Source organism: Stomoxys calcitrans, chromosome 3, assembly GCF_963082655.1.
Source record: "Stomoxys calcitrans chromosome 3, idStoCalc2.1, whole genome shotgun sequence".
NCBI lineage: Eukaryota > Metazoa > Arthropoda > Insecta > Diptera > Muscidae > Stomoxys > Stomoxys calcitrans.
The window spans coordinates 25065658-25186295 of NC_081554.1; the positions used below are offsets into that span (position 1 = coordinate 25065658).

Genomic DNA, 120638 nt, shown 5'->3' on the forward strand with positions numbered 1-120638 from the left:
ATTCACTGTCCCAAATTTCGGCGAAATCTGACAATAAATGCGTCTTTAATGGGCCCAAGACTTTAAAACGAGAGATTGGACCGATCTGAGCTAAATTGAGGAAGGATGCCGAGTGGTCTAACACAACTCACTATCTTAAATTTCAAAATCCGACAATAAATGTGGCTTTTATGGGCCTAAGACCTTAAATCGACAGATCGGTCTACATGGGGGCTAAAACAAGATATGGTCTGATATAGGCCATCTTTGAACTTAACTTGCCTATGCAAAGTTTCAGCTCAATATCTCCATTTTTAAAGACTGTAACGTGATTTCAACAGACAGACGGACGGCAATGGCTTAGATTTATTCGACGATCAAGAATATATTTTATACTTTATAGGGTCGGAAATGGATATTTTGAAGTGTTGCAAATGGAATGACAAAGTTAATATACCTCCATCCTTCAGTGGTTGGTATAAAAATGATTAACGGTGGTTTTCACCTCCTAATGCTGCCGAAATTTGGAAGGTATTGTACCATTTGATATGACAGCCATGTATAAATTTCTCCCCAGAGAGGTGTCGCACTGCGTCACGCCGTACGGACTCGGCTATAAAAAAAGGAGGTCCCTTATCATTTAGCTTAAACACTCATTAATATGTAAGAAGTATGCCCCTGTTCCTAGGTGGAATACTCATAGCCAAACTTGCATTCCGTTGAAGTAGTATTGAGTTCTATGAGCAAAATACATAGTAGCGACAGTATAAATATCGAAACGGGGCACCAATCAACTCAGCTTTAATGTTGTTGTCTTTGTTGTGTGTTGTTGTTTGACTTTTGTTTGTGTTCTGGCGAAGAATAGAGCCCGTCGGATTTCTCAATAATTTAATGGGGATTTTCGCTTCAAATGAAGTCAGTAATAGTCATATGCCCCAAAAGCAGAGCAATAATGCTCTATATTGAGAGTGCCATAGCATGAAGATTGCAGGCCATGGCATGATAAGAAATGAACATTTGGTTACATGGCATAACATGTATTGGCGGCGTAACTGACATACCTTGGCATGACATGACATGACATGCCATGTCATTGCATACATTTGTTTGCTACTCAACATGAAATGGAATGTGAAATGTGCATTTTTGCGGCCGTATTCACAAAACTTAATGTAGATTTGAAATAGGTTTATTTGACATTTCTATAAAGGAAACCTGTCAAAAACACCTTGTGTGGAAAACGATGCTGTGTTGGTTTATATTGAATATATGTATATGTATATGGAATCAATTGCTGAATACAAGGAATTGAGGTTGGTCACGTTGCAACATTATTTTGTAATTATTAACATAAATAATCGAAATAAAATTAGATTAAAATTATTTCCAATGTTTTTATTGGTTCCTTAGGGGGTGGAATAAACAATAACGGTGTGGTACTAAAACCAGTAACAGTCTGGTGCTAAAACCAATAATAGATTGGTATTATGATTGGCCACCGTAGCGCAGAGGTTAGCATGTCCGCCTATGACACTGAACGCATGGGTTCGAATCCTGGCGAGACCATTAAAAAAAATTGTAAACGCTGGTTTTCCCCTTCTAATATGGGCAACATTTGTGAGGTACTATGCCATGTAAAAGAAGGCCCCTCATCATTGAACTTAAAACTTCGATCGGACTGCACTCATTGATATGTGAGAAGTTAGCCCCTGTTCCTTAGTAGAATGTTCATGGGCAAACATTTGCAACTTTATTAAAACCCATACCAGTTCGGTAATAAGTCTAGTACCAAACGGTACTAATCATTTTATGTTTCATCCTTACCACCCGGTATTGTTTTTGTACCATACTGTGTTGCTTTACTGTAAATACCGTATGGTACTGAAATGAGCACGTTTGGTATCAACTTCTCTCTGGCTCTAAGGGTTGCAACGTCATGACATGCATAGGATTGAACATTTGCTTGTATGACATGACATGTGTAGGAATACTTCAAGATGTCTTGTCGAGGTATGTTTTTTTTTTTGCTAAACAACTTGAAAGAATTGAAATTTGACAATACAACTATACCTTTAAACTGATTGGGTAAGAGCATAACAATTGTTGTTGCACATTTTTCTTTTAAAAAATAGATTTTTGATTATGAATTAAAAAAAAAAAAGTTTTTTAATAAATTATTTTCGTGATTATTTTTGTATGTTCAGTGTTCATATGATTTAGTGTGGTTTTTTTGGTTTTTCTTTGATGTACGATATTTTGTTATATTAGTTATCTGGGTACAAACTTAACAATTTCTTTCGGTTAAATAATGAATTTTCATTTGATTTTTCTTCTTGGTTATTTATTGGTTTATTTTTATCAATTTATTTTTTTTTATTCATTTGTTGCCAGTGTTTCTTGGGGTGATCGTTAGCTTCAACTTTATCTTTGTCTGCTTCTTATTATGCTGTTTAGTAGTAGTTTTGCAGTATTTGAAAGGGGGCCAGGAGAGAGCGAAGGAATTTTTCTTAATGCATTTGAGGGGCGGGGGTTAGGTGAATGTGGCGTATTCGCTTTCTTTTAGGGGTGGAGTAGTGGGGGATGGGCGGGGAGTTTATTCAATGGTTAGTCAATGCGCGTGGTTTAGTAAAACAGTTTTCAATTGTTTTATATGGTTTTTTTTTTCTTTTTCTTCTCGTATTTTATTTATTTTTAATTTATGTGTCGTTTTTGTTGTTGTATTGCGGGATAATATGTAACAATTGCAATGTATTTTGTATGTAGTATTTTATTTATTTGATTTTTTTCTTGTTGTTATTTATAAATTTGTTTTATTTTATTAATAATAGGTTGGTTGTTGTCGCTTTGGAGATTTTTTTTTGTTTTTTGTTTATTGATATTTTTTTGTTTTTGGTTTTATGCTTGTTCTTTTATGGTATTTGCCTTGGTTGTTATTTGTTATTATTAATAATAATAATAATAAAAATTTTTTGGTTTAAATTGTTCACTTTTTGTGTTTTTTTGTTGTTTCTTTTTGGTTTTTATTTAGCATTTATATTTATTATCATCTATTACTCTAGTTGTTTTTGTTTTATGTTGGGATTTTTTGGTTTTAGTTATTTTTTTTATGCATAGTTTATTTTAATTAATTAGCTTATTAATTATTTTAGCGTTCTGTCTATAATAATGTTATTATTTGTTTTTCTTTTTTTATTTATTTATTTATTAAACTTACTATACAAGCTCTCTAATAAAGTTTTCTGTCTTAAATAATTATGCGTTCTTTTTTGTGTTTTCTTTTACTTTTCAATGTCGTCTGTTTGTTTTGGTTTCTTTAAATTTAAAGTTTTGTTAGATTTTAAATTTCTGGTAATTTTTTGTTTTTTTCTTTTTCTTGCATTTGATTTTACTTAAAAAATAAGTTTTATTTAGCGTCATAATCATATGCTGGGTTTTAACAAATATTTTTTTCCTTTAAATTTTTGTTTTTCTTTTTCATAATTGCAGCAATTTTTTTTTGGTTTTTATCTTCTTGGTAGTATTTATAGTTTTTTTTTTTATTTTATTTTATTGCTAGATGTCTAAAAATTATTTTATTTTGTAATAATAAAAATTTTTTTATTGGTTTTTGTGTTTCTTATTATTTCAATTTCGTTTTATTTTTTGTCTATAATTTTTTGGTTTTTTGTTTTCATTTTATTATTAAATTTATTTATATAAATTTTTTTTCAATCATGTTTTTTTTATATATTTTGTTAGGCTCTTAGAGTTTATTCTAAACAAAGTATATTTAAATATTTGTTATTTTTTTGTTTTAGTTATTAAATCTGTTAGGGTTTGTTCTCAATCCATATTTTGTATTGGGGGTGAGTAGCTGGGTGAATGATCATTGCTTGATTTTGACGATTTTGTGTTTATTTTCGATTTTGTGTTTTATTATTTTTTCTAATAATGATTTATTTAATTTCGCTGTGTAGTTTATAAAGATGATGTTGTGTGTATGTGTGTGTGTGTGTTTATATGAATTACGAGTGATTGCGTGTTTGTATGTGTGAAACTGTGAGTGTAAAAAAATAACTACATTTTCTTAATAAAAAGGACTTGCTTTCAAAATCACTTTTAAGAAGCTGTTTGCTGAAGCCATTAAAAATAAAAAAAATGGAGTAACAAAAAATATATATAAATAAAATCATAAATAATAAAAACAAAATTTGTATTGTCTTTAAAAATTATGCGAAAAGTAAACAGAAAATAATTACACAATCAGGCCTGTTCCAGTTATCGATAACTCAAAACGCCTTATTTCTTGCAAAATTTGCAACATCGATGTTTGAACACATAATCTTATCAACCCTCTTTATAATAAGGGGAACCTCAAGTGATATCAAATCTTAAAAGGGAAGGACTTAAAGCCTGAACAGAATAATCGCGTTGAGCTTTGGTTTTGAGCGTCGCTTTGCAAAAATGCAACTCCGCACACAAATCTCACAAAAGTAACACGCCAAAGTTAAACAACTACTTTGACGACTAAAAACACTATCTACATGTGGCAGCACTGAATGACGCTCATTTTCAAGCATCAAATTTGAAAATTTTTTATTCTACCACGTTGCTTTTGTGGGATTTAAAAAAGTGGACTCAATCAAACAGCTGTTAACAGCCGGCCAATTACAGTATTAAGATGTCAGGTTTTCGTTGGCATTCCCTTTGTTGTTCTCTTCTTTCTCTCCCATTCTCTGCTCATGTTCGCACACGTATACACACACGCTCACAAATTTGTTTGTCGTGTGTGGCAAAACGTCGATCAGCTTGATGACGGTTTGCACCATATGATTTGTGGTTGTTTGTACAAATAAGACCACCTTTAATTGTTTCGCTATGATTTTCAAGCATTAAAGTTTAAAATTTTTTAATTTTACGGCGTTGCTTTTGTGGGATTTGTGTGTAGAGTTGCATTTTTGCAACGCGACACTTAAGAAAATACAGGCAAAACTATTGTATTTTATAATTAACCAACTGAATCCGCCCAGTTCCGCTGCGCCTTCATTATCACCACGGGAAAAATATGTTTTTTTTCTTAATACCATATGTAACTCCCCAGGGCAATTTGTTTATCTACTCTCAAATACCATACCCTTTACTTGTATTGCATATAGGCATGATTGGCCATTAATCCCATTTGGGGAGGGGTTTGGAGTCCCAAATTGTCGAGATCGTCCAAAATGCCCAATTGAGTGGGTTTTCGGGTCAGTGCGACACCCTAGGTACTAGGACCAACTTTTTAATATCAAAATCGTACTCTACTCTCGAATACCTTTATTGTCATTATTGACCAATATTCCTTTTTAAGGATTTTCTTGTGTCGGGGCGGCCCCTAGGTATCGTGGACTTAATAATAATTATCAAATTATTACTCTACTCCCGAATACCTTTCATTTGAGTGCCATATTGTCCCGATCGGTCCAGTTTTATTTTTGGATGCTGCTTTTGGGGTAAGGGGGAGAGTCCGCCCCCTTCCTTTATCAACAAATTTTATGGCCATTGCTCCAGTTCATATTCGTATTCTACATTAATGTCCAATATGCTTTTTTGAGGGGGTTGGGGCGGCCCCTTAGGTACCTGGACCCAATTTTTAATATCAAGTTTGTACCCTACTATCAAATACCTTAATTTGAGTCCCATATTGTCCTCATGGGTCCACTTTTTTTTTGGGTGTTGCTTTTAGGTAAGCGGGAGAGTCCGCTCCTCTTCCAATATCAGCAAATTATATGGCCTATTGCTTCTTCCAGACCATATTCGTAATCTACTCCCTAATACTTTTCATTTAAGTCCCATAGTGTCATTATCGTTTAATATGCTTATTTGAGGGGGTTTTGGGGTTGGGGCGAGAGTCCGCCCCCTTTTCGATATCAACAAATTATATGGCCTATTGCTCCTTCCAAACCATATTCGTGATCTTCTTCCTAATACCTTTCATTTGAGTTCCATATTGTCATTGTCGTCCAATATGCCTATTTGAGGGGTTTTTGGGTCGGGGCGGTCCCTAGGTACCTGGACCCAATAATTATTATCAAATGAATTCTCTACTCTCGAATACCTTTCATTTGGGTCCCATATTGTCATTTGGGTCCCATCAGTCCAGTTTTAGTTTTGGGTTGTGTTTTTAGGGTAAGGGGGAGGGTCCGTCCCCTTATTATATCAACAAATTCTATAGCTTATTGCTCCCTTCAGACCATATTCGTAATATACTCCCTAATAACTTTCATTTGAGTTCCATATTGTCATTATCATCCAATATGCCTATTTGAGGGGTTTTGGGGTCGTGGCGGCCCCCTAGGTACCTTGACCCAATATTTATTATCAAATTAATACTCTACCCCTGAATACCTTTCATTTGAGTCTCATATTGTGTCGATCAGTCCACTTTAATTTTTGGGTGGTCCTTTTGGGGTTGGGGGAGGTTCCGTCCCCTTACGATATCAACAAATTCCTTAGCTTATTGCTCCTTCCAGACCATATTCGTTATCTACTGTCCTTTCATTTGAGTCTCATATTGTGTCGATCAGTCCACTTTAATTTTTGGGTGGTCCTTTTGGGTTTTGGGAGAGGTTCCGTCCCCTTACGATATCAACAAATTCCTTAGCTTATTGCTCCTTCCAGACCATATTCGTTATCTACTGTCTAATACCTTTGATTTGAGTCCCATATTGTTATTATCGTCCAATATGCTTTTTTGAGGGAGTTTTGGGGTCGGGCGGCCCCCTAGGTACCCGGACCTAATTTTTAATATCAAGTGTGCCCTATCAATGCGTCCTTAAAGCTGGTAAATTCTTCATAGAGCATATATTCACACTGCCCCAAATCCTGGAAATGGCCAAAGAGACAAAGGCATTGGTGTCAGAATACAAATTCAGATTTCTAGATTATCTAGTATACTCGGCATAGACCCTTCGCATCAGAAATAGTTAGGACGGATGGCGTATTTAATACCATTTATCTGCCCCGAAATTGTTTTTAATTTGAAGAAATATACCAAAATCTCATTTTGTATGGGAAAAACATTTTATTGAAGTTATTGTTGTTGTTGCAGCAGTTTTTTGTGTTCTATCTTTCGTCTGCTTGATTCTGTTGAGTGTCCAGATCCAGGAACTCCGCGATTAAGATGGGGTGCGTCCAGAGGGATCTGGGTCTGGCTGGGCACTTAAATAGGTGTCGTGTGGTCCCTGGTCAAAATCGGAGGCGGTGCAACTGCAGGCGATGATTTTCCAAGGACTATATTCACCCGGTAGCTATTTACCGCATCTGCTACCGTGTCTGCATGAATGTTGTCTACACCCGCATGACATGGCGCTTGATCTACAGTTTCTATCTAGTAGCGCTGAAACACGCTCAAGATCATATAGATCTACCATAAGGCTTCGCGTTGATAAAATCTTTGCCTCCTGAACGAGGTGGTCCACATGAGAACTGAGGAGACAACCCGTCGCAGTTCAGAGGGCGGCATTCTGACAGTTCTGAATATTATTCCACTGCGTGTCACAGAGCTGAAGAGACCACACTGGCGCAACATAACTTACCACAGACCGGGCAATTGCTTTCTATGTGGTCAACAAGGAGGATGGCTAGAGGTTGAACAATGCTGGAGATAGCACCCCGACTGGGAGAACTCCCTGTTTCTCTCTACGGTGCTTCAATTTATTATTCCTAAATTCCACAAATGACTGGTGACCACACAGATAATTCACGACCCAGTGTTTCAGGCCTGGCCTGGCTGGAGATATAGTCCGAACTTAACCTATGCGATAAAAAGTTTGTATTATTTCAACAGGCACACGGACACTATAAAAGTCATGGGGATCGAGAATTCGTTACGCATTTAAATTTTCATTATTTAAGGAAACATTTAACAAGTGTTGTTATAAGGCAAATACAACAAGTCTGCGTTCAAACTTGTCTTCCAAAAAATTGTCAAATCAAATCGTCAAGTACAAGTTATATAGCAGGTGGACATTGAAACTGTGATGATCTGGATTTGACTAAATCTAAAAACAAATCCTGTCCGTTTACACTGTGTTTTTTGGGGATTTAAATGACATGCACAAGCTTACATGCGTATATGAGAATGTGCATATCACACACATGTATACACAATTCTTGAAAATAGTTGAATTTTTGGTACTTTTATCGATTATTCAGCCATGAAATCGGATTTATTTGGGATTTGGCCAATGTAAACGTACTTATACATTTTGTCCCAATTTTCGAGAAAAATGTCCCTAAATTAAACATTGCAGCTTCTCAATTGCCAAAATCTAGAAATTTTGGCCTGCCATCTAGTGGAACCTTAAAAGCTCAAAATCCAATTAGGAGATGTAAACTATGCTTAAGCCTATTTTATCTTATTTGTGGTAAATTACTACAATATAAATTAAAAAAAAAAATATGCAAAATATATAAATCAAAATAATGTTTATTAATGAAAATAGAAGAAGACAATTTACACAAAGTTGTTATATAATTTTAGCACTGTAACATATAAAACAAACCATAATAAACCCAAACTAACAAAAGGAGATTAAATCCCATTAAATAATAAATGTTTAAGAAAAAAATAAATTGAACTTCAGCAATAACAATAAAATAACATTTTAGTACATTAGACTCAAAAAGAATAACAGAATATGAAAAGAAAAAAAAAAACAATATAACATTTTATGTGTATTGTTTTTTGTTGTTGTTTGTGTTTGTAACTATACAATAGCATCTTAAAAAATGGTCTTTGCTGGGCAATTTTATTTTTCTATGATTTTTTCTTTCATAATCATTAACATTTCTTCATTTGAAATTAAAAAAAATAAATCAATTTTTCGTAAGCAGTTTGTGTGTATGAGAACAAAAGTGATAGCATAGTGAGACTGAGAGAGAGACAGAGGGGAAGAGTGAGAGAGATGATTATAAGTGAGACATTTTATATTTTACCTATTCCAAGTGATTGTTGTTTTTAGTTTGTGGCTGTTCTTTAAGAATTTTGTTGTGGCTGTAGGTTGCGTGTGTGTGTGTGGAAGTGTGTGAAGTTGAGTTGAGTTTTAAAGTTCGGTTCTTTATTTTGTAAATAACAATAGAAAGATGGCGTTACAATGTTTTGTGTTTATAACATTAATTCAATAATCAAGAAAACAAACAAAAGAAAAGAAGGAGAAGAACATTTTTAGAGCGGCATAGGCAATAATTGCTGCTGCTGCATAAGTTTGTTTTTGTCTGTTTGTTTTATAACGGGATACATTTTTAGGATATTGAGAAATGATTTTATGTAGTTGTTGTGTGAGAGAGTGAGAGTAAGAGAGTAGTAAATACTTGCAAAAAAATAAACCTAAACTCCTCTAGTTTGAGAGGTTTAAGTTTATTTTTCTGCAATCTTCTCAGTGATTTTTGGAAATAGGAAGGGAGAAAGGCCTTTTGTTTTTGTGGTTTGGTGTAGGGTAGGGCAGGTAGGATAGGGCGCATAGGACTTTTATAAGAGGTTATAAAAAATTAGTTGTTGTTGTAGTTTTTTTTTTGTTATTTTCTTCTGCTTCTTGTTGCTGTTGTTGTTCGTCTTCTTCTTAAGTTTAAGGAAATAGCAAAAAATTGTTGATATCGCAAAAGAGAAAAAAGAGATTTACAAAAATAAGACAGCGGCGGCGGCTTTTTTAAATATAATTTTTATCGTGTTTTCTTTTGTTCATTTCTTTTAAATATCTTCTTTTTTTGTTTAGTTTTTGTTTCTTTTTTTTTCTTTCTTGTTTTTGTTAAAGTGGGCGGCAAAAATTTCCATTTTTTATATTTTTACAAAAAGGAAAACTATATAGTGTTTGTTGTTGTTTTGTTTTTGTTGTTGTATCGTTTAAGGTAAGAGTATATAAATGGCTAGAAAGCAAGCAACATTTTTATAAAAAATCTGTTGCTTCAAAGGCATTTGTCAAACTGCATAAGGTGCATTTTTTGTGGGTAGAGAATGATGCTGTGAATGGAGAACAATGTGAGATGAAGTTGCGGCGGCGGTGGTAGAAGTAGTGGCGGTAATGGCTGCTTGCTCAATACCAACAATACTGCCGCCGGCCTCAACGACAGCAACACTGGTGTTCTTTAAACATGATGTAGTGGTTATGGTGGTAGAGGCGGCAGCGGCGGCGCCGGCCTTGGCAGAGCTATAGGAGGAGGAGGACTGTTGCTGTTGCTGGTTGGTAACAGTTTTTGTGCGTTTTTGTAGTTGAATTTGTTGCTGTTGTTGTTGTTGTTGCTGCTGCTGCTGTTGGCGCTTCTCCCGCCATCTATCCAATGGGGTATAGCAACACTTGAATATGGGCTGCCTGCGTTTGCGTTGTTCCGATGACGATAACGATGAACTAAGGCTAAAACTTTGCGCTAAAGATGAAGCCGTTAAATCAGTCTGTACACCGCTGCTACATAAACGTGTCTCCATTGTATACGGGGGTGCTTGAGGCGGCGGTAGTGGCGGCAATGTTGATGCGGACAGTGGTATCAAGTGACGCATTGAGGCGCGTATATGTTGTGGCGGTAGTGCAGTCGGCGCCGGCGCCGGCGCTGGAGCCTTACATATGACCGTCGGTGGCTCACATTCATGCAATTCGAATGAGTGCGCCGACGAGTGGTCCTCAACATAACACTCCTCATCGTCATATTCCTCGTTGGAGGTGCGCGTAGTTGTTGTGGTGGACGGTCGAAATTCATGCGACGACGATTCGACCATGGCAGTGCAATAGTTGGCGGCAAAATTGTTTGTTTCCAGATAATGGCAGGATTGAAATATGTAATCATCCACAAATTGTTGTAAGGCCAGCGGATCGCAGGCTGCAGCTTGGGCCGCTGCCGAATCGAGTATTGAGCCCTCGGAGTAATGCTCATGCGGCAGGCGACAAATGTAATGTGCATTCATGGGATGATGCTGATGGGGATGCGCATGTGCCTGACAATGCTGTTGATGAGTGTTGTGTTGATGTTGATGATGATGATGATGGTGTTGGTAGCGCCGCCTATAATGATGTTGGTCATGCTGATCTAGTGTTTCGCCATCATTTTGCTGATGAAGTGAGGCATAACGCCGTATGCCTTTGTGCGATTGTGACGAGGGTGAGTATATCACTAGTGATGTTGCTGTGGGCGAGGGTGTCTTATTAGGGGGGGAGGAGCAGGAGGCGGCGCCGTCTTCGGCGGTGTGTTCGTGATGAAAATGTTGCTTGCTTTCTATGGCATAACCACCTACTAAATCAGCAGCACCACCATCGGCAATATGCTGCCCCAGGGCGGTCACAGAATCATTGCGGGGGGGAAGTTGGACAAAGTGTGGTTGTGGTTGTGGTTGTGGCTGTGTGGTGTGGCATTGTGTTTGATCACTAATTTGGGCTGTACCCGAAATGTGTTGAGAATAACTAGAGATGTAAGGGGGCAAAGTGGCCACTTGTTGTGGCTTATGCGGTGTGGAGGCAGAAGTGGTGTGGGTGGAAGCATACGAAGTATCGTGAGTATCAAGAAGCGGTGGCAGGGCAACTGTTAAGATCTCAGCTCTTAACACCTCGCCCTGTTGGTGCATTGAAGTTTCGGTTTCTGTTGCAAGATTCTGTGGACCCGCATACTGCTGTTGTTGGTGCTGTTGCTGTTTGTCTCTAATAAGCTTTTGTTGCTGTTGCTGACGCTGTTTTTGCTTCATATCAACAATTTCTATTTCTTCAATATCACTAAAACTATTTAATTGTTTCAACAAATAATGAACATCATTTCGTTTCAATTGGCTATCTTCAACAGACACCTTCTTTGGGGCGGCCACCTCCTCCAAGGAGTCTTTACAAGCTCCAAGTCTCGGCTGCTGCTGCTGCAAAGAAGATATCTGAGAAGTAACTGCTGTTGTTGTTGTTGGTGGTGGTGGTGTTTGTCTGACTGTTGCGGTTCTATCGGATGAGAAATTAATTTCTGAATTATTTACAATTAGGTCGGTATAATGATGTGATGCCAATCTACGTTTCAAACTATCACTTAACAGAGGCATCTCTACGGCTATTGGTTGTGGTTGATGCTGTTGTTGTTGTTCTTGTTGGCGTTGCTGTAAATGGTCTGATGTTTGTTTTAATGTAGTGTCAGCAACATTTTCTTGTTGTTGTTGTTGTTGTAGTTGATAATTATTAATAACCGGCACTGTATTGTCAATAATTCGATTAAATTTAGCTAATGCCGTATTCTGCGGTTGTTTCTGTGTCAATGATGTATACGTTAATGCGGCTGATGATGACGACGATGACAACACTGTGGTCGCTAATGTTGTTTCTGCTGCTGCTGCTGCTATAGTAGTTGCTGCACCTGTTGATGTTGTTGTTGCTGCTGCTTCTATTATATTAAATTTATTAAATTTTTGTTGTAATTGAGGCACTGTTGTGACGGTATCTAATTTATTTTGTCCCCTACTCTCGCTTTCTCGCCTTCGCTTGGCGGCAGCGTTGGCATCCTGGATTGCTGCCGCTGCCACCTGGGCTGCTCTATCTGCACCTTCTGCTTCTTCTTGGACACGAGCCAGATTCCGATTCAGATCACCATCGTATTGTATGAAATTGTAATCATCAACATTTCGTCTTAAGTTATCCATCATTTCACTAACATTTATGTTCAATTGTAATTTTAATTGCTGCTTCAGCAACAATTGTCTACTCTCCTTTAATAATGCGCTAGTTGTTGGAGTTGTCGCGGTGGCAGCAGAGGAGGCTGTTGCATGGGCTTCATTGGCGGCTGCTGCTGCGGCTGCTGCATTTGGATAAGTTGTTGTTGTAGTAGTTGTAGAAGATGTTATTTCTAGAGGCTTGACCTCATGGCCACGGCGACTCATCATCATTTTTTTATTATTTAATTGGGTATTAGCTAAATTTCTATTCAAAATTAATTTCCTTGACGACGCTGACGAAATGTGTTCATTATTGTCGCTCCCCCGCGATTACCGACTATCACGGGTGGAGCGAGGCCTTCCCTAACTGGAGGTGGAGGCAATGGGCGATACCGGTGACAGTGGACTGCGTGCCGTCTCTCGCGGACACCCGCTCAGTGTTATCACCAGTTTACGCGAGCCAGCCTGATCGCGATGCTCGCATAGCCAAACACCTTGCCAGGTGCCCAGTGATAATTTACCATCCGTTATGGGGATTGTCAATGAACTGCCAAGAAAGCAGGCTTTTACATGCGCAGGCTAGGGAATTTTTTGGAGAAAAAAAAACAAAAATTAGAATATATTGAAAACTTTTTTTTTATCATAAATAATCACCATATCATCGGGTCCTTCACATGAATGCCTATAGGGTAAACCTTCGGGAACTATTTTATTTAACATCATTTCCATGTCGTCTCTATAAGTTGGGGTTTGAAAACAAAAAACACAAAAATTATATCAAAATGGTTTTGGAATATTTCATTGCTTTACCTGACATCTGGATCCCAACTTTCATTTAACGCTAAACTCGCTGATGTGTGTAAAACTGCAAAGAAATAGAGAAAAGAAAACATGATATAGTAATTTGTCAAATGTTAAATGGTTATAATTTAAAGACTACTGTGGTACAGGGTATTTTCGATTTAGATATTGCGTCCTATATATGTATATCGCTCGACTGTTACTCCTAGAGCCACTGCAAGCGTGTTTATTGACCAATCTTCCCAAAATTTTTTACAACGATTTCCTCGACGACATCCACTCGAAACTGGTTCAGATTTAGACATGGCTCCCATATTCTCTCGAAATTTGGCAGGAAGGATTTTCTCTTGACATTATAGATGAATTTCATAGAAATTGGTTCATATTTAGACATAGCTGTCATATGTAAATCGCCCGATTTTCACTTCTAGAGCCATTGCAATCGCATTTTTTGACCAATCTTGCCAAAATTTTGCACAACGCTTTTCTCGACGAGTACCACATTATCTGAGAAATTTGCTCGAAATCGGCTCCCACATATATATGGTCGTCAAATTTCGGGTAATTTGCCATAATGTTGCCATTTGTGAGCCGTTGTTATTATAGTTTGAACATATTTGCTCGAAATGTGATTCGGATTTTTTTAACAACCCTGAAAACATCCGGCAAGCTCCATCAAAATTGTTTTAGAATTAGACATAGCTCCCACTTTGTACCCTTATGGTAGGTGTAGGGTATTACGAAGTCGGTACCACCCGACTTTTGCCTTTCCTTACTGGTTTTTCGTAAACATCAAATCAACTAACTGGACAGGGCCCGCTCCGCTGCGCTTTTTTTCATTCTCTTATTTTATCTGAGACCTAAACTGGTATGGACAGAAGATAAGTCCTGTTTGGGGGTGCCGGTACGACCTTTCGTTTTCATTTGTCGTATGGGGGTATTCTAGGAGGTGAAACGGACCCCAATATATCAAATGCGTGCTGTAGTCTCAAACACCTTTTATTTGAGCCTCATATTGTTACTATTGGTATATATTTCCATTTGGCGGGCTTTAGGGGTGGGGCGGCCCCCTAGATATCCCACCATAATAATAATAAATAAGTATACCAAATTTCTGTTTTTGGGTTATTATAAACAAACTAGATTTCGCGTAAATAACTCCAGCCATCTCCGAGATCTGCCGTTTTTCAAAAAAAGTAAGGGGAGAATCCGTCCGAACGGCGTGCCACAGTGTGACACCTCTTTGGAGAGGAGTTTTACATGGCATAATACCTCACAAATGTTGTCAGCATTAGGAGGGGGAAAACCATCGCTGAAAATTTTTCTGATGGTCTCGCCAGGATTCGAACCCAGACGTTCAGCGTCATAGGCGGACATGCTTACCTCTACGCTACGGTGACCTCCAACCACACTTGAGCTACATATTGCTATATTCGGTAAATGTGTGTGGTTTAGGAGGAGTTCCTGAAACACTTGGCCCCTTTTTCCCATAGTCCACAAACATGTCCAGTATGAAAAAATATTAGCGTGGTGCTCTACTCTCATATTCTTTTCATTTGAGCCGCAATTGCATTGGTTTAGGGGGAGTTTATGGGGTGAGATGACCCCCAAGCACTCAAAGTTGTGTATCAAAATCGTTTTCTACTATAAATGAACTTTTATTTGAGTTCCTTATTGCCATAGTAGGCAAACATTGCCGGTTTGAAGGGAGTAATGCTGTCATTGGCTAGAACAGATGTCTCAGTCATTGTGTCCGTCATGACAGGTCACTGTCTAACCGGGAAACATGCTGAGAGACTGAAGGTTGCCAGCAACGACTTTTGCAGAAGCTGTGAGGACAACGAAGAAAAAGAGACTATAGAACAATTTCTGTGTGTGTGTTCTTTTTAGGTTCTCATTTCTATGAGAACCGTTCTGATTTAGCGAATGTCAACATTCGCAAGTTATTAGGCTTTTTCAACGATAGGAACTAGAAGGTATCTTACTTCTTCTGTTCCTGTGGTATCACAATGAACGAAAACGTCTAAGTGAGTCTGGTTATTTTATCTTGAAAAAAAAAATTAACTTTTGTTCTGCATTGCCCTTTATCTGTATAGGATTGGAATATGTGTCATCTTGGCCAAATGACATTGACCTAAATGCATATATTTGCTTTTGACTTGTCTTGTTAATCTATGAACGAGTACACTCAAGCAAAAAAGTGGAAGGTAATATTGTGGAGTGCAAGAAAGAATTATAAAAGAATAAATTGGAAGGTAGCAACTGGATAAGCCATATGCTAAAGAACATATGGATAAATGGCTGGTCTTATGACATAAGGCTTAGGACGATATCATAGTTACACGCATCAAAATACAACGGCTGCTTTGGCTAGCTCATGTTGTCAGAATGGATGGAGCAGCTCCAGTAAAGAAGTCTTTTGAAGGCAAACACGGTGGTACACGCCAACCGGGAAGACCAAAAGCCCGATGGAAATGTCAAGTGGTGGGAGACACGTCGAAACTTGGTGTCAGAGATTTTAGAATGAGCGCAGAATATCGAGGCGCTTGAAACGCTATTCTATGTTCGGCTAGTGGAACAAATGTTCTGTCATAGCCAATTAAAGTAAGTAAGTTGTCACAGTTTAGGTCCTATTCGAAACAACATTTTAATTGGTTCTATTCGATATTTCAATAGGTGCGTCAAATTAAATTCTGGCTAGATTTTAACACAGGTGCTATGTATGAAAAGTAATACATAGACTCGGTGGTGCAGGGTATTACAAATGCAAATTTGCCCATGAACATTCCATTATGGAACAGGGACAAACTTCTCACAGATCAATGAGTGCAATCCGATTCAAGTTTAAGCTCTATGATAAGGGGCCTCCTTTTTTTAGTCGAGTCCGAACGGCGTGCCGCAGTGCGACACCTCTTTGGGTAGAAATTTTTATATGGTAAAGTACCTCACATAAGTCGCCAGCATTGGGAGGGGATAACCACCGCTGAAAATGTTCTTATGTTCACGCCAGGATTCGAACCCAGGCGTTCAGCGTCATAGGCGGACATGAGAACCTCTGCGCTACGGTGGCCTCCGGGTATTACATCCATAATAATACATAGTCAACTCCGCACGACTTTGCTTTTTCTTACTGGCTTTTTACAAACTTTATCTAAAACATTTATTATACTATTAAACTGACTACATTCATAATGGTCATTTTTTCTGCTTACAACAAAATTGTTTGTAACAAACTATGGCTTGTTACAATTATTATTAATATGACATGACTCATTTACAAATTCTTGTTCGCACCAATGAATGACTGCACGCACATTAAATGGAAACGGTAGCAGAGCAGAAAAAAAAGAAATAATTAAAACAACAGTAATTAACTCCCTTAAATGACATTTGCTTTTCAATTATTGTGCAAATTACTTTAAATATATCGGCACGTAAACGCAAGTTGTATACGAGGGTTATTCGTTGAGTGTATAGAACACTTACACTGCACACACACACAAGGTCTTTACCAGTCAAACACCTCTTAAGACACACTTTACAAACAACACACATACATACAAAACATGTTACCCTCTACAATTTCCATAGAGACAAATTATACACGTTTTTTTTGTTTGCACCCAACATATGCAAGGGAAGCTTTTTATGCTTTGAGTGAAAAAGAGAGTTAAAGCGATTAACATTGTTTTTTGAATCAGTATGTATGGGTTATTTTGAAAAGTATAATAAAGAGTATAATTAACAAATTTCCTAAGTAGATTATATATATATCATACGCACTATGACACTTTCGAATTAATATTACTTATACGTGCATATAAGAGTTGAGAAGAAATCGAGTTTTATACGCAAGCTTTGGAATCTACTTATAATAGTCTGGGAATTATTTTGGGAAATGTTAAAAAAGACAGTGAAATGTTGCACAGTGGTTCTAAATAAAAAACCCTTTATACAAACTCCCAAAAATGTTTACAAAAATACCCAAAATTTACCAAATGGGAGAATGTGTGGAATTGTCTGATACACCTCTTCAATTTCGGGCTGGTCTCACAGACAAGGGAAGTCTTTAGACCTCAAAGCTCTTACAGATGGGAGAAATGTCAAATTCTCAGTCGTTAATATTTTGATGAAATTTCAGAAATTCATTATTTAGAGCATTGATGTGACATAGTATTTTCTTTTAAATGTAAGAAACAAATTTAAAAAAAATCTAAGCCACTATGGTTTTACCCCAAAAAAAAAAATAATAATTTTCTTAATATTTATGACCATTTAGCGAAGCCTTTTACATAAAATCGCTCTTGCTGTCAAAACTAATAGGCTTATAGCCATAAAATTATTTATTTTTATACCCTCCACCATAGGATGGGGGTATACTTATTTCGTCATTCTGTTTGCAACGCCTCGAAATATGCGTCTGAGACCCCATAAAGTTTATATATTCTTGATTGTCATGTCCGTCCGTCCGTCGAAAGCACGCTAACTTTCGAAGGACTAAAGCTAGCCGCTTGAAATTTTGCACAAATACTTCTTATTAGTGTAGGTAGGTTGGGATTGTAAATGGTTCAAATCCGTGCATGTTTTTATATAGCTGCCATATAAACCGATCTTGGGTTTTGACTTCTTGAGCCTCTAGAAGGTGCAATTCTCATCCGATTTCACTGAAATTTTGCATGTGATGTTTTGGTATCATTTCCAACAACTGTGCTAAGTATGGTTCAAATCGGTGCATGTTTTGATTTAGCTGCCATTTTAACCGATCTTGGGTCTTGACTTCTGGAGCCTCTAGAGGGCGCAATTCTTGCCCGATTTGACTGAAATTTTGCACGTACTGTTTTGGTGTCATATCTTGGATCTTGACTTCTTAAGCCCATAGAGCGCGCAATTCTCATCCGATTTGGATGAAATTTTGCATGAGTTCTTTGCTTATGACTTCCAATAACTATGCTAAGTATGGCGCAAATCGGTACATAGCCTGATATAGCTGCCATATGAACCGATCTTGGATCTCGACTTCTTGAGCCTCTAGAGGGCGCAATTCTCATCCGATTTGGAAGAAATGTTGTACAACGGCTTCTCTCATGACCTTCAACATACGTGTCTAATATGATCTGAATCGATCAATAGCTTGATACAGCTTCCATATACACCGATCTCCCGATTTTGCTTCTTGAGCCCCTACAAGGCCCAATTCTTATCCGAACGAACTGAAATATTACACAATGACTTCTACAATATTCAGCATTCATTTCCGAATCGGACTATAATTTGATAAAGCTCCAACAGCACAACAGTTCTTTTTCAATATTCTTTGTTATCCTAAAAAGAGATACTGCGTATAGAACTCGACAAATGCGATCCATGGTGAAGGGTATATTAGATTCGGCCCGGCCAAACTTAGCACGCAAGACACTAAAACGGTTTCCATACTTCCAGACTCTCCGCTTGATACACATTGCAGTGGTCGGTTAACCTTCTCGATATGACCAGTTCTAGTTTTTTAGAGTCTTTAGACTCCTAAGAATTTTGAGAACATTTTTTTTTGTAATGAAATGAAAAATTTTCGACAAGCCAATTTTCTCCAAATTCATATAAGGTCTATATGACGGAAAAAACAAGTTTCATTTGTCTACTTTACGCCAATCCAAATTTCATTAGGATACCTCTTAACTAACTCGAGCTAGAATTTTTCTACGACAGCTCTATTCTCGGGTATTTTTATACAAAATCGTTATTAATGGATTAAATTCCTAGAATATTCGATTGATACACAATGTTCTCTATATGACCAGTCCTAGTTCTTCAGAGTACTCCCCAAAGCGCATCTGTTTCATATCTGGAACCAACCATATAGATATACATAAGATATATTGTAGTTCCAAATGTAATCCGTATTGCCTCGAACATTGGGAATTGTATCAGTGTCCACAGCTGTCGCATGATCAAAGAAAAAGCTCCCTAGACAAAATTACCAGCATTGTATTCAGTGCATCAGATGGTGTCGTTCTCAGTGTGGCTGTAAGTCACAAACAATCCTTTGGATCTGGCTGAGTATTGAAACATAGGTGGACGTTGAAGTGCCGTCCACCAGATCACAACACCATAAGCATTATAGGTCTGATAATTGCAGTATACAACCAGCGCCCCCCCAACTCTTGCAGGCGTATAGAGCAAGAGTTGTCTTGCCCATTCCAAAATGTTTGATTAGAAGTTAAATTTCCTACCCAGCAAAACTCACATTTATTTTGTCTTTCAGTAAATGAAACATTATTTCCTTTCAAGAAAATCAAGGCCACGGCATCGCAGAAGTTGGCATGTCCCTCTATGCGGTCGAACGCCATCCTTTAGATCCGGCTGATTATTGAAACGTAGGTGGACATTTGAAGTGCTGTCCACCAGACCGCCACACCATATAGCATTATAGGTCTGAAAACTACAGCATATACCCAGTGTATGACACACTCTTTAAACCCTCAACTATTGCCGGTACGTATTGCAAGAGTTGCCCTGACAGCGTACAGTGGGCGACTAGAAGATTTGTTTGATATTCGTACCTTTCGGTACTTAAACGTACAAAATGGTATTTCCAATACTGACTGAGCTACAGCTCTGAAATTTGGCATACAGGTACATCAATGACTTTCACAGTTTTCTTTAACTTGTCAGGTCACGTAGACATAGCCTGTAAAATGTGTGCCGAAACTTATCCCAATCCGGCTTCCATCCGTTTAGCAGAGGGACTACTTCGATATCATTTTTTAAAGCCGAAACTAAAGAAAAATTATCACGGAAGTTGTGCTTATCCAAGACTTCCCAGCCACATATACTTCTGTTGGTATTCGCCGATAAAAATATAACAACAAGTACCTCCTGCCGGTTCCTGATAATGCAAATGCAAATTTGCCCATTAACATTCCATTAAGGAACTGGGGCAAATTTCTCACAAATCAATGTGTGCTGTCCGATTCAATTTTAAGCTCAATTATAATAAACCTTCTTTTTATAGCCGAGTCCGAACGGCGTGCCGCAGAGCGACACCTCTTTGGGGAGAAGTTTTTACATGGCAAAGTACCTCACAAAAATCGCCAGCATTAGGCGGGGATAGCCACAGCTGAAAAAATTTTCTGATGTTCCTGCCAGGATTCGAACTCAGGCGTTCAACATTATAGGCGGACATGCTAACCTCTGCGCTACGGTGGCTTTCGTAAAAACGACCGGTTCCTGGTAATAATGACCAGTAATTATCTTAATTACAAATTTCTATTTCGGATATATGGTTTACAGGATGTCAAATCGGAGAATAGGTCCTCTTACAAAAAACACAGCCAAATTATATACGAATTATAACCTCACCACTAAAATCGAGTGACAGGTTTATGTCGGAGCAGCATCAGGTTATAAGCCCATTTATAGATTATATATGACAAGGATGTTGGAAGTCATGAAAATCTTTTTGCTAAATTTCAGCCAAATCGGATAGGATGTGCGGCCTTAAGCAGCACAAGAAATAATATTGAGAAACATTTTTATATGGGAGTATAGGTATCTTCCATCAGGTTGCAAACTGATTAAGATAATACAATAATTGCCATGTATGTTGGCCATTTATAATACTAAACGTCTACAACCATCTAAAACCTCGTTTACACTGCTTTTTAAATCCAGGTTTAATGGTTCGACCATCTGTTTTCCCTTTATAAAATCAACTGACGAGGGCTTTAAATCCGGATTTAATGAGCAGTGTAAACGAGCTTTTAGTGTTATGGAAAATTTGGGGTGGTTTACTTTCAAGAGTTTGAATACTTTTGATAAACTGACAAACAGACGGGTACCACTGCGTTCATGAATATACTTCATGGGCCAAAATTCCGAAATGTCACAAACAAAATGACGATATTTATACGTGTCAACTCTCCTATATTGCGTCTCAACTAAATATAATTATACTAGATCATTATCTCTAAAATATAAGTAGCACACCTCTTAGCAAGTCCATAGACGATTACATACCCATTTGTATGTATATCGTCTGTTATACATTAATTGGTCCCAGGATATTTGAATACAAGCAATTAGCTAAACACCCTCAATTACCCCAATTAGATGACCGTAAAATTAAACACGATGTTTCGATTCCCAACAAAAGCCCAAATGGGTCGATGGTTGGTCAACAGACAAGGAGGTAATGGTAAGGGGTAGATACTAACAATTGAAAACAAATTCAGTTGTTGTTTATTTGTTACATTTTTTTTTTTTTGGTGAATAGTTGTCATTTTTCTGTAGGAGTAGTTTCGTTTTCTTTAGCACAGTCATTATGACATGAGCCTCCCCCAAAAACTATCAACAATTAAACCAATTCAAAGGAAAAAATCAAATTGTCAACATTGATAACTTTAACAATTCCTAAGAGATTAATTAGCTTAGTTAGCTTTCAATAGCAGCGAACAATTTAAGCAGTGGCAAGGTACAACAGTCACCTTTACTCAAGCTGCCAACAGCAATTTCATCAACATGAATGAATGCAATGGCTGTAGGGAGAACAAGCGAAAGAGAGAGAGAGAGAGAGAGAGAGAGAGAGAGAGAGAAAGAGTGTAAACATTTCAAGTTAAAGAATGAACAGCACTGCACTCACTTTACAACAGCAGCAAAGACAATGACATCAAGAATACTACGATTCAACACCCTCACAACATCAACGGTGGCAACAGCAACAACAACAACAACAGAGATACCGGCCTTGCCATGGTACAATTACAACAATTGTTGATGACAGCAACAACACAACCAGGCAACCAGCCATTCAGCTAGCCAACTAACCACCACCCACACTCTGCTCCCTATAATTCACTTGCACTCAAAGTTGTTATTGCCATTGTTGTTGTTGCTGCTGCTCTTGTTAATTACTTTATGACAAAGAGTGCTGCCTTTACACTCCTAGCCATGAGAAAACGCAATGAAAATGCCAACACAAATGCAGTCGTCAGCTCTGTCTGTAAAAACAGAGGAAAAAAAAATAAGCCAACCAAAACAACAATAAGGCCGTAAACTGAAAAGCGTCACTGTCGTTGCTGTCGCAGATTATTATGTTAAAAAAAAACGGCTGCTTCAAGCCAAAACTACTGCACCTAAGGGTTTATAAAAGAGAAAGTAGCTTTAAGGCTTTGCCATGACAGAAACCCCCAAAACCTGAGCAAAAAAATAAACAATGCAAGAAAAAACAAAATACAAAAACACAGGCAAAGTGGCAAAAAACAACAACAACAAGTATAAAAACAATTGCTAATTGTTTTTGTTTGGTGCTTTTATTCGCATTTCAACATTTCAGGCAAGCATGAAATTGCATCACGTGAAACAATGCAAGTTGAGGATAGTGTGACACAAGTACTTGCAGGGAAAAAAAATGTTTAAGAGTCAAAATTAAAAGCATAAAACGAAAATAAGATTATGATACAAGACCAAGACCAATGTAGGGGAAAAAGGTGTAACACCCAACCAAGAAAGTTGACCACTGAAATTTTATAACTATATGTTTGAAATAGTCAACGACTTCAACTACCTAGGTACTTGAAATGTACAGGAAAATATTCATGTGAACAAATTTCCCTTCTCTTATTCGATACTACGAGATCTCTTGACACGTTTTCATTGATTTCATTCCAAGTGATCTCCTGCAGTTCAGCTCATTCACTGTTGACCAAAGAATTGATATTCACATATTCATAAACACAAAAACACCATGCCTCCCACAATTGTTCGCTGAGTGTGGTGCTGCATGCTTATCGTTGGATGGTGCAGTCCGCCAACCAACTAACCATTCAACCATGGTACAAAAGTGTGCTTGCAGTACTGCTCAAAAGGCTTGCAACTCATTTAATAAAATAATATGACGAGTTGTTGGTTGTATCTTAAGCCATGTTCGTCCACGCTACCCCAGACTGAGGAGGCACTTTTTTCGTGTTTTGTACGCGAAATTTTTTATGAAATTCATTAAGTTAATCTGCTGAACAAATTCATTTACCTCATACTAGTTGGAAATTTCATGAAAACTACCTTGTAACTGACGTAAAAGAGGAGAAGAGCACGCACTTGAGTGCATTTTAGCGAGCAATGGGTTTGTAGGTTTTTTTCTTTTTTTAATTTTGATGCATTTTTAAAGTATGATAATGTGTGAACAACATTACCATGCATGTTTTGTGTATGCACTATTTGTTTCATTCATAAAAATGAATAAATATTCGGAAAATTAAGTTTTAATTTAGTTTTTTTTTTTATCATCTTTACTTGCTGATAATAAATTTGATTATACAATAATTTCTATTTCCATTGAGAAAGAAAGAAGTAATTCAGGCAAGACTGCAACGTTCTTGTTTTGATTTTGATAGCAATATCAACTCTAAACTCTATGCTTTTTAGCTGCGACCATCTAGTATTTTTATACCCAACACCATAGGATTATTTAATTAGTACTTAATAAATATAAACAATTCCGTTTGTAACACATCGAAATCGAAATATCCATTTCCGACCCTACAAAGTAAAGGGAGATTTTTTAGCTATTATTTTTTTGGCAACACAGGTTTAAAGAGCTCACGCACGTTTCGTGTTGTGTTTCACTGTCGAACATCTTCAGTTTGGTCTATAATTTAACTATGAATCGTCTTATAAACGAACAACGCTAGCAAATGATTGAATTTTATTATCAAAATGCGTGCTCTGTTAAGAAAGTTCACCGCGCGCTTCTTCCATTGAGTGACGAAGCTCAATGGAAGCTCATTTTTGGGTCATTGGGTACGTAAATAAGCAGAATTGTCGATTTTGGAGTGAAGGCCAGTCAAAATCAACGCAAGAACTACCAATGCATCCAAAAAAGGCACAGTTTGGTGTGGTTTATGGGCTGGTGGCATAATTGGACCGTACTTCTTCAAATATTATGCAAATCGTAACGTCACTGTGAATGGTGAGCGCTACCGTGAGATGATATCCAACTTTTTTTGCACAAAATGCAAGAGCTTGACTTGCATGACATGTGGTTTCAACAAGACGGTACCACTTGCCACGCTCAACAATGAACTTATTGAGAGACGAGTTCGGTGGACATTTTATTTCATGTTCGGGACCAGTCAACTGGCCGCCTATATCGTGCGATTTAATGCATTTAGACTATTTTTTTTAGGGCTATGTTAAAGCTCATGTCTACACAGACAAACCCGCCTTAATTGACGCATTGGAAGACAACATTGAAGAATTTATTCGTGAGATACAGGCCGAAATGTTGGAAAGAATATGCCAAAATTCGACTAAGTGGATGGACCATTTGAGACGTAGTCACGGTCAACATATGCATGAAATAATCTTCAAACATTAAATTATATGGACCGTACTAACGCTTCAAATAAAGATTTCATGAATTATTTTTTGAATTTTGTTTTTTTTAACATCTCTCTTATAGCTCTTAAAAAACCCCCTTTTATATTGGGTTGCCCAAAAAGTAATTGCGGATTTTTTTTAAAAGAAAATAAATGCATTTTTAATAAAACATAGAATGAACTTTAATCAAATATACTTTTTTACACTTTTTTTCTAAAGCAAGCTAAAAGTAACAGCTGATAACTGACAGAAGAAAGAATGCAATTACAGAGTCACAAGCTGTGAAAAAATTTGTCAACGCCGACTATATGAAAAATCCGCAATTACTTTTTGGGCAACCAATATATCGGATCGTTAGTAAAATTCTAAGGCGATTAAACGATGTCCATGCGTCTGTCCGTCCGTCTGTTGTAATAACTCTACAGCCTTCAAAAATTGAGATATTGAGCTGAAATTTGGCACAGATATGTCTTTTTGCTACACGCAGGCTAAATTCTTGAACGGGCCAAATATGACGATATTTGGATATAGCTGCCGTATAGACCGATCTGCCGATTAGGGGTCTGAAACCCATTTAAAGCTGTATTTATTACCCGATTTCCCTGAAATTTGAATCAGTGAGTTGTTTGGAGCCTCCCGGCATCCGATTCAAATATAATTAAGATCGGACTATATTTAAATATAGCTGTCATATAAACCGATCTGCCGATTTAGGGTCTGAAGCCCATTAAAGTTTTATTTATTACCCGATTTCGCTGAAATTTGCAACAGTGAGTAGTTTTAAGCCTCCCGACAAAAAATTTAATTCAGATCGAACTATATTTGAATACCATATAGACCGATCTGTCGATTAAGGGTCGTGATTTCGACAGATGGACGGACGAACGGATATGGCTATTTCGAACGTCAAGGCAATCAAGAATATATATACTTAATGGGGTCTATGACGAATATTTCGAGGTGTTACAAACGGAATGACTACATTAGTATACCCCCCTTCTATGGTGATGGGTATTATATTGGGTTGCCCAAAAAGTAATTGCGGATTTTTTAAAAGAAAGTAAATGCATTTTTAATAAAACTTAGAATGAACTTTAATCAAATATACTTTTTTTACACTTTTTTCTAAAGCAAGCTAAAAGTAACAGCTGATAACTGACAGAAGAAAGAATGCAATTACAGAGTCACAAGCTGTGAAAAAAATTTCTCAAAGCCGACTATATGAAAAATCCGCAATTACTTTTTGGGCAACCCAATAGTACCCTAATATAGAGAAATACTTAATTTCTCCCATATGTGTGTATGTACTTGAGAAAGATTGAGAGAACTCTATATAACGATTTTTCATTCCAAATACAAAAAATAGTATGGTCCTTATAAGAAACTTATCCGAAAATCTGCAAATCACCATAACATCTGGCAACTTTGAACCCACCCACGAAGATGAATGATGTATTGTTGTTTTGTAATTGTTGTTTTTTTTTCTCATACATTATTTATAAAAACAAAAAGGCAAACTAATATTCGACATACAAGTAAAAAAAAAAGGCCAAACGCACACACGTACCAATGTGCATATATAGTTACACGAAAAAGAAATGAGACAGGCAAGAGGACAACAAACAACAAATACACACACCCACACAAGCACACACACACACACACACACATACATTTGTATGTATGACAAACAGACATCCGTGCCAGACATTTATTATATTTTTGTCTTAACCTGACAGGATATTTTTGACTTTTCATTTATTCAAATAAAATGAGCAAGCAAAGGAGAAATCCCTCTTTTGCTACTCGTACTCACTCTCTTATGCGGTGGCAAATGCCCAAAGAAAATACATAATAAAAAGGTGAAAGATACACGCAAGCATATACATGCAATGACATACAGGAAATCCACAATAACATTCGCATGTACATTTGTACGTTCGTATAGACGACATTTGTTCGTTCGTTTGTGTCTGCATTCGCCTTCTCTTAGAAAGACGCGTATTTGAGATATTTTGCTTATTGTAGGGGACATTCGACATTGTCCTACTACAAACCTACTTTTCAGTTTTGTTTATTTTCGGTTTGTTGTTGTTCGTGGTTGAATGAAATGTGGTGGTGTTTAGTGTGTGTAGGTGAGTGAGTGAGTGAGCGGGTGGTTGGCTAAGAGAGTTAGAAATGCGTTCTCCCCCAATTACATTGGTTGTTTGCCTTGTTAGTGTTGTCCTAGTCGCAGCCTTCGTGTCTGCGTGTCCACTTTTGTTGCTGTTTGTTGAACTTTTGTTTTTTTTTTTTTGTTTTTGTTGTCGATTTTTTTGCCATTCTTGCGTTTTGTTTCCATTTCATTTGGTGCTATTTTGCGTCAGGGGAGTCTTAGATGTCATCGGTTAGCTCTCTAGCGTTGCTAATGGTTTGAGTGGCAATGCGGGGGTATGTTTGAAAAGTGGGGGAAGAAATAAAGAGTAATTGGCAGCCTCAATACATCGAAGAGGAGTAAAGTTATGAACTTCTCAAACAAAATTAAAGACGAATCTAAATTGATATTCTGCTCAATCTTTTTAGGGTCCACGTTTGGCAAACCTGCAACAAGAATTTCCATTCTCTGTAGAAAGTACAGTTTTGGTACTCGAAAAATAGTGAAGCCTTATACTGAACCATGAATCACAATAACTAGAGTCCGAATTTGAATGCCAAATCAAAATTTGTCCGTCTATTATTTGGAAAATGTGTTGGTTTATTGCATGTTTACCAGCGGAATTGAAGTTTTGAAGTCGATATAAAATTTTATTGGAAAATAGCATTGCATTTGCTAAATAACATATACGAAAATTTCGATTTTGCATAAAAATCCCGACTCTAGTTATAATTGTCAAGTAAGAAAATCCCCTGCTGAGTTGCCATGCTGCTTCTCCCATCGGATGACTCCCCAGGTTGTGGATTGGGGAAAGCTCATCAGATATGACGGGTAACGCAGAAATAAAATATGCGGGATGAACCAAAAAGTTAGTACAAACAGGGTGTGTGCTGCTTGCACGGATACGAATAAGAACATGATGTGTCCGTGCAGTCGGGCAGCGGATGAGCCAAAACAAATGGCCAACGGTGGCGCTTGCAGATTTTCAGAAGATTTATCTTAAAAAAACCCGGCCTAGAGGATAGCTGGCAGCCCCAGCACTAGGTACCGAAGCGATGACCCAATCCGCCATCACGATTATAGAAACATCAACAAAAAATAATGGAACTAACAACCCTCCGATGACGGCCTATGGATTCAGAGCACGGTTTATGATTGGAACATGGAACGTGAGAACTCTCTCAGAAGTATCGAGACTTTACCAAGTCCAGAACAAGATGTCAAACTACAACCTAGAGGATAGCTGGCAACCCCAGCACTAGGTACCGAAGCGATGCCCAATCTGCCATCACGATTATAGAAACATCAACAAGAAATAATAGAACTGACAACCCCCCAGTAGCGACCTATGGATTGGAACATGGAACGTCAGAAATCTCTCTCAGAAGCATCGAGTCCGGAAGGAGATGTCAAACTACAACCTAGACATCCTCGGTTCAAGTGAAGTACGATGGCCGAAATACGGAATTATGGATCTTCAAGGTGGCTTAATTTTTTTAGGCAATGAAATCCACCGAATAAATGGGGTCGGTATTTTACTGTCGCCGAAGGCAAAGCGAGCTCTTCTATCATACAATGTTATATTTGAACGTATCGTGACGGCAAGATTAAATTCAAAATTCTGCAAAATATTCATTGTACAATGCTTCGCGCCAACCAAACCCTCTGACGACGAAACAAAGGATAAATTCTATTCCCAGCTCGACTCAGTGACACACTCTCTACCAAAAGGAGATTTTAATGCCATGATGGGCAATAACAACAATAATCTACAATCAATCATGGGACAATCCCATGGCAGCCGGTTGTACATACCGGATTGACCCGATGGAGTAATTTATTGGCAAGAGCTGCCGCCTCAGTGAACAACACACTGCTACAACAACATCAATCATGGAAATGCAAGGACTTGGCGATACTAGGAATGACAATGGCGACAAATTGATTCATTTTTGCGCAAGAAACCGGCTCTTTATTGGAGACACAAAACTCCCCCATAAAATATACACAAATATACTTGGGAATCACCCGTAATCAAAACGACGACGTTCTTATCAGCAAACTTTTTCTGGATTCGCTGGTGGACATGAAAACTAGACCAGTAGCCGAACTCAATTCTACGTCTACACCCAGCCGTCGTGAAAAGGACTCAAAAAAAAGCCACAAAGTTCAACCTCATAAACCTAAAAGACACCGAAACAGTGCGCAAATACGAGGCAACATTAACGGAGAAGCTGCAAAATAAGACCCATACATGGGCCGACATAACAGTAGCAGTAGCATGTACCCCGGCACGGGATAGCTGTATGGACCATACAAGCTGGAATTTTGAGGCCCGATCTGTGTGGTGTTCTTTGCCGTCACGAGAAGCTTAGCTGCGAGCTACCGGGCGCGTCCACAGGCTGCGGATAGTGGAATGATCCATACGGAGCAGCTGCAACGGCAGTCGCGGACAATCAGCGGAGAGTCTCAGTGAGAGGTCGGGTGGCACCGGTTCTTGCACAAATACTGAGTGTCTATCTGATGCTCGATATGACAAAGCGAGTTGTTGGTGCCTTTTAATAACCAATTGCCACTCTGTTTCCGCGACGATCGGTCCTTTAGACCAGAACGAGCTTGCTCACCTACAGGAGTTGGACGAGGATCGCCACCTCCACATGAAAATGTGGTTACAACAACAGTAGCATGTACGGAGACGGCCACCTCTATCATAGGCAATGCTCGGCGATCCCAAAAAACCACGGATAAGCAAAGAAACTATGGAGGAAATAAAACACCAGAAACGTCTACGTACTGCTTTGTTACGGGCAAAATCAAGTGTAACTAAAATCGCGGCTAGCACTGAATATCGCACCTACGCTTTGCTGGTCAAGCGCTTAGTTCGCAGAGATAAGCGAACATATTTTAATATGCTGGCAGAGCAAGCCGAAAATGCAGCTAATGTTGGAAACATGCGTGGTGTCTACGAGTCAGTAAAACAAATGAGCGGCAATAATAAAAGATGAGGACGGATCAGAATTAATAAGACCCAAACAGAAATTGGAGTGCTGGCGCGTTTTTTTTCGGCCCGGAATAACCGGCAAAAGGGAACGTAAACTCCGACCCTCCTTATCTTCCTGTGCGTTGAAGTTCACGCAAGGATATATTTACAGCCCCACCCTGCGAAGAAATTGAAGCCGTTCTGGTTTCCCTCAAAAACGGTAAATCAGCCGTCTCGGACAATATACCACAATATACCTGCTGAACTGTTGTGGTATGGGGCACACCCCATAGCTCAAGTGATCACCCCAATAATCAGAGAGGACTGGGATAGAAATGCTCCGAAAGACAAACAACAGAGGTCGTATACTCTGACCCTCCTAATCCCCCTGTGCGCTGAAACCCACGCAGGGACATATCGACAGCCCCACCCACCTGCGAAGAAATTGAAGCCGTTCTGGTCTCATCCGAAAACGGTAAATCAGCCGGCCCTGACAATATACTTGCTGAACTGTTGCGGTATGGGGCACATCCCATAGCTAATCACTCCAATTATCAGAGAGGTCTGGAATACAAATGCAGTCCCTTCGGAAGGAAAGAAAGGGATCATGGTCACAATCCCGAAGAAGGGTGATTTCAACCAGTGTAAAATGAGATGAACTTTGAGGTCGAGTGCGAGGCGCTGCTGCCAGTGGTACGGTCTTACGATTGACGGAACCCTAGTATTGCCATCTGGAAGATTATGTTACACGGATGGATCAAAGCTAGAGGACAGAGTGGGCCTGAGGGTCTAAATTGAGAACCCAGGGACTGAGATCTGTTTTAAACTGTCTGATTATAATACGGTCCTGCAGTCGGAGATCCGTTCGATCACGGAATGCGTGAAGTGGTGTGGTAGTAACGCGAGGACGTCGAGTGTGAACATCCTTACGGATAGTAAAATTGCCATTAGGGCAATATAAACCAGGACGCAGGTCACGAATAGTCTTGCACTGTATAAAGGTGATTAACGCCTTCTCTGAGGATGTCAAAGTCCGCATCGTTTGGGTGCCGGGCCATAACGGAGTAGGGGAAATAAAAGAGCAGATGATTTGGCGGTGAAGGTCAGAGGACTGCCATCCATAAACATGGTTAATCCGAAGCCTTTCGGGTCGACGCATTCCGAGTTAAGGATATGGGCGACGAATGCGCATGCAACACTGTGTAACAGCGAAACGGTCGGTAGGACGCCGAAAATCCTTTGGGGGATCCAGATCGTGAGAAGATGAGGCTATTACTGAAAGGAAGTAAGAAGGAGGTCATTGTAGCTATTGATATCATAACGGGACACATAGCACTACGAGCTCACTTATGTAAAATCAGTGCAGCAAGCAATAGCTTACGCAGGGCATGCGGGGAAAATTATGAGAAATTGGAGCATTTCCTTTGTCATTGCCCGGCTTTCGCGTCTAACAGGCACCAGCACTTAGGTGGGGACACTATACCAGATATGAATCAACTTAGGGGATTGGCATGGAAAACAATTAAGGATTTTGTAAGTAGAACGGAACTCCTAACATAGATTTTCTTTTTCGAGGTAACTTTTTTTTTTGTATTTAGAGCGCACATAAAGCCGATTTCTGGCTCAGGTGTATATTCATAGTAGCATGGGGCGGATTAATATCTGCTCCCTCTTTTCAACCTAACCTAAGTATCAAATAGTACCAATTTTTAAACCAACATGTACGAATACTGAAAGGATTATTTAGCAACCCGTCATTTATTTCCCAGTCGTACATCCATGCCAAATTTCAGACCACTAGTTCCATCTGTAAAGAAAATACCAAATGGTTTCAAAATGAACGAGTTGTGAACATATTATTAAGTCACTCATCATATTTTTCCTAGTTGTATCTGCTAGCCGAATTTCAGACCTCTAGCTCTATCTGCACAGAAAATACCAAATGGTACCAATTTTAATACTAAAATGTATGCAATTTTAATAGATGATTTAGTGACGAATCATATATTTGTTAGTTGTATCTATATGCCAAATATCAGACCTCTAGCTCCATCTTTGAAAAACTTACCAAATGATACCAATTTTGGTACCAATGTGTGCGAATAGTGATAAGATCATTTAGCCACATATATTCCTTAGTTGTACCTACATGCCAAAGTTCAGATAGTACAAAATGGGACCAATTTTGGTACCAAAACTTACGAATTTTGAATAGACCATTTAGCCATCCATCATTGATTTCTTAGTTGTATCCACACGCAAAATTGTGGACCTCTAGCTCCGTATATAAGGATTGTACCAAATAGTACCTATTTTTGTACCAAAATTTTCGTATTGTGAAAAAATCATTAAATAGCACAATGTATATTTCTAAGTTTTACCTACATGCCAAATATCAGACTTCTAATAAATCATCTGTAAAGAAAGTACCAAATGGTACCGATTTTGGTACCAAAATGTACGAATTAAAAAAATATCACAGCCACCCATCATCATTTTTCTAGTTGTACCCGCATGCCAAATTTTAGACCTTTAGCTAAATCTGTAAAAAAAAGTACCAACTTTCGTACCCAAATGTACGAATTTTGGATAGATCGTTTAGTCATCTATCATATTTTTCCTAGTTGTACCTACATTCTAAATTTCAGACCCTAGCTCCATCTGTAAGGAAAGTACCAAATGGTACCAATTGCGGTACTAAAAGTACATTTTCTCCCATTAACAGTATTTATTTGCATTTTTTCTTTCCACTCTCATCTTTTTGCATCAAATGGTACCGATTTTGGTACCAAAATGTACGAATTAAAAAAATATCACAGCCACCCATCATCATTTTTCTAGTTGTACCCGCATGCCAAATTATTTACCTTTAGCTAAATCTGTAAAAAAAGTACCAACTTTCGTACCCAAATGTACGAATTTTGAATAGATCGTTTAGTCATCCATCATATTTATCCTAGTTGTACCTACATTCCAAATTTCAGACCTCTAGCTCCATCTGTAAGGTAAGTACCAAATGGTACCAATTGCGGTACTAAAAGTACATTTTCTCCCATTAACAGTATTTTTTTCCATTTTTTCTTTCCACCCTCATCTTTTTGCACCAAATGGTACCGATTTTGGTACCAAAATCTACGAATTTAAAAAAGATCACAGCCACCCATGATCATTTTTCTAGTTGTACCCGCATACCAAATTTTAGACCTTTAGCTAAATCTATAAAAAAGTACCAAATGGTACCAAATTTCGTACCCAAATGTACGAATTTTGAATAGATCGTTTAGTCATCCATCATATTTTTCCTAGTTGTACCTACATTCTAAATTTTAGACCTCTAACTCCATCTGCAAGGAAAGTACCAAATGGTACCAATTGCGGTACTAAAACTACATTTTCTCCCGTTAACAGTATTTATTTCATTTTTTCTTTCCACCCTCATCCTTTTGCACCAGACGTCTTTTAAGTCAAATTTCAAAATTCTACCTCTATCCATCCGCCCTGTACAAAGTTCACCCATTTCGTACTTTTTTTAGTACCTAAATGTACAAATTTCTAAAAACTTGATAGACACCCAATAAAGTTTCCTATAGTGTACCTAAATTCCAAAATTCAGAGCTATAGTTCAATTGACAATGAAAGTACCAAATAGTACCAATTGCGGTACTCAACGTACTATTTTTCCCACTCCGGTACGAATTTCCAATTTTTTTATCAAATCTTATTTTTTCGAGACGCTCTTTAATTTGAGCACAAAAACATAATTCTAGCGCTTTCCGTTCGCGCTGGGCAAATATGTATCATTTCGTACTTTTTGGAAGTTTTTGTACCTAAACGTACGAATATCAACAAATCCAGCCTTATCCCGTGCTTATAACTCAACCAACATTCTTTCAAAATTTTATGATTCTAGCTTTAGCCATTTGGGCTGGGCGATGATCAGTCAGTAAGTCTGTCTGTCTGTAAGTCAGTCAGTCAGTCTCCTTGTCAAATATGAGAACATTGTCCAAATCAATTTTATTGGAATATCCCACCGCATTTGCCAAAGAAATTTCGATTTTGCATAAAAATCCGGACTCTAGTTATAACCGTCATGTAAGAAAACATGATGATTAAACTCCTTGGCCCACGATGGTAAATTAGCTACAAGTACAATATGCATAAAAATCGTACCGAGACCTCGCCGAAAAGGAATCTAATAACGGCTTTCAAAGAGTGCATCATAATGTCTTATTAGTTATCTTACAACAGATTATAATTTTATTTGCTTATACTTACATATTTCCCATCATTTCTTAACCTCCCTCATATTTTAGTCAATTTACAAGGTTTTTTTTTTTGGTTATAAATTCCACATAAGTATGTCGTCTCTCTTACTCATTTTTTAAGCGTAGGTGTTTCCTATTATGGAGCCAAGAGACATTCTAGAAAACCCAACTTGAATGGGGCACAAACTCTAGAATCCCAGTTAGAAAGGCAAGACAAGCTGAAAAACGAACTAACAAACGAACGCAACAACAAAGGCAATGTGTCATAAGAAAAAAACACGTAGAAATAGTTTTGTACTACAAACGACAACACAAAAGAGAAACCAAGAGGAAGAAAAAAAAAAACTAACTGTCACCACAAGGAATATTGATGGGGTTCATAGACTATGTGACTCTTAAGGAATTCCTAGGAGACTTATGGAAGGGTAAACGTTATATTGTAGAGAGGTGGTTGGCCAGAGAAGATAGATAGAGGGATGGGACTTTGTGTAATATTATCTACATTTGATGGCTGGTAATAAATGCATGTCCCTCCAAGGAATGATGCTAATAAAAAGGACAATTTTTAACAAACGTTTCAGCTTTTTTTTTTTGCTTTCATTTCCATACATCAACCATCGTCAGTCATCTGCAACCAAATAGTTTAGGAAATATTTGCACAAAATTTTGTTCATCATTCCTTTAGGTGGTTACTCTCAAACTATGGCAGGTGGAAAAATTGAAATCCATTAGCCTAGGGTTAGGAAGGGTTGCAGAGCAAATGTGGTGTGAAAATTAAAAGTTGAAAAAAAAAACTGAACATAGAGGTGAAAAAAGAAATAGTTAGTGAAAGAAGCTGACAATATTGTAAATAAAGAATAATTGAAGGAGTTTTTTTTTTGTTGATTATAAGCTATGTAATAATGAACACTTTACTTGCAAATGCAAAATTTTCCCATGAACATTTCACTAAGGAACAGGGGCAGTCCGATTTAAAGTTTAAGCTCAATTTAAAGTCATGTCCCACAGTGCGACACCTCTTTAGAGAGAAGTTTTACATGGCATAGAACCTCACAAATGTTGCCAGCATTAGGAGGGGGAAAACCACCGCTGAAAAATTTTCTGATGGTCTTGCCAGGATTCGAACCCAGACGTTCAGCGTCATAGGCGGACATGCTAACCTCTGTGCTACGGTGGCCTCCACTTTACGGTGGCCCCCACTTTACATCATTTTTCTTTATGTTGTTTGTAATGATTATGGTGTCATTTTTTAATGCTAAATTTTCCTCACTACTGTCTTTCCAGGAAAATAGCAGTTAGGGAACTTTAAAAAAGACATAGTGTGCCACTACTTTTCTCACTTAACCACGTGTGTCTCTTGTTCCTCTTCCATTTCAGTCAAGTCATAAGGTCAATACAAATACTAATGGAAGTATCTTTTTATGCAAATGAATAGAATTGAGATCCTTTATGAGTTTTTTGTATGTCTTTTTATGAAGAAAGCAAAAAAAAAAACAACCCACTGGAGTGGTACTGTGGTATATGCATAGGTAAACATAAATTTTTCAGAACCACACATGTTTTCATTTTAATTTGTCTTTGGTTTTGTCTATTTTGCTCATACGCCACCCTAGGCGGAAATGTTCAAACGCCACCCCAGACAACATTGATGATATGTTGCCCTGTTTTATCGTAAGCAGTTGGAATTGTGTACCTTAAACTGTCCTTACTTGTCAAAATCTCCAAATTTGGGAGATTGTTGTACCTATTTATTTAAGAAAATTTAGTAAGCCTTGAATTTCAAACAAGTAAAAAGGGGGTAAATTCGGCTGGACCGAAAATTGGGAACCCCCCCTAATGATTACGATAAAAATTTATATGAATATAATTAGTCGAAGGGCATAGTTGTGATTTATGTATCAAATTTCTACCAAATTAGGCAAAAATTTACACTTCTAGGAGTCGTAGAAGGCTAATCGGGAGGCATAAGGGAGGTATATCAGGTTAAAGACCGATTTGTAGCGTACTTTGTACGGTTGGTGGAAGTCGTAACAAAATACTTCGTACAAAATTTCAGCCAAATCGTACAACAATTACGGCTTCCAGGGGCTTAAGACGTCAAATCGGTAGATCTTTTTACCAGAAGGTTATATCAGGCCGATTTGGATCGTGGTTGGTATGATTGTTGGAAGTCATACCAAAACACTAAGTGCAAAATTTCAACCAAATCGGAAAACAATTGCGACTTTCAGGGGCTCAAGATGTCAAATCGGGTCATCGGTTTATATGGGAGCTATATTAGGTTATAAACCGCATTAGACCATACATAACACGATCGTTGCATGTCGTAACAGCTGCAAAATTTCAGCCAAAGCGAGCAACAATTGCGGCTTTCAAAGGGTCGTGATGGCAAATCGGGTGATCGGTTTATATGGGAGCTGTATCAGGTTATATACTATTGGGTTGCCCCAAAAGTAATTGCGGATTTTTTAAAAGAAAGTAAATACATTTTTTAAACTTTTTTTCTAAAGCAAGCTAAAATTAACAGCTGATAACTGACAGAAGAAAGAATGCAGTTACAGAGTCACAAGCTGTGAAAAAATTTGTCAACGCCGACTATATGAAAAATCCGCAATTACTTTTTGGGCAACCCAATAAATTTGTCCTTACCTTGCACGAATGTTGGTAGTCTTAACAGAACATTACCTGCAAAATTTCTGCCCAATCGGATAATAAAGGCGGCTTTTAGAGGCCCATGAATTCAAATCGAAGGACCAATTTATACGGGAGCTATATCCAAATCTGAACCGATATGAACCATTTGCGATTTCCAATGACAGGGCTAGAAGAACAGCCATTCGTCGTATTCGTGGTTTCCGAGCCGATGCACAGCCACCACCATTTACCGTGGGTGAATGTCATCTACACTGATGCTGAAGAATCTGGATCTACCTAGAGTTGAGTACCTTACAACTGTCCCCAACCTGCCTTTGAACACTCTTTTAGTTCGCGATGTCTGGAAAGTGGGCACCCGCTACTGAAGAAGGACCCGAGTTTGAGGGAGTCGCACAGACTGATTTCCCTTCTCTCGCCAGTAGCCAAGACGCTTGAGGCACTACTCCTCCCGAGCCTTGTTGGAGAATTTCTATTCGTCGGGCATCTTCATGGAGTTCGCAGACTGCATAGCACAACAACTGCTTTACATGCCATCACCGCTTGGCTTCAATCTGCTCAGACCATGTGATAGGACGGTTCTCGTGGCACTGGACCTATAGAAGACATCCGACACGGTCAGCCATGCCAAGCTATTTAAGGACATCGCCAACACATCCCTTCAGCCTAGGCTGAAACGCTGGGTCGCATCATCAATGTGTTCGCCAGTCATTTGTGGAATTAAGGGATAAGAAGTTGAAGCACCGTAGAGTGAAACAGGGAGTTCCGCAAGGTGGGGTGATATTTCCGGCACTGTTTAACCTCTACCTATCCTCCCTTCCACCCGCCTCAGACAGCATGGAGATCGTATCATATGTGGACGATTGTACGATCATGGCATTAGGCCCCCGAACCATTTAAGACATCTGCGACAGGTTGAACGTCTACCTCAACGAACTTGCCTCATATTTCGCTGCAAGAGATCTGAAGATATCTGCCATCAAATCTTCAGCCACATTGATCACAACAAATACTAGTGAGGTGAATACTGAGCTGACTGTAATGGTCGATGGAGAAATGATTCTGATCATCAAGTGTCCCAGAATAGTTGGTGTCACATTTGACAGCTCTTACACATTCTTCCCACATGCCACAGCAATTTGCGATAAAGTCAAAAGTAGAAACAAGGCCCTCAAGACACTTGTCGACAACACTTGGGGTGCTGAAAAAAATACCTTGTTGACCACGTAAAAAGCAATTGGTCGGTCTGTGGTAAGTTATGCAGCACCAGTATGATCTCGTCTGTCTGCCGCCCTTCGTACTGCGACAAGCTGTCTCCTCAGTTCGCATGTCGACCACCTCCATCAGAAGGCAAAGATTCTACCCATGCTGTCTAAGCAATACCCTTTGGGCTGTTATCGCAGAGACCATTCAAATCATCATCTTGTGGAAAGGTATCCATCGTCCAGAAGCCTTAAGGTAGATCTACATGATCTAGAACGTGAGGTTCAGCACTACAAGAGAGAACATCTAGATCAAGCAGCATATCAAGCGGGTCTAGACAACATTCATGCAGAAACGGTAGCTCATGCGGTAAATAGCTACCGGGTGAATGTAGTAATTGGAGAACGACCGCCTCCCAATGCACCTGAAGAGATGGACCTCCTCCGGCAATCCAGAGTAGTTCTGGCGCAATTACGATCCGTCAGATGCAGCTGCCTCAACTCCTACAGAGCAAGGTTCGATGTGGATGTGCTGGGAATAAGTCCCGATTGTGACCAGGGACCACACAATACACGTCACCTGTTTAACTGCCCAGCCAGACCCAGATCCCTTTGGACGCACCCCATCTTACTCGCAGAGTTCCTGGGTCTGGATACTTAACAGAATCAAGAACGTCACCTGTTTAACTGCTCAGCCAGACCCACTCAACCTGTTTAACTGCCCACCCCACTCGACTCAGACCCAGATCCCTCTGGACGCACCCCATCTTAGTCGCAGAGTTCCTGGATCTGGGTACTCAACAGAATCAAGAACGTCACCTGTTTAACTGCCCAGCCAGACCCACTCGACTCAGACCCACATCCCTCTGGACGCACCCTATCTTAGTAGCAGAGTTCCTGCATCTGGATACTCAACAGAGTCAAGAAGACGAAAGATTGAACAAAACAAACTGCTTCAACAACAACAACAATTTACTGCACAGTATCTGTGCGCTTTAAAATTCCTCCTCGTAAGACTCGTTCCAGGCCGTAATTCCATTCTGCCGCGGGCTAACTCATTTCGGGAGTGTGGAAGTGGCGGTAAACCCAAAAATGGACTTCAACGAATCATCAGAACTCCGGAAAATGTCGAAAGCGTGAGGCAGCCAGTTGTCCGTTCTCCCCGGTGTTCGGCTCGCAAACACACAGCTGCTATGGGAATTTCTGATACCACTGTCAGCATACCATAGCACACCTCAAGAACAACTTCGCGACCCCAATGCTAACACATCGATTGATATGCTCCAAAGAGTGGATACGAATTTCAAAAGTCGACTTATTCAGTGTATGCGCTATGAGGGTCGCCTTTTACCAGATGTCATTTTCAATGCAGTCTTGGAAATGACATCGCTTCAACATATCAAACGTTAGCCATAAACTTAGCATTATTGAAAGTAACTAACTGCTAAAACCTTTAGCAGCTTCGCCTACGGAAAACGACATTTCTTTTGTTACCAATACTTTGAGTCTTCCGCAGACAACAGTACGATCAATGGAAAAATTGGAGATAAAATTTGTTTAATGGCATCTGTGACAGGAACTAGTTCTCTCGAAAATATAAAAAACAAACTAACAAACAAACAGGACTTATTTACCGACCGTGCCAGTATAGGGCTAAAAAAATGCACTAGAGAGTGAAAGAATGGGGCAGCGGTTCAGCTAGTTTTATATAAAAATCAATTTTCAGGAAACTGGTTTATATTGGCCCAAAATAAAAGGTTGTCGTTGGAAACCGGAAGCTGGATTTGGATATTAGTGAAGAAAGTTGAGTGAGAACTTTCTGTCTAAATTAAACTTTACCTGGCAAAAAGCAGCAGGGTAATTATGTAAAGTTAAACAATAAGATCCTCGATTTTTTTAAGTAAATATTTTTGAAATTTTTCCTAGAGAGCATTTTTTGGTCCCTACCGTTCTGGTATTTTTAGGATCAGTGTGCAGGTCGGATTTGTTGTCAAACTATCATAACATTTTGCACACATCACTTTTTCGACTCAAAGTCAAAATTCATTGGTTTGGGTAATTATGGTTGGAAAATCGGTTCAAATTAAGATGTTTGTTCTCATATATTCTTTCAGTTCGATATGGGCTTTAGGGGCTATAGTATACACAATTTTGCTACGACTAATACAATTTTTGTACCTGATTTTTTACTTGATGTTTGAATATGTGAGCAAACTTTGAATTATATCGATTCATAATTAGATATAGCTTTCCTATATATTTTACGTCGGTCAATGGACCAATTTTCATATATACTTTATAGGGTCTTATGGTTATATTTCCAGTTCAAACAAATGAAATGACGAATGTAACATGTGTCAGTGGAGTGCACATATAGAAATGTAAACCACCACTGTGGCCTACGGTGCGTATAAATAATATTTTATTATGTGTAATATGACGTATACGCATCATTGTCCTTTATATTTGGTCAAGTGTTACTGTGCATACTTTCTATAAACACATGGTTGATGTTAATTTTGATTAATAATACTTCAAACACAAGGTCTCCAAACCAAAAATTCAGCATTTATAAGGAAAACATCAAAATTATGCAATAATATTAAAATATTTTCTTTTATATGTTTGTATTTTCAAACAAAAAACTCTCCTTAAAGAAATGTGATCTTCATACCCATCTTTATGGTAAATTTTATGGTCAATAAACCAACCATACTAAATAACACCATGTTAAGAATATGTGTATGTATATATAGGCACTCCTATACAAATATGCATTATTCTCAAGTGAACAAAGGGAAGGTAAAAAGCATGAGGGTGAGTGAGTATATGTAGGATAAAAGTAAAATCAATAAATTTGTCTCGACCTCAATTGATTATATTTGCTGCCACTGCATTATTAACTGCACCCTTATATCCCTTAAAGCCTTGCATTCTTTAAACCGCACATACACAACATCAGATATACACACGCAACAACATGTAGCGAGAGACAGGACAACACCATGGCAAAGGCTGCTTTTCATTGCAGCTGTAGCCATTATGGATAATCATAATTAAAATTGATTGTTGTTGCTGCTGTTGATGTTGTTGTAGGCAAATGGCAATATGTTGCTCTCATACTTGTGCAGTTATTCAAGCAGTTCGAAAGCAAACCTTTCGGAGGGAAAGAAAACACTGGGAGAAATTCAAAAAAGATAACTTCATATAACCCGTGAACACCACCATGGCGTAGAGATTAGCATGTCCGCCAACGACGCCGAAAGTTTAGGTTAAAACCCCAGTGTGAACATCAGGAAAATTTTCAGCGGCTATAATTGTATACATAACATAACATAACACAACATAACATAACATAACATAACATAACATAACATAACATAACATAACATAACATAACATAACAAAACATAACATAACATAACATAACATAACATAACATAACATAACATAACATAACATAACATAACATAACATAACATAACATAACATAACATAACATAACATAACATAACATAACATAACATAACATAACATAACATAACATAACATAACATAACATAACATAACATAACATAACATAACATAACATAACATAACATAACATAACATAACATAACATAACATAACATAACATAACATAACATAACATAACATAACATAACATAACATAACATAACATAACATAACATAACATAACATAACATAACATAACATAACATAACATAACATAACATAACATAACATAACATAACATAACATAACATAACATAACATAACATAACATAACATAACATAACATAACATAACATAACATAACATAACATAACATAACATAACATAACATAACATAACATAACATAACATAACATAACATAACATAACATAACATAACATAACATAACATAACATAACATAACATAACATAACATAACATAACATAACATAACATAACATAACATAACATAACATAACATAACATAACATAACATAACATAACATAACATAACATAACATAACATAACATAACATAACATAACATAACATAACATAACATAACATAACATAACATAACATAACATAACATAACATAACATAACATAACATAACATAACATAACATAACATAACATAACATAACATAACATAACATAACATAACATAACATAACATTGACCGAGTCGTTGTTGTTAAGAAAGTTCAGCGCGCTTTTCTTCTATTTTACGACGAAAAAAAATTTTGGCTCAATGGGTACGTAGATGGAGAAAGTTGGGAACCACAACTTTGACACAGTTAGTAATTTTATCTACCTCGGTACCGCCGTAACCGAAACAAATGACACCAGTTTTGAGATCAAGCGAAGAATAATACTGGCAAACAGATGATACTTTGGACTAAGTAAGCAGTTTAGAAACAAGGCCACCTCTCGAAAGACGAAGATTACACTATACAAGACACTGATACTACCCGTGCTGTTATATGGTTCTGAAGCATGGGTATTTGTGAAAGCAGATGGGGCAGTGCTTGGAGTATTTGAGAGAAAGATTCTTCGTAAAATATATGGACCAGTTTGCGTTAACGGAGAATATAGGCGACGTATGAACCACGAGCTGTATGAGCTGTATGACGACGATAGCATAGTTACACGCATCAAAATACAACGGCTGCGTTGGCTAGGTCATGTTGTCAGAATGGATGATGAAGCTCCAGCAAAGAAGTCTTTTGAAGGCAAACACGGTGGTACACGCAAACCGGGAAGACCAAAAGCCCGATGGAAAGATCAAGTTGTGGGAGACACCTCGAAACTTGGTGTCAGAGATTTTACAATGAGCGCAGAAGATCGAGGCGCTTGGAACGCTACTCTACGAACGGCTAGTGGAAAAATATTCTGTCGTAGCCAATTAAAGAAAAGAAAAGGGTACGTAGATAAGCAGGATTTTCGATTTTGGAGTGAAATTAACCATGAATCGTCTTACAAACGAACTACGCCTGCAATCTAATGAATTTTGTTTTCAAAATGCGTGCTCTGTTAAGAAAGTTCATCGCGCGCTTTTCCATTTTACGACGAAAATAATTTTTGGCTCAATGGTTACGTAGATAAGCAGAATTATCGATTTTGGAGTGAAGATCAGCCAGAATCATTGCAAGAGCTACCAATGGATCCAGATAAAGTCACGGTTTGGTGCGGTTTATGGGCTGATGGCATCATTAGACCGTACTTCTTCAAACATGTTGCGAATCGTAACGTAACTGTGAATGGTGGCATAATATGAACTATCGATTAAAATAAAGACTTCATGCATTTTTCTGACTTAAATTTGTTTTTTTTTTTTTAAAAAAAACTTGGAGAATGGCATTTTATCGCCACTCCTATGGGTGACTACCACGAATAACATATTACGGATGCTGTGTGAGGCAGGATTAAAACCTGTCTGGTACGCAGACTTTGTTATAATACTTCTAAGGGGTAAGGATCCGAAACTGCTTTGCAGAAGTTCGGAAAGGGTCTTGCCGAGGAAGATGAAAGTGGGCCAATTTGACGCACCACGTTTCCTCAATAGAACGATTTCAACATAAAAGTGTACAGAGAAGACTCACAGGTGCTGGGCTCAATTTAGACGCGACGTAGGCTAGAAATGGCTCGCGGTTAGACCAATACTTACTTCCTCCTTCCGATGGAGAAAAAGTGTAACGTAATGACAACAGATTCAGAAAATATGTTGTCTTGGCATAGGCGGAGCTTTGAGAACAATGCCCACCAGGGCAATTGAGGCTATACTAGATATCCGACCCATAGACATACAGATTAAGTGTGAGGTAGCAACTGCGACTATCAGACTTAGGGCGGAGGGAGAAAGGATAGAGAATAGGAGGTAGACATAGTAAACATCGTGGTATAATCGAAGCGACGATAAGAAATCTGGAAGGGATGAAAGAGGTTTCCGATCGGATAACTGAGATGACATTTAAGCTCGAGTGAGAGGAACTGCTGTCAGCGGTGAATGGACGGAACTTTGGTATTGCCATCTAGAAGTTCATGCTATGCAGATGATTAAAGCTAGAGCTAAAGCTAGGGTCTACTTTGAAATCCAAGGACTGAGATCTGTATGGATTCGGGAATAAAGGAGCAGATGAAGACCAGAGAACTGCGTTCAATAAACTTGGTATATTGATTGATTTATATACGCACTCTAACATAACATACCGAGAAACTTTAAAATAGCCGCTTAAGACTGTCTATAGGCGTCAGATTGTATCTTCATGATCAAGAACGACATATAGGGCTTTACAGAAGGGAAAATCTAGATCAAGCGGCGTACCATGGATGGTTAAATATCAGTCATGAGATTTCGGCAGCTTAAGCAGTAAATAGCCATTTAGTGAATTCCGTTTTTGGAGACCATACGCCGCGTATAGAGTTATCCTGCTTCAACAATCCATATTAGTAGCTTATAAATTTTTATACCCTCCACCATAAGGTGGGGGTATATTAACTTCGCTATTCCGTTTGTAACAACTCGAAATATTGATCTAAGACCCCATAAAGTATACTCGTATATATTCTTGATCGTCTTGACATTTTAGGTCGATCTTACCGTCCGTCCGTATGTCCGTCAGTCTATCCGTTTGTCTGTGGAAAGCACGCAAACTTTCAAAGAAGTAAAGCCAGGCGCTTGAAATTTTGAACAAATACTTCGTATTAGTATAGGTTGGTTGGGATTGTAAATGGGCCATATGGGTCCATATTTAGATATAGCTCCCATACAAACCGATCTTCAGATTTTACTTCTTGAGCCTCTAGAGGTGCAATTCTTGTCCGATTTTGGTGACATTTTGCACAATGACTTCTCCAATGACTTTCAACTTACGTGCCAATTATGGTTAAAATAGGGTTAAAACCTGATATATTGGGTTGCCCAAAAAGTAATTGCGAATTTTTTAAAAGAAATTAAAGTCATTTTTAATAAAACTTAGAATATACTTTTTTATACTTTTTTTCTAAAGCAAGTTAAAAGTAACAGCTGATAACTGACAGAAGAAAGAATGCAATTACAGAGTCACAAGCTGTGAAAAAATTTGTCAACGCCGACTATATGAAAAATCCGCAATTACTTTTTGGGCAACCCAATAGCTCCAATATAAACCGACCACCCGATTTAACTTCTTGAGCCTATAGAGGGCGCAATTCTTATCCGATTTTGCTGAAATTTGGCACAGTCGCTTTATCTATGAACTCTAACAAACGTGCCAAATATGTTTCGAATTGTTCTAACACCTGATACAACTCCCATATAAACCTATCTCCCGATTTTACTTCTTGAGCCTCTAGACGGCGTAACTCCTATCCGATTTAGCTGAAATTTCGACCAGTGGCTTCTTCTATGCCCTTTATATGCCAAATATGGTCTGAATCGGTCCATAACCTGATATAGCTTCTAAAGTCCCTCTAGGGCGCAATTCTTATCCAATTTGGTTTTGCACAATGGGATCTACTATTGTCTTAAACATTCAAGCCAAATATGTTCCGAATCGATTTATAACCTGTCATAGCTCCAATAGCATAGCAATCCCTATCCATTATCCTTTGTTTGGCTATAGACAGATACCGGGCAAAGAACTTAAAAAATACAATCCATGGTGAAGGGTATATAAAATTCGGCCCGGTCGAACTTAGCACGCCTTTACTTGTTTCTTAAACATTTTGTGGTCGAGATAATCTCAACATTTTCTGCAGTGTATATAAAATCAAAATGAAACTAATACATGATTACGATTTTATACAAAACGCATGAGCTAAATCCTTAGTTAGACCAAGTTACCGTACCAAAGAAATCATCCATGTTCTTATCATCATCATCATCATCAACGTCGACATCACCATCACCATCCTCCGCATATATGTATGGGTGTATAAGTAAGTCAATCATACACTTGAAATGATTGTCCATTGTAGAAACAAATGAACCAACTATGAACTCAATTCGAACGGAAAACGAAATGAAAATGTTGTTATTGTAAAATTTTCCTACCTCAAGGTATATGCTTGGAACTTTTAGGTCATATCACCATAACGGTTGACTTTTGCAAGTGCAAGACAGAGAAATCATGAAACACTCAACCAGACACCACACATCAATGGGATCAAAATGACAAAAAGTAAATTATTCCGTTTAGCTAAAGTAAAATTGCTTAAAAAATTTTCATATTTGAATACATTAAAGTGGGATGATACAGGAGAGAGGTGGTTTAAAGGAAAGACATTTCCAGAAGCAGTTGAAACAATACTTGGGGTGTTTAAGAGAAAAATTAATTTTAAAATTTATGGACTTAATTTTTGACGATATTTAGAGATTAAGATGAAGATTAGGAGTCAACCGTAGCGCAGAGGTTATCAGGTCTACTTATGACGCTGAACGTCTGGGTTCGAATCATGGAAGGTATATCAGAAAATTTGTCAGCGGGTGTTATCCCCTCCTAATGCTGGAGACATTTGTGAGGTACTTTGCCATGTAAAAACTTCTCTCCAAAGAGATGTCGCTCTGCGGCACGCCGTTCAGACTCGAATATAAAAAGGAGATCCTTTATCATTGAGCTTTAAATTGAATCGGACAGCTCTCATTGATTTGTGAGAAGTTTGCCCCAGTTCCTTTATGGAATGTTCATGGGCAAATTTGCAATTTGCAGATGAAGATTAGATCAAGCTAATTTGGGCGTACGCGGATGATCTGGTTATTCTCACCACAGGGAAATTTTTGGACACGGTTTCGGAGGTCTTGAATGCATGTACTCTAGGATGTACTGCTACATGGGTGACTGGTTGCGGCCTGGGTGTGAATACGAGGGAAAATGGAACTGGTTCTGTTTAAGCGTAAGCGGAAGATACCGGTCTTTAGGCTGCCTACTCTGCAGAAGGGTAGCTACCCACTCTGCAGAGATAGTTATCGCAGTCGGCAATGTTTCTAGAGGTGACTTTGGCTAGCAGAATGGATTGGAGACGGAACATGGAAAGCCATTCGCGGCATTGTATTCGTGACAGAAGCTTGTAGGGAGCAAGTGGGGCTTGAGGCCTAGGTATATGTATATGCATTGGTTGTTCTCGACGGTGGTGAGGCCAGTCCTGACCTACGGCAACCACTTTTGGTGGCTGGTGAAGGTTTTCAAGTCACATTTCCATAAACTTTACTGGGTAACAAGGGTAGCCTGAAGATTTGTGCCTGGGGCTATGGAGACTACTGCGACTTGGTCATTAGAGGTAATGCTGGGAATTCAGCCTATGGACTTTTTTATGAAGGAGAGAGCGGAGAGGAATCTTCTTAGATTGTCGTAGCATGGATTGTTTCGTGGATCACTGGTGAGACACACACTTATATTGAACGGCACCATGGCGCTCTCTTAGACGGACTTCCAGATAGAAATGGACTTAGGGGACAAACGAATGCAAGTAAGCTTACTTGCCCTGGCGGAGTGGCAGAAAAGGGGGATTAAGTTTTCAGATATTAACATTTTTACAGATGGATCAAAGATAGAGAATGGAACAGGGTGTAGTATCTATTGCAGTGAAGTTGGTATCAACGTCTCCTTACGTTTAAGGGATGATTGCAGCATTTTTCAAGCAGAGATGTAAGCGATGGCCGTAGGAGCAGAGCTTGTGTTGTCTATGGATACGATATCAAATTGAGAATTTGCCTATGAGCATTACATTAAGGAACAGGGTAAATGGATATCCATTAGATAGTAATAGCAGTGAACTTATTATCAACAGCTACTTACGTATGATTGCAGCATTTTTCAAGCAGAGGTGTATGCGATAGCCGTAGCAGCTGAGCTTGTATTATCTATGGATATCAAATTGCAAATTTGCTCGTTAACATTCCATTAAGGAACAGGGAAATTGTATATCCACCGATCGGAAATTCATAATTTTCAGGGACAGTCAGGCAACGTTGAAGGCGTTAAACAGAACGTGTGTGAGATCCAAGGTCCTGAGCCGTTGTAGGGAGTTACTGATGCGTCTACAGGAATACCATACGCTGACTTTATGCTGGGTGCCGGGGCACAAGGGCATATAGAGAAATGAAAGGGCCGATGTACTTGCTAAGTCCAGAGTGATCCACCCCCTTTGTTTCGTTTACGGATGTGTATTCTTCTTTCTCCCTTTTTTGTATGGTATCAAGGAGGGCTACAAAAGAATTTGATTAAATCGCTGAAATGCAAGCGAAGGCTGCGAGCAAACGAAGTTGATGTGGGACAAACGTGCGAGGCAGAACATAGACGCCCTATTTGTCAATGGAGAAGATGTTGCCCAAAAAGTAATTGCGGGTTTTTTAAAAGAAAGTAAATGCATTTTTAATAAAACTTAGAATGAACTATAATCAAATATACTTTTTTTACACTTTTTTTCTAAAGAAAGCTAAAAGTAACAGCTGATACCTGACAGAAGAAAGAATGCAATTACAGAGTCACAAGCTGTGAAAAAATTTGTCAACGCCGACTATATGAAAAATCCGCAATTACTTTTTGGGCAACCCAATATTTTAGTGCAGTCATTAGAATCATAACTGGGCAGAACAAGTTAAGTAAACATATGTCTCGCATAGGCATTAGAAATTATGAAATTTACCGCTGGTGTCACGATGTAGACGCTACAGAGAACAGTTTTCATATCCTATGCCAATGCCCTGCTCTTTCTCAAAGTAGAAATAAGATACTAGGTTCTTTTTCCTTTCAGGCACTAGACGAACTCGGAGGCCATCGTAACGCAGAGGTTAGCATGTCTGCATGGTGTGGGTTCGAATCCTAGCGAGAACATCAGAAAAAATTTTCAGCGGTGGTTATTCCCTCCTAGTGCTGGCGACATATGTGAGGTACTATGCAATGTTAAAACTTCTCCCCAAAGAGGTGTCCCACTGTGGCACGCCGTTCGGACTCGGCTATCAAAAAAGACCCCTTATCAGAAAGTGGATTGAAACCTGCCTTCTTCAGGCGGGTGTTACTGATCAGAGAAAAGTTCACAATGGATCACATGATGGCCTATGCATGCATGCTAAGACTTATATCTTGGCGTCATTCTCTTCCAACCTAACCTAACCTTAGCTAATTATACCCACCACCGAAGGATGGTGGATCTCTACAGTCTTTAAAAATAGAGATATTGAACTGAAACATTGCACATATTCTTGTTTTGCTCATAAGCAGATTAAGTTCGAAGATGGACTATATCTTGATATAGCCCCCATATAGGCCGTTCCGCCGATTTAGGATCTTAGTCCCATAAAAGCCACATTTATCATCGGATTTTACTGAAATTTAGGACAGTGAGTTGCGTTAGGCCACCCGACATCCTTCTTCAATTTGGCCCAGATCGGTTCAGATTTGGATATAGCTGCCATATAGACCAATCCGCCGATTTAGGGTCTTAGTCCCATAAAAGCGACATTTGTTATCCGATTTTGCTGAAATTTGGGACAGTGAGTTGCGTTAGGCCACTCGACATCTTTCTTCAATTTGGCCTAGATCAATCCAGATTTGGATATAGCCTCCATATAGACCGATCTCTCGATTTAAGGTCTTGTGCCCATAAAAGGCGGATTTATTGTCCAATGTCGCCAAAATTTGGAACAGTGATTTGAATTAGGTCCAGATCGGTCCAGATTTGGACATAGCTGCCATATAGACCGATCTCTCGATTTAAGGCTTTGGGCCCATAAAAAGCACATTTATTGTCTCATGTCGCCGCAGTTAGAGGCAGTGAGTTCAGTTAAGCCCCTCGACATACTTCTGCAATATGGCACAGATCGGTTCAGAGTTGAATATAGCTGCCATATAGACCTATCTCTCGATTTAAGGTTTTGAGCTCATAAAAAGCCCATTTATTGTCCGATGCCGCCGAAGTTTGAGACAGTGAGTTAAGTTAAGTTCCTCGACATACTTCTGCAATTTGGCCCAAATCGGTCCAGATTTGAATATAGCTACCATATAGACCGATTTCCCGATTTAGGGTCTTAGTCCCATAAAAGCCACATTTATTATCCGATTTTGATGAAATTTGGGACGGTGAGTTGCGTTAGGCCACTCGACATCTTTCTTCAATTTGGCCTAGATTGGTCCAGATTTGGATATAGCCGCCATTTAGACCGATCTCTCGATTTAAGGTCTTGTACCCATAAAAGGCGCATTTATTGTCCGATGCCGCCGAAGTTTGAGACAGTGAGTTAAGTTAAGTTCCTCGACATACTTCTGCAATTTGGCCCAGATCGGCCCAGATTTGAATATAGCTACCATATAGACCGGTCTCTCGATTTAAGGTTTTGGGACCATAAAAGGTGCATTTATTGTCCTAGTTCGCCGAAATTTGGTACAGTGAGTTTTGTTAGGCTCTTCGACATTCTTCTGCAATTTGGCCTAGATCGGTTCAGATTTGGATATAGCTGCCATATAGACCGATCTCTCGATTTAAGGTTCTGGGCCCATAAAAGGCGCATTTATTGTCCGATGTCGCCGAAATTTGGGACTGTGAGTTGTGTTAGGCTCTTCGACATTTTCCTGCAACTTGGCCCAAATCGGTCCAGATTTGGATATAACTGCCATATAGACCGATCTCTTGATTTAAGGTTTTGGGACCATAAAAGGCGCATTTATTGTCCTAGTTCGCCGAAATTTGGGACAGTGAGTTGTGTTAGGCTCTTCGACATTCTTCTGCAACTTGGCCCAAATCGGTCTAGATTTGAATATAGCTGCCATATAGACCGATATCTCGATTTAAAAGGCGCATTTATAATCCGATTTCACTAAAATTTGACATAGTGACTTATGTTAGGCTTTTCGACATTCTTCTTCAATTTGGCTCAGATTGGTGAAGATTTGGATATCTCGATTTAAGGTTATGGTACTTATTAGTATTTGGTACAAATCGGAACATATTTCGATATAGCTGCTATGGGGTAGAAGGTATACATTTTTCACCGGATTTTGACGAAAGGTGGTTTGCGTATATACCCGAGGTGGTGGGTATCCAAAGTTCGTCCCGGCCGAACTTAACGCCTTTTTACTTGTTTTTCGTTCAAATTTGTCCATCGACCAAAAGCTTGTTAATTCTAATAAATCCACGGAAATGACGAAAACGAAGGCGCAGCTTAGGTAAAAATCGAATTCGTTCACTGGTCTATAATTCCATGTAATTAGATTTTATTACACTTAAATGCAGCGCCCTACGTGCAATCTGACTGTCCACATAATTCTTAAATTTTATACAAAGTTCCATTGTGGCACATATCTCTATCTCATAGGTCAATGTGATGTTATAGTTAAGCATATCGTATACATTTTGTTTTCGTTTTTAGAGTACTCATGGTATGGTTTCTTATTTTAGCACTAAAATGTCGACAAAGCTTCAATACTTGTTACATATTTTTTCTTTAATATATTTTTATGGGCTAAATGGTGGTGAGTTTAAATCTATTACTCGGTATATTGCCTTTCTATTGTATTACCCATGCCAACGAAAAATTTTCACACCGACCACAACAACAACGAAAACAACAGTTCTACAAACTAGTGGACTCATTAAGCGAAGAGTAACATTCATGAAGTACATACGATATGCAACGTCTGTATTGGTTTTTGCGGTATATGGAATCATGCTACCCCTTGTGACAGGTTCAACTGCGGTTGCTGTTGATGACAATTGTCGTGCCTAAGAGTGGGCATTTGTATGCGAGTGTGTGTGTGTGTGTGTGTGTGTGTGTGTATATAAACAGGATGAGGATCATGATAACGTTACTCATACGCTTGTTACCCTCTCAATTGTCATAAATAAACATTATAAAATGTTGTATGCAAAAGAACTTTGCATACAAATGCAAAACTCATAAACGTCTGACAGTAAGTGTGTTCCTGCCGTGGACGCCTCACGCCGCCTCTATGTTTTCTAGTTCCTCTCATCCCAATTATCAAGCTGCCTTTCATGCATTGCTGTTTGGTTTTCCTATGTGTCATGTTGGAAAGTCTAAAAGAAGTCTTGTCACCTTATATTGAGCCTATGCACATACATACATACATACATATGTACATAAACGCATGCAAATATGTATATTTTTCTCATTTTGCTGTAATTTGTATGTTAATATATTGTAAAATATCCAATAGAAATTTAAATACGAGGGAAATTTAAAAAAAGTATCTCCTAAATGTAAATGGTAAATTAGGTGTACGATTTTAACTTGAAAACTAGGCTTTTAACTGTGGCGACAATTTTCTTTGTTTTTGAAAAATTTTACTTTTTTTAAAAAAGGGGTTCATCTTTTTGTCATAAAATCAGATTGAATGGACAGATATTCATGATGAATTTTATAGCGGATTTTTTTGTCATATTTGATTTTGAATATTAATATCAGATTTGTACTCTACTACAAATTACCTTATATTCATTTCCAAAATGGAACTCAAATGTCCCTCAGACTCTTATTTCCATATGTAGCCCACAAAATGTAAAAAAAAACCTATTCGTACCCTACTCCCAGAGAAGATTCATTTAAGTTCATACAGTTCCGGCCGGCCTACATATCAGTTTGGGGGTGGAGCTGTCCTTCAGAGATATCTTCCAAAACTAAGATAACAGATTCGTAATCTACTCCAAAGGGCTATTTATTTGACACTCATATTGCTCTGATAGATTTACGTGCCGAGGTTTGGGACCAGCACCAGACATTTGGCTCCCAGACTAATGTCCCCAAATATTGCCCTCATACTCTTTATCCGAAATACTAATAACCAATTCTCATTCGACTCGATTCATTTATGTTGATATTAGTGATCGATCTACATGTTGGGCGTGAGCGGCACTTCAGGGGCTTGCTTCAAAATATAGAAAAATCAGATTAGAAAACTAAAAAAAAACCGATTTGTATTTTTCTCTCAAAGACCTCTCATAAACATTGCTTCAAAATTATTTCTATTTTTCGAAAAAAAAAATCTTGAAAAACAGTAGACCTGTTTTAGTTTAGTACTAGTTTACAATTTTTGGTGCACTGTATCAGTTTTATCAGTAAAATTTTAAAAAGGCGTTAAGTTCGGCCGGGCCGAACTTTGGATACCCACCACCTCGGGTGTATATGTAAACCACCTTTCATCAAAATTGGGTGAAAATTACATACCTTACGTTCCATAGCAGTTATATCGAAATATGATCCAATTTGGACCGAATACTAATACATGTCATTGTTCAATTGTATATAACAAAAATATTGGTCTTTTCGGTAGCTATATCTACAAATCAACACATCTGAACCATATACAACATAGATGTCGAAAAGACTAACATAAGTCAATGTGTCAAATTTCAGTTAAATCGGATTATAAAAGCGCCTTTTTTGGGGCCAAGACTTTAAATCGAGATATCGGTCTGTATGGCAGCCATATGTAAATCTTGATCGATCTAGACCAAATTACAGAAATATATGTAGGGGCTTAACTTAACATTCTGTCCCAAATTTCGGCAACATTGGACAACAAATGCGCCTATTATGGGCCCAAAACGTTAAATCTAGAGATCGGTGTATATGGCAGCTATATCCAAATCTGGACCGATCTGAGGCAAATTGACGAAGGATGTCGAAGGGCCTAACACAACTCCCTGCCCCAAATTGCGTCGACATCGGACAATAAATGCGCTTTTTATGGCCCCAAAACCTTAAACCGAGAGATCGGTCTATATGGCAGCTATATCTAAATCTGGACCGATCTGTGCCAATAATACAGAAGTATGTCAAGTGGCTTAACTTAACTCACTGTCCCAAATTTCGGCGACATCGGACAATAAATGCGCCTTTTATGGGCCCAAGACCCTAAATCGGAGGATCGGTCTATATGGCAGCTATATCCAAATCTAGACCGATCTGAGCCAAACTGACGAAGGATGTGGAAGGGCCTTATACAACTCACTTCAAATTTCAGCAAAAACGGATAATAAATGTGGCTTTTATTGACCTAAGACCCTAAATCGGAGGATCGGTCTATATGGCAGCTATATCCAAATCTGGACCGATCTGAGCCAAATTGACGAACGATCTCAAAGGGCCTAACACAACTCACTGTCCCAAATTTCAGCAAAATCGGATAATAAATGTGGCTTTTATTGGCCCAAGACCCAAAATCGGCGGATCTGTCTATATGGGGGCTATATTAAGATATAGTTCGATATAGCCCATCTTCGAACTTAACCTGCTTATGGACAAAAAAAGAATCTGTGCAAAGTTTCAGCTCAATATCTCTATTTTTGAAGACTGTAGCGTGATTTCAACAGACAGACGGACGGACATGTCTAGATCGTCTTAGATTTTTACGTTGATCAAGAATATATATACTTTATAGGGTCGGAAATGAATATATCGATGTGTTGCAAACGGAATGACAAAATGAATATTACCCCATCCTTCCGTGGTGGGTATAAAAATGATATCCATCCAACAAAGTTCTGGATAAATTACTAGTCCAGTAGGTAAGGTTAGTTTAGGTTGTAAAGAAGGGGCGGATATTGATCCGCCCCATGACACTATAGGCATACACCTAAGCCATTAATCGGCTTGTAGTGGGCTACAAAAACTAAAAAATAACCTCAAAAAAGAAATTTCTAAGTTAGGAATTCCGTGCTACTTACAAAATCCTTAATTGTTTTCCATGCCACTCCTCGAAGTTGGTTCATGTCCCCACCTAAGTAAATGAAAATTTTGCCCATGAACATTCCACTAAGGAACAGAGGCAAACTTTCCACATATCAATGAGTGCAGTCCGATTCAAATTTAAGCTCAATGATAAGGGGCCTCCTTTTTATAGAGAAGAAGAGAGAAGTTTTACATGGCATAGTACCTCACAAATGTTGCCAGCATTAGGAGGGGAAAATCACCGCTGAAAATTTTTTCTGATGGTCTCGCCAGGATTCGAACCCAGGCATGTAGCGTCATAGGCGGACATGCTAACCTCTGCGCTACGGTGGCCTCCCCACTTAAGTACCGTTGTCTTTTAGCCGCGAAAGCCGGGCAATGACATAGAAAGTGCTCCAACGTCCCATCGTTTCCTATGTCATTGACCGGCTTTTACGGCTAAAAGTCTTATGTAGATCATCTGTCTTTAGTATTGTAATGTGTGTGATGTGTTTTTCGCAATTAAGTGCGGCCACCTGCAGAAATACCTCTATTGTGAATGGCAAAATAAAATTTTAAACAATTTTTCTGCTATATATAAAAAAGAGTGGTGTTACTGACTAATATTCGCCCAGAAGAATTGGCTGAACCTCAAAACTTGAAATTTTGCATAAAGTTCACTCTTGGTACAAAGGTGCGACATAAGGCTGGATTTTTTAAAATTCGATCTAGAACATACTAAAATTAGTAAATTACTTAACGCGAATTCTTGGGCCTCATGAGGGCGCAATTCTCATCGGATTTGGCTAAAATTTTGTATGAGGTGTTTTGTTATGACTTCCAACAATTGTGGTTAGTATGGTCAAAATCCGTCCATAACCTGATGTAGCTGCCATATAAACCCATCTGGGATTTTGACACGTTGAGCCTATAGCCGGAGAGTTTTTGCCAAAAATTCGATAGTTAGACAATTATTTGGAAAATGTGGGTATATGTGTAAGAAACTAGGCTTTCTTAGCTGTCGTTTGAGGCCGGTCTCATCGCCTTACTATTTTCCATTTTCGCACAGTGGTTCAAGCAAAATTTACTTTTTTAGTTTTTTTTGGTAGTTTTGTCAAGTTTTTGTCAAAATTCGATTGTTAGGCAATTATTTGGAAAATGAAGGTGTATGAATAAGAAACTAGGCTTCCTAAGCTGTCATTTAATGCCGGTCTCATCAACTATTTTCCATTTTTGCACAGTGGACCAATCAATTTTACAATCTTCTTTATCTTGTTAATACACCTTGCGGATATTGAGGAAACCAAATTTTAATGTTAGATCACCTTATTATTTTCTAGATCTTTTTTTCTGATATTTGAAATAAACTTTTCATGAACCAATAAAATTTAAATTAATTGCGTGCAAAATTGCTTAACAGTGTTCTGCTAAAGCCTGTAACAGTGGTTTGTGTCTCTGCTAGTTAAATTCGGAATTTATCTTCACTCACATTGTATGGGGACAGGGAGACGTCCTTCGGTTTGCGTTAGCTAGGTCATGTTGTCAGAATAGATAAAGAAACTCCAAAAAAGAAATCTTTTAAAGGCGACCAAAAATAAAAAACCAAAATTCCGATGGAGTCACCAAGTGGAAGGCGACATCTCGAAACTGGGTATCAGAGATTGTAGTAGAAGCGCAGAAGATCGAGGCGCTTGAAAATCTATCCTGCGTTCGGCAAGTGGAATAAATTTTCGGTAATGGCCAATTAAAGTATTTTTCCCGCTTTGGGAATAAGCATTATTCTGACCATACTTTTGGTTTTTAAAACCATACCAAGTCTGCTCAGAAAATCCATTACAGTAATGTCAGGGTAATTTCGAGAAACTTTTTCCTCATCAACAATGTTTCTGGCTTTTTTTGAGGTTTCTCCACGATTAATATTTTTTAACTTTTTAATATCGATAAAATCGTTTTCTATTTTTACCTCCTATATCATATTCAAGTACTTCAAAAAAAGGATTAATTTTTTTTTTGTTGCACAGTGATATGGAAACTATACATGCTCCCAATCTTACTCATAGATTTATGGCTCCCTTTATATGTCTACTCCTTAAAGGGATGAGTTTGTAAAATGGGTTCTTTTCCCTTCCTTGTTGCTTCTTTTTCATTAATTTTTAATTTTACATTTAAAAACTTTTCAATCTTTAATACAGTAGTTAAGGGTTTGCCCCTACGTTGACATTCCACTCACCCGTGCAATGACATGCCTGTGTAGACTATAACTGCAGCACTCTAGTAATGGACACAAAACCCGTAGTAAGTAAGAAAGCATATAAATGACAATTTATACACATACTCACACATAAACGACGAACGTATTAGTAATGCATGCGTATTAGTAATTTAAAATGCCTGAGTGTAGCTAGAACGCACCTGGCTTTAACACCACCAGTTTATTCTACAGGGGGGTTTCCTGTAAAACCCTGTTATTCAAGAAAGAAAGAAACAAATAGGCAGCAGGGACGACGAGATAGATGGAAGCAAGTGAGCGAGAGTAACGTGTATATTTCCTGTGCGTGTAAACTGATATTTGCATTTCCGTTTTATGCCTCTCTGTTGTCGTTACGTTAAATACAAACATAAATACATCCTCTTTATAACTCAAGAGAGATAAAAAGGTATAGAGCGGTGTGTTAAGTGTGTTACACATTCCTTGCACACACACTCGCAAGCAAATACCTATGCCAATGTATAGATGGCAGCAGGTAGTTATGCATGACATAGAATGTTTACTGACATGTGTGAATGATATTTGTTTTCAAACCAAATGTCTTTAATTGTTGGTATATTTGTAGGTATGCATGTACATATATTCTTTTAATTTTTTTTATAAGAAAATATGCAAGACATAGTCGTACATATACTTGTATGTATTTAAATTCAAATCCTTCACACATTTGTTGTACATGACACATACAAATTCGTGTTTTTTTTTAAGTTGTTTAGCAATTCAGTTTAACTTTCGAAAGGAAACTGACATTCGATGTAATTTAATTAAATTCATATATATGTTACGTATGTATTTCTATGTCTGCTTGCATTGTAGATGTCGTTTGAATGCTACTTACTATTACTAGAGTTTTTTTAACATCAATCTGTGAGTGGTTCAACTAGCTTACTAAATATGCATTGTTTAAAACAAGTAAAAATGCATTAAGTTCTGTGGAACTGAATATTGGACTATATGGATTTATGTACAATCCACTATAATACTGAACTTTATATACATTAGGGTGGTTTTATATCAAAAGGAAAAAAAAACGATGTAGATTTTTTTTGGGGGCGCCCACGCAAATATTTAATTTTGTTAGATTTTAAGAATCCCAAAATTTGAGCACAATTGGAAGATGTTAACACGTGCTGCTGGGCCATTGGGGACTTCGTTGACCCATATCTCTGAAACGGCTAAAGCTATATGCACGTGTCATACATCAAATTAATGGTCTTTCTCTGTTTAACATTGTATATTCAATAACGAAGAACGTAAGTAAAACTGAATTCGAGGTATTGAAGTCAATGTCCCTAGAAACGTTCAAGGTAAACCTTGTGCTGTCTGTCGTTTTTATACCCACCACCATAGGGTAAGGGTATACTAATCCAGTCATTCCGTTTGTAACAACCCGAAATCACGATAGCGGTCGAACGCGTAAAGCTAGACGTTTGAAATTTTGCACGTATACTTATTATTGATGTAGGTTGGAGATTGCAAATGAGCCATATCGATCAGCCAGATTTAGATATATTAGCTCCCATATAAACCGATCTCCCGATTTGACTTCTTGATCCTCTGGAAGCCGAAATTTTTGTCTGATTTGGCTGAAATTTTGCATGTAGAGTTCTGCTATGACTTCACACAACTGTGTTAGGTACGGCTGAAATCGGTCTATAACCTGATATGGCTCCCATGTAAACCGATCTATCGATTTGACTTCATGAGCACTTACAAGCCGCAATTTTTGTCCCATTTGGCTGAAATTTTACATATAGTGTTCTGTTATGACTTCCAACAACTGTCCCGAGTTGGGTCTAAATCGGTATATAACTCCTATATAAATTGATATCCCGATTTGACTTCTTGAGCCCCAGGAGGCTGCAATTTTTATCCGATTTGGCTATGAATGTTAAGAATTTTGGGAAAAATCGGTTCAGATCTGGGATCGGTTCGTAATGGAATGCTGTATTACCCAAGTGAGAGCCTCTGCCAATTTTTATCAAGGTTCAGATTTGGAAATAGTTCCCATTATAGTTTCCAACGTACAGTCACTACATCCTAATAATTCACAATCAGTCACAAGTTTATCATTGCCTAAACCTGTGATATCCAAGTCTCATATCCAGCAACCAAAGTTACATATGAGCACCAATTCGGTCCCAATTTTTTGAACATGTTCAACCCTTTGGTTGTTAGCGATGTATGTGGGTAACGGCAATGAAAACGCAACCCCATGCAGTTCTACCCTTGATCGGGTCCAAAACACAGTCACCACGGAAGTCCCATGGGCTGTTTACAACCCTGGTACCAGATTAAAGTCTTCAGTCTGAATGCATAGCCAAAAGACCAAATCCCGGATGGTCATCCTAAGCCGACCTACCGCCAGCAAACAAATTATGTCCAAGTAGAAAAATACACAACACAGTTCAGCTCAAACAGGGACTCAACAATAAACACGGCTAGCCTCAAAGTTGGTATTTAAAATTAGACAATGGGAAAAAATAAGAAGTAAAAACATACTTTGGGCCATACTTTGAATACCCACACTTTGGATTCCCACTACCTCGGATATATACATGGCCACATTTGGTCAAAATCCGGTGAATAACACCATTTATGAACATACGACAGCTATACCGAAATATGGTCAGGTCTAGAACAAACTCGGTGGGACCTCGAGGGGTCCAACACAACTCACCATTCCACATGTGAAAAAAATCGGCCAACAAATGAACCATGTATGGGTTCATGACGGCAAATCGAGAGATCGGCCTGTATGGCAGCTATTAGCGTCGTCAGCTCCTTTGTCTGGGGGGCTAAACCACTTTGAGAAGCACAAAAATGTTTACATCTTGTCGAAAATAACAGAGTTTTTTAAATGCATGGCGGCTAAAACTGTTCAGGGGGATACTAAGCCCACCCCCCAGAGGCCTTTCCACGCTATGGTCTGATCTGCACCATATTTGAAAAGCGTGTCGAGAAGTCTAAGGCAACTCAGAGAAAACGGACAATAATACAGCTTAAATGGGTCCTACACTTTAAATCGGGAGATCGATATGGAGATGGCAGCTATATACAAATGTAAGTCTTATCTGGACCATAGTTGGTACGGATATCGAAGGGCCTAACACAACTCACACGCAAACCGGGAAGACCGGGAAGACCAAAAGGCCGAGGCGCTTGGAACGTTATTCTACGTTCGGCTAGTGGAACAAATATTCTATCATAGCCAATTAAAGTAAAGTATGTAACACAACTCACGGTTCCCAATTTGAGAAAAATCGGCAAATAAATGCGGCTTTATGGACCATAAAGCCATTGAACTGGGCCATAACCAGTACGGATATCTAGGGCCCCAAAAAATACCTCACTGTGCCAAATTGCAGTAAAATATGGCAATAAATGCAGCATTTATGAGCCCTAGACCTTAAATCTGGAGATCGGTATACTTGGCGGCTATATCCAAATATGGTTCGATTTGGATTTCGAGGGGCCTAACGCAACTTGCAGTGTTAAATTTCGTATATTCAATTTCCCCCAGAGGCTTTGATCTGTGGCTACTGTACGATCACAATGGGCGAAAATTGTCTAAAGAGTGATATCAGATTATCATTAAAACTTGACCTAATTTAGGTCTATGGAGGCCAACGTGGTGTAGTAAACGTATGTGTTCGAATCCTGTCAATACCTTTTTTTGACGTAACCAACACGCAGGGGATGTCCCCTATATATGCAGTACATTGCGTTGGCAATTAGGAAAGTAAGGGTTGGAAAGAGGGTGTAGTGTTTATTGATCTCTCTCCGTTGAATCCGGTCAAGTAGCTCCAAGGATGATTTTGGAGCTCCTCCCCATATATGGGAGTTATATTCCATCCTCGACCTGATGTAGGTAGTATAGATATTGAGAAGATCTGAAGAGGTGAAATATTTCTTGCACCGCTTAAGAAAGTCCAAACACTTAAATGCTTCTTTTAAAATTTTCATACCAAAAATTAGATTTTTATGGATTTGCGACAAAATTCTCAATTTTTTTATGGAGTCACGAATTAAGGCCCTTTGCCCTCTAGGACGCATAGTTTAAGCGATACAGCCAATTAGAAGGGCTCATGTTGAATATTAGATTTGTGATCGACTTTAGAAAAAATTTTAAATTTTTGATAGAGCCACCAGTTAAGGCACATTTTCCTCTAGGACGCATCGATTTTTGATAGATTTTCGAATTTTATGAAGTCACGAATTATGCCCCATTTCCCTCTAGGACGCATAGTTTGGAGATATAAACAATTTAAAGTTTTCATAGTGAAATTTCAATTTATGATGAAATTTTGAATTTTTGGAGGTAGTCACGAATTATGACCCATATCCCTCCTGGGCGAATAGTTTAGGAGATAAGCCAATTAAAAGTTTTCATGTCGAAAATTTAACTTTTGAAGGATTTTCGAAAAATTTTGAATTTTTGATGGAATTACGAATTAAGCTCCATTTTCTTTAGGATGCAAAGTTTAAGTTCATAAACAAATTCAAAAGACACCCAACCATTGTGGAGGGCCCCAAGTACTTCTCAAAATGCCCTTTACCCATCCGACTACTCCGGTCTTTCTCTCATTTACTGCATCAAAGTGGACCAGGCTATACATTCTCCATGGAACAGTGACTCTCAGTTTGTTCACGAGCGTTTTGAAATCGTCTTATTAAAAAGACGTTATTCATCTTCTTCCTTCTTATTCTTCTCCTGATGAACCCTAAAGTTACTGTTATTTATACAAAGTGTTAATCTGTTACGTGTATACCAGTATAATATAATTGTAAAAGCTGTGTCTTGGTTAAGGTGGCCGATCCTATTTGATCCACATTCATAGCTTCAATGATTTCATAAATAATATAAATTTGGTATAACACTAATGCAATACTAGTATAACAGTATAACACTTTTGGTATATTTGCGTTATCCACGGGAAAAGGAATATAGTTTGTGATTCTATCTTCTCTTGCTTGATTTACTTTACATATCACAAACTTTTTTTTCCCATTTTGTAATTGATTCCAATATCTGCTTAGCTTCCCTTATAGACATTTTGTTAAATTTTGAACTACTTAATGTGCAAGTAATGGACACAATATGCCAAATTTGTTAGACTTTTCAACAATAAAGTTTTGTTGGTACAATACCATGAGAAAGAAAAAACTAAAATCTTAATTTTCGATTTCAACTTGGAAGTTTTACAAAGACTTAGAAAACTTTATACTACAACGACTGACAAGTACCATGTGCTGAAGTTTGTTTGAGTTACAAAGTAGTATTCGATTCTTTCCGTAATGTACATACAAATGTTACAAAGATCTGTTAGTCTTTCTCTACCCTTGGTGGCACAGATTAAACTTTTAGCAAAATGTAATTCAATACCAGTTGTTGTTGTTTGTTACAAGCTCTTCATATAGTGGAAAATTATAGTAACAATGCAGCTGGCTGGCTGTATTGTTTATAGGCCAAATTGAAAATCGGAAAAAAATTGGAAAAATTCGCACTTACAAAATAAGCATCAATTTTGAGTTTTGCAACATTAGTAGCTTTCTATAAAATGAACAAAAATATAGCCAAATTGGATGCATTGCATTTCGATGATGACAGCACAACTAGTTTTTTCAATGGACGTTTGTCAGTTTCGGCCAATGCAATTCAACTCATGAAACTTTGAACATGTCCCTGCCCATATACATACATATATCCCCTCTCTCCTTGCTTATATTATCCCCAACCACCTCTGACGCTTTTGTGCCTTATGTTGACTGTCCATTATTGTTATAGTTTCTCATTTCCAGTTGCAAAACACTTTTTACTGTGTTTAGTAAAAGTCTAACAAAAAATAAGGGACTTTATTGAAAAATGTAACAGCTCAAGTCCAGAAGGAATAGAAGGATATTCTATTGTTGATGTTTTACTTTTTTTTCGAAGCATTTTGATGTTGTTGTATATCTTCAACGTTAAAGTAATACAAAAACAAAATAATGCACTGGGTATTCAATGAAGAGTGAAGAGCGAAGAGTATGCGAGTGTGTTATTTCAAAATGTTCTTCTATCCCAATTGCAACAATTTGACTGATACATCAGTCAGTCAGGCAGCCAGCAGCAGAATTACTTTTTCCGTTTTTTTTTGTTTTTTTGAACAAAATTCATGTTTATAATAAAATATTTTTACTTCATTCCTGTTGTGTTATTTAGTGTATGTGTGAACATGCTGCAAACAAATATTTTATGAAAAATATAGCAAAGAGTTTTGTTTCCAAACGAAAACGATATAACTTTTAGGTATTCAGTAGACAAATGTATCTGTTTGGGGTTTCATGGAGTTATAAAGGAATAAAATAAACAGATTCCATAATCCTAGGAATTTAAGTTTCTAAAACCGTTAACTCGCTCCATTGGACCCATTGGCATAGCCCTGTATTAATTCTATTCTCTCTTCTCTTTAATGTATGCACCCAAAACCAACGATTAACTCATATACAAACTGCACACGAGTACGACAATAAAACCAATACGAGATAGTTGGCAAACCTGTATTTGTGCAACCAAAACCAAAGCCACACACGCATTTCCAGCCTCAATCCCTGTTAGCAAAATAGAAATTTCTGTCATGCCACCCAATCGGTTAAATTGGGAGACTCCAAGCTTAGACTTACACATAATGAAAAACATAGTACACAAAGCAATGGCATGAATATCTTTTTATATGGCATAGCCTAAGGACCAATTTTCTTAAAACTTCAATATGGTCTCTCTCCGTGTATCTAAAACTATCCTTTTCTAATGGAAATAGTATTAAAACTACCCTTTCTCAATGGAAAGGGTACTAAAACTCCCTTTCCCAATGAAAAGCGTACTAAAACTGCACTTTCTCAATGGAAAGGGTACTAAAACTACCCTTTTCCAATTGAAAGGATACTAAAACTACACTTTTCCAATTGAAAGGATACTAAAACTATTCTTTCGTAACGGAAAGGATACTACAACTAACCTTTCATAATGGAAATGGTTCAAAAACTACTAAGGGTACTAAAACTGTTCTTCCAAATGGAAAGGGTACCAAAACTACCCTCTCCCAATGGAAAACGTACCAAAACTACACGTTCCCAATAGAAAAGGTTCTAAAACTACCATTTTCCAAATAGAAAGGATATTAAAAATACCCTTTCCCAATGGAAAAGGTACTAAAACTACCCTTTCCCAATGGGAAGGGTACTAAAACCAATCTTTCCTAATGGATAGGGTATTACAACTAACCTTTCATTATGGAAATGGTACTAAAACTACTGAGGGAACTAAAACTACCTTTACCCACCGGAAAGGGTGCTAAGACTACCTTTTCCCAATGGAAAGCTACCCTTTCTAATGGAAAAGTTACTTAATCCACCCTTTCCTCATGGAAAATATATCAAAACTTATGTGGTTTCTAGGTGCCACCTAACACTCGATTAAAAAATATTCGCATTAGTACGTAAAATCGAACTCTTTACCACTTCTTCACACATATATGATATAGTAGCTTCAAATGTGTTTTAATTCCTCTAAAGCCCCAAACCTCAAATATTATCCCACTGAGGTTACTACACCGATACTAGCAATAAATACAAAAACAGTTCTGCTAAATTTAGGTTAACATTATTCTGAGATATGCGACAACAAGGGAGTACACTCACAAATACCTATGTACGTTGTCACAATGTCATAGACCAATACTCTTGCAATTGTATTGCTGTTAGTGGTGCCACTGTCGCCTCTGTTGTTTTGGTCGTCATCATCAAACAATTCAAACGCACACCAACAAATCATACAAACCTGACAGCACACAAATCATATGCCATCTTTGTGAGAAGGTAGAAAAACTGTATTTCATTGTTGGGTTAGTTATGGAAGAAATTCTCAGATATCCCATACTAGCCAATAGACATATCACCAATATGTGTAGTTTTACCAATGGAAGATATTCTATCGAAATGCTGACAACAAATAGAACAAAAATAAAACGTTTTCAAATCATAACACATCACATTACAAGAGTAGGATTTGCTCATAAATTTTTTAAAGAGTGTCTGTCTTGAACTGTGGACATTCGTTTTACTTAAGGAAAACCGCAGACTTTTTAAAACTTCGAGGCGCTATTCTGTGTTCGGCTAAGGATCAAAATGTCTGCGGCAACCAAATAAGTAGATGGTAACGTAATTATCTATCTCAAAATGCGTCTGTTTTCAAAACCACACAAACTCAAAATATTAAAATTTTATCACAAATTTCGTCATTCCATTTGTAACACTTCGAAATGTGAGTCTAAGACCCCATAAATTATATATATTCTAGATCGTCATGTCTTGGCATTGGCGGAGCGATGAGGACCATGCACTCTAGGGCACTGGAGACTATTCTAGATATCCGACCCATTGACATACAGATTAAGTGTGAGGCAGCCACTGCGGCTATTAGACTTAAGATGATGAGAGAATGGATTGAGGATGGGAGCAGGCACAGTCTTGGATTGACGGAACCCTAGTATTGCCATCTGGAAGATCATATTACACGGATGGATCTAAGCTAGAGGACAGAGTGGGCCTGGGGTTTTACATTGAGAACCCAGGGACTGAGATCTGTTTAAGACTGCCTGACCATAAAACGGTCCTGCAGGCGGAGATCCGGGCGATCATGGAATGCGTGAAGTGGTGTGATGCTAACGCGAGGACGTCGAGTGTGAACATCTTTACCGACAGTAAAATTGCCATAAGGGCAATAACAACCAGGACGGTAAGGTCACGAACAGTCTTGCAGTGTAAGAAGGATATTAACGCCTTCTCGGAGGATGGAAAAATCCGCATCGTTTGGATGCCGGGCCATAACGGACTAAAGGGAAATGAAAGGGCAGACGATTTGGCGGTGAAAGCCACAGGACTGCCATCAATAAACATGGTTAACCCGAAGCCTTTCGGGTCGACGCAGACCGAGTTAAGGGAGTGGGCGACGAATGCGCATGCAACATTGTGGAACAGCGAAACGGTCGGTAGGAAGGCGAAAATCCTATGGGGGATCCAGATTGTGAAAAGACGAGTCTATTACTGAAAGGAAGCAAGAAGGAGGTCAGTATAGCTATAGGTATCATAACGGGACACTTGGACTACGAGCTCACTTATGTAAAATCGGTGCGGCAAGTGATAGAATGTGTAGGGCATGCGGGGAAGATGATGAGACGTTGAAGCATTTCCTTTGTCATTGCCCGGTAATCGCGTCCAACTGATACCGGAACTTAGATGGAGACACAATATCAGACATGAACCAACTTAGGGAAGTGGTATTGAAAACAATTAAGGATTTTGCTGAATTCCTAACTAAACTTTTTTTTTAGAGCTTACTTTGTAGTTTTTAGAACGCACAACTAGCCGATTACTGGCTTAGGTATATGTCCATAGTGGCATGGGGCGGATTTATATCTGCACCCTCTTTTCAACCTATCCTAACCTAGATCGCCATGACATTTTAAGTCGATCTAGCCATGTCCGTCCGTTTGTTCGTCCGTTTGTCCGCCCGTCCGTCCGCCTGTCTGTCGAAAGCACGCTAACTCTCGAAGAAGTAAAGCTAGACACAAAAAATGTTGCACAAATGCTTCTTAGCTCGGTTGGCATTGTAAATGGGTCGATTTGGCTGAAATTTTGCATATGTCGTTTTGCATTCCAAAAACTGTTTCATGATAACCTGATGTATTGTAGCTGCCATATAAACCGATCATGCGTCTTGACTTCTTGAGCTTCTAGACGTCGCAATTCTCATCCGATATGGCTGAAATTTTGCACATGAACCAAAATTGAACAGTGACTAGTATTTATTAGACCACTCAATGTTGTTTACATATATACCCGAGGAGTTGGGTATTCAAAGTTCGATCCGGCCAAACTTAATGTCAATATACATGTTTTTTTATTTAATTTAAGTTTGTTTTTTTTAATTTACCTTATTTTGTTATTTCAGTTTTATTTTTTTATCCATTTTTATACCCACCACCGAAGGATGGGGGTATATTCATTTTGTCATCCGTTTGCAACACATCGAAATATCCATTTCCGACCCTATAAAGTATATATATTCTTGATCAGCGTAAAAATCTAAGACGATCTAGACATGTCCGTCCGTCTGTCCGTCTGTCTGTTGAAATCACGCTACAGTCTTCAAAAATAGAGATATTGAGCCACATTTATTATCCGATTTCGCTGAAATTTGGGACAGTGAGTTGTGTTAGGCCTTTCGACTTCCTTCGTTAATTTGGCTCAGATCGGTCCAGATTTGGATATAGCTGCCATATAGACCTATCCTCCGATTTATGGTGTTAGCCCCATAAAAGCCACATTTATTGTCCGATTTTGCTGAAATTTGAAACAGTGAGTTGTGTAAGGCCCTTCGACATATTTCTGCAATTTAGTCCAAATCGGATCAGATTTGGATATAGCTGCCATATAGACCGATTTCTTGATTTATGGTTTTAGGCCCATAAAATGCTCATTTATTGTCCGATGTCGCCGAAATTTGGGACAGTGAGTTAAGTTAAGCCCCTTGACATACTTCTGCAATATCGCACAGATCAGTCCAGATTTGGATATAGCTGCCATATAGACCGATATCTAGGTTTTAGGTTTTGGGGCCATAAAAGACGCATTTATTGTCCGATGTCGCTGAAATTTTGAGACAGTGAGTTTGGCTCTTCGACGTCCTTCTTCAATTTTGACCAGATCGGTCCAGATTTGCTGCCATATAGACCGATCTATCGATTTAAGGTTTTGGCCTATAAAAGAGACATTTATTGTCCGATTTCGCCGAAATTTGGGACAGTGCTTTGTGTTAAGCTCTTTGAAATTTTTATGCAACTTGGCCCAAATCGGTCCAGATTTGGATATAGCTGACATGTAGACCGATATCTCGATTTAAAGTCTTGGCCCCATAAAAGGCGCATTTATGATCCGATTTCACTGAAATTTGACACAGTGACTTATGTTAGGGTTTTCGATATCCGTGTCGTATATAGTTCAGATCGGTTTATTTTTAGATATAGCTAGTGTACTTATTAGTATTTGGTCCAAATCGGAACATATTTAGATATAACTGATATGGGACATAAGGTATGAAATTTTTTTATTTAATTAAGTTTTTTCTCTCTCTGCCAAAACTGTTTTCCACAGAACTAATTTTTATCACGAAGCCTCTTTCTAATGATTAAAAAGACAAAACATCATCAAATCTTAAATGTACCCACAATAAGTTTTCAATCACTTAGACTGACTTAGACTATCTTTCTTTAATTATAAGACGACGACAGAAGGAAATAAAAAGAAAATATATAAACTATTGTTTATTTCGGCCTTTTTTTCTTATTCGTTGTTAGCTAAAGCTTTTAAGGCACAAAATTATTATGCAAAGACAAGTAAAAAGAACTTAGTGCTGTACTTTATATGCCAAAACAAAAAGATTTTTGAAATTTTGTCCTTCAGACAGATAATGAGGAGAGGCGGGCAAGGGGAAGATTATCAAAGAAAGAGATTATTAATATGAAAGATAGGTTTTAATCCTTCAATAGTGCAAAAATAATGCGGTCACAAGGATTTCTTTTCCTTTTGTATTGTTTACACTAAGATGAAAGATATACCATTCCCTTTGGAATGACACAAGGCCTCAAACGGCTTTTCTTATAGATTTGAATTAGGAAAACATAGTTGGCAAATATAACTATTACAAAAAGGAATAGAATTTTAGTGTTGTACTTACTTTGCACATGACATAATCCCACAGAAAATTGTGATAATTCAGGCATTTGTCGAAGGATCTCCTCCGTTACTAAATGAACACCTCGATGTTGTGGTCGTAAATTGATTTTGCGTTGAAACCACGCTGAGCCGATTTGTAGACCGGAACCGGCATGGCCGTGACCGCCGCCGCCACCTGTGCCGCCCCCACCGCCGCCGCCCCCGCCACGATGATTGGACGAGGCCATTGTGCTGTTGGACGATGAACTGCGTATATTGCTGTTGCGACTCGCGCTCTGTTTAATGTTGGTGGCAGTGCCCGAATGGCCTGCCGCTGCTGATGAACCGCTTTTGCCGTGTGGATTCGTGGTGATGCTGGTACTGATACTGCGTCGTTTATGGCGGCTGCGTGAGCTTGTTGTTGGCGCGTTATTTGCTGCTTCGATTGTGGACACTATCGCTGTGATTGGTGCTGGTGCGTTGGCTGCTGCTGCTGCTGCTGTTGCTGCTTTGGCGCTAGTGGCGGAGGTGGAAGTGGCTGGGGTTGGGGCTGTGGCTGTAGCTGCTGCCGTTGCTGCCGCTGTTGATGATGGATTGTTGTATGTGTTTGTTGGGTTTTGCAAAAGCTGTGGATAAGTGTGGGCAGCAGTTAAGACTTTGCCAGACTTTGTCTGTACTGACTCTTGCGATACTGGCTGTATTGCTGATGTAGTGATGATGGCGGTTGTGTTGATGTTTGTTGTTGTGTTGGTAATGTTGTAGTTGTTGGTCGATAATCCACTAACAGCGGCAGCAACAGTAGCGTTTTGCACGGGTTTAGTTGTTGACGTTGTCTCTTTCTCGACTTCGACTGGGCTCTTCGTTGCTTCTTTTCCAAGGCCTTGCTACCTTCGAATGCAGCAAACAGTAAACTCCCCACAACCCGTTACCGCTCGCACTTGGACACTCGAAATCTATCACTTTGTGTGTTTGGACTGTGTTTAACCAGCAATTAACTTTGGTTCGGCAATTATTGCGCTTGGTCTATAATTTTGAATTACAAGTGCCAGGCAATGCAATTTCGATGTCAGTCTAAGGCGAGCAAATGGCTATGGCAATAACTATCCCAAAATTCTCTGGCACCAATTTTCCTTCCTTTTTTGTTTCCCGTGTCCTTTCCTTGCGTTCTTAATGCACCAGCACGTTTCTGTTATACTTTTGCTCACTGTTGTTATTCTCTGTTCAAAGTTCGTGCTTAGCTTTGTTCACCCAGTTGCCACAATTCACTTTACTAGAGATCTGCCTTTTAAGTTTCTTAAAATCATTGCTTTCCCCACTAAGTTTTCTTCCTTTCTTTTCTGGGTTATTGCTGTTTTATCTTTCTTTTTCCCCACACTTGTTTTTTATGCTCTCTTCTTGACAATTCTATGGGGGGAATCTTCCATTGGTTTTACCGGAGAACAAACACCTGCAATATAGAAAAAACAACAACGTAAATATAAAAGAAACGGGTTAATGTTATTAACTTTAAGTTGGTAGAGCAAAGCAAAAAAAAAAAAAAAAAAAAAGATGCGGTGATAAATTGTGCACAAATTTTCCTTTTATTTGGGTTAATGTGTTACATATATTCCAAAATATGCTCTAAAGTATTTGCTTGAAGATTATATTGAGTTATGAATGGCTTTCGAGGCATACAAATTGACTAAGGCACAGGGTGGCGAATGAATTATATGAATTGAGTTGATATTAAGTATACGCCTAAAGGGGAAGTTTGAATCAAAATCAATAATACGCCATAAGAAGGCCACCGTAGCGCAGAGTTTAGCATGTCCACCCTATGACACTAATTGTCTGGTTTCGAATCCAGGCGGGAATATCAGAAAAAAAATTCAGCGGTGGTTATCCCCTTCTAATGCTGACGACTTTTGTAAGGTTGGTTGCCATGTGGCACGCCGTTCGGACTTGGCTAGGAGGCCACTAGTCATTAACCTTAAACTTGAATCAGACAGCACTTACATGTGAGAAGTTTGCCCCTGTTCTTAATGGAATGAATTATAACGGGCAAATTTGCATTTGCAATACTCCACAAGGAAAATGAAATAAAAGTTCAGTTTGTTGTTATCGGAAGCGGGCACACCCTCCCCCTTACCGCAAAAATAAAAGTGGACCAATCCGGACAATAAGACACTCAAAGATATTCGGAAGAAGAGTATAACACAAGATGTGCGGGTTCCTAAGGGGCCGCCCCGATCCCAAAACCATCATGATAATATGGGACACAAATGAAAGGCATTCGCGAGTAAATTACGAATTTAGCCTAGAAAGAGCAGTAGGCTATATAATTTGCTGATATCGGAAGGGGGGTGTACTCTCCCCTTACCCCAAAAGTACCACCTAAAAATAAAAGTGCACCAGTCCGGACAATATGGGACTCAAATGGAAGATATTCGGGAAAAGAGTACGAATGCGGTATTACAAACGGTGTATAGGTTACTAGGCGGCCGCCCCGATCCCAAAACTCTCTCAAATAATCAAATCTTAATGTGAACGCTCATGAAAATATGGGACTCAAGTGAAAGATATTTGGGAAAAGAGTACGAATGCGGTATTACAAATGGGGTACGAATGCGGTATTACAAACGGTGTATAGGTTACTAGGCGGCCGCCCCGATCCCAAAACTCTCTCAAATAATCAAATCTTAATGTGAACGCTCATGAAAATATGGGACTCAAGTGAAAGATATTTGGGAAAAGAGTACGAATGCGGTATTACAAATGGGGTAGAGGTTCCTAGGGACCCCCGACCACAAAAACCCTCTCAAACAGGCATATTGGACGATCATGACAATATGGGACTCAAATGAAAGGCATTCGGAATTTGATTCCGAATTTAGCCTGGAAAGTGCAATAGGCTACATAATTTGTTGGGTTATCAACCATCCAAAAATAGAAATGGACCAATCGGGACAATATTGGACTCAAACGAAAGGTACTCGGGAGTAGAGTACGAATTTGGTACAAAAATTAGATACAGGTACTAAGGGGGTCGCTCCAAACCCAAAACCCTCTTCCATAGGCATGTTGGACGATCATGACACAATATGGGACAAAATTAAAGGTATTCGGGAGAAAGTTATGAATATAGTATAAACAAGTAAAAGCGTGCTAAGTTCGGCCGGGCTGAATCTTATATACCCTCCACCATGGATCGCATTTGTCGAGTTCTATTCCCGGCATCTCTTCTTAGGCAAAAAAGGATATAAGAAAAGATTTGCTCTGCTATTAGAGCGATATCAAGATATGGTCCGGTTTGGGCCACAATTAAATTATATGTTGGAGACCTGTGTAAAATGTCAGCCAATTCGAATAAGAATTGCGCCTTTTGGGGGCTCAAGAAGTAAAATAGAGAGATCGACTTATATGGGAGCAGTCAAGATCCCAGATCGGTTTATATGGCAGCTATATCAGGTTATGAACCGATTTGTACCTTATTTCACACAGTTGTTGAAAGTAAGAATAAAATATTATTATGCAAAATTTCAGCCCAATCGGATAGGAATTGCGCCCTCTAGAAGCTCAAGAAGTCAAGTACCCTGATCTGTTTATATGACAGCTATATCAGGTTATGGACCGATTTCAACCATACTAGGCACAGTTGTTGGATATCATAACAAAATACTTCGTGCAAAATTCCAATTCCAATCGGATAAGAATTGCGCACTCTGGAGGCTCAAGAAGTTAAGATCCAAGATCGGTTTATATGGCAGGTATATCAAAACATGGACCGATATGGCCCATTTACAATACCAACCGACCTACCGATCGACGACGGACAGACGGACGGACATGGCTAAATCGCGACGATCAAGAATATATAGGGTGATTTTTTTGAGGTTAGGATTTTCATGCATTAGTATTTGACAGATCACGTGGGATTTCAGACATGGTGTCAAAGAGAAAGATGCTCAGTATGCTTTGACATTTCATCATGAATAGACTTACTAACGAGCAACGCTTGCAAATCATTGAATTTTATTACCAAAATCAGTGTTCGGTTCGAAATGTGTTCATTCACCGTAACGTTGCGTCCAACAGCATCTTTGAAAAAATACGGTCCAATGATTCCACCAGCGTACAAACCACACCAAACAGTGCATTTTTCGGGATGCATGGGCAGTTCTTGAACGGCTTCTGGTTGCTCTTCACTCCAAATGCGGCAATTTTGCTTATTTACGTAGCCATTCAACCAGAAATGAGCCTCATCGCTGAACGGTGAATGAACACATTTCGAACCGAACACTGATTTTGGTAATAAAATTCAATGATTTGCAAGCGTTGCTCGTTAGTAAGTCTATTCATGATGAAATGTCAAAGTATACTGAGCATCTTTCTCTTTGACACCATGTCTGAAATCCCACGTGATCTGTCAAATACTAATGCATGAAAATCCTAACCTCAAAAAAATCACCCTTTATATACTTTATGAGGTCTCAGACGAATATTTCGAGTAGTTACAACCATAATGACGAAATAAGTATACCCCCCATCCTATGGTGGAGGGTATAAAAATTAGATTTATATGATAGAAGGCCATCGCAGGACCCTCCCTCCCACTAACTACTAAATTTCCCACGAACATTTCATTAAGAAATAGGGGACATTTCTCTCATATGAATGATTGCGGTCGGATTAAAGTTTAAGCTCAATGATAAGGGCTCTTCCTTTTTTATGCGAACCCGAACAGCCGCATAGCGACACCATTCAGTAGAGATGTATCAACATGGCAGGATACCTCACAAGTGTAGCCAGCATTAGTAAGGGGATAACCACCACTGAAATTTTTTCTGTTGTTCACGCCGGGGTTTGAACCCAGGCGTTCGGCTTCATAGGCGGACATGCTAACCTCTGCACCACGGTGGCCTTCCCTGTGTTTAAAGAAGATTGAAAAATCAATGCGCTTGCAATGGCTCTAGAAGTAAATTTCGGGCGATGCATGTATATGGGAGTTAATCTAAATCTGAACCGAATCTATGAAACTCACCAGTATTGACTAGAGTCATAAGAGAATCCTTCCTAATAAATTTCAAGGAAATCGGTTAACAATATTAGACCAAATCACACGAAAATATATATGGAAGCTATATATTTAAATCTGGGCCGATTTTTTCCACTTTTAATAGGCTTCGGCTCCAGTCCAAACAAGAAGTCTGCGCACTTCTAAGATGATTGGAATAAAACTGCGATCTGTACTTTGATTACAATTTAGTATGGGCAGATCGTATCAGAAAGCGATTCTCAGTCGATCAGTATATGGGTCTATCTCACTTTCTTCATGATGTTACAAACAAATGCACTAAATTAAAATATATCCTGTACCACAGTAACCTACCTAATAACCTACACCATAGGTTATAATAAAGTAATTGAGCTACAAACTGGCAGAGATATTTATTTTTAGAGACTTAAAACTTAGAGACAAATGGATGTCACATAATATTATTACAGTCTTCCCCATCATATTGCGGTTGCCATACAAGCAAAATCGAAAAATTTATTCATAAAATTAAATTTAAACATAAATAATAATAATATTGTAAAAATTTAATCAAAATTAAATATTAATCAAACAAACATTAATCCAGATGTCAATTCCCTTCAGTTCCATATTTGCAAAATGCATATGCAAATACCTACATATCGTATGTATTAAAATAAGCTTGCAAATTATATGTGGGATTTAAAAATTCGCCGCGCACATCAAATATAATAATAACGATAACAATAATACTTTGTAACAATAACATGATAATAGAATCACATTTCGTTTAATTTATGGCGATAATAGTAATTATAAATTACCCTAAATGTGTGATGGGACAAACTTGAGCTCGTGTGTGTGTGTGTGTGTGTTGTGTGTTGTGTGTGTGAAGTAGTAGCAAAGGAAATGCATAATGAGCCTTGTTGATATGCCAAAACACCAATATGGGCAAATAATAAAGGCCAACCAACCAGGCAGACACCATATAAGGGGAAATCAATAAAAGAAATGCTTATAGACATTTGTACACATACACATACGTGGACATACACACACATGCTTACATATACAGATCGCATAATAATGAAATGACATTTATATTTTAGAGAAAACAACTAAATGACTTAAAAGCAAACAAAAACAAAACCTTTTGAAAAGTAAAAACGCATTAAGTTCGGCAGTGCCAAAATTTTTAACTTTTGGTTCAGTTGCCGAGAAGCTCAGTACAAGTAACAGTTCCAAATTTCAATGAAATCGTGTACTAAATGGACATTTTATGTGCTTCAGACCCTAAGTCAGCAGCTCGGTCTGTATAGCAGTTATATCGAAATACGGTCCGATCCAGACCATCTCCGCCTCAGACCACAGCCCAAGTCCAACTGTTCTAAATTTCAGTGAAATTGGGTAATAAATGCGGCTTTTATGGCCTTTGGACCACATTCGGGACCGATTTCGAGACACTTAGTACAACTTACTGTTTCCAATTTCACCCAAATCGGATAATAAATTCAGCGATATGGTAGCTATATCTAAATATGTTCCAAACTGGATCATAAAGCTGAAGATCGATCTATATGTCAGCTATATCTTAATATAGGCCGATCTGGATTATTTTCGGGACAGATGTCGGGAGTTCTAATACAACTCACTTTTCTAAATTTCAGCGCAATCGGGTAATAAATGCTTCTGATATGGACCTAAGACCCAAAATCAGCAACCCGGTGTATATGGCAACTACATCCAAATAGGTTTCGATCTGGACCATATTTGGTTGACGGGCCTAATAAAACACACTGTTCAAATTTCAGCATGTTATGGACTTAGACTATAAATAGGCATATCGATCTACAATATATAGCAGCTATATGTAACTATGGCCTGATTCGAACCATATTCGGGTCGGATATCGATGCACCTAATAAAGCTTACTATTCCGAATTTTAGCGAAATCGGGTAATAAATAAGCATGTGAAGGGATTAAGACCCTAAATCAGCACATAGGTCTATATGGCAGCCATATGTAAATAAGGCCCGATATACAACATATTCGGTTCGGATGTCTCGGCTTCTAGTACAACTCACTGTTTAAAATTTCAGCAAAATCGGACAAAACATTCAGCTTTTATGGACTTACGACCCTAAATCGCCAGATCGGACTATATGGCAGCTATATCCAAATATAAAGCAATTTGGTCAATTCAAGAACTTCATCTGCGTATAGAAGAAATACAAATCTTTTCAAAATTTCAACTTAATATCTCAATTTGTAAACACAGACACACGGACATAGTTAAATCGTCTTAATATTAGAGCTGGCTAACTATCGTTAATTTATTGTTTGTCCGAATAACGATTAATATTTTTCCTCTCGATATCATCGGTAAAATTTAATTTTTTGTAAAATTTAACAAAAATAAGCAATCCAACAATGAATGAATCGAATAAGAAAGATTTCGCCTACAGAGGGCGCAATTTTCATTCGATTGGGCTAACATTTTGTACAATGATTTCTTTCAATGTACATTGACTTCCAACTGACTTTATTATACCCTACACCACTACTGTGGTACAGGGTATTATAACTTTGTGAATTTGTTTGTAACATCCAAAAGGAAGAGAGATAGACCCCTTGATAAGTATACCGATCGACTCAGAATCACTTTCTGATTCGATTTAGCTATGTTTGTCTGTCTGTCTGTCCGTCTGTCCATATTAATTTGTGTACAGGTCGCAGTTTCCATCCGATCGTTTTAAAATTTGGTACAGGCATGTTTTTCGGCCTAGAGACGAAGCCTATTGAAATTGGAAAAAATCGGTTCAGATTTTGATATAGCTTCTATATATATGGTCGCCCGATTTGCAGTAATAATGCAATAAAATGGTCATTTGTCAATCCTAGTTATTACAGTTTAAACACATTTGCTCGAAATTTGATACGGATTGTTTAAAAACTCATCGGAAAACATACGCTGAGGTCCATCCAAATTGGTTCAGAAATGGATATAGCTCCCACATTGTACTTATAGGGAAAGTGTAGGGTATTATAGAGTCGGCGCCGCCCGACTTTTGCCCTTCCTTACTGGTTTAATTTGGTTTTATTCGGTTTTTGCATGGATATTGCTTCTATATAAATCGATCTCCTGATTTTTACTTCTCTTTTTCGTTTTACCCAGGGCTGCGGAGTCGATCGGAGTCAAGTTTTTGAAGCTGGAGTCGGAGTCGGAGTCAGACTATTGAGCCGGAGACGGACTTGGGTTTGGAGTTGAGTACGCTTGCCCCGACTCTGATCCGCTCTCCGACTCAGGCTTAATACTTCGACTCCGACTTAGACTGTGCGTAGTCGATGGGATGGGATGATTGGAAATAAATGATATTATCGATACTATCGATATTTAATATTAGAAATATCGAGTGTATCGATGTCTGCCAGCTTGTCGGGTCGGAAATGGATATTTCGATGTGTTGCAAACGGAATGACTAAATGAATATATGATGGACCGTACTTGTCATGACTATTAGAAGCCATAAAAATTACCACGTTTAAAATTTCAGCCAACTAATTGCGCCTCCTAGAGGCTCAAGAAGTCAAATCGGGCAATCGCTTTAGGTGTCAGCTAATTCAGCTTACCAGCTACTAAATTTCCATGAACATTCCATTAAGAAACAGGAGATATTTCTCCCATATCAATGAGTACAGTCCGATTAAAGTTTAAGCTCGGTGACAAGGGGCCTCTTTTTTGTCCCATGTCCGACCGGCGTGCCGCCTAGCGTCTCCACTTGGTAGAGAGTTTTAACATGGCAGGATACCTCACAAATGTAACCAGCATTAGTAAGGGTATAACCGTCTTTGAAAATTCTGAATTTTTCTGATGTTCAAGCCGAGATTTGAACTCAAGTTTTCGTCGTGCTAGACGAAATGCTTACCTTTGAGCCACGGTTGCCTCCATTTATATATATGTATATTAGCTTAGTAACCCATTTTGAACAAACTTGTCAAGGCTGTTGAGCGCAATCGGATGAGAATTACGCTCTCTAGAGGCTCAAGAAGTCAAGATCAGGGTTCGGTTTATATGGCAGCTAAATCAGGTTATGAACTGATTTGGACTTGTAACTTAGCGAAGTTATTGAAAGTCAAAACAAACACCTCATGCAAAATTTCATCCAAATCGGATAAGAATTGAGCCCTCTAGAGGCTCAAGATATCAAGATCCGTGATCGGTTTATATAGCAGCTTAATCAGGTTATGAACCAATTTGGACTATACTTAGAAAGTTATTGGAAGCTAAAACAAAACACCTCATGAACAATTTCAGCCAAATCTAATAATTATTGCGCCCTCTATAGGCTCAAGAAGTCAAGATCCGAGATCGGTTTATATGGCAGCTACATCAGATTATGGGTCGATTTGGAACATTCTTGGCACAGTTATGGGAAGTAAAAACAAAACACCTAATGCAATATTTCAGCCAAACGGATAAGAATTGCACCCTCTAGAGGCTGAAGAGGCCAATATGCGAGGCCGATTTTTATGGCAGTATATCAGATTATGAACCGATTTTGAAAATTATTGGGACAATTATTTGAAGTCAAAACAAAACATTTCATACAAAATTTCAGCCAAGTGAGATCCGAATTGCGTCCTATAGAGCCTCAAGAAGTCAAGAGCCGAGATCTGTTTATTTGACAGCTATATCAGTTTATGATTTGGATCATTTGCGGTACAATTGTTGGAAGTCTAAACTAAACATATCATGCGAAGTTTCAGCGGATCGGAATTAGATAAGAATTGCGCCCTCTAGAGGCTGAAAAAGTCAAGATCCGAAATTGGTTTATATGGCATCTGTGCCAGAACATGGACCCATGTGCCCGTTTACAATCCCAACCGACCTACACTTATGAGATTTGTGCAATATTTCAAGCGTCTAGCTTAACTCCTTCAAAAGTTAGCATGCTTTTGACACTCAGATAGACGGACGGGAGGACAGACTGACGTCAATCACGAGTGAGTCACATGATTCGTAAGTGAAATCCAAACACATGACCGTTCGTGACCGCGAAAACTTCTTCGTTCGTGAGAGAGTAAAATCATACTCACGACACTAATCACGACTCACGAGGCACTCACGAGACCCTCACGACTCACGCAACATTCACGACTTACGCGACACTTACGACTCACGAGACACTTCCGACTCATGACAAGCTCACGACATACGAGACGCTCCCGACTCACGAGACACTCACGACTCATGAAAAAATCACGATGAAAGTTAAAAAAAAAATAACGAAAAACAAAATTTTATTTATCCTCTCAAATCATACGGTATTTTAACGTACGAATCTGTTTTCAGATGCATAAAAATGACTGGATATGCAGGGCTGATACATTTTACAAATTAATTTTCGTACGTTCAAATGCTGTATGATTTGAGGCGCAAGAAAAAAAATGTTATTCGCTTCTTGAACAAATATTTGTTTAACCGTGAGTCGTTAGTGCCTCGTGAGTCATGCGAGAGTAAAATCTTCGTGTCGTGAGCGTGAGTCGACAGAAAAAGTCGTGCATGAGGCGCAAGAAAAAAAATTTATTCGCTTCTTGATAAAATAATTGTTTAAACGTGAGTCGTTAGTGCCTCGTGAGTCGTGCTTTAGTAAAATCTTCGTCTCGTGAGCATACGTGAACGTGAGTTGACATAAAAAGTCGTGCATGAGCGTGTGTGGGTAAAATTTTTTGAAAAATCACTCACGCGTACATCTCTACTGACGGACATGACTAAATCCACTTGGAATGTCAAGAGAATCAAGAATACATATACTTTGTTGGGGCTCGGGTCAATATTTCGATGCGTTACAAATGGAATGACGAAATTAGTACACCGCCATCCCATGAAGGTAAAGGGTATTAATAAGAAGTATCTGTGCAAAATCCCAAGCCCCTAGCTTGACGCGTTCGATCGCTATCATGATTTTGACAGACGAACGGACGGACGTGGTAAATCGACTCAGAATGTCGCGATGATCAAGAACACATATACCTTATGGGGTCGCAGATCCATATTTTTAGGTGTTACAAACGTAATGACTAGAATAGTGTACCCCCATCCTTTGGTGGTGGGTATAAAAACAGAAACAACTCTTTTCGCACTTTAGAGGTTTATTCAATATTATTTATTCAAAGAAGAGTCCAGATAACACTAAAAAGGTTACCTAACACATGACAATGGATGATAAATGGTATTCACTCAAACCAGCTGATATGGACCATCAGACAATATCATTCACAATAGTAAGCACTACTTTGTATGAGCGATGTTCTGTTACATAGCTAAAGCAGTGGTTGTTTAACACACTTAAACAATTTTTTTTTTTTATTGAATTATTGACCTACGAGTTAAAACCCCTATTTAAACTCCAAACCACTGTGCATAACTATATAGCCAAATACACGCTAGCCAAACATGTGATTATTTATTTTTTTCTTTTGTAATGTAGGAAAAGGAAATTGATTTTAGCCATGTCGCTTAGAGTAGGTAGTTGTAGCATGTCAGAAGAAAAACGTACATACATATGTAGGCATGTGTTGGGTGAATAAGTGACTAAGCCATGATGACGACAATTCCGTCTGCCTAAATAACTTAAGACACAACTAAGCTTTGACTTAAGGCGGCAAAGGCACAGACAAATGCAGTAGAGACAACAACGACAAACTATTACAATGAGAAAAACAAGCAGCCAATCCACTTGTTACAAGTTGAATATTCACTAATCTCAACGATAACCTGCATTTACGAATATAAGAAACTTTTTCTAATTGACAATTAAATAAAAACGGCCTCTTCACAATTGCAACGAGAGCTAAGCAATTCGCAAGAAAATAATAAAGAAAAACAAATTGTAGCACAAAAACAGTATAAAAGTATTGTGTTTTGAGAAAGGAAAACAATTTTGGGATTTTCTGAAGGTTTTTATTAAACTCGATTTTCATGGAAAGTTAGCTAAAAAAAATTTTAAAAATGTATTGGGTTGCCCAAAAAGTAATTGTGGATTTTTCATATAGTCAGCGTTGACAAATTTTTTCACAGCTTGTGACTCTGTAATTGCATTCTTTCTTCTGTCAGTTATCAGCTGTTACTTTTAGCTTGCTTTAGAAAAAAAGTGTAAAAAAAGTATATTTGATTAAAGTCTATTCTAATTTTTATTAAAAATGCATTTACTTTCTTTTAAAAAATCCGCAATTACTTTTTGGGCAACTCAATAGTATGCCTATTTATAAGGGTCTCTCTAATAAATCATGTTTAAGTACCATATTGAGATACAGAAATATTGAGCTTCATAATTTTTTTAACACCACCATATTATAGGCAATATACTAATTGACACATTTAGATTCTTAGTCATGTATAGAGATGGACTATGGGTAAATACCCGGTAAATTGGGTAAATAACCAGGTATTTACCCATAAATACCCAAAGCTGGGTATTTATAATTTTGCAGATATCTTGGGTATAAAAACATTTCCAAACAATTTTTGATGATTTCGTATTCCTTGTATATAAACCTGTCCTTCTGATCTCAAAAAATCGGAATTTAGTTATATATAGCCACTATATAGATCGATCTCCCGACTTAAAGTCTTGAGGCAATAAATTGTTAATTTTTCATCCGGTTTCGATGAAATGTAGCACAGTGAGATCTGGTAGACACGTACCCATTTCTATGAAGTGTGATCCAGATCGGACCATATTTGGATATAGCTGCCCAATAGACCGACCGCCTGATCTCCCGATATGGGGTATTAAGCCATAAAAGATCCATTTATTACCCGAATTCGATGAAGTTTGGCACAGCGTGTTCTGGTATACCCCTACCTGCTGCAATATAGACCGATCTTGCGATATAGAGTATTGAGCTCAAAAGAGGAGCATTTTTCATCAGATCTGGGATCTTGACTTCTTGAGCCACTAGAGGACGCAATTCCCATCCGATTAGGCTGAAATTTTGAATGAGGTGTTTTGTTATGATTTTCAACAACTATGCCAATTATGGTTTAAATCGGTCCATAACCTGATATAGCTGTCATATAAACCGAGCTAGGGTCTTGACTTCTTGCGCCTCTAGAGGGCGCAATTAATATCCGATTTGGCTGAAATTTCGCATGACGTATATCGTTATGAATTCCAACAACAGTGCCAAGTATAGTTTAAATCGATCCGTAACCTGATATAGCTGCCATATAAACCGATCTTGAATCTTGACTTCTGGACCAAATCGGATGGACCGCAATTTCCATCCGATTTGGCTGATATTTTGCATGAGGTGTTTTGTTATGACTTCCAACAAATGTGCCAAATATGGTTCAAATCGGTCCATAACCACATATAGCTGCCATATAAACCTGTCTGGGATCTTGACTTCTTGAGCCTCAAAAGGGCGTAATTATTATCCGATTTGGCTGAAATTTTGTACAACGGCTTCTCCCATGACCTCCAACATACGTGTCAATTATGGTCTGAATCGGCCTTTAGCCTGATACAGCTCCCATATAAACCAAGCTCCTTTTTTACCTCTTGAGCCCCTAAAAGGCAAAATTCTTATTCGATTTCGCTGAACTTTTACACATAGACTTCTACTGTGGTCTCCAACATTAAATTCAATTTGAGTAGCAATTCTTTTCTTTTATCCTTTGTTTGTCTAAAAAAGGTACCGGGAAAGAACTCGACAATTGCGATCCATGGTGGAGGGTATATAAGATTCGGCCCGACCAAATTTAGCACGCTTTTACTTGTTATGTTTATAAATTTGTTTGCAAATAAAACATCAACCAGTTTTAATCTTATTTTTCTTGATTTCTATTATTTCTTGTTTTTGTGGCAAAATAAATACATTGAGCCCCAAAATGGCGATATTAGGCCCCAAAGTAACATGAAAATGTGCCGCAACATTATTTACCCCTCAACTTAATTGAAAGAAGTAAAAGCTTGCTAAGTTCGGCCATGCCGAATTTTGGGTACCCACCACCATGGATTCCGCTTTAAATTATTTTGGTCTCAAGAAGTCATATCGGGATATCGGTACTTAGGGGGGCCTATATCACCATATTGACCGATTCGGATAAAACTTGGCACTGATGTTGTAAGTCATAAGATAAGCTTTTGGACCAAATTTCAGCGAAACCAGGGCCGAAGGAGACAATTCCGGGGATCGGTTTATATGGAGGCTATATCTGTTTATAGACCGATTCGAGTAATACTTCGCATGGATGTTGAAAGTCATAACTCAGGTATTTGCTCCAATAAGGACTCAAGAAGTCAAATCCGGGGATCGGTTTATATGAGGGCTATATCTGTTTATAGACCGATTCGGATCATACTTGGCATGGATGTTTACGGACCGATTCAGATCATACTTGACATGGATATTGGACGTCACAACTCAAGTCTTTTTTTTTTCCAAATTTCAGCCAAATGGGACAAAAATTGAGGCTCCTAAGAGCTCAAGAAGTCAAATTCGTGGATCGGTTTATATGGGGCTATTTCTGTTTATAGACCGATAATGTCGATCTGGCCCTGTCCGTCCCTAAGTCTGTCGAAATCACGATGGCGGTCGAACGCGTATTGCTAGCCGCTCGAAATTTATACCAATTTTTTTTATAAAGCGTAGGTCGTTGGGGATTGTAAGTCGGCCATATCGGTTCAGATTTGGATATAGCCACATAAAAATCGATCACCGGTTTTGACTTTTTGAGCCCATAGAAGCCTCAATTTTAATCCGATTTGGCTAAAATTTGCGCAAGTAAAAAAAATGCAAATTTTGCCCATGAACATCCCACTAAGGAACACAGGGCAAACTTCTCACATATCAATGAGTGCAGTCCGATTCAAGCTTAAGCTCAATGATAAGTGCCTCCTTTTTAGCCGAGTCCGTACGGCGTGCCGCAGTGCGACACCTCTTTGGATAGAAGTTTTACATGGCATAGTAACTCACAAATATTGTCAGCATTAGGAGGGGAAAACCACCGCTAAAAATTTTTCTGATGGTCTCGCCAGGATTCGAACCCAGACGTTCAGTGTCATAGGCGGACATGCTAGCCTCTGCGCTACGGTGGACTTTGCACAAGCGCTTCCTTTATTTTATTTTATTTTATTTTATACTCTTTAATTTTATTTATTTTTTTTTTATTTCATTTCATTTCATTTAATTTCATTTAATTTAATTTAATTTTATTTTATTTTATTTTATTTTATTTTATTTTATTTTATTTTATTTTATTTTATTTTATTTTATTTTATTTTATTTTATTTTATTTTATTTTATTTTATTTTATTTTATTTTATTTTATTTTATTTTATTTTATTTTATTTTATTTTATTTTATTTTATTTTATTTTATTTTATTTTATTTTATTTCATTTATTTTATTTTATATTCATTCATTTTATTTTATTTTACTTTGACTCAAGTTTTCTACATGAATCGATTTCTTTATTTCAAATCTGTTGATATTGATTATTTCTATCTATTGATCTTTAATCAATAGCAAATACTAGAAAAGGCATTAAAAACTTTAACAGCACACAACCACATTTGTAGTTCAATTTATTTTGTTAACATTTCTCACAATTTACCTTAAACCCATAAGAATAGAACCATCAAACGAGTAGAGCTTCACCACAGCTATACAAACACAAATCCATTGACAGACACACACACACACAATATTCAAGTCTTTATATCTCTCCTTTTAACTTGAGTCTTTTTCTTCAATTTAAACCACCATAGGGCGATACCCAAACCCATTCTCTCGTTTGCTTAAACTGACATTCATGCCAGATCTCTCAACCAACTACTGTTGTTTTTGTGACAGGGAATAAAATCGAGCTATGAGGAAGAATAAAAAACGAAGTAAAAGAAAATAGTAACAAGAAACGTGCAAAAAATCGCTATTTTAGTTTCATATCGTTGGTTTGGTCGTTATTGTTGGTGCCTCCATTCCGTTGCTTGATGTTGTTGTTAATATGGAGTATAGACCACAGTATTTCCTTCCTATCTGGCGTAGCAATGAATGTAACGGAACGTCTCTCTATGTGCCCTTGTGTGCATTTCCTATTCGCGTAGTTTGAGTTTTCATTGAAATGTGTGGCTATGTTCATACATACATGTAGTTGTATGTTTGTGTATTCATATGAGTTTTCATGTGTTTGATTGTAGGGAAAAAATGCTTTTAGCTAAAAACAAACTCCTCTAAAGCCTCTGAGTAGCGAACTTTGTGTTTGTATGAGTGTGTTTTGTTTTGGTTTGTGAGTAGATGAGAGCCATTTGTTTCATTTCTTTTACAATGAGTTTTTGGGCAGTTTTTTTTTAGTAACGTAAAAATCAACATGCGATTATTTGGAAGAATGCCTTCAAACCTTCTATTTAGAAAAATTAAACTTCGGCAAAACTTTTTAATAAAATGACATTCGACGAAATTTTTCATAAAGAAATTTATATGAAAATCAAAATTTGACCAGGTTTTTTCCAATTAAATGCACAATTTGTTGATTTATTTCGGCTTTAGGTCCTTGATTAAAAAGTTTTTTTGTAGATACAATTCTTAAAATTTCTGTTTATTCTCAATATTTCGACTAACATCGTTAGTCATCATCAATAGGAGTAGGAGTTGTCAAAAAATGTATTTTCCTTTTGTAACCAAAAGAATATGAGCTTAAACAAGCTAAGTTCGGCTGGGCCGAATCTTATATACCCTCCACCATGAATCGCATTTGTCACGTTCTTTGAATGACTTTCTCAAAAAGACTCCAGTGATAGAAAAACACCACCTCCAAAATATCAGGCAAATCGAGTAATAATTCTGCCCTCCAGACGCTCAAAAAATCAAACTGGGAAATCGGTTTATATGGCAGCTATACCAAGTTATATACCGATTTAGACCATACTTGGAACAGTTGTTGGAAGTCATAATGAAACACGTCAAGCAATATTTCAGCCAAATCTGATAGGAATTATGCCCTATAGAGGTTCAAGAAGTCTAATCGGGAGATCTGTTTATATGGCGGCTATATCAGATTATGAAGTGATTTAGACTATATTTGACACTGTTGTTGGGAGCCATACGAGAACACTTCATGCTGAATTTCAGCCAAATCGGATATGAATTGCGCCCTCTAGAAGCTCAAGACGTCAAGAACCAAGATCGGTTTATATGGCAGCTATATTATAATATGGACCGATATGGCCCATTTACAATCCCAACCGACCTACACCAATAAGAAGTATTTGTGCAAAATTTCAAGCGCCTAGATTAACTCCTTCGAAAGTTAGGGTGCTTTCGACAGATGGACGAACGAACAAACGGACGAACGGACGGACATGGCTAGATCGACTAACAATGTCATGACAATCGAGAATATATATACTTTATGGGGTCTTAGATGCATATTTCGAGGTGTTACAACGGAATGACGAAATTGCTATACCCCCATCCTATGGTGGAGGGTATAAAAAAGTGTCTTTCGTGGGTAGGTGCTCTACCCCTAATCAGCTAATCAGTTAAAAATATTTCAAATCGATTGTTTGGGGCGTCAAATTTTGAGACAAGTGCCTGAGTGGCCACCTCTCAAACTAACCCCAAGCAGACACTAGATCGATTGAGACAAAGTTGAACTCAATTTCTAGGCGAACGGGGCTTTTATAAAAGCGTATACAGGCCCACCGGTCAAAGTAGTTTTCAATTATCGGAAAAGCAAAATTTCGGCGATATTTTCTATAAAAAAAAATTTACAAATTTCTGAATAAAAATCGAATTTTAACGAAATGTTTTATGATTTTTTCTGTGCTTATATTTATGGAAACAATTTGAGAAACTCCAGATTAAACAAAATTTTTTCTAAAAATTAATTTCGATAAAATTTTATTAAAATATCAATTTTTTATTAAATTTTTAATAAAACTAAATCTTGATGATTTTTATTTAAATAAAATTTAGAGAAGGGCCCTTCTCTCACTCGAATTGAAAACAAGTATAAACGAGCTTAGTTCGGTCTAGCCGAATATATGATACCCACCACAATGGATTTCGCTAAAAATTTACTTCTATTAACTCGTTTTGTATTTGCTTTGTATTTTGCACGGATGTTGGACGTTAGGCAGAAATCTTTGTGCCAAATTAGTCAAATCCGGGAACCGGTTACGGGGCTATATCAGTAAATAGACCTATAAGGATCAAACTTAAAATCTTTTTTGCCTGCTGAAATTTTTGATTTTTTTAAACAAATTAAATATTTTTGAAAACATTTTTCACCATTAACGCTTTTTAGCTTTTTAAAAAAAAAACTGAAAAATTTTTAAAAAAAATCTCTCGAATTTCGAAAAATTTTTCGCCAGCGATGCTTTTGATATGAAATTGGCACCCCAAATTGTTCTGTGCATTTAAACCCAAATATACACTCTAACAATAATAAAATATTTGGGTCGATTACAAATACCTTGGGGTCTATTTGCATGTTGATGTTTGGGGTGAAATTGCATTATGAAAATGCACTCCAAATTCCAAATCGCAATTTTAATCCTATTTAATATTTGAGCGTATATTGCATTTGGTTTTGTGGTGCATTTGTTTGGGGGCATTTTTCATAATGAAAAAACACCCCACATTTGGGGCCTATTTTCAATTTCAATTTGGGGGGAATTGTGTGGAGCTCACTAGCGTCAAGAATATATATAATTTATGGCGTCGCAGAAAAATTTTGGAATGACTAGATTAGTATACCGTCCATCCTATGGTGGTGGGAATAGAAATCCACAGCCAACATCTAGACCTGGCATCTTTACATTATGCAGCCACCCTCTTTCTTCCTTCCTCTATATAATTTAAACTCATTCTCATCCAATTCTCATTTAATTTCTCCAAAAAACAAAAGTGAATTAAAAACGCTAAAAAATACCACAAACCTAGAATTCCAAACAAATGGAAAAACAACAAAACTCACTCTACAGCAATAACAATCATTTGGCGGGGAAAACAAAATAGAAATTTGTATGAACAAAGCCAAGAAAATAAACATTTAATATTCGTTGAAACAAAATGTTATTATCACCCTTGCCTCCCAACCACCGTTCTATAAGCTTTTATTTCAATGTGCTCCATTTTACTTTTTTTTTTGATTCAACAAAACCGAGATTTCTGTTTATTTTAAAGAAGGCTCGCTTTTATTTTATTTATTTTTTTTTTTTTGGTAATATGGCAGCTGGACAGAACAATTTTGTGTCCCACATGAGGATATTTGATTAACCTCGTTTTTGGTGGGCTCGATTGGTTGTCGCCTGTATGCCTGTGCTTGGTGGTCATGTTGGTCAAATGCAATAAACCGGCTGGCTAGCTGGTGGTGATAAATGGCCTACATTCTAATTAATTTGATGTGATGGGTGGATTTTAGATGTTTAAAATAAATTTGGAAGAAATTTTATATAAAAATCAAATTTTTATGAAAATTTTTTTTCTGTGGGAAATTTTGTTAAAATTTAATTTCTTTAGGAAATTGTGTCAAAAATTCATTTCTCTAGAAATTTTGTCAAAATTTCATTTCTATAGGAAATTTTTTCAAAATTTCATTTCTATAGGAAATTTTGTCAAAATTTCATTTCTATAGGAAATTTTGTCAAAATTTCATTTCTATAGGAAATTTTGTGAAAATTTCATTTCTATAGGAAATTTTGTCAAAATTTCATTTCTATAGGAAATTTTGTCAAAATTTCATTTCTATAGGAAATTTTGTCAAAATTTCATTTCTATACGAAATTTTGTCAAAATTTCATTTCTATAGGAAATTTTGTCAACATTTCATTTCTATAGGAAATTTTGTCAAAATTTCATTTCTATAGGAAATTTTGTCAAAATTTCATTTCTATAGGAAATTTTGTCAAAATTTCATTTCTATAGGAAATTTTGTCAAAATTTCATTTCTATAGGAAATTTTGTCAAAATTTCATTTCTATAGGAAATTTTGTCAAAATTTCATTTCTATAGGAAATTTTGTCAAAATTTCATTTCTATAGGAAATTTTGTCAAAATTTCATTTCTATAGGAAATTTTGTCAAAATTTCATTTCTATAGGAAATTTTGTCAAAATTTCATTTCTATAGGAAATTTTGTCAAAATTTCATTTCTATAGGAAATTTTGTCAAAATTTCATTTCTATAGGAAATTTTGTCAAAATTTCATTTCTATAGGAAATTTTGTCAAAATTTCATTTCTATAGGAAATTTTGTCAAAATTTCATTTCTATAGGAAATTTTGTCAAAATTTCATTTCTATAGGAAATTTTGTCAAAATTTCATTTCTATAGGAAATTTTGTCAAAATTTCATTTCTATAGGAAATTTTGTCAAAATTTCATTTCTATAGGAAATTTTGTCAAAACTTCATTTCTATACGAAATTTTGTCAAAATTTCATTTCTATAGGAAATTTTGTCAAAATTTCATTTCTATACGAAATTTTGTCAACATTTCATTTCTATAGGAAATTTTGTCAAAATTTCATTTCTATAGGAAATTTTGTCAAAATTTCATTTCTATAGGAAATTTTGTCATAATTTCATTTCTATAGGAAATTTTGCCAAAATTTCATTTCTATAGGAAATTTTGTTAAAATTTCATTTCTATAGGAAATTTTGTCAAAACTTCATTTCTATAGGAAATTTTGTCAAAATTTCATTTCTATACGAAATTTTGTCAAAATTTCATTTCTATAGGAAATTTTGTCAACATTTCATTTCTATAGGAAATTTTGTCAAAATTTCATTTCTATAGGAAATTTTGTCATAATTTCATTTCTATAGGAAATTTTGTCATAATTTCATTTCTATAAGAAATTTTGTTAAAATTTCATTTCTATAGGAAATTTTGTCAAAACTTCATTTCTATAGGAAATTTTGTCAAAATTTCATTTCTATACGAAATTTTGTCAAAATTTCATTTCTATAGGAAATTTTGTCAACATTTCATTTCTATAGGAAATTTTGTCATAATTTCATTTCTATAGGAAATTTTGTCATAATTTCATTTCTATAGGAAATTTTGTCAAAATTTCATTTCTATAAGAAATTTTGTCAAAATTTCATTTCTATAGGAAATTTTGTCAAAATTTCATTTCTATAGGAAATTTTGTCAAAATTTCATTTCTATAGGAAATTTTGTCAAAATTTCATTTCTATAGGAAATTTTGTCAAAATTTCATTTCTATAGGAAATTTTGTCAAAATTTCATTTCTATAGGAAATTTTGTCAAAATTTCATTTCTATAGGAAATTTTGTCAAAATTTCATTTCTATAGGAAATTTTGTCATAATTTCATTTCTATAGGAAATTTTGTCAAAATTTCATTTCTATAGGAAATTTTGTCAAAATTTCATTTCTATAGGAAATTTTGTCAAAATTTCATTTCTATAGGAAATTTTGTCAAAATTTCATTTCTATAGGAAATTTTGTCAACATTTCATTTCTATAGGAAATTTTGTCAAAATTTCATTTCTATAGGAAATTTTGTCATAATTTCATTTCTATAGGAAATTTTGTCATAATTTCATTTCTATAGGAAATTTTGTCAAAATTTCATTTCTATAGGAAATTTTGTTAAAATTTCATTTCTATAGGAAATTTTGTCAAAACTTCATTTCTATAGGAAATTTTGTCAAAATTTCATTTCTATACGAAATTTTGTCAAAATTTCATTTCTATAGGAAATTTTGTCAACATTTCATTTCTATAGGAAATTTTGTCAAAATTTCTTCTCTATAGGAAATTTTGTCAAAATTTCATTTCTATAAGAAATTTTGTCAAAATTTCATTTCTATAGGAAATTTTGTCAAAATTTCATTTCTATAGGAAATTTTGTCAAAATTTCATTTCTATAGGAAATGTTGTCAAAATTTCATTTCTATAGGAAATTCTGTCAAAATTTCATTTCAATAGAAAACTTTTTCAAAACTTCATTTCTATAGGAAATTTTGTCAAAATTTCATTTCTATAAGAAATTTTGTCAAAATTTCTTTTCCATAGGAAATTTTTTCAAAATTTCATTTCTATACGAAATTTTGTCAAAATTTCATTTCTATAAGAAATTTTGTCAAAATTTAATTTCTATAGGAAATTTTGTCAAAATTTCATTTCTATAGGAAATTTTGTCAAAATTAGGAAATTTAGTCAAAATTAGGAAATTTAGTCAAAATTAGGAAATTTAGTAATATTAGGAAATTTTGTCAAAATTTCTTCTCTATAGGAAATTTTGTCAAAATTAGGAAATTTAGTCAAAATTAGGAAATTTAGTAATATTAGGAAATTTTGTCAAAATTTCTTCTCTATAGGAAATTTTGTCAAAATTTCTTCTCTATAGGAAATTTTGTCAAAATTTCTTCTCTATAGAAAATTTTGTCAATATATCTTCTCTATAGGAAATTTTGTCCAAATTTCTTTTCTATAGGAAATTTTGTCAAAATTTCATTTCTATGGGAAATTTTGTCAAAATTTCATTTCTATAGGAAATTTTGTCAATACTTCATTTCTATAGGAAATTTTGAAAAATCTCAATTCGACTGAATTTTCTATAAATTTTCAATTTGTCTGAAAATTTTCAAATCTTTTGTTAATAAAGTTTCATGTATCGTTCGTTTGAAAAAGGATTTGATGTTTCAGAAAAAAATGTGCTCCTTTTTGGTAAAGGCGAATGAACTCATAAATACTTAAACCCCCTTCGTTCTCATTTCTCAACAATTTTTTCAAATATATGCTACACGCCACGAATGTATTCTGGGAAAATTAAATCCAAATTTAAAACAAAAAAAGGTCCAAGCACTGAATGGATGTTGAGACCGAGCAACGACTATAAACAAAACACAAAAAAAGGAAGTGCTACCTGAAACGTGGTCATTGCAATATTTCGAGGAAAGCCATCGGATGGGCACAACTGAAATGTCAATGGAATTTACATAACGCTTCACTCTACTTACCAACTCACTCAAATACACACACAAACGCACACACGTCACTTCCTTTTCTCAGGAAGCACTGCAGAGCAGAGAGTAACAACAACTACAATACAACAAACGGCAGAGACGTGCCATGTGGAGGTAATGCATAAAAATGTATGTCGATATTTTAAATATTTAATAAAACATCAAAAACTCATGGCCCCAGAAATCCAACTCTACTCTACCCCTATAAAACTACAGACGACAATGCACAGTAGTTGATGTGAGCTAAAATTTGTTCAAGCCAAGAGAAAGCTAGCAAAAACACTCTTAATCCCGATTGTATTACTACACAATAATATTATACCCCAAGGAACCCATGGTACTACTACACGCTAAAAATTAGCCATTTAGAATATTTTTGAGCGAAACAAGTAAAAACGGCCAGGCCGAACCTTGAGTATCAACCGCCATGAATTCCACTAAAAATTTGCCTTGATTAACTCAGTTTGTATTTGAATTATTTTAGAACAATCAAATCGAAAATCGGTTGAGGTTGCTATAGTCTGAAGTAGTCATATCGGGGAATCGGTATTAAAGGAGCCTATATCAGTATATAGACCGATTCGGATCATACTGCGCACGGATGCTGGAACTCATAGCAGAAGTCTTTGTGCCGAAATCCAGTCAAATCAGGTGAAAAGCGAGGCCTCTAGGACCTGAAGACGTCAAATCCGGGGGATCGGATTATATGGGACCTATATCAGTATATAGAACGATTCAGTTCATACTTGGCGCTGATGTTGGAAGTCACAGCAGAAGCTTTTGTGCCAAATGTCAGCAAAATTGGCTTCTAGGAGCACAAAAATTTAAATCCGAGGTTTGTATGGTATGTATCAGTTTAAAGACTGATTCGGATCATACTGGAGACTCATGTCGGCAGTCAATACACAAGTCCTTGTGTCAAATTTCAGCTAAATCGAATGAAAATTGAGGTCTCTAGGGTCTCAAGAAGTCAAAGCTGGGGATCGGTTTATACGGGGCCTATATCCAAATCTGAACTGATATGGGTCATTAGCAATCCCCAACGATCTACACCCATAAGAAGTATCGGTGAAAAATTTCAAGCGGATATCTTTATTCGTTCGAACGCTATTGTGATTTTGACAGACGGATGGACGGGCATGGCTAGATCGACTCAGAATATCAAGACGATCTAGAATACTTTATAGGGTATTCTGTCAATTTTTCAAGGTGCTATGAATGTTTTGATATATAGCTCCTATATTAACCGATCTACTGAGTCTATTTGTTAAACCTCTAGAGAGCGCAATCTTACCCAACTAGTTTAAAATTTAGTTCTATGACATTCAAAAGATGTGCCAAATCATTCCAAAACCTAATATAACTCCCATAAAAACCGATCTCCCGATAATACTGCTTCAGCCTCTAGAGGGCTCAATTGTCGCGGTGCTACTGAAGCCAAGAATGCGGCATACAGAGCAGCCCTTCAATCAGTAGCAACCAAGGAGAGGTATCGGGAGAAAAAGAGAGAGGAGAAACGCCTATTCCGCAGAAGGCGGAAGGAAATGGATAAAACGTGAGTGTGAGCGAATTGAGATGTACAGGAATCCAGATTGAAGTCAGGAAATTCTACCAAAGGATCAAACCAATGGCTTCAGTGCAGGCACACCCTCCTGCATAGACAAAGAAGGAAGTCTAGTAACTGACACAGATAGGGTGCTGAGGAGAAAGAACATTTAACCCAACTGCTAGTATCCGACGATGGCAGGGAAGAGGATACCGCAGTACCAATTCCTGATGATGGTATAGAATGTTTACCTGCTAGTCAGAATGAGGTTCAAGTAGCTGTGACCCGAGTGAAGAACAACAAGTCAGCATGAGCCGACAGTTTGCCCACCGAACTATCTAAGACCGCAGGCGACATGCTTATAAGGCGTATGCATCAGTTTGACTGCGCGATTTGGCTGGATGAACGCATAACCGATGATTGGAACCTTAGCATACTATGTTTCGTATACAAGAAAGGAGACAAGACGGAATGTGCCAACTACAGAGGAATAAAACTCCTCCACATCGCATACAAGATACTCTCGAGCGTACTGTGGGAAAGATTAAAACCCAACAATGAGATAATTGGGCCCTATCAATGGCGCTTTAGACCATAGACCAGATATTCACCCTGCGCCTAATCATGGAAAAGACCCAAGAAGGACAAATCAACATCTACCATATCTTTGTTGACTACAAAGCCGCTTTTGACAGCCCTATACGCTCAAAAATATTTCAAGCTATGTCCGAGTTTGGAAAAGTAATAAGACTCTGCAAAAGTAATTAGACTCTGCAGGATGAAATTTGCTGATACACGTTCCTCAGTAAGAAGAGAGAAGAATCTCTCCGGATCATTCAATACCAAACAAGGTTTCAGACAAGGAGACAACCTATCGTGTGATATCTTTAATATCCTGCTGGAGAAGTTTATACGAGATACAGATGTGAATAGATATGGCACACTAATCACAAGATTGTCATTATAGGTCGGTCACCAGAAGTAGTAACTGCAACCTTTAAAAAAATCGAAAAAGTGTCAGTGAAAATAGGTCTGGAATTAAATGGAGATAAGACGAAATGGATGGTTTCATCTCCCAAAACGCCTTGTACAACCGAGCAGACAAAGAAAATTGAGAAAGTTGGGAACCACAACTTTAAGATAGTCATAGTTATCTACCTCGGCATCGCCGTAACCGAAACGAATGACACCAGTTTTGAGATAAAGCGAAGAATAATAATGGCAAACACATGCTACTTTGGATTAAGTAAGCCGTTAGAAACAAGGCCACCTCTCGACAGACGAAGATTGCACTATGCAAGACACTACCCGTGTTGTTATATGGTTCTGAGGCATTGGTAATTGTGAAAGCAGATGAGGCAGTGCTTAGAGTATTTGAGAGAAAGATTCTTCATAAAATATATGGACCAGTTTGCGTTAATGGAGAATATAGGAGAATCGTATGAACCACGAGCTGTATGACGACTATAGCATAGCTACACGCATCAAAATACAACGGCTGCGTTGACTAGGTCATGTTGTCAGAATGGATGTAGAAACTCCAGCAAAGAAGTCTTTTGAAGGCAAACACGGTGGTACACGCAAACCGGGAAGACTAAAAGCCCGATGGAAAGATCAAGTGGTAGGAGACACCTCGAAAGTAGGAGTCATACATTATAGAAGGAGCGCAGAAGATCGAGGTGCTTGGAAGGCTATTCCAAGTTCGGCTAGTGGGACAACCGGTCTGTCATAGCCAATTAAAGTTAAAGTAAAGTTCATCTTGTTGTTGTTGTTGTAGCAGTGTCTGCTTGGTTCTGTTGAATATTCAGATCTAGGAATTCTGCGACTAAGCTGGGGTGTGTCCAGAGGGATCTGAGTCTGTGTCCAGTTGATCTGGTTGAGCAGTTAAACAGGTGCCACGGGTCGTGTGGTTCCAGGTCACAATCCGGACACACATCCGTTGTAAACACTTTCACCAATCCAAATCATTTATCAAAACCAGTAAGAAAAGGCAAAAGTCGGGCGGAGACGACTCTATAATACCCTACACCACCTGGTGTACGTAGTATTTTTTTATGTAGAACTTATCTCGAAATCTAGTCAAACTTTAATTTGGATACCTATTGAAATATCAAATAGAACCTTGTAAGATTTTCCTACGATAGGACAACAAATTTGGATTTCCACATTCTTAAAAGGCCATATCGAATAAAAGATTATATGGGAGTTATATCGAAACCTGTGCCAATTTTGATGACACATTTCGCACCCTATGTTGTAAAGATTTGACCGAAATTGTGGTTTTTACTGCCTTAGAAGTCCATATTGGAAGAAATATATACATTGGAACTATATCTAAATCAGGACCGATTTTAATGAAATTTTGCGCACGTATTGGAACGTCAAATAAAACGTCTCATGCAAAATCATACGAAAATTGTGTTTTTTAAAGGCTTAAGTCTATTTCGGATGAAAGATATATTGGGGACCTAAGACGTCAAATAAAACACCTCGTACGACATCTTGTTAAAATGGGACTTAAATAGTGGATTCTACAGCCTTAAAAGACCATATCAGACAACAGATTTATATGGGAGCTATGTCTTAATCTAGACCAATTTGTATGAAACTTTGCACTCGTTTCGTTGGGACTTTACATAAAACAACTCACGCTAAGTTTTGTAAAGATTCGACCAAAGTTGTGGCTTCTACAGCCTTAAAGGCCATATCGGATGAAAGATATATATGGGAGCTATATCTAAATCTGAACCGATTTTTATGAAATTTTGCACACATATGGAGACGTCAAATATAGCACCTTTAAAGTCCATATCGGATGAAAGATATATATGGGAGCTATATCTAAATCTGAACCGATTTTTTTTTTTAAATCATTAGCTTTCGTCCTTGGGCCAGAAAAGAGACTTGTGCAAAATTTAATGACAATCGGACGAAAAATGCGACCTGTAACTTGATCACAAGAATGCATTGACAGACATACGGATATAGCTAAATCGAATCAGGAAGTGAGTCTAAGCCGATCTGTATACTTATTAATGGGGGTAGCTCTTCTCCTTCTTAGCGTTCCAAACAAATACACAAACTTATAACACCCTGTACCACAGTGGTGGTGTAGGGTAAAATGAAAATCGAACCACAAAAGCTTTCGTAAGTCGCAAAATTCAAGTCTCGGCCAAAATTTTAAAAAATAAAAGTTAACAGTCGAAAATCCCCGAAACAAGCAAACCGCCAGCAGTTTTTTTTTTTTTTGTATGGATTTTTAAACACTATCCACCAAAAAAAGAAACTTGGAAATCGGACCACAAATAAAGATTTGGCAACTTTAGGGGCTTGCCAAGACAAACATGAAATTTTCCGCAAGACCAACTTGATCTCGATAGCACCTCAGCTCTAGCCATTTCGAAGAGTTATCTCTTTCCATTTTTAAATGGCATATTATTTATTAGTATTTTTTTTTCGATTCTAACCCACTGTGCGTCGTTCGAACTTAGCTGTAAAACAGAGCTCCCCTATCATAGAGCTTGTGCGAAAATTTGCAATTTTGTTTCTTTTCAAACCACTGTGCACAACACTAATACTCAGTTGAAATAAAATGATCACAAACTGTGTTTGCAGTAGCGGTTAAACGAAAGGAAGTTTAAAAGTAGCTAAGAGGTGCGAAGGACATGCTAGTAGACACCAACGGAAGAAAAAAAACTTCGATAACAAAAAAAAGAACCGCAGTACCAACTGTTTTTTATTTCGCCGCAAAAACAAAAAAGAGAGGACAAGAAAAAACACATCACATTCACACAAATGGAAATAGTCGTCGTTCAAAGTACGACGAATGAAGAAAAGGCAAACAATGAAAAACAATGGACAGAAAAAAAAAGAAAACAACAAATAAAAAACACAAAAGTAACAACACGTAACCAACCAACAACGACAGCAGTTAAGCAAGAAAGAAAGAAAGAAAGAGTAGAAACCGAAAAAGGAAGAGAACTCGCATAAAGTTCATTGTTTTCCATATTACAACACTTTTAACCTAATTCTAACATATTAACACACATACACACATACTCGCATGCTCGAAGGATAAAAAACGAACCCTACACACACCTATGTGAGTAAGGAAATGTATGGTGCTGCTCCTGTTGTCTGGGTGTTGAATGAACGAAAAAACGGTGTGTGCATGTAACGATGTTAGGTTCATGTACTTTAACACACATACACACACACACACACACTGACACATAACATTCGCACGTGAAAGAGAACAAATTGTAGTGTTTCCGTTATCCGTTTGTTTTTTTTTTCATTTTTTTTTTTTGCATGAAACTGTGGAATTGCATGACGGACTGACGAGGAACCTTACGACAACTAAAGATATTTTTCACTGAGCAACAAAGGTGTAATATGTATGTTGACTGCGCTAACAAGCAGTCAGCCAGGTGTGGGGGTACAACATACTACAAGTCTTCTACCACCTATAGATGGTCTTACTTAGGCAGAATGCAACGTCATAAACCAACCAACCAATCATCCCACCAACCAGGTTTTTTCACCTTTCAATGATTTCCAAGAATCGTAATGAAAATGCAATTCCAAGGGACTTTAGTTGCTCAAATGGATTTCTTATATGGATTTTTTTTTGGTGTTTGTTTGTGTGTTCTGTAAGCCATTGCCATAAATAGTGAAACACTAGAATATATTACGAATTTCACAATACCAGAGAGGATCCATAAACAAATGTAACAAATGTAGAATATTTATATATTCTATTGAGAATGAAGAAAAATCTTGAGAATTATGAGGGTTGTTTTTTTTTGTACAGCCGTGCTTTCAGAGAATACAACTAGCTGTACAATAAATTTAAAATTGATAATTCATTCCAAGAAAATCCTCGTGTGCAAAAAAGGATAGTCTCTCTGTGGCATGAACTAAGTATTAGAATCAATTTTAAGACGACTCGTAGCCGTGTATGGAGGAAAAGAAAAATTTCAATAATTTTACCCACCCTGGTGCTGCCAACGCAAACATCCAGTTTTTCAACTATAGAATTGCAGTGGTTAGATATTTAGAAGTTAGTCTGGTTGTTTTCGACAGGTGAGAAGTCCCTCTTTCCAAAAAGTGGTTATTTCTCATACTTCAAATCTTTAATGTCCCAAAAATAAAGCATGAAAAATCATCTGTATATATAAAAAAAGAGTTGCGTGACTGACTGATTGCTGACTGACTGATCATCGTCCAGCCCAAACGGCTAAAGAATCATGAAATTTTGCATGCATGTTGGTCTTTGGTTGTAGGCAAGGGATTAAGCTGGATTTGGTGATATTCTTACGCTAAACAAGTAAAAAGGCGTTAAGTTCAGCCGGGCTGAACTTTGGATACCCACCACCTCGGGTATATATGTAAACCATCTTTCGTAAAAATCCGGTGAAAAATGCATAATGTATGCCCCCATAGTAGCTGTATCGAAATATGCTCCGATTTGGACCAAATTCGACACGGATATTGAGAGGTCTAATAAGTACAAGTCATTGTTCAATTTTGTACAACAAAGTATTGGTCTTTTTGGCAGCCATACCCAAACATAGATCGATGTGAACCATATACGACTCGGATGTCGAAAAGTCTTACATAAGCCACTGTGTCAAATTGCAGCGAAATCGTATTATAAATGTGCTTTTTATGGGGCCAAAACTTTAAATCGAGAGATCGGTCCATATGGCAGCTATATCCAAATCTGAACAGATTTGGGCCAAGTTGCAGAAAAATTTCGAAGAGCCTAACACAACTCACTGTCCCAAATTTCGGCGAAATCAAACAATAAATGCGCCTTTTATGGGTCCAAAACCTTAAATCAAGAGATCGGCCTATATGGCAGCTATATCCAAATCTGAACCGATATGGGCCAAAATTGTTGAAGAGCCTCTCGCAACTCACTGTCCAAGTTTCGGCGAAATGCGCCTTCAATGGGCCCAAATTGAAAAAGAATGTTGAAGGGCCTAACACACCTCACTGTGTCAAATTTCGGCGACATCGGACAATAAATGGCCCTTTTATGGGCCCAAAACCTTAAATCGAGAGATCAGTCTATATAGCAGCTATATCCAAATCTGGACCAACCTGAACCAAATTGAAAAAAGCGTGTCAAAGGTCCTAACACAACTCACTGTCCCAAATTTCGGCGACATCGGACAATAAATGCGCCTTAAATCGAGAGATCGGTCTATGTGGCAGCTATATACAAATCTGGATCGATCTGAGCCAAAGTGAAAAATGAAAAAGAATGTCGAAGAGCCTAACACAACTCACTGTCCCAAATTTTGGAAAAATCGGACAATAAATGTGGCTTTTATAGGCCACATGGCTATATATGGCAGCTATATCCAAATCTGAACCAATCTAGGCCAAATTAAAGAAGGATGTCGACTGGCCTAACACAACTCACTGTCCCAAATTTCAGCAAACTCGGATAGTAAATGTGGCTTTTATGGGCCTAAGACCCTAAATCGGCGGATCGATCTATATGGCAGCTATATCCAAATCTAAACCAATCTGGACTGAGTTAAAGAATGATGTCGACTGGCCTAACACAACTCACTGTCCCAAATTTCAACAAAATCGCATAATAAATATGGCTTTTATGAGCCTAAGACCCTAAATCGGCGGATCGGTCTATATGGGGACTATATCAAGATATAGTTTGATATAGCCCATCTTCAAATTTAACCTGCTTATGAACCAAAAGAATCAATATCTCTACTTTTAGACACTGTAGCGTGATTTCAACAGACAGACTGACGGACATGGCTAGATCGTCTTAGATTTTTACGCTGATCAAGTATATATATCCTTTATCGGGTCGGAAATGGATATTTCGATATCTTGCAAACGGAATGACAAAATTAAGTTGGTACTTTTTTCTTTGTAAATTGAACTAGAGCTCTGAAGTTTGGACCTTAGGTAAACTTTGGCAGCCTAAGTGGGGTGACTTTAAAGAGTTTTTGGTAATTTTTACATTTAGGTACTTAAAAAAGTACCAAAAAGGTACGCAATGAGTGAACTTCGTACAGGGAGGTTGTATAGAATTTTGAAATTTGACTTAAGAGACATCTGGTGCAAAAGGATGAGGGTGGAAAGAAAAAAATGGGAAAAAATACCGTTAACGGGAGAAAATGTACTTTTAGTACCGCAATTGGTACTTTCCTTACGGATGGAGCTAAAGCTCTGAAATTTAGAATGTAGGTACATCTAGGAAAAATATGGGTGACTATGAAATTTTTGCTGACAAAGAAACCTTGTTGACCATGTACAAAGCAGTGGGCCGGTCAGTGGTAGGTTATGCAGCGTCAGTGTGGTATAGTCAGCTATATAACACGCAGTGGAATAATATTTAGATCTGTCAGAATGGCTCATCGAACTGCGACGGGCTGTCTACTCAGTTCTCACGTGGCCCAACTCCATCAGAAGACAAATATCCTACCCGTGCGAAGTTATAACTACATGCTGTCTTAACAATACCTTTTGGGTTGCTATCACAGAGACCATCCAAATCATCATCTTGTTGATAGGTACCCTCCGCCCAGAAGCCTCAAGATGGATGATTTTGTTGATCTAGGGCGAGAGGTTCAGCGATACAAGAGAGATCCTCTAGATCAAGCGGGTCTGGAAAACATGCATGCAGACCCGGTAGCTGAAGCGGTGAATAGCTACCCGGTGAATGTTGTCGTTTCAAAACTACAGCCACACATCGCGCCCGAGGAAATTGACCTCCCCCGGTAAGTCAGAGTAGTTCTCACTCATTTACCATTCGGCAGGATGTGTGTCCCGATTGTGACCTGGGACCACACGACACACGTCACCCAGCCCCAGATCCCTTTGGACTCCACCTTAGTCGCGGAGTTCATGGATCTGAATATTCAACAACAACACACAGCAGATGTTCTATTGTCACTTCTTCCTCGACATGCCCACAGCTTCTGCAGGCCCCCATCTTTTGTTGACATCTGCGATAGGTTAAACGTCTATCTCATCAAATTTGCCGCTTATTTCGCTGCAAGAGATCTGAAGATATCCACCACCAAATCTTGTTCACTACATACACGCATGAGGTATTTTAGCTCAATGTGATAGTCGATGAAGTAACGATTCCGAACATCAAGTGTACCAAAATAGTTGCTGTCACATTTGACAGCTCTTACACATTCTCTTCACATGAGACTACAATTTGCGATAAGATCCTCAAGTGTGCCAGCAGCATTTGGGGTGCGGACAAAAACCTTGTTGACCACGTACCAAGCAATTGGCCGGTCTGTGGTAAACTTTTCAGCGCCTGTGTGGTCTCGTCAACTATGTGACGCGCAGTAGAATAGTATTCAGATCTCTCAGAATGCCGCTCTTCGAACTGCGAAGGGCTGTCTCCTCAGATCAGATGTGGATACCTCAAGCCTCAAGCTGGACCTTAATGATCTAGGGCGAGATGTTCAGCGATACAAGAGAGAACCTCCTGATGAAGCGGATCTGAAAAACATTTATGTAGCAGATGCGGTGAATAGGATGCAGGAAGTTTGTCCTGGAACCACAAGTCACTCAGACCCAAATCCTTCTAGACACACCTCACCTTAGTCGCAGAGTTCCTGGATCTGGATAATTAACCTGGACCTTTATATTCAACATGGATCTAGATATTTAACAACAACACATGGCAAATGTTCTATAGTCACCTCCACCTCGGCATACCCACAGCTTCTGCAGAAGTCGTTACTTGCAACCTTCGGTTTGTCAGCATGTTTTTCTATCAGACAGTGAACTGTCATGACTGAGACGTCTGTTCTAGCCAGCGGCAGACCTGATCAAGTCTAGATTGGGTCACATCATTTTGGATGTGACCCAATGTTCCGCAGAGATTTAATAGCTGCCTGGCTGTCTGAGAAGAAATTGTGCCAATCTTAGCTATTCCACACACACGATAATCGGATAATCTTCTCGATATGACCAGTCCTACTTCTTCCGAGTACACCCCAATTCGTAAATTAAAATCTCCTGACTATCGAGAACATATATATTTTGTGGGGCCTTAGACAGATATTTCGAGGTGTTACAAACGGAATGACGAAATTAGTATACCCCCAACCTATGGTAGAGGGTATAAAAATATGGAAGCCCACACGTACACATGCGACTTTAAAAGAAAATTTACAAAAAAAAAAACAAAACCTAATTACAATCAGGGAGCAGCATTAAATGTGAAAATGAAAAAATCTATGAATTACCAAAAAAAAAAAAAAATAAACACGCAAACTAAAAAAAGTTTTTCTCGCCATCAAAATAAGCTACAAAAGTCTTGGGAAAATAGAGAAAAGAAAAATAAAGCAATGGAGTAAGTTAGTGTGCGCACATGTTTTGGCACAATAGTTGCTCTTGCTAAAATCGAAAAGTGTGTAGCTGCCAACTAACTGAAGCAAAACGAAGAAAGACAAATGTGCACTGCCAGTGTTAGCAACAACGGCAAAATACATCGAATGATATAAATTTATAAATAAAATCAATTTCTCTTATACACTCCAAAACAAATGTTCGTCACCAGAGCCAACAACGATATCAGTATTAGGGATGGTAACATGACGATAAGTCAAAATAACAACCAGTGATTTTCTGTTGAAAGGGGGTTTTAAGGGGGGTTTTTTATACCCTCCACCATTGGATGGGGGCATACTAACATCGTCATTATGCTTCAAACTAATCGAAATAATGATCTGGGACCCAACAAAGTACATATATGTGGGTTGCCTTTTATATTTCGGGATTAGAGAATACAAAAACAAATATTTACCATCGAAAATCGATATATTTTTATACCCTCTACCATAGGATGGGGGGTATACTAATTTCGTCATTCTGTTTGTAACTACTCGAAATATTCGTCTGAGACCCCATGAAGTATATATATTCTTGATCGTCACGACATTTTATGTCGATCTAGCCATGTCCGTCTGTCTGTCCGTCCGTCCGTCTGTCTGTCGAAAGCACGCTATCTTCCGAAGGAGTAAAGCTAGCCGCACAAATACTTCTTATTAGTGTAGGTCGGTTGGTATTGTAAATGGGCCATATCGGTCCATGTTTTGATAACCTGATATAGCTGCCATATAAACCGATCTTGGGTCTTGACTTCTTGAGCCTCTAGCGGGCGCAATTCTCATCCGATTTGAATGAAATTTTGCATGATGTATTTTTTTATAATACCCAACAACTGTGCCAAGTATGGTTCTAATCGGTCTAAAACCTGATATAGCCGCCATATAAACCGATCTTGGGTCTTGATTTCTTGAGCCTCTAGAGTGCGCAATTCTTATCCGATTGGAATGATATTTTGCACGACGTGTTTTGTTACGATATCCAACAACTGTGCCAAGTATGGTTCAAATCGGTTCATAACCTGATATAGCTGCCATATAAACCGATCTTGGGTCTTGACTTATTGAGCCTCTAGCGGGCGCAATTCTTATCCGACTTGAATGAAACTTTGCACGTAGTATTTTGTTATAATTTGTAGTAGTAGTATTTTGTTATCGGTTAATAACCTGATATAGCTGCCATATAAACCGATCTGGGATTTTGACTTTTTGAGCCTCTAGAGGCCGCAATTATTATCTGATTTGCCTGAAATTTTGTACGACGGATTCTCTCATGACCATCAACATACTTGTTTATTATGGTCTGAATCGGTCCATAGCCCGATATAGCTCTCATATAAATCTATCTCTCTATTTTACTTCTTGAGCCTCCAAAGGGCGCAATTCTTATTCGAATTGGCTGGCATTTTACACAGGTCTCCAACATATAATTTAATTGTGGTCCACACCGGACCATATCTTGATATCGCTCTAATAGCAGATCAAATCTTTTCTTATATCCTTTTTTGCCTAAGAAGAGATGCCGGGAAAAGAACTCGACAAATGCGATCCATGGTTGAGGGTATATAAGATTCGGCCCGGCCGAACTTAGCACGCTTTTAATTGTTTTTTTAATATTCCCCATTAAGATCCATACACTTTTGCATGCGTTTGAACCATGTCGAAGCACTTTTGTCACTCTGATTGAGGTATCTCCAAAAAATGCATTCTGAACGCATCAACCGCTTCTTCAGGTGTCGAAAAACGTTGACCTCTCATTTTATTTTTTAAGTACGGTAATAAAAAGAAGTCCTTCGGTGCCAAGTCAGGACTATACGGCTAATGACTCATCAAGTCGATGTTTTGAGTGCTCAAAAATGCAGTTGTTTCGTATTTTTGGAGCATTTTTTCGGCCAACCGACACTAGCCTTTTTTGAGCGATTGACAAATTGTGTGGGATCCAACGCGAACAATTTTTTTTGACGGTCAATTGTTCAGGCAATATTGAATGTATGCTGGTCCCCCACTAATGTATGCTTCCACTAATGCCTAAGGTTGCCTCAATCTCACGATAGATCACATGACGATCTTGCAATATCAGTTGGCGCATCAATGATTTTGGAACAACGACTCATTTTTGATGACTTTCACGAAATTCGTCTTGGAGTGAATTACGACCTCGGTTGAATTTATCATACCATCGATCAATACTGGTCCTTGATGGACCTTCATTGCCAAAAATTTAATTATGTTCATCGATGCACTGTTGTTGAGTTAATCCACGTCGAAAGTTGTAAAAAATAAGTGCACGAAAATGTTCACGATTTAATTCCATTTTTTGAGCGAGATGAATCTGTTAGGTTACTGTAAACAACACAAATAACGCTCATATGTCAAAACGTGCTGAGTACGTATAACCTCAAAAATGTCAAGCTTTATGATAGAGCTGTCAATTGGCCGATTGCAATACAAGGGTAATCCAATCCTGAAATATAAAAGGCAACCCTTGCATTCCTGATCGTCTGTCCGTCCATCTGTCTGTCGAAAGCACGCTAACTTTCAAAGGAGGAAAGCTACCATCTTAAAATTTTGCACAAGTACTTCTTATTAGTGCAGGTCAATTGGGATTTTAAATGGTCCAAATTGGTCCATGTTTTGATATAGCTCCCATATAAACCAATTTCCCTACTATACTTCTTGAGATATGAATACCAAATGAGAGGTATTAAAGAGAAGATTATGAAAAAGCAATTTTCATTTTTATACAAAATTTAAGATGAAGAGGAGGAAAAGGACCGTGGGTGTAAAGGGAGCCCACATTTAATTTACTCCTGTGAGCATTGAAATGTGATTGCCACATCCACGCGGCAATCCCTGGATAGCGCCAACGAAAATAATAGGGGATCGAGGGACCTTTGCTTCAGAATCTCATGACTGGGCTCAGAACTAGGGGGTGCGCTCTATGAAGTGACTTTTTCCCAAAATCTCGTCATTTCGTTTGTAACACCTCTTAGTCGTCTGGGTATTAAAGTCAATCTAGCCATATCCGTCCGTTCGTTCAACATGTAGACGAAAACACAATACCGTAGGAACGAATAAGGCTATCCGTATGAAATTTTGCATAGATACTTCTTATTGCGGGTCGTTTGCTGTCCAATATTGGCCATATTAAGAAGATTGTTTTTATTTCAAGGACATTTTTAATTTTTTAAAAAAAAAGTTATTAAAAACAAAATTTTATTGATATTTCTCCAAAAAATTTCTAAAGAAAAACTTTCAGCAGGATTATTTCTGAAGAGAAAATTCGATGAAATTTTCTTTTAAGACAAAATTTCTATCAGATTTTTTCTAAATACTAAATTCCAGTAAAATTTTTTCTAAATTCAAAATTTCGATCAAATTTTCTCAAAAAACAAAATTTCAAATTTTAGGTATTATAACATCGTCTGCATTACAGCCCGATTCAAATCCCCTCTTGGCGAGGGACCATAGTAACCCAAAGTGGTCACCTAGTAGAGCTGGTTTTTTATTATCGCTCTGAGGTGTACCCTGCGAAACTCACACTGCTAAGAATTCGATCCTACAAAGACTCAAGAAGTCAAATCCAAAATGTCCATCAAATACCCACATAAAAATTTCCATTTCCGGAACATTCGAAAGCGAAATCCTAACCGATCTCAACCAAAATCAACCGAGGAAGATTTATATCAATGATAAGTAAGATCATAAAAAATCACTAAGGGCACTATGAGGATGGGGGGACTATAAACGTGTTGAGAAAGATGGATGAAGACACCGAAATTAAGACTACCGTCTCTTTTTTTTGCATTTCTTTTTTTGTTACACTATGTTCCAGCCCATTGCTCGGATACTATTTGTCTGAGCTTGATTTAGTTAATTATTGACATAACATTGCAGAGGAGAAACTTTTAGACACCTTTGTTTATGTTTGTTTTCACTAATCTTTTTTATTTCCCTTTAGCTTCAACAATCCATTATTGTACATGACCGCGGATAGAAAAAGGCCACTTATTTCCATGCAAACAAAGGATCGCATTACACACAAAAAATGTGCAAGCAATGCGATATCCGTAACAGAAACTCCACATTCAGTGTACATATCTTCATTGTAGCTTTAGTCCGTTCGTGGACTCTGACGTCGCTTCGCCGGCAGTGTTCAAAAACGTAATTGTTTTCTTCACGTTTTCTTGTTGTTTTTCTTCTTTTTTTTACTAACAATGACGAAACCCACCAAAGCCCCAAACTTACGTACGCAAGCCTTTAAATTACACACACATTTAAAAACAACTCCTAGAGTTTGTTGTTTTTTAGTGCTTAAACAAAGCCACTGAAGACAGTAGTTTGAAGGAATTTAATTCTGATGTTGAAATGTGCTTTGATTAAGCCTCAAGACCATATATTAAAAGCCAAATAGATGAAAGATGCTGATTTTTCCATGAACGTTCCATTAGGGAACAGGGGAAAACTTCTCAATGAGTGCTCTCCAATTCAAGTTTAAGCTCAGTAATAAGGGTCCATCTTTTTTTAGCCGAGTCCAAACAGCGTGCCGCATTGCAACACCTTTTTGGGGAGAAGTTTTTACATAGCAAAGTGAAGTAGAGGATGATGAATACTGATTAACGGTCCTGTCCAGCCCGGCATAGCTATGTGTTGAGAGCAGGGATTCGCAGAGGAGCCGGGCAGGTCTATATTTGTCGGAGCGGGAGCGAAATTTTTTGAACCTGCAGCCGAGCGGTTTCCAATCTCAAAATACGCTCCGGTCCGAAAAAATAAAAACCTTTTAAATAGACATTTTTTACGAACTTTTTATTTTGGCAAATTGAAACAAAACTTTATAATTATTCAATTAATACGGGTTAATCTTTATCGAACCCATAATTGAGAACCGATTTCTACCTTTTAAAAGATTTGGTCTTAAAGTCAAAACAAGTAAAAACAAGCAACGTGGTCGGGGCGAATCTTGTGTATACCATCCACAATTGATCGTATTTGTCAAGTTCTTTGCAAGGTTTCTCTTTTTGGGCAGAAGCTTAAAAGGGTCAAGCAACAAACTCCATGGATTTTTATACCCACCACCATAGGATAGGGGGTTTATTCATTTAGTTTTCGTTTGCAACTAAAAGAAATACTAATTTCCAACCAGGGCTGCGGAGTTTAGCGGTACGCAGTCAGGGCTAACGTGCTCAACTCCGAACCAAACTCCGACTCCTGTTCAAAAGTCCGATTTCGACTTCGGCCTCAAAAACTCAACTCTGGTCTACTCCGCAGCCTTGTTTCCGACCCTACAAAGTATATATATTTTGGATTATCGTAAAATTCTTAGACGATTCAATAATGTCTGTGTCTCTGTCCGTCTGGTGTAATCACGCTACATCCTTCAAAAATTGAGATATTGAGTTAAAGTTTGGCACAGATTCGTATTTTCACTATACGTAGGTTAAGTTCTTGAACGAGCAAAATCAGAATATATTTAGACACAGCTACCATATAGAGCAATCCCCGGCTTAGGGTCTGAAATCCATAAAAGCCGCTTTTATGTTCAATTTCGCTGAAATTGGAAACCGCAATATCCGAACCGAATATGGTCCATATCAGGTCCATTATAAAGATAAAGTCTGATATAGATATAGGCGATCAAAAATACATACAATCCGAGTTGAATATTACTGATACAATGACAAAATTAGTATATTACTAGCCCCATGACGGTGTGTAAAAGAGAAAAAAAATTTCCGTAGCGAAGCGTGGAGCGGAAACATATTTTCTGAAGGGAAAAAAGGTACCTGCACCGTATACCTGGTTGAGATTATTAGTGAGAGGGCAGAACCAGTTCTATCCCACATACAGCAAAGAGTTCTCCTTGACATAAGATGAGTTTTGCAAATACAACAATTTCTCAAAGACCTTCGACAAGTAACAAAGAGCCGAAATTAGTCTCTATTCCTTAGAATTCTTAGCATGCTTCCACGCCAATAGAAAAGAACTCGTGACCAAAATCGGATTGGAAACATAGGTAATATCAGGAATTATAAGCAATAGCAAGAGTTTTATAAGTCTGGGTTCAATACCATCAGATCCAACAGCGTTCGACCTCATAGTCGCTACGCAATCAAGGACATCGGCCTGACTAACAAAGCAGAAGCCAAAACCAACTTCGTCTCCAGAAAAGGGGGAGATATTGAAGCCTTAGAAAATGGAATTAACTGAGATCTGTGGAACAAAAACAAAGGCTTTATTGAGCCCGTTGACGTCCAAGGTTGCTGAGCATCTATTAGTATATTTTCCAACATGGAACCTATTGCAGACAAAATCATCTGTAATAATAGTCTCTCTTGGCTGTCTTAATCAACTTATTGCCGCTATCCCTTGCTTAGCGAAAGGCATTGTGCAACTCAGGCGTCCTGAACGGCTTCCAGCTGCGATGCAACATGTTCCTGGCGTAAATAGGCGAGCGAATATCCCGGGAGGGCCACTGTTTCGTTTTGGAAGAGACTTCTCTAGTTTTGAGTTAAACCTTAAGTTCCTGTAGATCAGGTATATTCCTCTGTAGTTAGTCCGTTCATCGATAGTTTCCAAACGAAATATCAGATCCCAGTTGATAAGTACAGCAGTCGAGAACAAAACAGTATGGCAGAGACCACTATAATCTCTATAGGAATAAGTTCCTTAAGTCCTAATGAGCTTAAATCCATAACATAGAAATATTAAGTCATGGTTCATTCGTTGTTTTTAAAAAAACTTGTTAAAGATGTTTCGGCTACCTCGAGATATGATTTGCCCAGATCCGCATAAAATCCAAAAATATAAAATGTTGTATAACAGTTGAAAAATTATGTATAACAGTTGAACACCGAAAAAATGTCTGCCCTGACTTGAGATATGATTTGCTGGATGAGAACTTCGCCAAAATCGGCTTAAAATAAAAAAAATTTATTTGTTGTATAACAATCAAAAAATTATTTATAACAGTTGAAAAATCTTGTATAACAGATGGAAAATGTTGTATAACTGTTGAAAAATTTTGTATAACAGTTGAAAAATATTGTATAACAGATGGAAAATGCTGTACAACAGTTGAAAAATATTGTATAACAGTTGAAGAGTTGAAAAATTCTATGCTGTATAATAGTATTAAAATGTTGTATAACAGTTTAAAAATGTCGTACAATAGTTTCCAATGTTGTATAATAGTTGCTAAATTGTATGACATTTGCAAAATCTCGTATAACAGTTGCAAAATGTTTTATACCAGTTACAAAATGTTGTTGACTCGGATGGCATCATATCAATACCGCGTCGTATTATTGTTGTTGTTGTTGTTGCAGCCACTTTGGTATGTGGAGGTCTTGAGCAAACTCGTTCCGGTCCATAAGACCAATCGCCGCGGGAATGTGATAGCCATTGGTTATTTAAAAGCGCCAATAACTCGTCTTGTTTTATCGATCATCATAGTCAATCTGTATTTCAGCAAGCGCTGGTGCCGCCCGGCCTCTCACTGAGACACTCCACTCGATATTGCTGATTGTTCGCAACTGCAATGGCAGCTACTCCGTATACGAAGCATTCCAATATCCGCAACCTGTGAGCGAACTCGGTAGCTCTCAGCTGAGCTTCTTGTGATTTAAGCGGATTGGAACAGGTCTTCCACACACCTGAGTAAATCTAGAGGGAAAGTGCTTTAGTCTCCGACTGCCATATATCCAAACTTACGACTCGCATCATGTCATGATTTACTCAGGTGTGTGGAAGACTGTTCCAATCCGCTTAAATCCCAAATTCTTTTACTTCAGTCATATCTATGATTATTCGCCAACGGAAGACAAGGATGAATAGACCAAGGATACATTTCACAAGCACTTTAAGAGAATATTTATAGGCGACCCTAACCCTGTTCCTGCTGCGTTGGGTCCGATGGGCCGAAACGAGCTTGCTCACCTACAGGATCGCCACCTCCCCATGAAAATGTGGCTACAACAACAACAACCAAATTTTAATGTAGTGATATTCACAAGGCCACAAAGTTGTCCCTCGATCAAGCAACAAGAAACCAGGTTGATTATGTTGTAATAGATGAAAGACATGTTAGATGTACTGATCGATTCGATGACCGAACATAGATTCGGATCAATACCTTGTTTCAGAGTCCGATCTGACACTGCACGGAAGCTACATATCCAAAAAGTCCATAGGAATGATAAGTTCGAAGATGGGCTATATTGGACTATATCTTGATAAAGCCCCCTTATAGACCGATCTCCAATTTCGTTTAAATTAGGCGCAGAGAGTTTTTTTAGGACCCTCAACATTCATGCCGAATATGGTGCAGAAAGGTCGATATTTGGAACTTGGGTCTTGGTTTTGGGGCCATAAAACGGCCCATTTATTATCCAATAGTGCTAAAATTCGGCGCAGTGCGTTTTTTAGTACCCTCAATATCCGTATCGAATATTGTCCACATCTGACAATATTTTAATATAGCCCCCATTTAGTCCGATCTCCAGATAAATGGTCCAAGACCCATAGAAGCCGCATTTACTATCCGTTTTCGCTGATTTGTGATCAGTGAGTTGCCTTAAGATCTTTGACAACCGTTTCGATTATGGTTCAGATCGGACAATATCTTGATATAGCCCCCATATAGACCGATGTTCCGATGCAAGGTCTATGGCCCATATAAAACTCATTTATTACCCGATTTCGTTGAAATTCGACTGAGAGCTATGGTAGGCCTTTCCTCGACATTACAGAGTATGATTCAGACCAGACCATATTTGGATATGGCTGTCATATACGCCGATTTCCCAATAGATGGTCTTTCACCCATAAATGACTTATTTATTAACCGATTTCGCTGAACTTTGGAACAAAGAGTTGCGTAAGATACTCAATTTTCGAGCCGGGCTTAGACTAGATAACACCATAATTCGATATAGCTACTACGAGTTCATAAATGGTTGATTTTCAAAATTTGACCAAAATAGGTAGCGGGTATTCACTGTACAGAGCGGCCAAACTTAATGAGTTTTTACTTGTTGTCATGTGATATGTTACTTTCTGTAGCCATATGACTTTCCTTATGTATGCAAGATACGAATAAAGCGCACTCTAATTGGAAGGGCGTTTACTAATTTCAAAATTCCGTTTCCAACACATCGAAATATTGATCTGAGACCAAACAAAGTATATCAATTTTTGATCGTCTAAGTCGTTTTAGCGATGTCTAAGTGGTTTTAGGATGCTTACTTTCGAAGGAGTAAAGTTAGGTTTTGAAATTTTGCACAAATACTTCTTGCGAGTGTAGGTAAGTTGGGATTGTAAATGGGCCATATCGGAGGCCACCGTAGCGCAAAGGTTAGTATGTCCGTCTATGACACTGAACGCCTGGGTTCGAATAACTTCTATACTGTGACTTTCATACTGAGCAAAGTATGGTTTAAATCGGTTCAAAACCTGGTATAGCTGCCACATAAACCATTACGTGATCTTGACTTCTAGAGGCTTTAGAGGGCGCAATTTTTATCGGTCCATCTTTCAATCGATATGGGATCTTGGCCCCTAGAACCTCTAGAGGCCGCAATTCTTATCCGTTTATCTGTCTACCAAAGCACGCTAACTTTCAAAGGAGTTAAGGTAGGTGCTTCAAATTTTGAAAGAATACTTCTTTAGAGTGAAGGTCGCTTGGGACTGTAAATGGGCCATATCGGACCATCTTTTGGATGAGCTGCCTTATAAACCGAACTCGGATCTTGACTTCTTGAGCCTCTAGAGAGCACAATTCTCATCCGATTTGGCTGAATTTTTGCATGAGTTTTTTTGGTTTGAACTACAACATTTGTGACCAGTCTAGTCCAAATTGGAAGATAACCTCTTATCTTATATATAAAAATCAATTTGTGTTTGTTTGTAGGTTTGTTTGTTTGTTTTTTGTGTGTTCTTTATAGACTCAGAAACGGCTGAACCGATTTTCTTGAAATTTTCACAGATGGTGCATAATGATCCCGTGGTGAAAAAAGGGTACTTCATTTTTTGATACCTGAAGGGGGGCGGACCCTCCCCCTTACTCTAATTTTCAGAAACGCCAGATCTCGGAGATGGGTGGTGCGATTTAAGCGAAATTTTGTGCGCTCTCATTATAGTACTCTAAAAATAAAAATTTGGTATCCAAATTTCGGATGGGGTACCCCGCCCCACCCTAAAACCTACCAAACATATATTTAGACCAATCACGACAATATGGGACTCAAATCAAAGGTATTTAGGATAAGAAAACGTATCTGATATCCATTTGTCGAACCAAGTGCAAGCCCCTTAAATCGGACATATTTACCGACCATGGCAATATGGGACTCAAATGAAAGGTATTTGCGAGTAGAATACGAATCTGATATCCAAATGTGGGACCTCGTTTCAGGGGGTTCACCCCTTCCCCAAAACACCCCCCAAACAGGACTTATTTACTGACCATGGAAATATGGGGCTTAAATAAAAGGTATTTGAGTGTAGAATTCGAATCTGATATCCAAATATGAGACCAAGTGTTTGGGGGGCCGCCTCTCCACAAAAACCTCCCCCAAAGGGGACACATTTACGACCATAGCCACATGGGGGTCAAATGAAAGGTCTTTGGGAGTAAAGCACAAATCTGATATCAATATTCGGAAAAAGTAAATATTTTCTGACTATTGCAATATGAGGCTCAAATAAGAAGTTTTTTAGAGTAGAACAAGAATCCGATATATATTTTTAATTCCAAATCAGTGAGCAGCCGCCCATCCCCCAAAACTCCTCCAAGCCGGTCATGTTTGCCGACTATGGAAATATGGGGCTCAAATTAAATGTATGTGGGAGTAGACCACGTATCTTGCGGACGTTCCACCACCATAACAACCACCAAATAGGACGTATTTGCTCACCAAGACAATGTGGGTCTTAAAGAGAGTGGAACTAAATATTTATAGTTTTTAGGGCCAATACCCCAAACCGGACATATTTGCTGACTTTTGCAATAAGGAGTTTAAATGAGATTAGAAAACGAATTTAATATCCAATTTGATGGGGGGCCACCCCAAGCGCCAAAACACCCTTAAATCGGGCATATTTACCGACCATGTCAATGTTGAGCTTAAATGAAAGGTATTGGGGGTAGAGAAAGAATTGATACCCATTTTCGGGACCACTTTTCTGGTGGTCTACCCCTTTCCCAAAATACCCCACAAGCAGCAATTTTTTAGTGACCATCGCAAAATGGGGCTCAAATAAAGGTATTTGGGAGTAGAATACGAATTTGATATCCAAATGTAGGACCATGTATTTAGGGCATCTCCCCTTTCCCAAAACACCCCCAAAGGGAAAACATTTTTCGAGCATGCCAATATGTGGCTCAAATGAAAGGTATTTGAGATTAGAAAACAAATTTGATAACTTATTTTGGGGCCATGTGTTTGGGGTACGCCTCATCCTGTAAACTCTTCTTAAGCCAATGGCAATATGGGGTTTAAATAAATGGTATTTGAGAGAAGAGCACGATGCTGATATTTTTTCAGGGCCAAGTATATGGGGGACCACCTCTCCCCCGAAAACACCACTAAATCAAACATCATGAGAATATGGGGCTGAAATGAAGTATTTTAAGAATGGAGTACACGTTACATCCAAACTTAAATTCGTAGACCAATAAAGATCATATGGCATTCAGATAAAGGCACTTAGCATGGTATTTCACTAAAAGATCTTTGATTGTCGAAAATAAATATTCCAAGGAAACTTTTGTTCCATTTAAAGTAAAAGAAGGCGCAGCGGAGCGGGCCCGGGTCAGCTAGTAGCTGCCATATAAACCGATCTAGGATATTGACATCATAAGCCTCTAGTGGATAAAATTATTATCCCAATTAGGTGTTTTGCTTTGACTTCTAACAATTATGCTAAGTATGGTATAAATCGGAGACGGATATAGCTCCCATATATACCAATCTCCTGATTATACTTCTTTAGCCGCTAGAAGGCGAAATTTTTATCCGATTGGTTAAAATTTTATACAACGACTTCTTATATAATCTTCAATAGACGTGCCAAATATGATCTAAATCGGTTCATAATCTGATGTATGTAGCTCCCATATACATCGACCTCCCGATTATATTTCTTTAGCCTCTAGAAGGCGCAGATTTTATACGATTTGGTTGAAATTTTGTACAACGACTTCAACCTTCAACAGATGTACTAAATATGGTCTTAAACGATTCATAGCCACATGTGTCTACCTCCCATATAAACCCATCTTTCAATTATACATCGAAAGATGTATAATCGCCAACGTAGCGCAGAGGTTAGCATATCCGCCTATGACGCTGAACGCCTGGGTTCGAATCCTGGCGAGACCATCAGAAAAAATTTTCAGCGCTGGTTTTCCCCTCCTAATGCTGGCAACATTTGTGAGGTACTATGCCATGTAAAACTTCTCTCCAAAGAGGTGTCGCACTGCGGCACGCCGTTCGGACTCGGCCATAAAAAGGAGGTCCCTTATCATTGAGCTTAAAACTTAAATCGGACTGCACTCTATGTGAGAAGTTTGCCCCTGTTCCTTAGTGGAATGTTCATGAGCAAAATTTGCATTTTGCATTCGATTATACATCTTGAGCCTCAATTTTTATCCGATTTGACTGAACAATGCCCAATGACTTCTATCTATTTTCTATACCAATTTAGCATGCATTAAGAATTTACCTAAAAACTCATGTATTTTTCAATCCTTTATACCCACTGTTCCCCCCTTAACTGAACGAAGCATTTGTTGAGATTGCTGCTATTTTAGTTGTTGTTATTTTAGCTGTTTTTCTTGTCTTCTCTTGCCTTGAAGCAAAGCAGAAAACTTGACTTCTGTTATAGTTTCGAGTTTTTGTTCATATTGTTTTCATTTCTTTTGGCCAAAGAAAAGTTGGGGAGAACAGATAATAAGCTTAATAACCCCGTTTATGGTGTAAACACTTTTTTCTAGCCGTTCTGTGAAGTATTTCGCTCATTAAGAAACATACTTTGAAGCTCTGTGTGTGTTTTTAGCTAAACAAAACATTACCACCATAGATGCCATAGCCATCATAGTATAGGCAGCCGGAAAAACCATTTATGGTAGCGTTGATAGTAGTGGCGTAGGTAGGTTAAATCAGTCTGTGATTGCTTAATCACAGTGATCAATTATCAGTTGTGGCTTTGTTTTAATTAAAAGATTAATTTAAAGTCAATTAAAATTTTTGAGTTTAGTTTTTAGAAAATCGAAAACAAGGTCAGAAAGTGAAGTACGATCGCTAAGTAAATCAAATAAAGTTAATCTTCAGGTTAGTTTTGTTTGAGTGAGAGCATAGGGGATATTGACCCGTCGGCTTGTTGTGTGACTTACTAATTCTAAAAAGGATACAAAAATCTATGTCAGAAGTACTCTACTTTTCACACATGACTTTATTCTCTTCCTTTCTACCTTCTTTGGCTGATTTAAGTCCGTTATAACATCCGATCACAAACGGTCGAGCATTTGCCTTGCGAAAGCAAGTAAACAGGCAGATATCAGTTTCTCAGGATTGAATCCCCTCGGTATGATCCTGTCCCATAGGCCTCCCAACATAGAACATTTGGATCCCTTTCACTCATTGGTGAGAAAAAGCCTTTCGTTGCCTTTGTGACACGTAGCTGTGTGTTGAACATAAACGTTGTCCACATCAATACAATCCAACTCCGACCAACTCCGCTCATATTGATTTTTGTCTTCTTAGTAAATAGGCAGATCTTAGTTTCTCAGGGTTGAAACCCCTCGGTATGACCCTGATCCTTCGGCCTCCCAATATAGAACATTTGGATCCCTTTCCCTTCTTTAAAATCACTCGTTGACCAGTTTTAGAAGTACACTGAGGCGGCAGCCCTTGGGGGATAAATTCGGTACGTACAACCGGCTGCCATGCGATAGTAGTTACTATGTTTTTTGTAGATTGTTGGTCAGCGTATCCGTATATGACATTGAATGCCCAAGTTCGGATCTTGTCAAGAACATCACAAACGATTTTCGTCGACGGTGAATCTCCTTTCTAATACACAGAACACAGAATCAGCCATAACAAGTAAAAAGTTCGGCCGAGCCAAATCTTGGAAACCCACCACCATGGATTCTGCTAAAAATTTGTACAAAAAAAAAATTAAGTTGTAGGGCATAAATTTATTGGTTGCCCAAAAAGTAATTGCGGATTTTTTAAAAGAAAGTAAATGCATTTTTAATAAAACTTAGAATGAACTTTAATCAAATATATAATTGCCATTTTGTTCGATAACCTTTTGCCATCTTCCTGGCAAATTTAGTATTCCACGCTCATAGAACATCTGGCCTTTATCTGCAAAAAACTGAACCAAGTGCGATTTTATAGCCTCGTCATTGCCGAAAGTTTTACCATTTAAGGAGTTCTGCAAAGATCGAAATAAATGGTAGTCTGATGGTGCAAGGTCAGGGCTATATGGTGGATGCATCAAAGTTCCCAGCCAAGCTCACTCAGTTTTTGGCGAGTGACCAAAGATGTGTGCGGTCTAGCGTTGTCCTGGTGGAATATGACACCTTTACGATTGACCAATTCTGGTCGCTTCTCCTTGATGGCTGTATTCAATTTGTCCAATTGTTGACAGTAAACATCCGAATTAATCGTTTGGTTCCTTGGAAGCAGCTCAAAATATACCACACCCTTCCAATCCCACCAAACAGACAGCATAACCTTCTTTTGGTGGATATCAGCCTTTGAAGTGGTTTGAGCTGGTTCACCATGCTTGGACCATGATCGTTTTCGACTAACGTTGTTGTAAACAATCCATTTTTCATCTCCAGTTATGATTCGTTTTAAAAACGGATCGGATTCATTGCGTTTAAGGAGCATATCACAAGCGTTGATTTCTTTCAATACATGTGGTACCCAAATATCAAGCTTTTTCACCAGTCCAAGACTTTTTATGTGATAATGAATAATGACCGTACTTGGCACACTTGTTGGAAGTCATTAAAGACTACATGCGAAATTTCAGCCAAATCGGACAAAAATTGCGGATTTCAGGGGCTCAAGATGTCAAATCGGGAGATCGGTTTATATGGGAGCTATATCAGGGTTTTCACCGATTTGGACCATATCTGGCACAGTTGGTGGAAGTCATAACAAAACACTACATTCAAAGTTTCAGCCAAATTGGACAAAAATTGCAGCTTTCAGTGGCTCATGATGTCAAATCGAGAGATCGGTTTATATGGGAGCTATATCAGGTTCTTGACCGATTTGGACCGTAATTGGCACAGTAGTTGGAAGTCATAACAAATCGAACAAAAATTGCGGTTTGTAAGGGCTAAAAAAGTCAAATCGGGAGATCGGGTTATATAGGAGCTATATCAGGTTATAGACCGATTTGAATGGTACGTAGCACAGGGATTAAAAGTCGTAAAGGAACACCGCATGCAAAATTTCAGCTCCAAAAATTGCGGCTCCCAGGGGCTCAAGAAGTTAAATCGGAAGATCGACTTATATGGGAGCTATCTAAATCTGAACGGATATGGCCCATTTGCAATCCCTAACGACCTACATCAATATTAAGTACCTGTGCAAAATTTCAAGCGGTTAGCTCTACGCGTTCGACCTTTATCATGATTTCGACAGACGGATGGACGATTTTGATCGTCTCGTTCTGAATCGACGAGACGATCAAAAATATTTATACTTTATGGTGTCTTAGAAGAATATTTCGAGGTGTTACAAACGGAAAGACTAGATTAGTACACCCTCATACTATGGTGGTGGGTATAAAAAGGAGGTTCTTATCTTTCAGCTTAAATTTGATTCGGGCGGCACTCATTGATATGAGAGTAGCATTCCCACTGTAACCTTATATTATGTTCAGAAGCGGTGATAGGCTATTTCTTCGGCGTTCGCTGCAATACCCTGTCTCACACCACATAGCTTATCCTGTCTCTGAGTTCCTTGTCTGCCTCGTAGTTTTCAAAGCATTGTAAATATGTCGTCATGTTATAGAAGGTCCCCGCAATGTGAAAAAACATTGTTAATGTGCACATTTAACCATCACAGGATTCCTCTATCCTCTGTACCACCTTATGTAGGCAAACTGTCGGTGTTTGAGCAACTGGCTCGGCATGCTACTCTTTACCATGGTGTTCGCTATCCATAGTTTTGAAGTTCGAAACAAAGAAAACCTATTGGTTTGTAAATCTTTGGCGCGTCATGCTTTACCTTGCGCCTCATGTGATGGATAGTCCTTCTCCGTCCATAGTAATGCCGCATTATACTCCTCCACAGAATGATCAAAAAGTACAGCGTGCCACGGCGGTGATGAGCTCTCGAGCAAAAACACTGAATTCCATTCTTATGTGTGGCAAAGATGTTCCTTGAAAAATTCAGGAACCTAGCTCTCCGGTTCCATGGGTGAGATTTTTCATTGTTCTTTCAGACAGAGGTATTCACTGTACTTCGGCTGCCCGATTGGACTGTCACGTCATACTTGGATAGTAAGAGGGATACAATAGGCTCAGGCATCAGGCTATGTAGGGTCGAGGCTGGTTTGAAGATACAAGGAGCTTCTTCTTATACATTATTTGCGAATATAATGGATCTAAGATCTCCGACCTAACCTACCATAATCTTGCCACGCCAGTGATGCATTGAATTATATCTCGACAAGGCGGCGTTAGATGATAACCATGTCTTTTAAAGGCGTGGCGAAAGAGCCAGCTCCAAAAAAAAAACTATGCCAGGGTATAATCTATGTAAGATCTCGTTTAATGTGTGCCACAATGCCATGCAAATTTGTCATCGTGCTACAAAATTAGCGAAATCTTGCTGAAGGGCTGCAAAACTACCAATACCAGGCTAGAGGAAAGTGATGCCGGAAGTGGCTGGGGGAGAAAAGGAAAAGGGAATTTTCCTTTGCATGATACTTTGCCTGGTTTTAGTAGCAGACATATCGTAGTAGTGTTTTCATTAGTACATTGACCCGTCCTTGGCTTTTTGAAGTCCAACAATTCTACTCCATTGCCGTATTTTACTTCTTAAAGAAAGATTTCTTCGGAAAACTGTCCTTAAGCACTCGCTTGCTCATATCTAGTGGCTAATCATAAGATTAGCCATTCCCCCATTCGCCGATTTCGTACGCATTTGTTGTAGCCGCATAGCAGTGTAGGAAAAGCTATTTTTTAATCAGAATTTACTCTAGGTAGAATTTAGCACATTGACCCGTCCATGGTTTTTGAAAGTCCAGCAACCCTTCATAAAGTAGGAGTTTTCGGAGAAAATTCCCCTTAACATTCGCTTGCTCACGTTTCGCAACCAAATTAAAAAAAAAAAAAAACAAATTTTAAATATGCGTGACTTTAATTAAACAATAATTTTCCATTTGCAGTGCCTGCCGGTTGCATCAATGCCATCCGCTGCATGCTGCCAATTTTCCAAATCAATTTCTAGTCATATTAAGTGAAAGAAATGGCTAGTGGCTGCCAAAAAAGACAATTAATTTACTTTAGTGTCATTAATATGTTTTCTTTTAAGCCATATTATTTTTTTCAGTTGAACTACTTATTGTTTTTTATTTGATGTTTACTTTTTATTAGCACTCACAAGGGGCCGCCACATACAGATGGGAAAAGTCTGATAAGAAAAACGAATGGTGTATTCACGCACAAACAACAAGTTTAAGTTAATTATTTAATTTATGTTTCCTTTTTAGAATTTAATTAATACACTATCTCACACCACCACTCACTGTAAGATTTGTTATTGTTTTCACCATTCACAATTGCCCTGCACTAATTTGTTCTTATTGGAATTCCAGAGCTGTGTTGTTTGCTGTCCCCAAACTCAATCATTTGTAATTGATAACATGTTTTCCCCGATCTCGGTGTTATCAATTCCTGTGAATGCTTTGTTTTTATTCGTTATTCCATTGCCATATTCTACTCGCTACTTTATATTACAAAAGGCTGTCAA

The 120638-nt window shown here is 37.9% G+C and overlaps 2 protein-coding genes across 2 annotated transcripts; both read right to left on the minus strand.

Annotated features, from left to right (window-relative positions):
- Positions 1-8401: 8401 nt before the first annotated feature.
- LOC106084882 (uncharacterized) lies at positions 8402-12835 on the minus strand. Its single transcript, XM_059365955.1, has one exon. It carries the CDS (start codon positions 12833-12835, stop codon positions 9917-9919), a length of 2919 nt encoding a protein of 972 aa, XP_059221938.1. The 3' UTR covers positions 8402-9916.
- LOC106084895 (UPF0047 protein YjbQ) lies at positions 8783-69550 on the minus strand. Its single transcript, XM_013248851.2, has 4 exons — positions 68690-69550; positions 13415-13469; positions 13259-13340; positions 8783-13183 (listed from the first exon to the last, which is right to left on the minus strand). Exons 1-4 carry the CDS (start codon positions 68913-68915, stop codon positions 12968-12970), a joined length of 579 nt encoding a protein of 192 aa, XP_013104305.2. The 5' UTR covers positions 68916-69550; the 3' UTR covers positions 8783-12967.
- Positions 69551-120638: the final 51088 nt, after the last annotated feature.

Bases quoted from the DNA above. Each gene is read 5' to 3' on its own strand.
- LOC106084882 (XM_059365955.1), bottom strand. From the start codon at position 12,835: ATGATGATGAGTCGCCGTGGCCATGAGGTCAAGCCTCTAGAAATAACA.
- LOC106084895 (XM_013248851.2), bottom strand. From the start codon at position 68,915: ATGGCCTCGTCCAATCATCGTGGCGGGGGCGGCGGCGGTGGGGGCGGC. The intron at 13,341-13,414 runs GTAAAGCAATGA...CCCAACTTATAG, and splicing joins AGTTGGGATCCAGATGTCAG to AGACGACATGGAAATGATGT. The intron at 13,184-13,258 runs GTGATTATTTAT...AAAATTCCCTAG, and splicing joins GTGAAGGACCCGATGATATG to CCTGCGCATGTAAAAGCCTG.